This window comes from Ruditapes philippinarum, unplaced genomic scaffold (assembly GCF_026571515.1).
Source record: "Ruditapes philippinarum isolate M1 unplaced genomic scaffold, ASM2657151v2 ctg268_1_1_1_1, whole genome shotgun sequence".
Lineage (NCBI taxonomy): Eukaryota > Metazoa > Mollusca > Bivalvia > Venerida > Veneridae > Ruditapes > Ruditapes philippinarum.
The window spans coordinates 100,196-244,374 of NW_026859070.1; the positions used below are offsets into that span (position 1 = coordinate 100,196).

Here is a 144,179-nt window from a genome sequence, read left to right on the forward strand (position 1 = left end):
AAGAGACATAAATTATTAGAGTAAATAAATATACTTGCCAGGTCAAAAGGCACAAAATCAAAAGAAAATTATATTCAAATCTGTAAATTAAAAATTCTTCCAGAACAAACTTAAACTGAAACACAGATCAAATTTTGCATATTGAATGCTGGAAATTATTCTCTCATGATTTAAACCCATGAACCAACCAAACAAAGTGTATTTTAGTGTGACAAGAGCAGTGCATGCACTGTTAACACTTGCCTGTTAAAATAACCACTTCTGACAAAAATTCTAAGCTAAAAAGGGGCATAAGTCCAGATTTCAGAATTATCCCCCCTGTCTTAAAACAGCCACTTTGTCAAGATAAGCAAGTATTCAAAGTTTCATGTTAATTCCTTCAAAAATATTTTGAAAATGAAGCTACATGATTTTTGCATGATGACAATGAAACACAATAAATATGGGCAACAACAACAACATGCGCCCAATCATTAAAAATCAATTTTAAAAATTTGAAAAGACAAGGTAAAAAATTAATATATGTTTTAAGTCTTTACCCCAGGAAGTTATTAAAATTTCGTCTTCTGAGTATTGTGTAGTTACACGCCCTGGGTGACGGGATCACATAACGGCAGCTTTCCTCCCAATGGTACCACTCCTTATTGCATTTATGCCATAAAATTCCAGCTTACCACCTAGGAACAAAAAAATAAGGACATAATAAAATTCATATTGCAACATAGCAAGCTTACAATAATAACCAAAAATATTAAAAAAAATTTCCATTGGAAAGCTTAAATCAAAGGGCCCCCTATAGTGGGGGGGCCAATAATTTACTGCATAAGGGAATAAAATGGCAGAGAAAAAAAATTCTAAAAATTAAATTGCATTAATTGTATATTAAATTATTCAAGTTAATAAAGTATTTCTCAACTTTAGTTTTCCCCTAATATCTGATAATATATTCTTGGGTTTTAAAAGATTTCTTACAGGCCCCAATGAAGGGGGTTGTTTGCATTGTATAACAAAAATTGCTTTACGATATTGACAGGATTGTTTCCCCGAAATTATTCCCGGTTCCACAAAACATTCACCAGTGATTTGAATCAACACGTTTTGAGTTATTTCCACTGAACTGCTGCTCCGTTGGTTTTAAACCCCATCTTTACACGAGGAGGAACAGTTTTTACCATGGTAACCAGGTAAACAAATACACCCAACTGCTTGAAATCATAAAAATCATAAAATATATTTCTTTATTTAGTCTTTTATAAACATCATCACTTTCATGAAAATAAATTTAAAAAAACCCCCAATATTTCTGTGTGAAAAAAAATCAGGAAAAAAATATGTAAAACATGTGCATCTCGGATAAATGCTCTCTCAACAGGTACCGAGTTAATTGGACAATATAATATTAAAGTATCAAAGCAGAAGGGGTGGCCTAGTGATTAGAGTTTTTAACCTCTTGACATGGCATCATGGCTTCATGTTGTACTGCGACCAGGAGCACCTTTCCTAACATGGCTCCAGTACTTGTTAAATTTAGAAACCTACATATTCAAATGGTTCCAAGATAAGTTTAGATAATGGTTAAGCCTTTATTTGCTGGAACCGGATATGATTATATGACATCACCAGTACAGAGGCCAGGGCCAGGCTACACCTCCATATAGTCTGACCAGGCTATATACTGTCTGTAACTCAACTTTTATATTTTGATATTTCAACTCCTAAATCTTCAAAATTTGAGCCGCGCCATGACAAAACCGACATAGTGCGTTTGCGACCAGCATGGATCCGGACCAGCCTGCGCATATGCGCAATCTGAACAGGATCCGTGCTGTTCGCTTACAAACCCTGGAAGAGATACTGATAGTGAACAGTATGGATCCTGATCAGACTGCACGGATGTTCAGGCTGGTCTGGATTCATGCTGGTCGCAAACGAACTATGATGGTTTTGTCCTGACGCAGCTCAAGTGGACTGTTCCAAATTAAAAAACTGGGCAAATCCATTACACAAATACAGCAGGTTTAAGGTTTGAACAAAAGCGGATGGTTTATACATGTTTACATACCCTCAGCACAAACACCATGATTGCTGCAGTCCCCTGGACATTCTAATTTATCACAGTTAATTCCTTTCCAATAACCATGGCAACGGCATTCTCCTAACTCACACACACCATGTCCACTGCAATCTTTGGATAAACAATGCGGCTCGTGCACACATAATATCGTAGACACTTTTCTGGCACAATTGTATTTCCCACTATAAAGTACAAAATTCAAATCCTTATTATATGCACATGTATTTTTGTGCCAGAAATTTGAAGTTTATATCTAAAGAATATTTAAAGGCTTAAAGAACTCTACTGAGGTGTTTTGACATGACTAGTATTTAACCTACCCTCATGTAATATTCTCTATTTATTGTTAAAAATGACATAAAATGGAAAGTATTAAAATACTCAAATCACTCTTTACAAAAAAATTGCATTAAAGATCGATTTTGAACTTAGTTCCAAGTATACATGTATTTCTTTATTATGATTGATGTAAGATTTTCAAGTTTAATAACAGTAGCTAAATATAAACAAAGTGGTATTTTGACTTTCAAAAAAAAGAAAAAAAAACTAGGTCACTATAACTGTCCTTACTTTATGTCAATCTTTACGAGACTAACTTACCATTTATCAGAGGGATGGTTGACTAGAGTATTGTTCATGACGAGGGTTGATGATCCACCACCGTCCAGATTTATGGCGTTAACAGCACCAAGATCCTTCATCAGACCTGCAGCATCATACAAACTTGCCCTAAAATAAAACGGAAAGGATAATTATGTAGTTAAGAACGAGTTCAATTGTTACTGCTGAGTGCGCTCCAACCTTAATAACTTAATTTAAACCTCTCACAATTGCATCAGGAATTGCATTCTTTGGCTCAGTGGTATAGAGCGTTATAACTTTCAATAGTAAGCAGGAAATTGTGAGTTTGAATCCCAGTCATGGCGTGAACTAGGTACTAGTAAGATACAAACTTCAGCGATTAATCTTAATTAAAGGCTTGAGGTGGCATTTTGATCGAGAAAAGCTAAATACTTACCCAGCGACTCCCGTCTTCCCTTCGACCTGCATTATCATCACTCGGCCCTGTTTGTCATGACCGACCAGAGTTCTCGCAGAAATAACGGAGGCAAATGTCTGCAATGTGCCAGTCTCTTCTGTATCCCTACACTCACTGTTTATACTTTCATCTACGTGATTGTGGCCGTCTTTAAGAACCCAGATAACACCACCAACTAGTTGTAAAAAATCATCTTTAACTAGGTCAATCTCAGACAGATATCTGTAAAATATTTAGATGATTTCTTGTCAAATCACACTTACATGAAAACAAAAACTATATTCAATTCAATAAAAATTCTCTGAAAGTTCTTAAGTACAAAAGTGAATGTATTCCTAATGACTTTTATGCTTATCCAATTACCATAATTATCCTTTACATTTAGGTTTCATTTCACTCAGCACCCCCAATCCCCCTCCCCACCTGCCATCTAAGAAAGGTCCAGAAAATGGACTCATTTAAAATAGCAAAATGGTGTCCAAAAATTTATAACTTGCCTGTTATTGTGACATTTTTTTCTTTACAGCTTACAATATTATTCATTTACTTTCAATATTCAAAAGGTTCCATAGACTCAGTTCCCAAAAGAATGACACACAGTAAATGGCTTATCTTAACAATTGTAGAAATTGTGGACCGACCCTCAAACCTTCATATCTGTGCATTTCTAAATTTAGAGTCTGAAAGCACTGTGATAGATCATTACTATACACCCCCTGTATGCTATAAAAGTAAATCCCATTCAAATATTCCTTGTCTAAGAACATACTAATAATATTACCTACAGCAATAATATTATCTACAGTAGGCCAGTACACCTTAAATCTTATCAAGGGTTTGGTGAAAAATGATCGTACCAGTGATATAAGAACCATAATATAATCATGCTAAAACTTACCCAGTGAAAATTTCTCCCAATTTTGTTATACCAAAATGAGCATTCTGTAACCCCTCAGTATCTTGTACCAATCTACCATCGCTTACTATATTACCTAGTAAAACAAATATACCATTTCATTATGAAATGTACATGTATAATATACATTACTACATAAGCTACCAAACAGTTAACTTTAATATACATTTAGTACATGTTTCCTGGAGTTCATTCCGTATCTAACAAACCTAACAAACAAATGTTTCATCACATTTTAAAGCGTTTTATAGCCATATAATAAGTAATGAAGTAATTTTTTTGAAATTATTAAGATTTGATTGATATTTTCGTTCATTAGAATTAACAATGTCACACAACTATACTATATCACAAAATACTATGAAAAGAGAAGAAAGGAAGTTTCCCATTAAGAAAATTTACATGCAAAATGACAACACTCTAAAATGTTGGCTGACCCAACTTTAAATTTCCATCTTAATATCCCTAAAAATTGATAATAGGATAGTCCAGAAAGGGGAGCTGGATGAGTCCATTTAAGAAATTCAGCAAGAAAAAGGTTAAGGGTATTTTGCAGATTTTATAATGGACAGTTAAAATATAACATAGTTTAAAGGTCCATTACTCCTCAGTAATACTATTATTTTTATTCTTAAAAAGATTTTTTTTTTTGGTGTTCTGATAGTTTCCAGAAAGTTACCCAATTACCTGAACCATCTTTTGCTTCTGTTGCCTTTTGGCAATTAATACATTTATAGTGATTTAGTATTTTGAATTTAAGTCAAAATACTACTTTTTTTTCCATTCTGCTACTTGTCTGACAAAAAAGAAATAAAACATGTATTTAATCCTACTTTCTTTCAGGTGTTGAGCATCCTGCAATCTAAATTATCATTTTTAGACAAAAAAATTATTAATCGTTTCTGTTATTTTTTATACAATATATATATGTGTATACAAAATGCAAAGTTAGGCAGGGATAGCAGTTACTTTTATCCTGACCTATATTCAAATGAGCGAAAGGTCATCCATCCATGTGCAGTCCCTTTGATTGACAATTTAACATTTCCCACATGCCTTGAGACATAGACCTTCTAATTTTGATAATTCACTCAAATTTTATGACAATTAATTAAATAAAAATATTAAACAGTGCAGTATCGCACCAAAGTTCATGACTTACATAGTTCATGTATTACCTTAGGGCAAAAAATGTATTAATATTAAAACTGGACATAAAACTGGACATAAACATAATTAAATTTCAAAACTAAAATTTCAAAATTATTAATATGTTAAATTGTATTTGGGTAAAATGAAAGTGCATGTAAACATTTTCAAGTCAAAATGTTGGCAAATTTAAAGTTTTCATTTCTCAGTCCTATTAAACAAATTCACACCAGCAAAAGCTCTTCTGTAATTAATTAAGAGAAAAAAAAATAAATACGACTTTTGATACTGAAAAAATATATGTGACCATAATTATTAAAATTTTAATGAATACCAATAAAACCATGATATAGTAATATTTGATTTTCATTTAAAAAAATTAAACTGCAGTTGAATACTTCATTTCTGTAAAATTATAAGAGTTGGGAGTTCCTGTCAAAACTTTAAGCTTTCTACTAAATTCTTCTAGATTAAATTTAAATTTTGTGTACCAAATTATGAGGTTTGTTATGAAATGTCCAAGATAATTTGTATTACATTGTAATGGTAATAAAAATAGTATCAATTCATGCACAGATTGACTATGATCAAAATTATGACAGGCAGGGCTATGTGTGGTGGGTCTGTCTAAGGATTGCTACATGTATGTCTTAGAATTGACTATGATCCGTGTGGCTTCCAAGTCATGACTAAAACAGGATTTAAAACCAAAGCAAAAATAAAACAACGAGCATGGCAACAGTACTGGTAAATAAATTCTAGAAAACTGACAAAGGAGTCATCAAATAAGCTTCAAGTTTTCATTATAACTGATGTAAAATAAAAATAAGGTTAAACTAACCATAGCAAGCTCCGTTATGTGTGTTAAACAATCCTGCATTTGTTGCTACAAGACATCGTTTGCTTTCTGCTGTTACTTGTACTTTAGCTAAATTTATTGTTTTATCTCTGAGTTTGCACGTGCCCTCGTGTAGCGGCTCGTACACCGAGAAAGTCTTCATGGGGTTATGTATGTATGCTATATGTACTTTCACATTTCTGCCAAAAACAGTAACAGTTAATTGCTGAGAATCAACAATTGGTAATGTCAGTTTATCCGAAACTCCTTTCCCATCTTTATCCTCAGTCCCATGTGCGGGATATGTTTGACTATCTAAGTGACCGTAGGCGACATGTGAGCAGTCCCTCTTTACACGTATGCCGCCGTCAACTTTATAGGGGTATTCTAACACGACGTCCGATGGATCAATCTGGTTTAAATCCTCCACCACTTCTGCCCTTAAATCACTTGCCAAACTAATCACGTTACTGGAACAAACACAAAGAATAAAGAATAAAATCATCATTAAACATCCCAAGTTATTTAAAATGTTAACGAGTTAAATACAAATCTCGACAGTCAACTCTCTATGGCTGTCACATGTTTTATGTCCAATATTCTCATACTCAAATGATCCAACTTGACATATGTATCCATGACCGGTTTACAGGTTAACAACATTGTAAGTTATAGTCAAATAAATATACAAATATACATAATTATGTATTTAGTTATTTTAAAATGAAGAAAATTTAAATTGCATGGAATAAAATCAATAAAAAGCTTAATAATAATTGTAATGAAATATATTCAATTAACAACAAGCAGAATGTATTTCATTGATATTGCCCCACCATATTAATTGAAGCTTCTATTTACATATGTGTATTTGACAGAATTTGTAATTGTATTGTATTTGTTGTCTGTTTCAAGCAGAATAACTGTTACATTATATTTTATTATTTTAATTTTTTTAAAATACATTATTCCGACACCCTTTAAATATCAGTCATTGATTCACATTAACCCTTGTAACCCTGCTGTAACAGAAAGTGTCAGCCTTTGTCACCAGTATAGAGCCAAGCCAGCCTGTGTGACCTGGCTCTATACTGATGACTGACAAACTGTCATCTTGAAATCCCCAAAATTGATAATGGACAGTTCCACAAATGACAGCTGGACAAGTCAATTTAAGAAAATCAGCAGTAAACGGTTAAGAATGACAATTATATGATTCAAGTGAAGGGAAAAAGATTTATACTTATATTTTATGCTCTGCTTAATCTTACAACTTTTATATTTAAAGGCCCATTAAGCCTTAAATATACTTAAACTTTCATTTTTCAAATGTTGTGTACCTGATATAACTTTTTGTGACTCTTCCATTCTGGGAATTAGTTCAGTTATAGTGATATAGCATGTTGTATGGAAGTCTAAACACTACTTTGTTTACATTTTGCTACTTTTATGACAAATTATTATCACAATCAGCATTATTTTTTGTTAAGGTAATTAGCTTCTAACGAGTTCTAAATCTATCATTACAACATTATAACAAGCAATTATCATAGTATTGCAAGCAATCCATAAGTCCCCTACCGGTAAGAGCCAAAGCAACATTCTGAAGGGCTATTCACTTATGTTTCTATTTTAAGTAAATTTGTTGAAAAAGTTCTTTAAAAGTGATCACAGTGAACAGTTTTTATGTACAGACAGACAGACGGACTGAAGGACACTCTAAAGTTATTTTTTAAACATCCCTGTTATCAAAATATAACATTTTTAAAAGCAAAATTTTAAAAAAAGGAGATAACAATGTCATACATGATGTGAGTGTAACAAAGAACAATTAGTAATGAAGGTATGAATATTGAATGTTTATTTTGAATTTGAAATAAATGAAAGTTAAAAGAACGAATAGGAAAAATTAAAAGTTTAAGGAGGAGATAATTCTGGAAATATGGATGCTAGATTTATAAACCTTGTTATATTATTATGATGTGGGAGTTTGAAGAAAATCCTATCATGATTGAAGAAGTTGGAATAAAAATTACCAATTTCTCAAAAAAATGTCTAAGTTCAAAAGGGGCATAATTCTGGAAATAGTCTTGCTAGAGTATTGAACACTCACAAATGTTGAGTGATAATAAGAAACATTTATATGAAGTAGATACGTTCAGAAGAAAAAGAAGTTATTAAAAAAAACAATGTTTTTTTCATGAAAATTTTAAGTTCAAGGGAGGTAATTCTGATAAATTTTGTGTTAGAGTTGTAAACTTTGTCACATATGATGTGGTTGATGACTAGCAACTTATATTTAAAGTTTGAAGACAATACCTTAAGAAATAAAGAACTTATAGTGAAAAAAACTTAAAAACTAGAATAAAAAATCTTGATATTCAGTCAATTTGTTGCCATAGCAACCAGAATTTTCAATACAGGAAGATAAGAAAAGAATATGCATAATTTCCATACAGCCATCTACCCATATGTCAAGTTTCATAAAAATATTTTCAGTACTTTTTGCGTTATCGCTGGATCCAGGTTATGTGTAAAATTTGCCATATTTTCAGTCTATTTGTTGCCATAGCAACCAGAATTTTCAGCATAGGAAAGAAAGAAAAAGACGTGCATAATCTCCATACTACCATCTATCCATGTATCAAGTTTCATAAAAATATTTTCAGTATTTTTTGCAGTATCGCGGGATCCAGGTTATGTGTAAAATTTGCCATATTTTCAGTCTATTTGTTGCCATAGCAACCAGAATTTTCAACATAGGAAGAAAAGAAAAAGACGTGCATAATCTCCATACTGCCATCTATCCATATATCAAGTTTCATTTAAATATTTTCAGTACTTTTTGCGTTATCGCGGGATCCAGTTTTGTGGACGGACTGACGGACGGACAGACGGACGGACTGACGGAAGTTCTCACAGGACAGTAATTATGTGGCTACTCTATTGTTCTCTCTATTGTTCTTTTTAGCCACGCAAAAGAAAATAGCCACATAAAAGCATTACGGAATGAATGACATCAAAGAGAACCTATTGTCCCTCTAGCCACATAATTACTCTCCTGTGAGTGCGGACGGACGGACAGACGGACGGACAGACGGACGGAGGGTAAACCTAAAGTCCTCTCCGGTAAACCGGTAGGGGACTAAAAAGACATGTTTGCCCTTACTACATGAAGAAAATTTATTCATTGCTTAGGCTTAATGTGACTTTAACTCCCTTAAACAAATAATGACCAATCATTTCATATTCAAGACAAGTCCATTATTTCAAAGCGGCATGGTCAGGGTTTATAAAATTGGCAGGTAGTACATGCTGAATTTCTTAATGGACCTGTCCTCCTTCCATTTTTTTTTTTGTATGTGTTCATCATCAACTTTGGGGAGTATTGAAATGAAAATATGAAGCTGATTCCAGCAGGGTAAGTGTTATTGATTCCAGCAGGGTAAGTTTTATAAACACTGTAGATTCATTAATATGATGAAAATATTTAATATTTTTTGTTCCTTGATAGACAACTACATGTACATTTTATTACTGTTTAAGAACTTATAATATTACAAAGTTTAGACCTAATCACAACATAAATGTATAGTACATTTGAACTTCATATTACACAAATCTGTACTTAAGACCACCTCCCAATAAAGACCAACCTGTAAATAAAGACCACTCTTTGATAACCTTCATTGATAAAAATACAGCCAAGTAAACTTTGAATAAAGACTACTTGTCTATAAAGGCCATGCATGGTCTCTCCTTTGGATGGCCTTTATTCACACGTTTGACAGTATAAAGTGTACATACAATGTATACTATATTGATTATCCACATATCCCATATTTGTTAGTTGATACATTAACATTTTCTCGGGTCCTGAATAGAAGTCTATATAATGTATGTGTTAATATTATGTTGTACAGCACGCTTGTTCGAATATTATAATGTGAATTTGTATCAAGTGAATAGAACAGCTGTTAACTGGTTGATTGTTAACGTTGAAAAGTAAATCATTTTTATTCTAATGTAACAGAAAAACTGGAAAAACTTATGTTGCTATTGTTAAAGCAAATGTTAAGTATTTGCTTGTCAGAAAGAATAGAGATTTGCATGGCTGGAAGTTTGCATTACAATGTATTAGGTGTGTAATAGGAATGGGGGCGTTATTTTTTTTTACAAGAGTACAAAAAAATATTGGCAATAACATTTATCTGTAAGCTAAAGCCTTTATACTTATAGAAAAACTTGCCATCAAGTAAAGGGCTTCATATTGAGAGAATGATTGAGAAAATGAAATATCACCTTGACCTCTAAATGAACTTGATCTTCAGGAAACGGTAGAAACTTTATACTTTAAACAAAACTATTGAATGAGCACTTCTACTTCACACAAATAAACAATAACCCATATGACGAAAGGGGATTCTTAGAATTTCTATGAATATCCTTCAGAATTTTTCAGTAATATTTAATTGCTAAAAAGAATTGGGCAGTCTCTTTGATATTTTATGCAGTTTTATATTTTATCCTTAACATTTGTTATTATTAGTAATTTGGTCAATCACCATTATAATATCCATTTCAAACATTTACCTAATTCAGTTCAAATTAACAGTTGGGCAACAGCGCAAAAAAAATTAGCATTATGTCAATAACATTTTTTTTACACCAAAAGCTAGAATATGATGTAATTGATTAAAACAACAACATCTGTTGTCAGTATCCAATGTAAAAACAGCCTTAAGAAATCTGTTGATGGTGTTTTAAACATGTATAAATAACACCAGGTCAATCTTAGTTAGAATCTAATCAAATGGACATAAAAGAAAATGAACAAAACAGTAAACATATGTGACATCTGTTTTAACAATAAGAGACCATTGAAGGAGACACTGAGGTCCTATCTAGAAATGAATGTCAAAAAAGTTGAATAATACTTCAGCCAATGTTTGAGGATGTGTGAGACACTATGTTTTTTATTAGTGGGTTATTATGCACCTTTCTTTCATGCCTCAACATCGAGATGCATTTAAAGCATGAGTTTGCAGGGAGCGGGATTTAATATATAGGTTTGCGGGCTTCAGCCAAATCAGGGTTGACGATAAAAGTGCAGTTACTTACATGTATATGATATAAAAAGGGCTTTCAGTATCAAGAAGATAATTCACGAATAAGTGCATTAGTGCTATTCTTGCATATTGTATATGCATAATTTGGTGTTTGTACTTTTTGTTATCAGACTCTGTTGTTGTTGTTGTTTTTTTCTAAATAAACAAACCACTTTGTTATGCTTTCCCCATACTAGTGCGAAATCAATCAATAATAAAACTATTGGGTTCGTTTTTGCAGTAAGCTAGTTTTATATGGTCACAAATACAATGTATTAAAAAACATGCAATATGAAAAAAGTGTGCTCATGTGATTCTATTTGTTAATGCATGTTTTATACTCCCTTAATGTAAACTTGCTTGTAAATTATAGCTTCTCATTAGTCAATAAGATGAACTATCTTTTCTTCTGTTGCTTTTTTGGTTTTAGTGATTTATTATTAAGTGTCAGTCATCAAATTTAGAACTGGCCTGGTGGCCCATGGCCAGTGTAAATTAGTTCGGACCAGCTAGTGTAATTTAGTTAAATATATATATATAGTAGAATAAATTCAAAACTGGAATTCAGGCCAGTAAATTCATTGACTAAAGTATGGAAGTCAAAATACTACTTTGTTTACATTTTGCTACTTTTATGACAGATAATTTCACATTCAGTTCTATTTTCTTCAGGCTAACAAGCATGCTCTGAACCTTTATATAATTGTTATAACATTCATGTTTGCCTATTCTAAAGAAGTATGGAAGAACTTGTTTCTGAGGCATATTGTGAGGGATAATGTGCCTTTAAATATCAATAAAGAGAACATTATATTTCACATATACATGTATACACAAACATACATTTAATCTTATCATTTTATAATTTAATGTATGTATTCAGTGATTATTTTGAACTGGGGTGAATCATCTTTTAAGTAAGGCAAATTGTTATGGGGTGAATTGCCAGTGGATCGAGCAAATAGTTATCATTTTGACTGTTACCAGTATATTTGACAGTTACATGTAAACAGCAAAACAGCTGATTTCTGGAGGTTTAAAACAATAATAATTTAAGAGTTATTAAAAGTTTTTATAAGTATAGGAGCGAATCATGATCCAGCGGTCTTAGGACTTTTTGATTGATGATAATTATATTTAATGAGGGTTAAGACATCCACCAGTTAAGGCACAAAAAGCAGCTTTTGCTGTCGAGTAAGGACTCCTAATATGTCTTCAGTCTGTCCAGTTGTGCCCTTAAAGGCTTAATTTTTAAAGCCTGGAGTGGTAATAATTTACCTCCAAGAAATTTCCATGGAGTATAAGCCAAAGATATGAATTTTGAGACAAAAGGTCACTGTATGGCGGTCAATGAGAACCTAAATGTACAGTAATCCAAGACAATATGAAAAGGAGGGCCTGTTATGCCAGCTAAGGGCCTGCTTTTCAAGCTGTTACTTTCTGTGCTAGGGGCTCACGCACCTTAGCACACTTTCTTTGTACTCCCTGCCTACTTTGTAGGGCCCTTGGCTTTAGTCAGGATATTGGCAGCCAAATTGTAGGAAGCTTAACTCCCCAAAGACAAAGGGGTTGTTTGGTCTCCAGGACCTACCCTATATGTACAACAGTGCTTGGATCTTAACCAGTCAGTCAAGTATCCTTAATGATAAATCAGCCCAGCTCCAAACCTTCTGCTGATGTCCTGTGCCTTCTCTTCAACAAGCAAGGGGAAGAGAGAAGCAGTCTTATGACTAACGAATACCCGATACATTTTGCATTATTTTATTGTCAAGGCAAATATCCAAGTAATCATTTCAGCTCAAACAAAACTGAAAATTTGTCTTCATTAAAAATATACTATGCTCAAATTCAATATTAGAAAATATTGATAATTGCTACACAGTCTCTTTGTAAACATAAAATAAACATGTTTTGACTTCACACAAAGTAGATATGTAATGTTTAAAATTCTATACACTATAGGTTGTCACATTATATAAATATATAGATCTTTATTAAAAAAAATCAAGCAACTTTACTTGACCTGTATGTAATAGGGAACGCAGCTTCCCATACATAGGTTATTCATTATTTTATTTCCAAATTAGACATATTCAGTAAGAATTTCATACATTTCAATAATTTTTTATGATTAAAATATTTTACTCAAGAATGAGCATAGTATATCTTTAATAGCGAGCTCGACGAGCTGGCCCGAAGGGCCTGCTCGCAAAGCGAGCTTTACGGTAACGCGAGTACCTGCTAAGTGATGGTTTTGAAAACTTTCGTCCAAAGTACCGAATTGGACACATCGCAACTTTTCGAATTACAAGATAACGATAAAAGCCGATGTACTCTGATTGAAAACGGAAGCGTAGACTGGTATCCTGCGCACTTATATAGGAACCATAATAGAAAGGAGGAACCAGAATAAACGGAAGCAGTATATAAAATACCGAATGACAATTTTAAAACGGAAAATGTAAAATAAAAATGAACGATTGTTTTAAACTATCTTACGGTAAAAGAAAATGGAACTCACTTTGAGGCTTTGCCTTTTTCATATTTGTTAAACTGTCCTCTAAGGACCACTTTAGCTTCTGTTTTGAGTGTATTCTACAATAACTAGCAGAGATCTGCCAAGAATTTGGGTCTGAAAATAATGGGCCATTTAATAAAAAAAACATGGGCCATAGGTAAATAAAAAAAACTTTGACCTAAATATTTGTATATTAGTATATTTACTAACTAATATAAACTTTGACCTAAATGTTTGTATATTAGTACAGTCGAACTTCGTTCGCTCGAACTCGGAGGGCCTGTGAAAATTTGTTCGAGAGATCGGTAGTTCGAGCCAACCGAGGTTGAACTATTATTACGTTGATCAAATGCCTAAAGGTTTTCCTAGCTTTCATCGGTCGAATGATAAATGCGTCACTATAATTGTTTGTTAGTACATCTGTTTGCCGAATATTCAACATGTTTCATATTCAGAATTATTATCCCAGTGTTTTATAGTATCAACGGTACGCTGTGTTAATCTATATTCATGCATATAGTAATTGGTTGAGTTCGATTGGGCAATCACACCAAACTTGTTGAACAATGTTCAAAATATATTTATATGTTTATAATGGGATGAATTCAATTAAAAAAAATAAATGAATGAAATATTTATTAAAAACATTTACAGCAGCATCTATTTATAGTCATTTACTGAAATAAACACACATACAAGTATCATTCTATAAATAGATAACACTGTTACGATTCACTTTACATGAACCACGGTTGTAATTAAAGCCGTCCGGGTAAACGTCATTCTTTATTTGCATGCATATTTCACTTATTTCACAAGCTGTTTTCTTTTATCGTTACCCATAAACGACAAATCAACATATTGTCATAACAAACAAATCGATTACAAACACCTCTTATTTGTTATAACCTTTTTCACGATCACGAGTGGTTAAAAACATGTGTCGCCGACTGTCATACCGACCTGTCTTTTTGTGTTCGAGCGAAAAGGTGTGATTTTCACTTTATTTCTGCCGAAGGGACCAGAGATCAGGTTCGAGAGTTCGAGCGATCGGTGTTCGAGCGATCCGAGGTAGAACAATATAAATTATATAGGAATTTTGCCGGGACTGGGCGATGAGTTCGAGCGAAGGGAGGTATTCGAGCGATCCGAGTTCGAGCGAACGAAGTTTAACTGTATATTTACTAACTATTAAAAGGAAATAGTGAGACCATTAATTAATATATAGAAATAGTGCTCATAAAAAAATTGTTTGTACTCAAGTACAGACTACAATAACAGAGACCAACTTGATTTTTTTTTTGTTTCAATTTCTGAATAGACAATACTCATGAAGAACATTTAAAAGATCATGAATGTTTAAAATTACAACTGCATTTTCTAATAAGAACATTTACTGCACATTTCATTTCATGACATTTGCAGAATTTATCGGCTTATTGATAATTGTGTAATAGATGACCAAATTTACTTTATATAAGTACTATATTTCTATTTAATTCTGATATCTTAATTTCCATTATGCTAGTACTGATACTTTACAATCACTTTTGAAACACTATACGATCACTTTTGAAACACTATACGATCACTTTTCTTGTTTAAAGTTAGGCAATATTATTACGCTGCTAAACAATAAGTATTTGGAATCATTTGGCACTTTTGCCAACTTAAATTTATCCCATTCTGTATGTTAATTGCTATTAACAAGTGTCCTGTTAATTAACATGTTTATGACGTCACTTTATGACGTCAAACTTGAACAAACACTTGGACGTGAAGGTTTGACGTCATAAAATACCAGAAGCGCTCTGACCACCATTGCGGTAAGCCGTCGTTTTCATTTCTCGGAAGTTTTCCGATTTTCTTTTATTTCCCCTACCTTATTTATTTTATATGCATGTTAATTATGAAATATAATGGCTTAAATATTTAATACAATTCATAAAACTTACATTTGCCTTTATTCTCATTTCTTTTGTTTAATTTACACAAACGGTCCTGTGATATCGAACCGAAAGACTGTTCCCCATTTACAATTGAATTGATTGCAAATTTATAGGGAGGTGTTGAAAAATTATTTTTGTCAATTAACAGATTAACAGCTCAAGTGCCTTTGATTGAAAATAATTTGTAACTGTTTTTCGGATTGATGATTCAACGTCATGTTATCGTAAAGAAGGATTTGCGGCAAGAAGAAGGATTTGCGACATCAATATAAAACCTGTCACTGTTTGTACCAGTTTTGACTGGATGACTAAATAACCTAACCAGTAACCGATGGACCTTTTCATTTTATAGTGCAAATGTCGCAAAATTGCGTCCTTGGCAAATTCTGACTAGATACATATACCTACATGTAACTTCCTATTATTTGAAGCTTGTGATTAGATCTCCACTTTTTGTTTCAGTCAAATCTTTAGGTAGATCTACAAAATTATGATAATGAATGAAATAAACAAAAATTTCTCACCTTAAACTTAACAAAAGAAAATGGAATAACACTATCATATGCACATTCATGGCAAATTTGACGTTTTTCTTTAAAACTTTGCCACATTATTTACAAGCAGAATGTCATTTCCTGTTGCTCTTCATTTTGGAGAATTTCAGGGATAAGTTCATAACATTGTTTATTTTGGGAACAATTTAAATCAGTTTCAAGATATTTACTTTAAAAAATTTAGAATTATTTATCGGGAAAATTATATGCTTTATAATTTTTTGGGGATATTACGCAAAAAATTTTGGGAGAAAAACGGACGCTTTATTATTTGTAATATATAAATAATAACTCGTCCATAACCGGAAGCAATATGGTTGACAATGTGGTGAAATTTTTGGGAAGTATTCAGAAATACAATATTTTTACCTTATTCTAGGGCATTGGGATGTTTGCTGTTTTGTCCGACGTGTGCCAATGTTTTGGTTGTTGAAGAAGGGAACACAGTGCTATAGATTTGCCTGCCAGACATGCCTTATGTTCAAAATGTTTTCAAGAAAAAATATCGAACAGAAATATACAAAACTGAAGAAGTTGACGACGTGCTTGGTGGAGCCGCTGCCTGGGTAAAAAATGTTGATTTCTACTGAAGAGACATGTCCAAAATGTTCACATAATAGAGCTTTTTCATGCAAATACAGACTAGATCGGCTGATGAGCTATGACAAATTTTTACCAAATGTTGTAAATATGCAGTGTTCACATTCAAATGGAGAGACTAAATCGTCTACCATGGAAACTGTTTTAATAAATACAGACATTCACTGGTTTATAATATTTTGTGTTTAAGAGAAGATAACAGGGAATCCAAGGAATTCAACAATACAATCTTATAATCCAGTTATATAAATCAAATGTAAAGAGGAGAAAACTTGTGCCACAAGTGTGACTTATATCAAATCTTTTTGCTTACATAGTTGCAATGTTTCATAGAAATTTGTCAGAGTACATTATTATTAATTATCCTGTTACTACCTCTGTTTCTTTGTTGAATTAATTACTGCATTTTCTTATTTTCTATAACACCACTCACTTGTGTGAATTGATAAGAATATTATTAAATATGAGTGAAATGATTATTGCATCTTTTTGTTGATTTGATTTTAACTAAATAATAACCTTCATTAACAACAGTACAGTAATTGCAGTAAAGGCATCATTATTAAGTTATTATGTTTTATTTCTAAGCGTCAGATTTTGCCAGTAAATTCATCTATTACATCACAATCCATGTTTTTCTCAGCAATGGTGTATTGCAAGATATTATCCATTATTGTTAAATTTCAAACAGTACAATTTATTATTATACAAAATGACGAAAATAATACTAGTAGCTCTTTTAAATGAGATACCATGCATGTTATAAGTTTAAAGAATCATTGATTGATTAACAATAAATGAAGTTTTGTAACATAAGTACATTTTGTAACTCTATATATTTAAATGCTGTAACAAGGCTTGAGGCTGGATTATACAATATGTTGTGCTGTTAGTGTATTGATTTATTCTTGCAATAAAGCTAATACATAGTTTTGCTGGTGTTTTATAACTCACTGTCATTGCAATACAGTATTTTTAATTGCATTTTTTTTTTTAATATCAATGTCAGTGTCAGTACAAATTGCAGAACATCCTTAGGGATTGAACTATTTTGATGCTGCGAGATGATGCTCTTGAGATGTTAATATTAATTAAGATGCTAATTTTGGAAAACTTGAAACTGTTGTTGTAAGCAGGTAATTGCTCTACAAAAAACCAAAGGTTGCAATGCAGTACCATTCAGGGCATTTTTAGCTTGACTATACGAAGTATATGTAGAGCTGTCCTACTGGTCCCGGCATCCACATCCAGATTTCAGATAAAAGTTTTGGTGTAGGTAAACTAAACTATTTTTCACTATAACTTTTTCATTTCTTAAGGTATCAACTTCAAACTTCAAATATATGTTCCTTATCATCAACCACATCTTATGTGACAAGGTTCATGACTCTAGCACCAATATTTTCAGATTTATCTCCCCTTGAACTTAGAATTTTCCTTAAAAAATATTAATTTTACTGTTACTTCTTTATTTCTTAAGCAATCAATCATACTTCAAATATATGTTCTTTATTATCAACCACATCTTATGTGACAAGGTTCATAACTCTAGCACCAATAATTTCAGATTTATCTCCCCTTGAACTTAGAATTTTCCTTATCTTGAAAAAAGTGACAGGTGACATGATTATACACATGTTAAAAAAGTTACAATTCATGTAATAATTATGTAGTTTTTCAAGTTTTTAAAAAAATTCCAAAATCTCAAAAACATTTCCCAATTTATGCAAGGGGTATTTTGCCATAATAGCTGGAAAGGCCATGCTATATAGAAACCTCTAATTGTATAAAAATATCTGGAAAAAGTGTGATCCCTCGGAAGCATTTATTGCAACAAAATTACATGGAAATTGCAGACTCAGTTTGATTGAGTCTGTATATGAGGGAAAATGAAAAAGTGCAAAATCCCTCACATCCCCTAGCACAGGCTTGAGCGGTGCTCAATTTTCAACACTTAAAAGTGTTGGAATCAATGATTCCAAAGGACCAGGAAAATATAACAATATTTCCTGACCATTTCAATTCATTGCCCCTTAGTAGAGAGGTGATTTGTTTTAAAATGTATTTAGTGCTTCCAATAGTTTCAAGCTTAACATACATGTACCAATCAAAGCAAGGTCTTTAACCTATCAATTTATAACTGTGACATCCAATAGCAACCATCTGTACACTCTTTTAACCAAATAAATTCCAGATGCTTACAGCACTTATCATAGATGATACAAATCGTTAGAAACTTATTTAAAATGGCAAATATGTTCAATGCCAAAAATATTAACTTGTGATTAATTACTACATAAAATGCAGCTACATGGACCCATTCAACTAATTTTGTATAGAATGGCTGATGAAAAAGAAAATATTTGGAGGAAGAAAAACTTTATTGTTTATTTACTTCATGATAATGTATCATTGTATCTTTTTTAGCTCGACTTTTTTTTTTTTTTTGAAAAAAAAAGTAGAGGTATTGTTATAGTCAGGTCGGCGTTGCCTTTGCCTTTGCCGTTGCCGTCCGAAAACTTGTACCTGGATCATAACTTTTTTATTTCTTGGTGTATTGTCTTCATACTTGGCCACAACAACCCTTGGGACAAGACCTTTCAGTAGACCACACTAACCTTGACCTTCATCCATAAATGACCTTGACCTTCAAGGTTAAAAGTCCAATTTTTTGCTTGTTCATGCTGTTATTGGCTGTTTACTTTGTTATTTTTGAATGGATTGTCTTCAAACTTGAACATAATAATCTTCAAGGATATCCCTTAAAAATAACCAGTCAGACCTTGACCTTCACTCATCAATGACCTTGACTTTGAAGGTCAAATTATTTGAAAATTTTTCATTTTTTTGGTTATTATATTGGCTGAAACTTTGTTATTTTTGAATGGATTGTCTTCAAACTTGAACATAATAATCTTCAAAGATAACTGTTAAAAATATACCGAAAGACCTTGACCTTCACTCATTAATGACATTGCCTTTGGAAGGTCAAAATTATTGAAAATTTTCATTGTTTGGCAGTAACTGACTGTAACTTTGCTATTTTTGAAGGGAATAAACTTCATATTATAACAGAACATTCTTAAGGACCAGACCTTGTTGTTTATCAAACCCAAATTTGCTTGGGCTCTTTAATGACCTTGACCTTGAAGGTTATATTACTGAATTTTCTCAGATTGTGCATTTATTGGTGTGTGTGTATGTATAGTATATGTATTAATAAATATATATATATATATATATAAATGTGTGTGTGTATATATATATATATATATATATATATATATATATATATATATATATATATATCAAATATATGTATATACATTTATATACATGTGTATATATATATATTTTTTTTTTTTTTTTTTTTTTTTTGAATATATATATGCATATATATATGTATATATATATATATATATATATATATATATATATATATATATATATAATATATGCATGTATATATATACACACACCACATATATATATATTTATATATATATATATATATATATATAATTGCGTTCATTTTTTTTCTATTTTTAGAAATTGCGTATTTTTTCTATTTTTAGAATTGCGTCATTGTTGCTATTTTTAGAAATTGTCATTTTTTTTCTATTTTTTAGAAATTGCGTCATTGTTGCTATTTTTAGAAATTGCGTCAATTTTTTCTATTTTTAGAAATTGCGTCATTTTTTTCTATTTTTAGAAATTGCGTCATTGTTGCTATTTTTAGAAATTGCGTCATTTTTTTTCTATTTTTAGAAATTGCGTCATTTTTTTCTATTTTTAGAAATTGCGTCATTTTTTTCTATTTTTAGAAATTGCGTCATGTTGCTATTTTAAGAAATTGCGTACTGTTGCTATTTTTAGAAATATGCTTAATGTTTCTATTCATATATATACAAAATATATAAACAAAACTAATGTGACAAGACGGACCAACTAAATTTATAAAAAGGAAACGTCAATATATGTTCAAACCTTTCTATGTTTGCGTTTAGAAAAAGTAAAAAGTCGAGCGTTGCCCCCGCCCGGCGGTGGCTCTTGTTATATATACATATAATATACATCAAAATAATAATACACACACAAAAAACAATATAAATATAAAGTTTTATTTATAAGTTACAACATTGAAATGGACTGTAATATATTTATTATTGCACATATTAATTGGTACATGAATGGTTTTAATTATTGAGTACATATTTAGCAAGTGCTATCAGTGCTTGTAATGTCTCTTTTCCACTTGGTATAATTTGATCATCTGGAAGTAAGAAGCCGTATTTCCCTGTATCTCTAAGCTCAACACCATACGCAAATTTTGCTCCTAGTTTCCCATATACCCAATCTGCACTGCTGCCACTTGCTACGTCTATGAGAAAAAGAGATTAAGCATTAACACTTAAAGGCACACTTATGCCTCAGGCACAAATAAATTTTTTAATCTTTAGAAGGGTCCAATATGAATTTTATTATATTTAAAATTTAAATATTAGATTCAGAGCATGTTAGATGCATTGAGTCATAATAATTAATGTTGTTATTTACTTCTTTTTTTGTAACGTAAAATATGCTAGTGGCATTGGTTCCCTTTAGCTTATCACCTGAAGAAAGTAGCACTGCATAAAAAATTATTTGTCATAAAAGTTGCGAAATGTAAACAAAGTAGTATTTTCACTTCCATACAAAAACAAGGTAGTATTTTCACTTCCATTTTCACTTCCATACAAACTAGTAAGTTACTATAACTGAATTAATTTCCCAAAAGGAATAAAAGTGAAACATGGTTCTAGTAATTGGCCAAAATATATCTTTTATGAAACTAAAACAGGACATCAAAAATGAAAACCTTTTCAGAAAGAAAAATAAAAGCATTTCTGGGGCATAATGGACCTTTAACTTGCTAATCTTGATACACAGAAACAGAAAAAAATATTGTGTCGTTTTTCAAGGTAGTGTTTTACAGTAAGTAAACTTTCACTATCATTAACATGTGCTTTAGGGTAAGTTTTCATGGTTTCTAAAAGTTCAGTTTCTGTGGTTCTAAAAGTACTTGCATAGTTTCTTGATATACATGTAATTCAGTGGTAGGATTTTCAAATAAAGTTCAGTTGCAGTATGCTGGGTTTATAAATACATGAATAGGCTTTATATAAACTTTATTAAGAGATAGTTTTTAAACACAGGTTTACCTGTCCATGTTTAATAACTTACATATAATATCAGAAATGGTACCATGTTCATATTTTGTACCATAAACCTTTTCTAGTGCATCAACAGCCATAGCAGACCCTTCATCCTGAAAATAAAGGGAGATAAAACTAGAATTCCTGAAATAAAGGGAGATAAATCTTGAATGAAATTGAAAGGAACATGAAGAACATCACTTCTAATAATTTATATTTTGATCTCTTCAATGCTTTAATATGCACAGATTCCTTCATGACCCTATTTTTGTATTCAAATAAGTGGATTACAATAAAATTTTAATCACAATGAATTTGTTAACAAAAGAGAACATGTCAATATTTGGTGGTTAAATATATTGTGATGAAATAAGATAAGATCTGTCAAACCCATGCCCCCTGCCTACTCTTTGCCCCCACACGGCCCCCCCCCCAGACAAACAATTTTATCCAATCAATTTTCCCACTAAAATACATGTATTTCAAAAAGTCATATTTTTATCCATTGTATTTTAAATCATACATGCAGATGTAGTTTTAAATTAAATGGTCACTGTTTCAGACTATAAAATCGTAATTTTAAATTAGATGTGTATTGTCAGAATATCAAATCATATTGAGAAACAAAACAAACAAAAAAATTGCAGTAGACTAGGATTCCATAACTTCTGACTTGTCTACTTAAAGATGCCGTTGTCATGGTCACATTACTTACTTGTAGTTTGAAGTCCTCTGGGCGCTTCTTGGTATAACCCCATGGCGACATCCATAGCTGGGAGTAACTATGGAAATCTATGAATCCTTTCAGATTTTCGATTTTACTGAGAAAGTCGGCAACCCCCTTTACTTCAACTTCAGAGAAAGCTTTTGGTCCACAGTATGTGTCTGAACACGGATCTTTACTTGCACCTTCCTCTGTAATAATACGTTCATAATATAGTACTCGAAGACGGGAAAGGCATGTTATTAAAATTGACTTTCAGTAACTCAAACTCGCTTATCTCGAAATTCCGCGTAAGTCGAAAAAATGTTAATGTCCCGTCAAAATTCTTTCTTTATCTATAAACATTGTACTTGTATATATGTAAAATCTTTCAAAGGAAGTACCACAAGTCACGTTTTCATTTCATTTTATCGCACTTTTAACCATGGTGTTACAGAAGCTGCGAAACGGTACTTTAAAGATTTTTGGTTCAATTAAAAGTCCCGTCAGGCTACACCATTTTTTTACCGTATGCAAACGATACATGTATCTTGAATGTACATTTGTATTTACATGTATATTGAATAACCAAAACTTAATTGTTTTTAGGAAACATTATCTAAAGTAAACTGCCCAGTAACAACGAAAAACAACTACTACTACAACAACAAAAACTGCAGAAGAGCCAATGGCTTGACAAGTTTCAAACATAATGTCATGACTTACTACACCACTCCAGATCCCAGTTCCTGTTTGGGTCAACACCACGACAGATACCTTGCTTTGATCTAGTCTTTCTCCACATGCGTGTCTGTTATTACAATGCAAAGAAAGAATTATTACCGCCTATTATTAAAAGAGTTTCACATTTTTAAAATAAAGTAAAATTAAGATCAACTATTCTGTAGTAAGCGTGATACAATGTTCGTGTTGTTTTTATACTAGTCTTTATATACTAACTAGTATTCACCCTATTTCCGAGTTTTAATATGTTGTTTACATAATTTTACATACATATATTCGAACCATACATTCGTAATTTGAGCTTTTTTTGGCTTTTATCGTCTTAGCTGTCACCATGTGACTTGAAAACTTTAAAGTTAACAATTTTAAGTTTTCGATGAAATATATAGAGATTTGGACCAGAATGTCAAGAAGCGAGCTTAGAACCATTTCCACATCTTAATTACTAGCTGGCACGTACCCATCGGAATTCGGTCATAGGACCGCAGACTGTGGCGCATCTTCCCGATCCTGTACATACTATACCTACATGTATAATTATAACATTCTTCTCAAAGGGGTACGGCTCATTGAATGTTCACAAAATATGTATTTGATGGTAGAAAACATTTATCCTAAGTCAGAAATGAATTCTAAGTCCATTCCCATTATACTATATACTAATATATAGACAAGGGTAACAACTCCCATAAGAAGGTGTCTATGCCCAATCAGGGTTTTTGCCTCGCAGTTTTTTACACGATACAGCATAAATAAAAAGGAATTATGCTATTTGTAGTCGAATGATTTATCTATCGAACCAATGTAAAACTTTTCTTATATCTCTTATATTTAACGAGTACTGGCCGTCAAAGTAACAAAAAACTGTTCATTTTCGCGAGGTCGACATCGATCGTGGCTACGCAGGAAACACAAAGTTACACGACTGTTGCAATCGTTGGAGATAATATCACAAGCATTTATCATGCTGGGCAATTAAAAATACATAAAAGTAATCAAAATATACCAATAACCTATAATGACAATATGATATAAACTCACCTGCGGCTTCAAAATATTTCCCCGTTGAAATTTCTATAAAACACCGCCATCTTGACGAATGTAAACAACCGTCATTTGATTGGTCGATTTATTTCCCGAAAATATACCCGTAAATTTCCGAAAAATACCGACCAATCAGATGACGGTTGTTTACATTCGTCAAGATGGCGGTGTTTTATAGAAATTTCAACGGGGAAATATTTTGAAGCCGCAGGTGAGTTTATATCACATTGTCATTATAGGTTATTGGTATATTTTGATTACTTTTATGTATTTTTAATTGCCCAGCATGATAAATGCTTGTGATATTATCTCCAACGATTGCAACAGTCGTGTAACTTTGTGTTTCCTGCGTAGCCACGATCGATGTCGACCTCGCGAAAATGAACAGTTTTTTGTTACTTTGACGGCCAGTACTCGTTAAATATAAGAGATATAAGAAAAGTTTTACATTGGTTCGATAGATAAATCATTCGACTACAAATAGCATAATTCCTTTTTATTTATGCTGTATCGTGTAAAAAACTGCGAGGCAAAAACCCTGATTGGGCATAGACACCTTCTTATGGGAGTTGTTACCCTTGTCTATATATTAGTATATAGTATAATGGGAATGGACTTAGAATTCTTTTCTGACTTAGGATAAATGTTTTCTACCATCAAATACATATTTTGTGAACATTCAATGAGCCGTACCCCTTTGATTCTTCTGGTCTTTGATAATCTTTTTAATACGCTTTTATCATTGACATGGTCTGCTTGTTTGACCTGGTAGATTTGGTATATTTTTTTAAATAGTATACCATTACGTGCCAAATTGAGATATAATTATGTAAAATGTTATCAAATACCGAAAAAAACATGATAAAATAACTTGTACAAAATCGTGAGATATTGTAATTTATTGCGGTCAAATGCTCTTACCCTATCATCAACAAACGTGTACTCGTACCCGTCTGGGTTGGTAACCGGAAGTATATACCAATCAAAACTGTCCACCATTTCCGTTACATCCGTATCAATCTTGTACCTATCAAGCATCTGAAAGATGAAGACAGTGCTAAAATGCACGGATACACTATGTCCTCGAAGACAGTGCTTAACTGACGGACAAACTTTGACCCGACATATATTTTACTTAAACAACATTGAAATTTCAAGAATTTTATGGGGAAGTTACGATTATAATTGCAACTAATTGACACTAAATATCTTAGTTAATAATCTTATTATCGTGCGAATATAAGAGTAGTTGATTTCCCTCTCAAAGTCTTATGGATACAAAAAAATGCCGAGCAACGGAGTCCGGAAGCCAGGAGCTATCTCTTTATGTTTTTTTTTAATCGAACTATGAACTAATTCAGAACTGGACAAGTTCATTTTACAAGTTTAGTCGTGTAAAGGTTCAACTTAAATTTTATGGTGGTTTATTTGTGTCATGTCGTATTTTTACTTCTCGGGTCACTTTGTCGTACTTTCGTCTGGCACCCCACAAAGCAAAAGGCGAAAATACGACAAAGTATTTTCACTTTGTGCCCCGCGGAGCGAAAGTATTAAAAATACGACAAATTGGTGACTGTCGTATTACCGTGTGTTCGCCTTGCACACCGCGGAGCGAAAGTGTATACGACAAAATGTTGATTTTGTCGAATTTTCGTGTTTTTGTTCGGCGCACCGCGAAGCGAAAATGCGACATGACAGAAATCAGACACCGTAAAATTCTGACTCATCACCTTTAAACATGCTGACTAAGGGTTGTTTAATAAAATCATGTAATATTTTACCTGTCCAGCCATGTAAATAACTGTAGCTGGGGAGATCCACTCACGTGCATGAATACCTCCTTCAATCCAGAACGCTGGTCTGTCCGCATTCTGTGGCTGTGTACTAATCTAAAATATGATTTGGATACATATTTTTCTGTATTTTTGTTCTGTTTTTCTTGCATATTTTTCGAAAACTACATTTAAAGACAAAATAATTTCTTTTATGCGCTTGTTTTTTAGGTATAAGAAACTGGATGTGCGACAACGTATATGTCAGTTTTGAAAGTTATGAGAGAAAGCTATTCAAAAACCTTTTGATGAATAACATCTTTGAATTAAAAGACAGTACAAAATGTACACATTAAACGGAAATCCTTTACCAGAGGTCAACAATTTTATTCAATAAAATGAGCGAATAAGTTAAAAAATTTACATATTTTGTGATAACATTCCACATAATGGACAAAACCATTTTCCTTTTACTTGTACTACAAACTGGCCTTTGTGTAGAGGTGGCCTTTTTGGAGAATTTTACTGTCTTATTTATAATAGATCATATACCTTTATTCCAACCATTTCTCTCCCCTCATAAGACTTTGTTACGTTAAACAAGGTGGCCCGGTCTTTGTACACATTTGTTATATTCTGCATCCAGTCATAAATCTAACGAAATAAACAAATGAAAACATAATATTGTTTCATTATTATTGTAATATATAAGAAAAGATTGTCCTTTACTAAGGGCGCTCACTGAACTATTCATATACAATGTAGATATCCAGGCAGAATGAAAACTTTTTAAAACTTTGCATGAATAGGTTAACAGAAATTATTAAAGCGCACTTCTTTTGATGTGTCAGTTCTTAAATTTGAATTTTCAGACCCAGTGAGATTCTATAATGTGATTTGACAGAAACCGTCTGATCGCCGACAAATTCTATGTCACAGACAATAAAAAACAAGAACGTTTTTCCTTTTCTTTTCATACACGAATGCACGTGCGATAACTGAAAAATTATGTATATTTATACTTACATCGTCTAACCTGTGGTATTTTGTGTAGTCAAATTCGTTGGCTTTGGACTCTCTAATATTTCTGTAGGCCTTTTGTTCATCAATTATTTGCTGAACATTCTCAATCATGATTTTAACGGACATGTCTTGTTCCAGCAGATAATTTGTGACGTCATCATATTCAAACGGTGACAGACGAATATCTACGGAATTGTTAACGCTTGATGGGGCACGCCATACGTCCAAGTGCTGCAAATAAAAGTCATATGAAAAAAGTTACTACCATAAACATGTGACTAAATATACTTAAGATATAATAGGTGACAGTACTCCGGAGGTGACAAGATTTTGTTAGTCCTTGTCTTTAAAAAGTGGAATGTTTGTCTTAAGCATGCGTAATGCATAATCTGATTCCCCAACCCCACCTCAAAGTATTTGAAAACAAGGAGATTACTTGACTTACCTGTTCTTCTGACAGGAGATTCTGTAAAAGTTTCACTTCCGGAACGCTATGCGGAATTACTCTTATCACTTTATGCCTGAAATAATGTAAATTTCTTAAAGAGAGGATGCGGCTTGTTTTTAACGTGAACGCAATCACTATTTTGATTTAGATTTGCCTGCTTTCGCTCCAGACAAAGATTCGTTTTTAAAAACGCTTTATATAGCCTGGTTACAACAGTAAGTAAATAACAAACCTGTGTTACCAATAATATTACAGTCAAGCAAGCCTGTTTATCCGTAAACGCCAATTTTATTTAATCGTACAGGTGATCAAAGACGATTATAAGATTTTCACACTAATTAGAATGATCAAATGCTTTACAGGATGAAAAAAAGAATAATATTAGATTTAAAAATTATTTTTGTCTCAACGAAAATAATATTATATCTAAAATTGAGGAGATTCAAACTTACCCAGCAAACGGCCCGTGCCCCAGCGTTCCATGAAGCCCAAGCAATGGTAACACGAAAACGGCTAACACTTTCAACGTTTCCATTTTTAAATAAGTGAATTAAGTGATCTTATTTTTTAAATTCAGATATTTATACTCGTGTTTGAACTATAAAATCATGCGATAAACCGTGGTGCATGTACCAGTTTTTGGTATGGTCTAGATTTAAACGTAATAATTATATCTGATAATAGGGACATACGATATGTTTAATTTTGTTCTGTATTGACTTACTTCAAGTGGAATAAGATTAAATGATAGCAAATCTCAACGATTACCCATTATCCAAAGTTTGAATGAAAGGGGCGGAAAATCACGATTGAATAGGGTATATTATAGCTATGGTGTCAGTTTTCAGTCGGGCATACTTCCTGATCGGGAAACAAGGGGATTCCCCTTCAAGGCTTCCCGATCAGGCCGCAAACGTCAAAATCCTTCCCGATCGGGAAGTTTATTGGCCTTTTTACGTAGTTCAGGAAAAATGGCCGGTGCATAATAGTTTTCAACCCACTACAATATATGAATATCACATTTAAGTGCAGAAAAGATATATCTAAAATCCTACCGAGTCATTTTCTTTTAAAATGTCTAAAATTAAAATAATCTGAAAGTGAATTTGAGTGAAGTTTTACGATTTTACTAAGAAGTAGCTGCTTCCCGTTTTGGAAACACTGTTTCCTGATCAGGCATCTAGCATAATATTCACCATTAAATGTTTCCTGTTTGGAAAGTTTTATTCTTTAAGTTAGCGCGTTCTATTCTGGAATTATTTCGTGTTGATTGAGATTGCTTGGGACAACACCAACAAATAAAGTTATCTGTGCAACAAATCAACATGTGAGTCATGGTTTGAATGTTTTGAAGTCTGGTGTGCCTAGCAGTTCAGATACAAATGATAGCATCATAGGTGGTGTCTTCTCAAATTTTGTAAAAACGAATATTCAAATATATTCGAATATGTAAAAACGAATATTCTAACATCAATTTTATTATTCGTTCCCGGCCCTAGTTATTTTTATTATGCCCCACTTCGAAGAAGAGCGGGTATATTGATTTGCTTATGTCCACACAATATATGTATGACTATAAATTGTATGTATATAGAGGATATTGAATGAGTGTAGTTTAATACTAAATTTATTGAACGAGTTGAATAAAATCATATTATTCGAGCCTCTGGCGAGCATAATATTGTTTTATTCAACGAGTTCAATAAATTTAGTATTGAATCTACACGAATATAATATTCTATTTACAAGAACGGTAAACTGTTAAAATGAGTAATTTTTCAATGACGCGTTTATAGAGTAACGCTAACATTAGCGCGCTTTAACGCTATGTTTCTATATAGCGCAAATGACGTCACGTCAAAGTGTTATTACACTAGTGTAATAGCGTTTTTATTAAATAGAGGATATTGAATGAGTGTAAGTTCAATACTGAATTTATTTCACGAGTTGAATAAAATTATATTATGCGAGCCTCTGGCGAGCATAATATTATTTTATTCAACGAGTGCAATAAATTCAGTATGGAACTTACATGAATTTAATATTCTATTTATCACATACCCAAAATAAAGACTAAGAGTCATATTTCATTGACGCGCCTATATTATAGCGCTAACATTTAGCACTCTTTACACTATGTTTGTATAACGCTAATGACGTCACGTCAAAATATATGCACGGCCGTGCAATACCATATTTACGGAGTCGCAAAATCGGCACGGGTGTGTGATAAATGGCTTTATTACATTCCTGCGCCGCGATTTATGTGATAAACAATTTTATGTTGAATAAAATATATGTTATGTTATGTTAATGTTGGTCCGTCAGTACATCGGTAGACCTCAGTTATTATCTTAAAAACTATTTATCACATAGTCTTCATATTTTACATACTAATTGGTCATAACTATAGTAGGTGAAACATATTGATTTCAAAGCTTTGTCAAAGGTCAAGGTCACAGGGACCCTAAATGTCAGAATGGTTTCCGCTCATTATCTTGAAAAAAAAAACTATTTCTCACAAAGTCTTTATATTCCCAAATTAATTAGTCATATGCTGTAGATGACTCCTATGATTTTGTGGTCACTAGTTCAAAGGTCAAGGTCACAGGGGCCTTAAATGTGGGAATGGTTTAAGCTCATTATCTTGAAAACTATCTATCACTAAGTCATTATATTTCACATATTGATTGGTCGTAAGTATAGATTACCCTATCAATTTTGGGGTCTTTAGGTCAATGGTCAAGGTCACAGGGACCTTAAGTATGTTTGTTTATCCGTCGTTAGACCACATTGTTTCTGCTGATTATCTTAAAAACTATTTATCAAATAGTCTTCATATTTCATATATTGATTGGTCAAAACTATTAAATAACCTATATTGATTTTGGTGTTAACTAGCGTAAAGGTCAAAGTTACAGGTGTTTTAAATTTCGGAATGGTTTCCGCTCATTATCTTGAAAACTATTTATCAGAAAGTCTTCATATTTCACACATTGATTGGTCATAACTAGAAAATGACCCTTTTTGATTTTGGATTCACTAGGTCAAAGGTCAAGGTCACAGTGACTTGAATGTCAAAATGGTTTCCGCACAATATTTCGAAAAGTATTTATGACAAAGTTTTCCTATTTCATGTGTTGATTAGTCATATGTGGTAAATGACCCTTATTGATTTTGGGGTCACCAGTTTAAAGGTAACAGGGTCCTTAAATGTCAGGATGGTTTCCGTTCACTATTTTGAAAACTATTTATCACTAAATCTTTTATATTTCACTTATTGATTGGTTATAATTAGAAGATGACCCCTGTCGATTTTGAGGTCTTTAGGTCAAAGGTCACAAGGACGTTAAATGTCAGAATGGTTTCTACTCATTATATTCAAAACTACCCGTTATCAAGTTTTTGTGTTTCACATTTTAATTGCTCATAACTTGTAGATGGCCCCTATTGATTTTGAGATCACTAGGTCAGAGGACAAGGTCACAATAACCTTGAATGTTCAAAGTAGATGCCCATAGTTACATTTATATGATAAAATATATATTATTCCAGCTACTCTCCATTTTGTTTAACTTACTTATGATAGATTTCATTCAATTTCAGCTAGAAAGGGGGGGGGGGCATATATGTCATTATGATATTTCTTGTTTTATTTTTTTATTTTGTCTTATATTTTATTCATTTTTTAAAATTAAAGTGCCTTAAAGGGTATGTTCTATATCTTATTACCATATAAATTACCATATTTATTTCATACAATCATTTTGGAAGTATACTTTTTTAAAATTTAAACAATAATTTTGCATCTGATATATACACTTAAGTTTCAGAAAACAGAAATATGACACAGTCACTACAAACACATGAAGTATGCAAACACGTCTTAAGCTATAGCCAAAAAAAAATATTTATGTGAGCTCTAGTCAACATTTAACTTAATTATTTGAGCTGCATGTTAATTGTTTTGAGAAATTACACTCTATGCAATGTTGTAATGATGATTTTTGTACTGTCCGTCAAGTATAGCTAATGTTTTGATAGGTATTATTACGCCTAACAAGAACATAAGTTTCGCCAGATATATTCCACTCGTCGTTGAATTATGTGCCACATGTCTTTAAAAACTGACCAGGCTTGGCAATTTCTAATCAGCAAGGCCAGGTACTACTACATGTTAAGAGAGAATTGTAATGATTGTAAGCTTGAGACCAAATCTACACTTGATATATTTTTTGCTTCCAATCGCCGACCAATCATTGCCTGGTGATAAAAACATTATTTTCTTTTCGCAGCCGTCTGTTGGCATATGAAAGGTTTCATTATCAAGAAAATTCTAGAAAACATTAAACAAACTTTACGGCAATCCTCGATGCATTTATCGATATATATATATGTCAGAAGCAAATTCGAAATGTATGATTGCAGACTTCTAAAGAGATCCACAATTCCTAGACAAATTGGTTGTGTATGAATGACTAGAGCGCCAGATTGTCATATAAAACGTAATTTGAATTTTAAAACCCAATCTGAATCGCCTACAATACAGTAAATATGTTTTTGAAGTTATCTTTGGGGTTTTTAGAGAATCAAAAAGTGTTCTTGTGAATGCCCATGTGGTGGCTGCTATGGAGAATTTCTTAGCAAGTTCTTATGAAGACAAACAATCTCAAATGTTAAGACTGAAACGGAATCTATCGTACCAAACAATATCAAAGCAAAACCTAGGACTTTTGTAGCTGGGTTTGAAGAATGTATTTATGTTAATAAAAATACGTTAACAATTGATTGCAAAGGCAGTATCGACAGCTTTGTACAATGAAAAACCATTTGAACAAGGCAAACTTGGTAAGAAAAATTATACAAAGGTAAGACTGCAAATGTTGTATTTCATTATGTGGATATATTGTACATCCAGTAACGCAGGAATGTGCAAATAACGTAAAAGTAACATCGAATATGTGCAATACTATGGCCAAAACGAGTAACAAGGTAGGTAAACGAACCAAATATTTTATTGTAAACCAAATCAAAATGTATGGCTGCTATGGCATAACATTTTAACCAAACATTTCGAGAAATAATGTTTACTTTTTAAGCGTAAGATGACCCAAGAAGTTTGGCAAATGTCTCGGATACACTGAATATATAAAGCCACAATGCAATATATATTGTATAATACAAAGCTATCGATGAAGCACATTAAGTCGCACCCCATACGCTAGCCAGGTTGTCATTACCAGGAATGATCATGAAAAATAATCACTTCTATGGAGCGATTTTTGATGAGATTTAAAATATAAATTCTCAGCAACCGTATGCTTTAATTCATTTCAATCAATTAGATTACAATAAAAATGTTGGTTCATTTTCTTTGCTTGGTGCTCGTATCCACCATATAATTGTACACTTCTGCGAAATTCCTATCTACAACGTGTATTTGATAACAGCCAAAAATGGAACAGAGAAAATAGCAATGCTGGTGGGGAGTGTCTGGGCTTTGGTCATTTTTAGAAGTCTGTGGAAAGTATTTAAACGACGTATATAGAAGAGTTGCTGCTCATTTGTACGTTTTATAGCTATGGGATAAGATTTATTTTGACGAAACGTATTACTTTGTTATAACTGCATTGTTTTGGTAAACACAAAGAAGGGACACAGGAGTCAAAGACATCAAGATATGAATTGCAGACACGACGGACCTTTACAACTTTGGATTGTTGAAACTATTAATCCATTAAGATGTTAACATATTCGTGTTTCGCACTAATGACCGTCTCGTATCAAGGTAATAATTATACGCAGTACAACTTTTGAGCAGTTTATTTACTTTATGCATCTCACTCTTGTACACATTCAATTTCACTAGTTTTTTTTAAAACAAACAAGTCGACCATAAGAGATTTTAGAATACGAAATCACACCGTGCTTTACACATTGTTAGTCGATGTTTTGATCAATTAAACAGAGATTGTATATACACTTAAGTGGAGCAAATAAAATGACGAAACAACAAAGCCAGGATATGTTTTGCAATTTATTCCTCAAAATTACAATATCAATATTATGCATCAGAACATTTAGATCACATACACAATTATTATGAAATATTAAAATAAATTGTCATGGAAAAAATCTTAAAATGTTTTTGTGCGTTATATTGAGTTAAATATACCAATAATTTTGCATAATATTATCATTTGCTTTCAAATATATTATTTATTTAGCAAATAGAATGTATTTGAACACATCATTTACAATCTGCTTAAATTTTCTTATTTCTCCGTATTCTGCACATACTTTTATATACATGTATAATATATAAAAATTGGTCCGCACGCATGATAATAATTCTGCAAATAATTATCGTTTGAATATACAATATATCACTTTACCCGCACGTATTTTCTACTACAATATCCTAATTATTTCGAACATATTTTGCAAGCGCTTTAAGAGCCTCCAGCGTTTCTTTCCCGCTCGGTATAATTTGGTCGTCTGGTAGCAAGAAGCCGTACTTTCCGTCATCTCTCAGCTGTACGTCATAGGCAAATTTCGCCCCCAGTTTTCCGTAAACCCAGTCAACACCAAGGCCACTAGCAACAGCTGATTACAGAATAGAAAATGAATAATGTCACGACAAAACCAACATAATGGGTTTGCGACCAGCATGGATCCAGACCAGCCTGCGCATCTGCGCAGTCTGATCAGGATCCATGCTGTTCGCTTACAAACCCTATAGCAAGTAGGGAGTCTGATAGCGAACAGCATGGATCCTGATCAGACTGCGCGTAAGCGCAGGCTGGTCTGGATCCATGCTGGTCACAAACCCATTATGTTGGTTTTGTCATGGCACGGCTCAAATAAATAATGTCAAATGTTGGTTTATAACATTCCGTAAACAAGCGGTGGTACATATTTTTTAGTTTATACAAATTTATTTTAGTTCGATTGAGTTAGAAGCTATCAGCTTATTGAAAAAAACACTCGAATCCGTTCCTAGAACCAACCAGTACTAAGCAATGAATATAAAGTTTTTTTTGCTCAAGGAACAACGGCTCTTGTCTCTGACAGGGTTTGAACCCACGCGCTGAACTTATTCCAATAGGTATATATGCTTGCGTTTTTTTAACTTTTATTTTCATTTATATTACCACTTTTCTCGGCGATAAATCATCACAATCGCAGTTGTATAGCTTTAGTGATACAATTTATGCAAATGTTGTCGCTCATATTTATTAGCCGTCTTGCCACTACATCATATGGTAGTGTAATAATTAACAATGTGCAGCCTGACCGAGACTCGACCCGGTACCCTCGGAAGTAGTGAACAGTTCAATACTGTGACATATTGTATTTCAATTTTGTTTTAGATAATGAAATCAGCAGTCTTAAAAAATAAATAGATAAATAAAAATTGTATTAGAAATGTATTATAACTCACAGGCTCGGTTAGCGATTTCTCCATGTGCAAATTTGGTACCATAAACTTGTTCCAATGCTTTGACGGCCACTGTTGACCCTTCATCCTGAAATAAAGGGAGATAAATCTTGAAAAGAATATTTAAATCTTAAAAGGAATATTTAAAATAAATGCATGTACTTAAAAAACTGAAATATTCTTGATAACGGACGTACAGGGTGATCCAAAATATCTGTAATTATTGGGTAGGGCAGTATTGAATTTCGTGCATTTATTTCAATACGCATGCAAATCTTTGTTCCGTCCATGTACCGTTGATTCTGAGTAGTAAACTAAACCGGATAGTTTCATTGCTTGAAATAAATAAATAAATAAATAATAATAATTATTATAATTATAATAATAAAATCAGTAAAAGTGGCAATATGACTATTGTCTGTGTCTAACTCGCATCGAATCCTTGCCGTTTCTCTTCAGATTTTGCGGTAGGGTTTATATCCGTCCAGTTACGCAAAAGGTTACTCTAGTTGTTTATTCACACACCCATCAGCGATTTATAGTAACAACTAGCTTTTGATTCCAATAAAACGAAAATTCAATATAAAAGTAAAGGTTGCTATTATATCAGTTATGTATACAATCATAATTTTATAAGATAGAAACACTGTGATAAGTATCCTTTTTTAGATCAACACCATGCACATTACAGCGGGTTGTCAGAGAAGACAACTCAAACTATGGAAGAAGTCATGATTAGATCAAGGGAGTTATAAAAAAATTAAATTGGCAGCCATTTTGAGGACAGCTCGTATTACGTATCAGACGAGGAAATTTTAGCCACATTCAAATGTTACCTGGATTTTGAAATCGACCGGAAGTGTGTTGGTCGATGCCCAGGGTGACAACCATTGTTGTGTGTAGCTGTGAAAATTTATGAACCCTTTAAGGTTTTCAATTTTGCTCATATAATCAGCAACTCCTTTGATTTCAACTTCGGAGAAAGCGTTAGGCCCGCAGTAAATGTTTGAACATGGGTCTTTGCTCGCTCCTGACTCTGTAATAGATAATTGGGTCAAAAAGTGTTTATATGAAACATTGTTAAAGGAATTTACATAGGACACACTTGACTTGTTTTTCAATCCGAGAAATTTTCACTGCGTATGCTTTTATACTTCATATTCATGTTGTTACAATTTGAAAATATAATATTTTTTAAAAATAAACAGCTTTCCAGTATCATATACCGTTGATCTTAATTAAATGCAAATAGGTTAACGATTTTATTGTGCAGAGCGCAAGAACCGCCTTCTACAACATTTATTAGATCTATAACATTAGATTATTTCACTTGATTCATTTCCCTTAGTTTAACCCTTTTTTGTCACATTACAAGATATTTCATATCATTTCACAAAGCATTTTTTTATTATATCAGATCAACGTAAAGGTTTTGCAAAAAATATCTCAAGCTCCATATTTTCGTGACTTACTACACCAGTCCCAGTCCCAGTTCCTATTGGCGTCAACACCACGACAGGCACCATGCTTTGATCGGGTCTTTCTCCACAAACGTGTCTAGAAAAAAATGTAATATACTTTTTAGTAAATCTCTGTAAGTGGAAGTTGCAAAATATTCCGAAAACGACCGGAAGAGACTTTTCTTCTAATATGACATTATGGCACCATATCATAGAGTATTTTTACACCATGTATACACGACAGTAAAGCAAAACAGTTGCCAATAGTTAAAACAGATTGTAATGCAGCGCGTACACTCAATATAGTACGCAAATAATGGTAAGTATGACAAAAGCAAATTGGCTGGGCAAAGAAACAACATTAAACAACAATATCGTACAGCAATAGCATAGGCCCTTCCCAAAAATGAATATAAGGCTATAGAAAATATTCTTTTAGGGAGATAATAATTACTTTTTACAGCAATAAAATTGGATTGCGTAATTAAATATCAAGCATTTGCAAAAATTTAATAGTTTACTTAATTAAAAATACATGTATATTATAAGCTCACTATGACTTTCTTTAACCATGCAGGAGCTCGAGTGAAATATGTCATCATTGTACTTTTGGACCGTGGCAGTACATGTATATGTCTTTAAACATATACGAAATAGCAAATACCTCATTTTAAGTGAAGTCAGTATTAAATCATTCGTCTTACCGAATCATCAACAAATGTGTACGCGTACCCGTCTGGGTTGGTAACCGGAAGTATATACCAATCAAAGCTGTCAACCATTTCCGTCAATTCCATGTCCAGTTTATACAAGTCCAGCATCTAAAATAACACAAAATTGTAGAATCTTTTAAAAATTTCACTTTATAGATTAAATAATGTTTAAATTCGTTAGATTTAAAATTATAACATACTTTTCATAAAGATATTTTCAATTCACTTTATAGTTCAGTATATGTAATAATTTACACATCTTTAAGCTCAGAAACGCGAAGTTAAGAATCCGGTTTCCTGAATGAAACAAGTTTTGCCGTTGGAACTATCTAAAGGTATCATTTTATTTTAGATATTTTTAAAAGGTCTTTATTGGAAAGGTTTTCATCGCAATATTTAGAATGATATTTCTGTATTTTCTAAAAATAAAAATGAAGAGCCTTCGAAATAGACATGTTTTGTCTTATGAATGCTCCGTTCAGGGCAAACAGGAAACCAGAAATATTCTACGAATAAATTCGATTTTTTTGGACATTGGTTACGGAAGAACACGGAAAATGACGTTTTGCACGATTTTACACAAAGTGTGTTATGCGGATCAGACCTTAATTAAAATGCAAGGAAGGACAACATTACCTGGCCAGCCATAAAAACAACTGTGGCTGGGGAAATCCATTCTTCCGGGTGAATACCTCCTTCAATCCAGAACGCTGGTCTGTCCGCATTTTGTGGCTGTGTGCTAATCTAATTACATTAAAAGATAATTTCATATAAAAAATAAATATATAATTTAGTTCCTTGTTAACTGAATAATATATAACATATGATTATATGTAACATTGGTAAATATGGTTGTAATTGTATAATGGTCATAACGCCTGCAATACATTATATGTTTGTTACTGTATATTATTTCATATGTTTTTATATACATAAATATAATGTACGGTATAGAGTAGGATATCCTCGACCTGCATATACCTATTGACGAGGAAAATAAATTAACATGAAAAAAAAAAAAAAAAAAAAAAAAAAAACATTAAAAGATTGGTTTTACTCCTAAATTCTTAGACTAAATAATGAACTATACCGAGTTTCATGATAAGAATTTGCGAATTAATAGTGGCAGTTTAAAGTATAAACTTAAATGATATATTGCATGTTGACTGTATTTGTTCTCTTTAAAAATGTAATATAATAGAGATTTAAGTCAAGAATAATTTTCTTTTATTCATATGCATTTATCCAATTAGTATTAACTATTAATTAATATGGTTAATACAGGGAGATAAATACCTTAATTCCAACAAGTTCTCTCCCCTCGTAAGACTTTGTTATATTAAACATAGAGGCCTTGTCTTTGTAAACGTTTGTTATATTTTGCATCCAGTCATATATCTGAAAATAAGAGTAACTGTTAAGTTGGATAATTGACCATTATCAATTTGATTCATCGTCGTCATCACCAATTATCATCATTATTATCATCATAATCATCATCATAATCATCATCACCATCACAACAATCATCATCATCAACAACAACATCATCATTATCATCATCACAACAGTCATCATTATTCATCATCATCATCATCATTATCATCGCAACCATCATCATCACCGAGCGAAAATTTCGTGTACATCAACTTTAAATAAATTTGAAATAAATGCGATATGATACATAAAGCATCCACTTCTCCCTAGCCCAAGATGAATGTTGTATTAAAATCGGGCAACCATTATAAAAATGTACATGATGTGTCATTGTGTACATGAATAAATAAGCATGTAATCAGTGCATTACATGAAGCGGAAAAAGGAAGAATAGCGCCATCTGGCGTCAAATATGGTTATGGATATAGATATACTTACGTCATCAAGTTGGTGATATTTTGAGTATTCAAACTGGTTTGCTTTGGGCACTTTGATATTTCTGTAGGCCTTTTGTTCATCAATTATTTGCTGCACATCCTCTATCATGATTTTAACGAACATGTCTTTTTCCAGCAGATAATTTGTGACGTCATCATATTCAAATGGTGACAGACGAATATCCACGGAATTGTTAACGCTTGATGGTGCACGCCATACATCCAAGTGCTGCAAATAGTGTTTTAAGTTAGAAACTTAAAAGGAATATTTGACAAAAACATGCATCAGAGTTAAGGGTATTGCTAAATAAACTCTGCAAATCATGCAAACTGCACGAGAAATTTCGAGTATTTCGAACTCTACCGAGCTTTATAACATTTATTTTATTATAAGTTTAGAAAAAAAGAAGAAAAAAAGTGAAAAGATTGCAGTATATCAAATAAATTGTATAAGTTAAATTAACGTTTACAATGGTTACTCGGAATGAAGTCTCTTACAGTCTTTATTATCAGCCTGTGCCGCTCTTGACCAATTTAATTTCGTTTATAATTTCTAGTGAACACTAACAGGCATGCAAAACAATAGTTACTAAATTGTCAAATATTCTGGTTTACTTTTGGGAAAAACACTTAAAAATTTACCCGCTCTTCAAATAGGAGATTCTGCAGATGTTTCACTTCCTGTTCGGTATTTGGGGTTACTTTTATCACTTTATGTCTGAAATTAAAACATATTCAATTAACTGTTATTTTCATTTAAAGTTTTATTAAACAGTTTACAGAAAATATCACCGACTATTCAAAACGTTTGTGTCGCTTCAAATACTTAGTAACTCGTGTTCATGATTTATGATGTTGTTCAACGAAAAAATAATCATATTCATGTCGACTCTGTGCCACCGCAGTTTAATGCAAACTTTAATGATTATAAAGAAAACAATTAGAAGAAAATTAAGTGAGAATTTAATATTACGCAATTTAGGAGTATAAGCAGCAAAAACAGGAATGAAATTAAAATCCAAAGGTAGGTAACTGTACGTTGCAAAAACGCATTATCTGCCCTTTTAAACCGAGCGCCATGCAATGAAAGCAAATGGAACCGATTTCAAATGAGGTTAAACGCAAGCATATTATTTATTTATTTATTAAATAACTTTTGCTCATTTAAGACTTAAAACGATAATATAGTTTTAAAATTCAACCTTACCCCGTCCATGGTCCATGACCCAACGTTCCAAGAGGCACAAATATCGCTAGTGTAACTAGAAGTAACATTGTTGTTGATTTCAGTACAGAATAAAACAAACTTATTCAAATTTTGTTTATTTATACTAGTTTATATATCACATGATCTCACACAGTTGATGTACCAGTTTTTGTTATTGTCAAGTGCTGTGTTACTTACTGTACTGTAAGGCAGCTGATTAAAATACGGGGAGATAAACTTCAAAAAGATTTCAAAATCTTTATTTTAGTATTTCATTGAACATATGATTTAAATACTTAAGGTTAACCTGATAACCGGTTTAATCACAAGCGTAAAGTTGTCGTGGCCTATATTTTTCCCCCTCAACTTTTTGTAGAATTTCTACAACACTTGCAAAAAGGCCGCTGATATTTTTTCTGTTCCTCGATTTTTTTGTAAATAGAAAAACGCTCCTTGCTAATTCCAACAACTGTTATAAAATATGGAGTTTTATACTTTCCCCACGATAATTTGTACGATTTCAGCAGAAAATATAAGTTGGCCGCGACATTTTGTGATAAAACGATAAAATTTCTCGTCGTTTTGAAATGGCCGCAACCGGCCACCATAAGTAACCATTCTTCTGTGTTCTTTATGTTTTTTGACATGACGGCATGGCGGGACTGAATATATTTTTTGAGCAATATATACTATTAAGGTTTAAGTATGGACGAGTAACTTGTGCACAATATCAGATCATTCGCTTGGTCCATTTTTTAAAAAATATTCATTTTCATTATAAAAAATGACCTAAAACTGAAAATCATTCAAATGTTTTTAATTCAAATTAGGCAAAAATAAATAAATAAACAAACAAACAAACAAACAAATAAATAAATAAATTTTAAATAAATAAATAAATAGATAGATAAATAAATACACATGCACAATTCTTCCGTTGATAGAGAATTAACTCGACACACGGTCAAACATTCGTAAGCTTCAGTTTCCTATTAAAGAAGTAAGACAATGTTTACTTTACGTCCACTATGATTGAAAATGCATCTTCAGAATAATGCCTTTATCTAAACTTAAACTAACGTACCGATTTAATGAAAGCGCGCCAAAAATTATCAACAACGTTACCGCGAATAACGTCACCGCGTAAGGTGACACTTCCTGGAGACTGAGGAAACAACATGGCGCCGTTCTCGAAGCATTATGACAACTTTGAAGCATACATGATCAACTTCAATGAAGGTTAGTGTTTTATTCGAAAAAAAGTAGTTTATAGTAACAAACGTACGGTTTATTGAGTCATAACTTAGTATGACCAATTGTTTTACTTTATTAAATCGGTAAGTTTGTTTAGATCTATTAGAAAAATTAAGAAAGTCTGCGAGCAAATAGATCTAGGCCTGCAAAATCACAAAGTCCACAAGTTTCGGTTACTAGGTGCTATTCCTATTTTATAATGTAGTTTTTATTAAAATATGTAAACAACTGGGGATGTTGGGGTTGTAACCCTCAATAAGCAGTGTATTTACAGGATTCCCGGGTCCGATAAACTATATATTCCTTAAATATAGGTTGTTAAAGAATCCATTTTTATAACACTTTATGATGCTTACTTTTATGATATTTCATTGTACGTACTCAAGAATATTAAATACATGCAGAGACATAGTTATAGACAAATATGAAGTCATTGATTGAAACAGATCTAGATTACTTAAAATATCAAATCATAAATTTCGACATAGAAGATTTAGTCAAATATTAAGTCATAGATTTCGACATAGAACATTTAGTCAAATATTAAGTTTAGATTTTAGTTTAGTTTAATAATATTTTATTGCAACTATCATCGTTATCATTTACAATACATGTAAGGTTACATGAATCATACAAAAAACAAATATTCACAGATATATAATGCAAATAGGTTGAGCTACAAGTTATAACAACATTAGCAACATGCAGCCCTCCCCACAACGTCATTTTTCAAGAGATCATATTTATTCCGGTACTTGACATGTAGATATTCTTAACTAGCCTTTAAAAATATCTACATGAAATATTTAGTCATATTTAGACATATATTTAGTCAAATATGGAGTCATAGATTTAAGACATAGATTAAGTAAAATTTCAAGTCATAGATTAAAGCATAATTCTATAGTCGAATATCAAGACCTCATTTAGACATTTTTTTCAGATATAGAGTCGTAGACAAATATACATACAGATATGTATAGATTGAATGAAATATCAGAAAAAAGATGTAGACAACAATTTAGTCAAATTGCTAATAGATCATCAATTTAGACAAAAATTTTGTCAAATATTAAGTCCTAGATTGAAACAAATTTGTAAATAAATTAAGACATAAATTTAAAAAGATATTGCGAGATAAATTAAGCTATACAATGTAGACTTTAAACAAACTTTCAATCAGAAATTTAAAAACAGATTTAATCATATTTTAAAACAGTGATTTAGTCAAATCTTGAATCAAAGAATTAGTCATATATCTAGATACATGTATATAACTTACATGTATATATTACCCCTTCAGGTTAAGAAGAAACAATCCGAAATCTAAAATGTGGGGGACATCTCACAACAGAAGCAATCCATGGCGGCTCTTCCGTCCATCGACTGCTACCGAAAATCACGAACCATCACGAGATCGAAATAACAAGACGATTGAGTATTCACGTGCACGCAGTTCAGCAGACACAGTTTTGTCAAAGAGACAGGAAACAAACCATGTCTTTTACGAGCAATATGACGACAATGCAAATGCAAACATTATAGATAAATTTAACGTTTATGGCTGGAAAAAGAAATTTACATGTGACAAACAAACCCAGACTGATCCTGCAACTGAAACGACAACGAACCAGAAAATTGCTGCTCGAAAGTCGTTTGCGAATAAAGTCATATATTCTAAATCGTGCGACAGTTTGCTGAAAAAAACTCCGACACGGCTTTATTTTAGTAGAAGCTTTGATAATTCAAAGAAAATTAGAAGATGTGAAATTGATGAGCAGCAGACGACAAAGTTTTGTGACAATCGTGAAAGGGTTCTTGAAAAACTGAAAAAGCCACACGATGATTTATCATCAAATACGGCTGTTTTTCCAGAAGGTCTTAGCATGACCGATGGTTTTTATGGCGGCAATTGTTACAAAAACACCCAACACGAAGACGAATTCATGTCGCCAAAAGAAAAATGCGAGAAAAAACCAAGCGAAGTCCCGAATCGCATCGAACAAAGAAAAAGTAAGCAATATCTAGGCGACGATATCTGTTCTGACTTAGAATCAAATCTTAGAAATATGTCATGTCAGGATAAAACAGAAGACACTTTTATAAACGAATGGAGTCCATTTCATCAGAACCGTGAAAGAGACAACGAGTTTAATGATTATCGTCAATCTGATGATGTCAGTCTGGCTTCAGAGCGAAGCTGCTATTCAATATCTTCCGAGGAACAAGAAAACGAGATTGAGTATGAGATTGTCGACTGGTGTGAATATAATGAGGGTTACAAAGAAACAGAAGATTGTTCCAAAAAGAGGTCTGGCGGAATCAGTTCCCAATTAAACACACCCGTACTGGACCTGAGTGCCCTAGACGGCTATCATACGGCCCCAAACTCGCCGCATGCTCCCATTGAATCCGAAGAATATCCTCCGCTATATCAAGAGAAAGAGATTATCTTGGATTTCACAGAAAATAATGGTGCATCAAATAATAAGTGTGTAAAAGAAATCAAAGATTTTGGGAATCGCTGTGAATCTGACGGTGCATCATCCCATTACAAAAAGGAAGATAATGCTTTCCAAAAACAGACTTTGTGTTGTAAATGCGGAAAAACTATGGCATCCAATGAGGAGCAGTTTCAGAGTGGTACGGTTGAAAATAGAAATAAGACAAATAATCGTAACAATCAATATGAGCTGGTTGGACAATACCAAAGGTCAACTGAGGTTGACTTTAGAAATCTTACGTTAGAGACGCCTCCATTTATAGCAGTGAACAGTCTACATTACGAAGCTGACCCAGAGACCGGGAAAGCAAAAGTCGTTGGCCGAGGAAGTTTTGGACAGGTGTATAAGGCAAGATTTTCAGATCCTAGGTTTAACCATCTTCCAATAGTTATTAAAGAATTTGATGAAGAGTTCACGAATTCTAAAGAAATCATCGAGGAAGCAAAACGTTTGAATTACCTACAAGATACGAGATATGTTCCTATTTGCTACGGCCTTCTATGCTTCGGCTCCCCAGTCCAGCCGAAATATGGGATTGTCCAGGAATACGTAGGCACCGGTTTGACCTTGGAACAAATGCTTTGGGATCAGTATGAACTCCCGTTAGAATACTGGTTCCGGATTGCAATACAGTGTTGTGAAGGGCTTGCTAGATTCCACGATAAAGGCATTCTTTTGAATGATATTAAAACCAATAACATTTTACTGGAGTTTGAAGATCATTCTGTTCGAATACGATATATCGATTTTGGACTGGCTACAGACATGCGCGGGAAACGGTATAAGAACAGTCGCTCATTGGAGGATTTTGTTTACCTTGCACCGGAAGTGAGAAAATACGGAAAAATCACTACCGTGGCGTCTGATATCTATTCACTAGGTTTTATTTTGGAACAGATAAAGAAATATACGGGTGTGAACGAGTTAGTGGTGATAGCCCGTCTATGTATGGAAAGGGATCCAGAAAAGCGACTTCCGCCATGGAAAGCAGCAAAACTGTTGAAAGATCACATGATCAAGCTTGGATTTGACGTCATGTTTTCATGGGACGTTTAAGAGTATGTGTAACGACAAACGTATATCAGGCATGGCCGAAAGTTGAATAAGACGACAGTTATGATGGCAGCAGACAGCGTTATTATATTAATTTACATGTATATATATTTATATTCAAAACGAAAAATCGAATAGAACATTAACTGACTGCACCAACAGTTAAATTTAACTCATGGAATTATTATTATTCATTATGAAAAAGTGATCTTTAAAACTGTATGAGTAATCTGAAAAACAAAACAACCTTTGCTATCAACAGGAAGTGAATGAAATAGTATGTAGTTTAATACACGAGTAGAATATTGTTTTAATATTTGGTCACAAGACCATTGAACTATTTCAATATCTTCTTCATCCATCACTGAATCATGTTTTACAGAGCTGACGCATTTGTTATAAAGTACATGTACATTGTTTTAAAGCATCTGCGCGTTACAAAAGTAGCTAGAAGCGAAAGTAAAAAAAAAGGTTTAGGATTTCAAAAAATTTAAACAGAAAATCTAAAAATTCGGTATTTGGAATTGCCGTTTTTTTCTTCAAAAATGAAAGAATGTACATAAATTCGCTAAATTTTGTAATAAAGAACAAATTTGGGTTATATTTCAAAATATTTGTTTTCATATATTGTATGTTATAGTAGCAATAATAAATACTTGATTATAAAATACCGTTTTAATTGTATACATTTTAAAAACATACTTAAATCTATCTTACGTCGTTCGATGAGATATTGAAAAATATCAGTAAGATATAATGTATGTGATATCACACTTATAGAGAGTAAGTGATATATATAGAAGGTGTTTAAGATTTTTTTCTTTAGATACATGATTTATTTTCATCTAGTGGTATGAAAATAAATAGTTCACGAGTGACGATAGCCACGAGTGAAATATGATAATTTTCATATCAGAATATGATATCACAAAATAAATCCGGGTTTTTATAGAAATAAAAAAAACTTTAATTTTTTGTTCATTGAATGCTTTTTCTCTTTTTTTTTAAAAACAATTCTTAAGACTTCTTTAATTTTGTGTATTGACTTAATTAAGAAAAAAGTCGTCCGGCAAGGCACACCAGTGAAAATACAGAAAATATATTTCACTGCAATGCAAACCAATATTTCATTTATAAGTACATTGTATATAATAATCAATTATACAGGTACATTGAAAGATATTCGGAACAATTTTTCCTGCACTATATTCGAAGTTTCAAAACTTCCATAAAACAAGATTCTACACAATAATTTATCATACACCCGTGCCGATTTTGCGACTCCGTAAATATGGTATTGCACGGCCGTGCATATATTTTGATGTTACGTCATTAGCGTTATACAAACATAGCGTAAAGACGCGCTAAATGTTAGCGTTATACTATAGGCGCGTCGATGAAAAATGACTTATTTCACTTTAATTTGGGTCTTTATTTTTAGTATGTGATAAATAGAATATTAAATTCGTGTAAGTTCACATAATCTCGCATAATATAATTTTATTCAACTCGTGCAATAAATTCAGTATTGAACTTACACTCATTCAATATCCTCTATATATGATTCGTATATGTGGTAAACATTTACAAATCAAAGTTGATTAATAAATAAATATGACAATGCGCTCAGAGTATATAAACAAGCTTTCGTGATATCAGTATCAAATAAAGTAGGAATGAGTAAATCGGCTTGAACCTTGGACCGGACACTTAAATCTTTTATCTCGTATTGTAACATCAAGCTTACTGTCAAGTGCTCGCATATAAATATGTACAAGCAAAGTTTACTTATACATATGTGAATTATTTGTAATAAATATAATTTTACAGATATTTTTGAACAGATCTTGGCTTGCACAAAAACATGGTAAGTATGGTTTTCTTAGTTTTTAGTTAGGTCTTGTTTGGCAACATAATAAGGCACGAAGTAAGTGTAAGCACATGGTCTGGCGTTATAGAAAAATAACAACATCAACAACAACAACTAACTAAAGTTAAAAACAACAACGTATAGATATTGTTTCAGATAAATTTTTTGAAATATCGTTTTCATATTGAAAATACAACATGCGATAACCAGTCTACATGCTTTCAGGTTTATAATAAGCTTTTCGTATATATAAAACGCGAAACTATGTTTATTCTCATTTTTTATTTACATTGCATTTCTTTTTTTTAACTTCTATGTAATATCTCTGAGTTGGATCCACCAAACTTTCCTGGATAACTTACCAGTATTTCCTGCCGCAAGTCCAACATTATTTGAGCCGTGTCATGACAAAACCAACATAGTCGGTTTGCGACCAGCATGGATCCAAACCAGCCTGCGCATCCGCGCAGTCTGATCAGGATCCATGCTGTTCGCTATCAGTTTCTCTACTTGTAATAGGGTTTGTAAGCGAACAGCATGGATCCTGATCAGACTGCGCGGATGCGCAGGCTGGTCTGGATCCATGCTGGTCGCAAACGCATTACGTTGGTTTTGTCATGACGCGGCTCATTTCTAAATTAACCGTAAGTGACTATAAGGATGCTACACCGGCGCTGCCGGTACAAACCGGAATATCTAGCTCGAGGGTAACTGTTAACGGCGGTAACGAGGCTCTGCCGGCCATTTAATTAAGTCAATGTACGCGATCAATTGAACGGAACAATTACGTCTTACCAGAGGATCGGACCAGCGACCCTTGTGTTTCAAATCCGATGATCTACCTATTGAGCTAAGTGGGCGGAGTCAAACTGTATGTAACTGGTCACTAGCATTATCTAGAACCTCAATGACCTCGTCTTTTCACTATGTTTTATTTTTCACTTTTTTTTCAAAGTTGTGGAGAAGTTGGTTCCTTATTTCCGGTATATGCGCAGTGCTACTTTCGTACCGGATGTATGTTGTCCTTCATCGTGAAATTCCATCGGAAATTGAAAATCCCCACATTGTGCGATGGCTTGATGAAGCTGGTAGAGTAGGAAACACTCTGGTTTGTAAACTAGATACTTCTTTTTATTAACGGGTGACATATTTTTTACACTGACCTTCATCCATATTCAACCAATAAAATGACATTTAATGAAAAAGGGTGCATATTGGCATAAATAAATGACAACACACCACGAATGAAATATATATGAATGATGTTAGTGATTGTGATATACATAATTCGATATAGCATACCTACATATCGTTCTGGAAAAAAAATATTATTATTCATCATTTAAATGCCCATACTAAATCACTTAGAACTCTTATCATCTTTATTTTAATTGTTCAAGAAATATTCTGTATGAATAACAAAATGATACATTTCTGCCGATTTAAGCATTTTTTAGATACGGCGCCGATTGTAGACCAATTCCATTTAAGATACGTAACTCTATATCAAAATACAACTTTTTAATTTGACAAGTGTATAAAACAGGAAACCTTTAAAAGGAAAATGTTTTAATATTAAATGATGATCAGGTTATTTTGATTTTCTAGACTTGGATATGTCACCAACTTGGTGTTGAACACGCTACATGGCCAGCAAAGATGGTTGTGAATTTTGGGGCACGCCTGCTTTTTAATGGTTTTGGTAAACCGGTTACAAATATAACGGTAATGTATAATGATTAAAGTGTACTATTTTCTTGGGTAGTTTATGGCCATAACTTCGGATCACAAGCCTTCCGTATTTTTGCTTCGAATATCAATGTGAAAGTTGAGTATTATTGTTCAGAAGTAATACAGAACCTTGGGTGGTCTACGCAGAATCAATCTTGAAACAATATAGGACAGCTCGGATTATCCTTCAACGATTCATATGACTAAAACAGTGTCTTCAAAACGAGTTTAAACTAAATCACTAGATATACTAAAATGTAATTTGATTCGAAAGAAATCCTTTACCTTAATTTTGTAAGTGATTAAAACAATGGCTTGTTGTTCGGTTGAGAAAATTTATTATTATGCAAATTTCGTAAATGTAGCACCACTTCTATTATTAAAAAGTTCTTTTTTTAAGTTTTTCATTAAAGCTATTTTGTGCTACAGTTCGAGACTAAATATATTTATTTGTTTGTTTGCAGGTTCGTTACACAAGCATTGACTCAGTGCCGGTAACAATATTTTTACCCGATACACTAACGACTAAAACCAAATATCCGACCATGGTCTACTTCCATGGCGGGGGATGGACCTGGTTCTCTGTAGGTAGGTGTAGGATTCATTTCTGTTTCCGGTGTATAAATATACATTTTTTCTCTACAGTGTAATGACCAAGTGAATTAAAACCAACCATTGTTATATTAAGCCTATATCACGCTAAATACAATGTATCTTAAATGAACTTGTTCATCTTTAACATGGAAAAATCCATTCATCATTTTAGAGTAAATGCAAAAAAGTACTTTACTGACTGAATAGTAAACATTCTTTAATTGATTTGTCCATCCATGGCCAAAACCATTCATCATTAAAGGCAAAAATAAGTATGTATTGACAATGCAGACAACGATCAGACGGTAGCGATCTTGGACTACACTGGTCCTGTCGCCGACAGCAGAAAAATGGCTAGCAATAGACAGAAAATGAAATTGCAGAAATGTTCGTCGATGTATTTCTTGTCGCTATGGTATATTGACAAAACAAATAAATCACTGATCACTAATTAGTGTTCTTTTCTGTTTTATTATCATTTTAATTATTTTACAGATGTTTATGCGGGTTACCTTGCACATCTCGCCAAGAAAACCAACGTCCAAATAGTAGCTGTCGAGTATGTTTTTGTTACATTTATTTTTGTGAATTTCATGCAATATTGACTATGTTCAAGCTCTTAAATATTTGTTCAATCTTGGCCTGCACAAAGCACTTTGTTATTTGTCAAATAAGCAAGATTTCATTTCATCACTGTTCATAGTAAAAATGAACTAAAATTCGCTGTTTACATATATGCAAGACATAAGACAATAACTCTTATTAATACACTTGTTACTATATATATAGTAACAAAATTGCCTATGATTTCAACTGATTATGAGTGTCACGTGACCTATTATGAGTTTGCGGCCCGGGGCTGAGAACTAGTTATCAGCCCGCAGAAAATGTGAACGTGCACAAACTGAAACAATGACGTCATATTTTACGTCATCAAACAGTTAACTGTAAAAGTGAAAGAAGATTGTCAGCACGAATCGCTTTATTTCTATTATGAGAGCTTAAGCGTCATTAGTACAAACAGATTTTTGTTACTATTGAAATTTGAAGAAATAATACGACAAATTCATTCCGAAAAAAAAATGAAAATAAAACTTGCTTCTAGATTCTACTGCTTTGAACACACAAACAGTAAACGTCTCTGTACAGTACAGAACAGTAGAAGGGTAGACAAGAATTTCAACGAAAGAACTTCAAAGTATTTGTTGGTGTTTTTTTTTGGTTTTTTAAAAAAAATGCTACTATTAGATCTACCAAGTGTATTAAAGACATTAATACACGTCAGAGTAGGGCCGGAAGGTGATAATCGGCCCTGAATGAATAATGGCCCTCGGGCTAAAGCCCTCGGTCCATTATTCATTTTGCGGGCCGATTATCACCTTCCGGCCCTCTCCTGCCGTGTATTAACCTCTTAATGTTCCACGATGCGATGTTTATGAATATACAAACAGTTTTTGTTCAAATACATGCCTTTGACTACATGTCATTAACTTTGTAAATTGTATATTGTATCAACTTCCTTCAGTGAGTAAGCCTTTCCTTTTTGTTGGCAAATGAATAGATGTACATATAATTTGTTTTCAAACTAGATTTGATCTAGCGTTTTCATGATATTTTAAATGATATATATATATACACACAATAAAATCATTTTGTTCAACTTTAAACGTCATTTATAGTTACAGAAAAGCTCCTCAGTTTCCATTTCCGGCCGCCTACGATGACTGCCTAACTGTAACCAATGGTCTTCTGAAACGTACAGCCGATTTCAAAATAAAGGCGGGAAAACTTGTCGTCGCGGGAGATGGTTCCGGCGGAAATTTGGCAGCCGCCGTGGCTCATGCTACTAAAGGGAAAATACTCATGCAAATTCTTATCAACCCGGCCTTGCAAATCTTTGACTTCGAGACGCCGTCTTATCAAGACAACGTGAACACACTTCCGGGGTTGTCGTCTGCTTTTAGGAATTCCTATCACTGGTTGTCTTATGCTGGAATTTCCAAAGATTTTTTACAAATGGCGGTTCAGAATAACCATATTTCACAAAACAATTTGAATTCTGCCTTTAGTTCTTATCTTGATAGCAAAAAATACTTGCCTAGCTACCATGGTGTAACAAAAAGACAAACCAAACGAAATAGAAAATCTGCTAATATAATAGTAACGTCTGCTTTTAACGGTATAATTGCTGATCCTCGGATAGCACCAATGATGGCCGTTCATATCAAAGATGTTCCGAATGTGTATATGATTACGTCACAATATGACGTATATAGGGACGAGGCCATCATGTATACACACAGGCTGTTTGACGCCGGTGTGAAGGTTAAACTTGAACACTACCATGAGGCTTTTCACGGATTTTTCATGTTTTGTGGATATGGGCCAATCGAATTTGAAGTGAGCAAACAGGCGTTAAATACACTTGCTGATTTCTTGAACAATATGGCACAGTAAATAGTAACGTAATTAATTACATCACGAAATATGACGTCAATGACCATACAAGACGAAATTCATTTTTAACAAAAATAATTTAGACTATAAAGGTCCAAGAATCAAATAATAACATTAAAACTTGTTTGTTTTTCCTTCTTTGTCTGTTTAGAAAGGTAGTTGGTAATTTGAGCCACTCGAATCTTCTTACTGGAACTGAGCATTAATAGTGCTATATAAAGATACGTGGTCGTGGCACCAGTGGGGCTCGAACCAACAATCCTGGGTTGTGAGGAAGGCACTTACTTACAAAACTGCCGACCCATCTGTTCTAGAATCTCACCATTTTGAACATAAACTTCTTAATTTCTAAGAGCATGAATAGTGATTTAGGCCTGCTCGGGTTCCGTACTCATTGTGTGTTAACGGAACATTAGGTTTTTAACACTTAACCTTCTTTGTTCAGAATGTAAAATGGATAAAAATCGTTTAAGATAATGAGTGTAAGTAGGGTTAAAAGTAATGAACACGATATAAACGGATAAAGTTCATTAAAAAAATCTATTACATGTACATACGTTTTAAAAACTATTCATAACTATCAATTTTTAAATCATAAAGTATCTAATGAGATGAAAATTCGTTTTTCTGAGCTAATCTTGCCGTGACCAGTATTTGGTCTCCATCTAAAAACGCGTGATTCAAGAGATCACGTGCCGTTCCTCTGTTGCGTGCATCAACTACGAGACACGTGTCTATAAAAGATTTCAGTCCATCTGATAGTTTGTTATATTTCTTTATAGTTGGTCTACCATTTCTTTTTATAAGTTTCATAGCACGTGTTCCTTCCTCATGTATATATGGTGGTTCTCCGTCAATCATTTCTATAAGTGTTATACCATAGCTCCATATATCTATTTTATAATCATACGGTCTCCTGAAAAAAAAGAATGGTTACAGTGTTAGCAATATGGCAAATGTTTGAAAATTCTATAACAAAAATAAATGCTTAGATTTACACAGAATTTTATTTAACAATACTTATACATTAGACATATATTTAACCTGTCGCATAAACACGTAGTTTTGGCTTGCCAAACGATGAATTAGATTCTAAAAATATCTTTTTATTACTTTTCTGATACTGTTATACTTATATAGTTCATACATTAGCATAAACTTAAAAGAATTTAAAGGAAAATGTTTGAAAAGTTTGCCCAAAAGTATTTTAAAAATATTTTATCAATGTCATGTAGTTACATGCCAAGTGAATTTATTTAAGTGTAAGAAAGAAATGGAAGACTGTATATAAAATGTATTTCATACATACCTTGCCACCACTTCCGGTGCCATAAAGCACGGTGAGCCAACCAGTTCGTTCTTCTTGGCATTTTTATCATGAATGTAGCTGGTACCAAAATCCGTTATCTTTACTCTCCCATATATATCAACTAACACATTGCTGCTTTTGATATCTCTATGAACTATGTTCTCTTTATGGAGATAGTCCAAACCTTTCACACATTGACTAGATATGAAACAAATATGTCCTTCTTCTAACGCTACATTTCTTATAATCTTCTTTAGCGAACTACCATTCACGTATTCCATGACAAGCCAGAATTTCTTTACAGCTTCAACATAAATCGCATCTAGAGCGGTGACAACATTATCATGGTAGATCTTCTTCATTATGGTCACCTCGTTTGCCAACACATTAAATGGCTGTTTTTTAACCTCTAATATCTTGATGGCAACCATACAACCGTTCTGTTTCGTTTTGGCTAGAATCACGTGACCAAAAGTTCTGCAAATATAGTATAATGTGAAAAGCTGAATACATTGCGAATTAAGAAGATTTGTTTTAAAGATTTTTGGACACGGGTATCAAATATGAATGTACAATTGTCGTGGTAGCTATAACTCAGACTTTAGATATGCGCGTTAAACCATGACACCCATTGATGTTGATACATTATAAAGTTTTGACATTGATACATTGGTTTATAACAACAGTAGGATTTTGATAGTAATATACTGTATGATAACAACAGATAAATATATGACCTCGACATTGATGTCACACCAATAGACAAATAATAAGTTTATAATATTGATACATCACAACATCAGTAAAGTGTACATGTATGTCCTTGACATTGATCCGTCCAACTAACAAACTATTTGTCCTTCACATTGAAGCATCACATTAACAGACAAACTACATACTGATAGATCAAGCAAACGTCCTTGACATTGGTACGTCTCCCCAACATACAAAAAATAGTTAAAAACAAACATACTTACACTCATAGATAAATTGTGAACATACATGTAGATATAAAGGTGATACTTACCCTGAGTCTATTAACTTTATTGGAGAATATTTTCTTTTGGGATCATCGCCACTTGACAGATTTCCTAACAAAGTTTAACAAATAATGCAACATTACAGACGAGAAAAATAATGTGACATAGAGAACGAGGAAACATATTCACTAACGAACAACATGGTATAAAGTCATAATGTTTGGGAATATTTGATTGATCATTTAGAGCTTTAATGTAAAATGTTTAGCTTATATTGATCACAATAATTACGAGCATTGTGTTCGTTTATCAAGCCTTGTATTTTATATGCACCAAAATGATTAAAATGTATTTTTAACCCATGAACCAATAAACTTGTCCATTATTTAGGACAAAAGCATTTACTTGTACACGGTGCCTATACCAATACCAAAAAACTAAAAGTACTAAAACCAATACAAAAGACGGTCCAGGTTTTATATTTTTTCATAACTTTTTAAATATATTATTATTATATACTTATGAATGAACTATTGATGAAATATAATGCGTATTTTCATTTTTCGTATTTTCACAGTGAAATTTTTTTTTCACTGCTGTTAAACATATTTTCCGTATTTTCACTGGTGTCTTGCTGGACTACTTTCTTCTAATTTCTGCCAGTACACAATGTTTAAGGGAAGGTTTTTTCTATTAATACAGGATTTATTTTCATCGAGTGGTATGAAAATAAATATTTCGTGAGTGGCGGTAGCCCCTGAAATATGATAATTTTCATACCACAAGAATATCCTCTTTTTATCTTGTATGGAATAAAATGTAGAGCCTGCTCATTCTAGTGTGGAACCATGAAAAGAATGATTCTTGATCTTCTGATTGTTTGAGCACTCGCGGTTTTACTTTATGTAAAATACTGTTTTTTTTTACCCTTAAACTTTCTATGAATGTTTTATTTACTAGAAAGGGTGGGTTCAACACTTTACCCGATTCTATTAAAACAATGGAAGAAAATAAAATTTGAAGCGTCTATTGTACACCATGCATATCATAAAATGTTATGTGGTGTAGGCACAGTGATTCATTATTTTTACGGCAAATTTCAAATATGTGCTGACTGGATAGCCAAATTTGCTTAGGAAAATTTACATTCTGAGAAAATGTTTCGTTTACTTACTTAACATTTTGTGATACAACATGTCGACAGCTCTCGGCTGAACACGTGACTTTGTCTTCGACACATCCTGCAACAAAAAGATAATGTTCAATTAAATGTTTTGAAATCGTTTGTGAAAGAGATATTTAGAAATTACTTACACAAGAAAATACATGTATAAAGATTAATAACTTCTTTCAGTAAAGGTTATTTTAATGGCCTATATAAACTGTTATATGCAATATAACCCTCATTTTGCAGCTTGGGTTATATATACAAGCAGCCGTTTATATTTGGCCATATAACCTGTCAACAATTTTAATAAATAGTAAAATAGTTAATGGTTTTAACAACGAAAGTTTCAATTCAGAACAAAATGATATTATCTGAGATATATCACATGCAGCCGTTTATATTGGGCCATATAACCTGTCAACAATTTTAATAAATAGTAAAATAATTAATGGTTTTAACAACGAAAGTTTCAGTTCAGAACAAATTGATATTATCTGAGATATATCACATGCAGCCGTTTATATTGGGCCATATAACCTGTCAACAATTTTAATTAATAGTAAAATAGTTAATGGTTTTTACAACGAAAGTTTCAATTCATAACATAACATAACATAACATAACATACATGTATAGTTTATTAGCATAATATGTGTTTACATACATACATAGCCATTTACAATGCAAGAAGTACAGACATGAAATTTTTAACAGAAGAACATGATCAAACAATTCAAAAAGGATAAGTATATTGATAACATGTACATTCAGTCAATTTTCAAAAAACAATACAAATTTTCAACTGTGACTAGATCAGTAAATAAAAAATAACTATAAAAATTGCGTTTCTTTGATCATTATATAGTATGATAGTATAAAATACTAAAGAAATCGCCAGTGTATTTAAACATTGTTATTGGTATTTCGTAGTTGAAAGGCAGAATATATGAATTTAGCAACATTGATAATACATTTTGAGGATTCGCATGATAGAAGGGTTATGAACTTTTGGATTGATGGCCATCTACAATAATATTGTTTAAAGTATTTGGTTCTTAGTTCACTATATTTCGGGCATACTAATAAAAAATGATACTCATTTTCAATCATGCGCATATTACATTCTTGGCAAATTCGAAGGCGTCGATCGACATTTGTGTATCTTCCAGTTTCGATAGCTAGTTGATGAGAAGACAATCTAAATTTAGATAATGCTATTTGATATTTTCTTTCATTTATACATTCTAGATATTTTTCAAAATTAAAAGTATGTTTAAATAGACAGTATGAAGATAATCTGTTAGAGTTGTTGATATTAGTGTACCAAGATTGTTTATAAATATCAAGGATTCTCTGTTTGATAAAATAATAAGGGATGACTATATTAGTTTGATTAATCCATATATCAGCCAATCCTACTTCCTCTAGAATATGTTTTATCTGATAAGCCCAATTCATGTTGTTATATGTAATATTTTGATTTGCATCATTTGACAACATAAAATAAACCTTTCTTATTAATACATTGGTAGATGTCAATATTTTAATCCAGTATTTAATCATCAATAGTTTTCTATATATTTTCATAGGTACTCTTCCAACCTCACCATATAGCCCTTCTAGATTTGTAGATTTTTTTACACCAAGCACCTTACGTAAAAATTTACAATGTATCAACTCAATAGCTTTTGATTCGTGATTTCCCCATATTGGTGCATTATAATTTAGGACTGATCCAACTAGGCTATCGAACAGATTACATTTATCTTTATTGGTTAATTCTATTTGGTTGAAAATAATGAACAAGTTGTGTAAAGCATATGATGCGTTGTAGCAACGCTATATGTCGCAACGCCGCTATATGTCGCAACTAACGCTAAATGTCGCAACGCTGACGCTATATGTCGCAATCAACGCTATATGTCGCAATCGCCTACCGCTAAATGTCGCAACGTTGCCGCTATATGTCGCACAAAAATCGATTGCCGCTAAATGTCGCAACCCCTTGACGCTAAATGTCGCACTTGGTGGAAAAGTCAAATCAGATCAGGCACATTGACCGATTGGTTTCCATTTATATTTGTAACAAAACTACCTTTCACAAATACATATATCGCATTAACAGAGGTTATATCGGTAACAAAATGAAATTAAATATAAGCCGCGTGAATTCATATCGTTACTGCGTGATGTGTCTTATTACTATTTAATACAGTGGAACGGACAACAAACATCAAAATAGTTGGTAGCGGGACACTTGAAGGTCAAAGGTTAAATTCGTGTCCGCTCCATAACTTTTTCATTTATTATGCTAATTTGATCAAACTTCACACAAATGTTCACCGGCATTAGATATTGTGTCCCATGCAGCATCAAGGTCACACTTGAAGGTCAAATTCTTGTCCGCTCCATAACTTTATCATTTATTATGCGAATTTGAACAAATTTCAAACAACTTGTATATAACCCAGGCATTCCGCACCGTCGGTCTATTTGAAGCATTGTCCTTAGCACCACAACAGTTTTCTGACCAATGAAAAGCACACACGTCACAATAACATCAACTAGGTATAACAGAAACGTGATACTTTAATATAATATATATAATTATACAAGCGTAAATGGCTGCGAAACAATTGTTTGATGGAAAGGCATGAAAAACTGTTATTAAAAAGGCAGCTGTTGAGTTTTACCAAATTGCTTAACAGCATGTTAAAAGCAAAAAAATGTATTACTATGTTACACCACGAAGTTATAAATTACAATCTGATCTTAACATTTTACTGGGTTAAAGAGGAATCGTTACTATAGTATAATTTTAATAGTAAAATATTCCTTATCACACGGTTTATTTGATTGTAACGGGTCTGGTCAAAAACTTTAATGCGTTAAATATAAAAAAATATACATTTCTTCATAACGAACTTGTTTTCTTGTTTTAAGGCAAAAAAATTAGATGGATAGTTTCAGATATACAATTTTGTATTATGAGAATGTAACACATTTTGCGTGTTTGTCCAATACAAAACAGTGCCCCTTTAGATACAGACAGGTCAGGTAACAAGATTCTATGCGTCATCATTTCCTGAGCTTTATTGTCTAGTTCCATGATATTTAGTCTCGATTACCTACCCCCTACACAAGAAAATCTGAAATCGTCCAGTCCATTGGATGTTTACGGACATGAGAAAATACTTTCTTTTCATTTGACAAAAATGAAAAATAAAAATGTTTTGCAACAATGCGAGAAATTTAAAATGTGCCCCAAAGTGTTAAAATTATGTACGAGACATTTTTTATTTACTTGTGTTTTTATTGGGAACACGCAAAATAAATCGTGTAGTGCCGCAGTAAATCATGTGTGTTATATAAAATCATATAAGACTTGGATGCTTCGCAGCCGAATAAAGGCACTGTGACGCCGCATAAAAGTCCTGTCGCATAAACGGGTTCAAAGTCATTGATGCGGTGATTTTCCTCGCATAATAGTAGTGAACACGTTTATGCGGCTAGGCGCAATGCATAAAGCGAAAATTGCTTTTATGCGGCGCAGCAGTGCCTTTTTGCCACATAAAGAGGTTACACCTGAGTTTATATATTTTCAAGCCAAACAAAGTAAAGTATTAATATTTCAACAACTTTCGATAATAATTTATCCCTTAAACAGGGATTCCATTGTAAACTACTGTAGAACGGTTCTAACACATTAAAGTAAATGAATCTTATTTTATAATTTTCTTTCATATACAAAATCGAGTTACTGGTATGCCTAGATGCCTCTAAAACCTGCGCGCCTGTTCCGACAAATGCGGCGGCAAATTTTCACGATTTAGCGAAATCAATTTCACGACATAATAAAAATTTAGTACACAACCGAGCAAACTTGCGTGGCCTGTCATTAACAATTATCTCTTAAAAATGTTTAAAATGACGTTACGAATGATCATAAATGTCCGTCAGTCCAATAAATGGTAAAAAAATATGTCATACGCCGATTCAATTTTGATTGACACGTTGCACATTTACATAACCTTGGCAGGAGATAAATGTTTTTTTTTATATTTATATTATTTTTTAACGTCAAAAAACACCCCGTCACTAAAACAAAAAAGTCTTAAACATTTTAATTGTTTTTATGCGGTGACAGGGTACCTTTGTGCCGCATAAAAAGTATTTCTTTAATGCGGAGAAAATCACCGCATAAACGACTTTGAACCAGTTTATGCGGCAAGGCCGCAATGCGGCGGCACAAGGCACCGCAAGAAATAAAATACACGTTACTGTTATACAGTTAATAATGTGGTAAGATACCATGATTACAAAGTCAAATCAAAAAAATAAACTCAAGTTTGTGCAAATCATTTTAATCCATATTTTCCAACAAGAACAAGTATATTGAAATAATTGATACTGTAATGATTAAGTGAACAATAATATTCATAAACGACTAGTGTAACCGTAAAACTACATAAAACATTATATGGCACTAGAGTTTTAGTGCAGTTTGTGTGTTATCATTTTAAGAATAGTAAATTATAAACTTCATAAAAATTATGTACAAATCTCTCATTTGTAATCAAAGAAATAAAACAAAACTTTTGGAAATCAAACTTTCAAATATAAACGAAGTACAATGACGAAAACAAATTCTTAGTACTAATTGTGATATTTAAAAAAAAAATGAAATCCAATGTTATATCAGTTTCAGCTTTCACCTATCTCATGTATTTTAAAACATTATTATATGACCTACAAACGTTCATTGCCTTCTATACCATATATCTTCAATTTCAAACCAACATATGGCATCAACGCAAAGACGAAGGTGTAACCAGGCATTTGCCCAACGAGATTCTCTAATTATACGTCTTATTTCGAGAATTAGGCCAGTAAATCTTCCAAAATTCATAAGCAGTCTCCTTACACTAACAATATTCGGTGCATCACTCATAATATCCGGAGAAATGTAAATGCGCGGCATTTGTGCATCACACAGACTAACAACATTGCTTAGATGGCACCGATTAAGGACGTATCTTGGTGCAGGGTTGCCATTTAAACAGTATCGTATAATTTTAACCTGAACAAGAAGTGGTAAATCATTAAAAATAAATGAATTCCGAAGGTTTCTATGCCCTCGACGTCGAATATTTTCCACAAGGGAACGTAAAGTAAGCAAATCATTATTTACAGGCAGTTTACTATTATCAGTGTAATTTAGTCCATTATCTTTGTGTATATTTCCTAAGTTCAGCATTATCATCGTGATGTTGGAAATGTTTGATTATAATACAGTATATTATGGAACTCCATAAACGACAGCCAACTGTTGACTGCTTACTGCGCGCTGCTTACACTATTGCTTACTGCCTACCGTGCGTTGCGCGTATTTATTTGCAATGTATCAGCCAAAGGATTCCGACCGAGTTATCAACGATTTATTGCACAGACACGCATAATTATTTAGGTTTTGGTAAATTTAATGCTATAAGCAGTGAACAATAAGCAGTAAGCCGTCAGCAGTTGACAGTAGGCAATTGACAGTAAGCAGTTGACAGTAAGCAGTAGGCAGTTAACAGTAGGCAGTAGTTACTGTATGTGTATTTAAATTCGCGGAAGCAAATTTTCGCGGAAAGGTCCACTTTGGGGGTCTATACAAATATTCGCGCTAAATTGAATTCGCGGAGGTGACTGCCAAAAATCATAAATTCGCGTAGACCACTCAGGTTAAAAAAAGAAAAATTACTGTAATCATCGTGGGAGTTCACAGTTATTTTTAATACCAGGTGTCAAACAATACTCTTTTGAACAGAAAAAAGACGTTGTCTAGCGGACAGATTATAGAAAACAAAAGAATGCCCGTTAACGTGCATAATTTTTCACAGTTTGCGTCATAAACGTCTTAACATCTGATCAGAGCATGTTTTGGTTTTTCTGAACAAACAATTAAAAAAACATAAACATAAACGATTTTAAATGATCAATAACTTGGAAAACAAAACACAATTACACAGTAAAGATTTAAATAAAAAGTGTGAAAGCATATCACATACTGATATACATTGAAGTAGACAGTAAGCAGTCAACAGTTGGCTGTCGTTTATGGAATTCCATGTTTTAGTCCATGCATTTATTAATTTATCAGTGAATTCCTTTAAATGTTGTTCTAAGAATATATATGTACCTGTAAACTATTAAAGTAAATTAGGAAAAATACCAAGGGTCCAACCGGGTTTCGAACCACAGACCTCTTGGTCCGTAGACGGACACCTCAACCACGTCGTTAAAGGGTTAATCTAACAGCAAGGCTGATGGAAGTGGCCTATATACCTACAACCACTACACTCCTCCCCTCTTTACTTTTCAGAGCTAGCCAGCTCTCCTGAATGACACTCCCTGCTTACCGCATGAGTCTGTCAAACACTTCTGACACTATTAAAGTAAATTAGGAGGCCGAAAAATACCAAGGGTCCAACCGGGTTTTGAACAACAGACCTCTTGGTCCGTAGGCGGACACCTCAACCACATCGCTAAAGGGTTTACCCAACAACAAGGCTGTTGAAAGTGGCCTATATACCACTGCACTATATTGTGTTTGACCTTCAGAACGGCAACTATTTCGGTAACTGAATAATTTTATGACCATTATAGTTGTAATAGGTCGTCCATTTTTATTTTAATGCTATTAGCAGTGAATGATAAGTAGTAAGCCGTAAGCAGTTGACAGTAAGCAGTTGACAGTAAGCAGTAGGCAGTCAACATTTGGCAATTCCATAGTATATTGATTCATTAATGTTCCCAAAGAAATATTGAGATAAATATAAAAAGTTATGAAAGTATAACAATTCTGTCATAAACCTAAATCAATACACCGCATAGTTACGAATATCGATCAACAGATCAATTGGGTATTATTTAATACTTACATGTAGTAAAGCCTATCTAGTCAGATTATGAACAGGTAAAATTAAGATATAGTTCCCCCTTAGCATTAACAAGCGGTTTGCTCAGTTATGTCAAATAATAAAACAAATATACATGTATATCCAAATGTTTTTGTTGATGCATTTTGTGAGAAAGACATCCTCAAAGAGAAAGTTTGATCTCACACCTGGTCCGTGGTTGAGAACCAAATCCATCCCTTTTATCAAAAACCGTTTCTATGGCCAAACAAGGTTTTTGCCATAGACCGCGAAATACAACTTTTGTTTGCTTACTAGGATATGTTTTCATGTGTAAATGGTATAAACTTTAAATGTTTTAACATTGAGTTCCATCTGTTACTTTCCTACCAAGTGCGACATTTAGCGTCAAGGGGTTGCGACATTTAGCGGCAATCGATTTTTGTGCGACATATAGCGGCAACGTTGCGACATTTAGCGGTAGGCGATTGCGACATATAGCGTTGATTACGACATATAGCGTCAGCGTTGCGACATTTAGCGTTAGTTGCGACATATAGCGGCGTTGCGACATATAGCGTTGCTACATGCGTACTGTGCTATCCTGCTTTGCGTTCTGTACCAAGAGCCATTTTTAAATAGGTGTGTTCCTAAGTATTTGAAGGATTTAACAACCTCTAATTGCTGTTCACATAAAATAAAATTATGTTGTGTATGACGGCCCCTTTCGAAAATCATTACTTTTGTTTTGTCGGTGTTTATTTTTAGGCCCCAAGTATCACAATAAGCTTCTAGTTTGCTTAGTAAATCTTGAAGTGCATTTTGAGTGTTTGCAAAAAGTACCGAATCATCGGCAAAATTCAGAACAAAATGATATTATCTGAGATATATCACAAGCAGCCGTTTATATTGGGCCATTTAACCTGTCAACAATTTTAATTAATAGTAAAATAGTTAATGGTTTTAACAACGAAAGTTTCAATTCAGAACAAAATGATATTATCTGAGATATATCACATGCAGCCGTTTATATTGGGCCATATAACCTGTCAACAATTTTAATTAATAGTAAAATAGTTAATGGTTTTAACAACGAAAGTTTCAATTCAGAACAAAATGATATTATCTGAGATATATCACAAGCAGCCGTTTATATTGGGCCATATAACCTGTCAACAATTTTAATTAATAGTAAATTAATTAATGGTTTTAACAACGAAAGTTTCAATTCAGAACAAAATGATATTATCTGAGATATATCACAAGCAGCCGTTTATATTGGGCCATATAACCTGTCAAAAATTTTAATTAATAGTAAAATAATTAATGGTTTTTACAACGAAAGTTTCAATTCAGAACAAAATGATATTATCTGAGATATATCACAGAATTATTATTCTATTAGAAATTATCATGAAAGTAAGGATCATACCTTGTCTTGTATTTGAGAAGTTTTCGTCTTCGTCTCGTTATCCAACTCCACTGAATGACTAAAATTAAGAAAATCATATTTTATCACTTTGTATTAAAAAAAATCATGTTTATTTCTTCATAACATATGTTCGTATAACCCCACCCCCCTAAAAAAATAACGAAATAAAAAATCAGTTTTTAACATGCATTCTACATATAGTTCTAAACAAGTCGAAAAGTTTTCACATAGCAACACCTTTTTTGTGTAAACGCTACATACATGTACATGTTATTACTGTTATCTTTTAATATATTTTCATCAAAATTTTGATCATATTAAAGGATAATGCTGAAAGTGTTTTGGCATCTCTTTGGCAATTTAAAACGCGACTATCTAAACAGCTGTGCATTAAATACATGTATATATTTGTTTTATTTATTGAAATCTGGAATTTTATTTTTTCTGCACTTTACCTGGTATGTAAAGTTGATCGACGGTAAACACTGAGAATTCCGAACATCGAATCATCTTCATCATTGAAGTATAAGGCAGGACATTCTGAAAGTAAGATTTTCAATTTAACTTTTAAAGCTATAACATACAATTTTAGATAGGTATCCATCTCATTTGTGTTGTAATATCACGCGTGAAAATTCCAAAATGTTATTACAATTATATAAACATGCATGTTAACATACTATGACTAATATATATACATGTATAATAAGTAAATGGTGCGAGTTAACATTATGATGTCTTCCATCCACCCGAAAACTACCTATTACATTCTTATCCTTAATAATAATAAGAAAAAATTATTTACCTATTTTACCGCCTCTGTCCATATTCCTAGATTACAAGAATACCACTCTAAACATTTCTGATTTTAGTTGTTCGTCCATTAAACGTATTAATGTGTGCGGTTTAAAATCGGCTGATGCCTATCGCCTTGACGGTGTTTCTAACGAATGACGCTAACGTGACATCATAAACGCCAGACGTCATAAACGCTTAATGGTTTCGTACTCAAACTAATTCGTTATTACATCTCATTTTGGGTTTAACAAAACAAACCTTAAACCAGGGACACATTACTTTAACAATTGTCACAAAATAATAATATTTAAAAGCCTATTTTTGGTGAACTTTTATAGTTATAAAAAAGTCGCTCATTGCATGGCCAATTACTTGAACAATCTTTTTCACTTCTGTTTATTTATTTTTTTAATTTTTTTTTTTTTGCAATTAGTACAGTTTTAGTGATTAAGTATTAAATTTAGCCAAAATACTATTTGTTTACATTTTCCTACCTCTATGACAGATAATTTCATTATAAGAACTACTTTCCATTATTCCAACGTTATAACACCAATGTTTGCTCTTTCTAAAGTAGTAAAAACTTAGTTTCTGAGACATAATATGCCTTTAAACCATTCTTTGGTTTATCTATTATTATTTTTTTAGCTGTAAAATACGACTCAGTTATAAAAATTGAACTTGTCTGACCATTATATAATTGGTTGCGATTACAGCTCAAGAAATTCCACGTGACTTAAAAGAGGAATTCTCGAATCAGATAAAATTTAATGACTGTTTATTATTATAAACTATTAGAATTTAGGACTCCTACTCGATCAGTTGTAGTAAGTATAATATATCATTGACGATTCTACTAGTATAGGAAGATATAAAAGCATTGTCCTATACACCAAGTATGATTTAATTCATATTGTCACCATAATAATTTAATAAGATTAAAAATTACTTGCTGGAAATCGAAATCTTAAACCACCTTATTGTATTGCTTCATGTATATACTACTATTAAATTGTCTACTACAAAAGATATCAATATATAATGCATATTTTATTCTTTTTGAAAGACCCTGCTGGTCTATCATCGGTTTGGAAGGAAAAACAAAGTTGAAACATAAGTATGCTAAGTGGTATTTTTGGTAAATATTGCATTTTTTTACGACCTTTGCCGATATACAGGTTTGTAACAATACAAAACTGTACTATCTTCATATCTAAATTGGACCTGAAATAGCTGATTTTATAATCAAATAACCTATATCAATATGTAGACGGCAAATAAATGCCTTTACTGCTTCCGATCAATGCATTATTACGATTTTGTCCACCGAGAAAGAGCGATCGACATTTATAGTTCATTTATGGATTTTTTTAAAACTATATATCAAATGTCCAATGAAAGAAAGAAAACGAACTACTCTATAAATATTTTTTTACATATTTGATAAACGAAAATATGTTTCATGTCTTGCGATTTAATCCCCCGCTACTTCCGGTCACTGTACAAATTTTGAGCCTACATGTATATACAAACATATATAATTATATTTTAACTTTAACCTTTCTTGCGAAAACAGGAAGTAGAGACGTGTATACACTGTTTTTGATATATACATGTTAACTATATACAAATATTTAAATACTTCATCAATACCGAGAAAAACTCGTTTAGTCTTCTTCAATTACCGCTTAAGTTTAAATAGGGGTGCTCATTATTTCTACCCCATTTTACTTTGCATCGACCTTGTACTGGCAAACGCACAAAAATAAATAGACTGAAATAATTATAAAGTAAATTATAATGTAGAGCCATGCATTCATAATGAATGCGATTTTGAAGTTAGCTTTCAGTGCATTGTACCTTAATATAGAATTAGTAAGTATTTTTCAGTAACGACGCAGATTGTGTATATGAAATTACCAGCTCGTTATAATCAGTGAAAATTGAATACACTGTACACGTTTTTTTTTCTGTAGGCGTCCTGTTTTATAAAAAATAATCGCTCGCAGTTTGGAATATGTTCTGTTTATATCAAATATGTGATATTTTAGAAATACTTTAAAATGTGTGTATTAACATTAATATATGAGCCGCGTCATGACAAAACTAACATAGTGCGTTTGCGACCGGCATGGATCCAGACCAGCCTGCGTATCCGCGCAGTCTGATCAGGATCCATGCTGTTCGCTTACAAACTCTATAACAAGTAGAATAACTGATAGCGAACAGCATGGATTCTGATCAGACTGCGCGGATGCGCAGGCTGGTCTGGATCCGTGCTGGTCGAAAACCCATTATGTTGGTTTTGTCGTGACGCGGCTCATATATTTAATCAGGCGATTTGAGTAGATAAATTTACCTCAAATGTGCGATAGCACATGGAATATATGTCTTAAAAGTGTAACAATCTGCATTCGTAAGTATGTATTATTATTATTAACCATAATCAATTTGTATACTATGTATTATCGCTATTTTACCCATCGATGATTTTTTTTGAAAAGAATCGTTTTCTATTTCATAGAATAGGATTTGACCCCCACCTCCGTCGGTCCCGATTAACCGGCATTACGGAAAAAACAGACAATAACTTTATCGTCTGGCCGGACTTGATTTAAATCTACTGCTATCAAAATTGAACTATTAATCATGCCAAATTATTCAATGTGACGTATCTGCTAATATAATAGTAACGTCTGCTTTTAACGGTATAGTTGCTGATCCTCGGATAGCACCAATGATGGCCGTTCATATCAAAGATGTTCCAACAGGCGTTAAATACACTTGTTGATTTCATGAACAATATGGCACAGTTAATAGTAACGTATTTAATTACATCACTAAATATGACGTCAACGACCATACAAAAGACGAAATTCATTTTTAACAAAAATAATTTAGACTGTAGAGATCTAAGAACCAAACAATAACATTAAAACTTGTTTGTTTTTCCTTCTTTGTCTGTTTAGAAAGGTAGTTGGTAATTTGAGCCACTCGAATCTTCTTACTGGAACTGAGCATTAATAGTGCTATATGAAGATGCGTGGTCGTGGCACCATTGGGGCTCGAACCAACAATCCTGGGTTGTGAGGAAGGCACTTACTTACAAAACTGCCTACCCATCTGTTCTAGATTCTCACCATTTTGAACATAAACTTCTTAATTTCTAAGAGCATGAATAGTGATTTAGGCCTGCTCGGAGTCCGTACTCAATGTGTGTTAACCTAACATTAGGTTTCTAACACTTAACCTACTTTGTTCAGAATGTAAAATGGATAAAAATCATTTCAGATAATGAGTGTTGGTAGGGTTAAAAGTCATAAACACAATAACGAATAAAGTACACTAAATTTTTTTCTATTACATGTACATACGTTTTAAAAAATATTCATAACTATCAATTTTTAAATCATAAAGTATCTAATGAGATGACAATTCACTTTTCTGAGATAATCTTGCCGTGACCAGTATTTGGTCACCATTTAAAAACGCGTGATTCAGAAGATCACTCGCCGTACCTCTGTAGCGTGCATCAACTACGAGACACGTGTCTATAAAAGATTTTAGTTCATTTGATAATTTGTTGTATTTCTTTATAGTTGGTCTACCATTTGTTTTTACAAGTTTTATAGCACGTGTTGCTTCCTCGTGTATATATGGTGGATCTCCGTCAATCATTTCTATTAGGGTTATACCATAACTCCATATATCTATCTTATAATCATACGGTTTCCTGAAATAACGAGAACGGTAACAGTGTTAGAAATATGGCAAATGTTTGAAAATTCTGTAACAGAACTAAATGCTTATGTTTTAACAAAGTTTTATTTATAATACTTATACATTGTACAAGATTTACCTTTAGCAAAGACGTTTTCATTGGATAATCGTGACGTTTATGTATATACACTAATGCTGTTAGTTTTTTTTAAATAATTTTCTTTTCTTTTTTTCAAGTATAGTATTTGTGCTTTATCATATTTTTTTTAACTTATGAAGACTTTCGACAGGTTATATGACCGTGTGTATACTCGGGTTATATAAATTTACAGCCGTTAATATATATAAACCGTCTAAAATCTTTATACACGGAGTTTTGACTTGCTAAACGGTGAATGAGATTCTAAAAATATCTTTTAATTTCTTTTCTAATACTGTTTTCCTTTAATAGTATATAAAGAATCATAAAATAAAAAGTATATAAAGAAAAAGTTTTAAAAGTTTGCCTGAAAGTGTTTTAAAATATTTTATCAATGTCATGTAGTTACTTGTCAAGTGAATTAATTTAAGCATTATAAATGAAAACGGAATACTTTATAAAGATATGTTTTATATATACCTAGCCACCACTTCCGGTGCCATATAGCACGGTGAGCCAACAATTTCGTTCTTCTTGGCATTTTTATCATATATGTAGCTGGTACCAAAATCCGTTATCTTTACTCTCCCATATATATCCACCAACACATTGCTGCTTTTTATATCTCTATGAACTATGCTTTCTTTATGAAGATAGTCCAAACCTTTCACACATTGACTAGATATGAAACATATATGTCCTTCTTCTAACGCTACATTTCTTACAATCTTCTTTAGCGAACACCCATTCACGTATTCCATGACAAGCCAGAATTTCTTTACAGCTTCCACATAAATCGCATCTAAAGCGGTGACAACATTATCATGGTAGATCTTCTTCATTATGGTCACCTCGTTAGCCAACACAGTAAATGGTTGTTTTTTAACCTCTAATATCTTGATGGCAACCATACAACCGTTCTGCTTCGTTTTGGCTAGAATCACGTGACCGAAAGTTCTGCAAAATAGAGTATAATGTGAAACGTTGAATACATTGCAAAGAAAAGAATATTCATTTTTAAGATTTATATTCTTTATTTGAATACTGATATCAAATATGAATGCACATTTGTCACTAAGAAATGTGCGCAAAACCTTTTTGAACTACACTTGACGGCGAACCATGACACCAACCGCACTTACAGACAAATGTTTAAGTTTTTGTCATTGAAACATTAATGCATCCCAACACCTCTTGACATTGATACATGATAACAACAGAAGAATATATGGCCTTGACATTGATATGTCACAAAAATGGCAAAATAATAAGTTTATGATATAAATACATTATAACATCAGGAAAATGTACATGTACATATGTATGTCCTTGACATTGATCCGTCCAACTCACAAACTATATCCTTGACATTGAAACATCACACCTATAGACATATTATACATCCTAAAAGCTGATGATCAAACAACGTCCTTGACAATAGTAAGGCCACCCAATTGACAAAAAGATTTAAAAACAAGCATACGCTCATAAATAAAATGTGAACATAGAAATATGGTGAGACTTACCCCGAGTCTATAAGCTTTATTGGAGAATATTTTCTTTTGGGATCATCGCCGCTTGACAGATTTCCTAAAATAGTATAACAAATAATGCAACATTATAGAACAAGAAAAATAAAACGTGACTTAGAGACCGAGAAAATTTTAAAATAACGAACAAGATAGTATAACCTATCAAAGTTTTGAAAAATTTGAGTTTTAAGGCAAAATATCTAGTTTATTATGATCACAATAATAACGAGCATAATAATTATCGCCCAAAAAGCTAAGTTTTTAATATGCACCAAATTGTTTTAATTTTATTTCTAACCCTTAACCCGCTAAATATCCTAAATGGAAGGACAAGACCATTAATTTACACGGTACCTGTACCGCGTGACTTTTTGTGATCTGCGTGGGGCAAAAAAAACCAATACGAGAGACGGTTCAGGTTTTATTTTCTGTTATAACTTTTTTAATATGTCATTATTTTATATTGAATAAAATGCATAGCTTAAAAAGTTTCCTGGAAAAAAATTGTAAAGTGAAACCGCGTGAATATCTGCATGATTGTTCAAATACGCGGCAAAAACATCCTATGTATGTATGTTACCCACTAGACTGATAGGGCTCAACACTTTATCCGATTAAAATAACCAAATATAAAAAAATGGAAGAAATTAAAATCTTGAGCGTCTGTTATTACGAAAATCATAAATGCCACGTGATGTAGGCATCGTAATTCATTATTTTACGGCAAATTTAAAACATGACCAAATTTACTAAGGAAAATTTACATATCATTTACTTACTTAACATTTTGTGATATAACATGTCGATAGCTCTTGGCTGATCACGTGACTTTGACTTCCTTTGAGTAGGTGTAGATATATCCTGAAACATAAAAGATAACGTTAAAATAACATTTTAAAATCACTTGTGTAGAAGATATTTATAAATTTCATGTTTAACAAAAGAAAAGATAAATACATTTATATATATTATCAAACATTGAATAAGATAAAGTAGTTTCAATTCAGAACAAAATGGTACTTTTAATTATTTATCTATTAGAAACTGATCATGAAAATAAAGGATCATACCTTGTCTTGTATTTGAGAAGTTGTCGTCTTCGTCTCGTTATCCAACTCTGCTGAATGACTAAAATTAAGAAAATCATATTTTATCATTTTGAATTAAACAAAATCATGTTTAAATTTCTTCACAACATGTTTTCGTTTAAAACAAAACCCGACCATAACATTCATTCTACATAATTATTATAATTCTTAACAAGTCGGAAGGTTTTCACATCGCCACATATTTATTATGTACACGCTATCTTGGTATACATTTTCATCAAAATTTTGATCATATTAAAGGATAAAAAGCTGAAAAGGTTTTGGCATGTCTTTGGCAATTTAAAAGCAGCTGTGCGTAAAATATATATTTGTTTTATTTGTTGAAATCTGGAATTATATTTTTTTCTGCACTTTACCTGGTATGTAAAGTTGATCGACGGTAAACACTGAGAATTCCGAACATCGAATCATCTTCATCATTGTCGTATAAGGCCGGTAATTCTGAAAATAGATTTTCAGTTTTACTTTTTAAGCTATATCATACAATATTAGTTAGGTAGTCATTTCATTTGTGTTTGAATATCACACTTGAAAAATCAAAAAGATCATTATAATTTTATATACATGAATGTTAACTTACAATGAATAATATATACATGTATAATAAGTAAATGCTGCGAGTTAACATTATGTTGTCTTCCATCCACCCGAAATCTACCTATATCATTATTTTCCTTATTAATAAAAACAATATTTCATTTACCGCCTCTGTCCATATTCCTAGATTACAAGAATATCAACATAAACATTTCTGATTCTAGTTCTTCGTCCATTAAACGTATTATTTTAGTTGTTTAAATGTATGCGGTTTAATATCGGCTGATGCCTACCGCGTTGACGCTGTTTCTAACGAATGACGCTACGGTTAGTGACATCATAAACGCCCTGCGTCATATACGTCTTATTGGTTTCGTACTCAAACTACAATGTAATTCGTTATTACATCCCATCGGGTTTTAACAAAACAAACCTTAGAACACAGACACATTACCTTAACATGTGACACAAAATTAATTTAACTTTAAAAATCATTATGCCTAGAAAATGTTGTTTTTTTTTAATTTCACAAAAGCTTTATCATTTTTGGTGTATTTTAATAGTTTTAAAACAATTTGTTCATTGGCCAATTACTTGAACAATCTAACAATCTTTTTCACTTCTGTTTTTTTTTTGGCAATTAGTACAATTATAGTGAATTTAGTTTTAATTTAGTCAAAATTCTTTTTGTTTACATTTTCCTACCTCTATGACAGATAATTTTATTGTTAGATCTTCTTAACCCAGACATGAAGCATCTAAAATGCTCTTCAACCATTATTCCAACGTTATAACACCAATTTTTGCTCTTTCTAATGTAGAATTTTTTTTAAAGTTTCTGAGGCCGAATGTGCCTTTAACCATCCTTTCATAATTAATTATTATGCTGTGAAAACCTTGAACTTTTCTGATCACCATGAAATTGTAGTCGTTCCACGTTAACAGAGGAATTCTTAAATCAGACGAAAGAAGTAGTATAAAACAAATTGATGTTTATTATTATAAAGTATTTGAATATTGTGAGTAATATAAGACTCTTACTCGATCAGTGGTATTAAGTATAATATATAATTGACGATTCTACTAGTACAGGAAGAAATAAAAGCATTGTCCTGTATACCAAGTATGATTTAATTCATATTGTCACCTAATTTGCCGTCTATATATATTGATATAGGTTATTTGATTATAAAAACAGCTATTTAAGGTCCAATTTAGATATAAAGATAGCACAGTAATGTATTGTTACAAACCTGTTTATCGGCCAAGGTCGTCAAAAAAAATGCAATATTTACCAAAATACCACTTAGCATACTTATGTTTCAACTTGTCTTTCTTTCTATTTGATTTTAAGAACACGATGATAGACCAGGGTCTTTCAAATAGAATAAAAATATGCATTTGATGTTGATATCTTTAGTATTAGACAGTTTAATCGTAGTATATACATTAAGCAATTAAATAAATGGTTTAAGATTTCGATTACCAGCAAGTAATTTTTAATCTTATTAAATTATTATATGCCTTTACTGCTTCCGATCAATGCATTATTACGATTTTGTCCACCGAGAAAGAGCGATCGACATTTAAAGTTCATATGTGGAACTTTTTAAAACTATATATCAAATATCCAATGAAAGAAAGAAAACGAACTTCTCTATAAATAACATTACACATTCGATAAACGAAAATACGTTTCATGTCACTGTACTTTTTTTTAGCCTACATGAATATACAAACATGTATAATTATATAATTTAACTTTAACCTTTCTTGCGAAAACAGGAAGTAGAGACGTGTATACACTGTTTTTGATGTATACATGTTAACTATATACAAATATTTAAATACTTCATCACTAACGAGAAAAACTTAGTCTTCTCCAATTACCACTTAAGTTTAAATAGGTTTGCCAATTATTTCTACCCCATTTTACTTTGCATCGACCTTGTACTGGCAAACGCACAAAAATAAATAGGCTGAAATAATTATAAAGTAAACTATAATGTAGAGCCATGCATTCATAATGAATGTAATTTTGAATTTAACCTTCGGTGCATTGTACCTTGATTTAGAATTGGTAAGTGTTTTTCATTAACGACGCAGATGGGGTGTATGAAATTACCCGCTTGTTAATCAGTGAAAATTGAATACATTGTACACGTTTTTTTTCTATGGGCGTCTTGTTAAAAAAAAAAAATAATCCTCGTAGTTTGGAATATGTTCCGTTTATATCAAATATGTAATATTTTAAAAGATACTTTAACATGTGTGTGTTGAACAGTGAAAGAAGTACAAAAAAAATGCAGATTTATTGCATTTAAGACGGTGATAAATGTTGTGGAAAGTAAAATAAAGTCACTTCTTTTCTATTCTATTCAGTTTTGTCGAAAGTTTTAAGGGTATTTATTAAAAAAAAACCGATTTATAAATAGATTAGACTGTGTTACTGATCAATTACTGATACATTATTATATATATAATCAGGCGGAGTAGATAAAATCACCTCGAATATGCGATAGCTAGCACATGGAATATATGTTTTATTAATTAAAAGTGTAACGCTCGCATTCGTAAGTATGTATTATTATAATTAACCGTAATAAATTTTTATACTATATATTATCGTCATTTTACCCATCGCTGATTTTTTAAAAGAATCGTTTTCTATTTCATAGATTTGACCCTCACCTCGCATTACGGATAAAAACGGACAATAACCCTATCGGACTGGCTTTAAATCTACTGGCATCAAAATTAAACTATTTATCATGCCAAATTATCCAATGTGACGTATCAAAGATTTAACGCTCAAAATGACTTTACTTCAATAAAATTTACTTCAATACTTTTTTTCAACGACGATGGCGACGACGACGACAACAACAACTATGAAAACAGCAACAATAACAACAACAACAACAACAACAATTACAACAACATGTGTTAAGCATAACAATGTTTTCAACCACAATATACATTACGTGAAATATTCAAAGTGCGCTTTCTTTAAACTAAATCTTTATATTGATTTTTTATACAATATCACCTTCAATAAATAAGGATTAATTAATCAATTATTCGATATTTTCACTGTCATTCCAGTTATATAACTGTTTAGATACGTACTATTAAGGATTAATTCAAAGCACCACACTGTCATTTAATCTTAAATTTATGTATATTTTGTAAATTACCTTGTACAACGGACGGATCGCGTTTATGCACGCAGGGCCAAATCCGTGATCGTATTAAACTTGGGGTAATATAAGTGTCAACCGAATTAAATTAGATTTATGTTTAATAGATCAAGAAATCTTAAATACAATGCCCGTTCTTAATTGAGGGCAATTGTATATTCTCTATCAATGGCATTTTGTTTGATAAACAACGATATATAAGCTAGGTTAACCAAACGAATATTTTAGGATATTTACATTCTGCTGTTTAGTGTGGAGAAACGATAAACAAAAAATTAAATTGTATTTAAAAAAAGTTTGGTTAAAATGGTTCAAACTTTGGACATGTTAAAACTTTAAATAAATAAAGACCTTATTGTACACTTTTATGCGGAATAACCTTATAAGGTAAACTTTCAACACAGGTATGTAAAATCTTATTTTAAACATAACGTTTTTATATTTGTCTTTATACCAAGTAAGAGAGGCAAATAATTAGTATTTTAAACACAGTTGACGTTCTTTTCCTTAATAAACTGAAAGAAAGATATATTGAATATTTTCCCGATGCCATCATCTATAATCTTCAATCCCTCAAAGATTCCGTTAAGCCCGTCCTTTCGCGTATTTTTAAAATAGATTTACTTTATCATTTTGTCATTTATTAATGTAAGTGACTAATAAACAAGAACGGCAACTCTATATTTTCATATTCAAATGCAAATCAATGTATCAGATTTTTCAACTATTACCTTAAGACTTATAATATACAAGGTAATGTATTTTCACATTGATGTTGGCAAAACTTGTGGCCCAACCAATATTTCAACATTTCCTCCAAACTGTTAACATACATGCTTCATCTTCTTTATTTTCTCCATCATTTTGTCCGAAAATAAATTATTCTTTTCCTTTACAATTACATTAATATTTCAAACCAAGGAATAAGGAACTCATATAATGTTCTATAGATTTATTGAAGTTAACTATTTCTAATGATGATTTCATGATTATATTACAATAATACATCACACAATATAATATCGTACACGTATTCAAGGGTTAATGAGGGTCCATCCGACCTATCATATCTAAGGAACGCCTTAAATAGTACATAACATTCCTATATATAGATTCTATAATTACAGTAAGTCCATTATAAGCATACGACACGTGTGATCAATTATAAATCAATCAATCAATACTTTGCAATTGGCGCAATTCTTGTGAATATAGCCCTCCAAAAAAATTAAAATGTAGACGGAAAACAGCCATTTTAGAATAGTTATTCGGGAATACAGGTTAATCCGACTGCCACAACCCTACCCATTATTTATTGTTTATAACAATGATAAAGACTAAAAAATCCGACAGTTACAGCGGCAGTGCATTCTATACATGCACAAAATTGTCATATAATTTTCGAAAGTTATGAAAATATATCAAAAATTTGCACGAGAATATGTATTTCGCTTCAAATAACCTTGTAATTCGACCTATATATAAAACCATAGGAACTCTGGAACAGGACCGCATATTGCGGCGCATAAATCCGAATCCGTACCGGCTTGACATTTAGTTTGTCCGACCTTTGAATATCTTTTCATATTATGCGAGCGGGTGGTCTTTAATTATCTAATCTCAATTTAATATAATCTGCTAATTTAAAAATCAGTCAAATTTACGGTATATTGAAATAATACCGTAAAATTTGACCAGTTTTAAAAGAGACAGATTGGGTTAAATTCATAATATATTTTTTGAGTCCATACACTCGGATAATACTAAAAGATATTTAGATGTAGCAGAAACGTTTTTAAAAACCGTTACACGATCGAAAATATACGCCGCAATCTGCGGTCCCGTCCTCGAGTTCCTATGTATAAAACGACTATTTAATATCTTCTGCTGACCACAATGGCAAAGATATGTGCATTATGAACCCAAGGGGCCAGTTACACAGATGGTCGGTCCCAAATCGGTCATTTAATATTAAATTATTCGCTGATATGATCGGTTGTCATGCGTGATTTTATTTCTGGTTTTCTGTGTAAACGGCCATCGGTGACAGAAAGCAAACTCAAACGGGGTTTGGTCGGTGATAAAAATTCTGAAATACTATCGGTTTTTATCGTTTGTAAATTGGAGCTAAATCGGGCGTAACGCTGATTAATCGGTGTTTGATAGCTAGTCATTAGTGGTTAAACACTTTCCGTCAGATATGGCAGGTGATTTCATATTTGGTTATCTTTGTCCGATCGGCGATTTCGGCGATTAAGAGCTTGCATATCTCGTGATATAGGTTGCTTTCTGTTATTTGTAAAATATTTTCAAAGATCGAGAATTTTAAACATGTTTAAAATCCCAAATCGTTAATTTTTCACCGAAGAAACTTATCTTTCCCCAATAGCAGTACATAGTCGGAAAACAGGTGACCAATAGGTGATATCGGTGTTAAATACGTTGTCATCGGTTCAGTTCATAATTTGGCTAGAAAAACTACCGATTAATCACTGATGGCTCTGTGTAACTTGGGTGTTACAGGAAACAATAAAAATATACATGTATAACGCTAGAACTTTCATCTACAATTCAATATATCATTGATAGATATATCATATTTAAACCAATCGAACCGTGCGTTCTGTATGTCACGTAGTAAACCTCGGCTGATTTAAAACCCCTTTGTTAACCCATGAACGCCTCGTGCCTCGTGCATTTTTTCTAACCAAGTGTAAACCATACTACCAAAAGGGATACAAGTAAATGGTTTCCTGCGGTGAACATTTTTATGATATAAAGATATTTCATTTAACTATTTTCAACATTATTTGGGGGGTTGGGGGGGGGGTAAATAAACGTTTGTATCAGCAATATAGTTGACAATTGAATTAACGATCAATATAGAAGACGGTCTTTGGTAACTGGTGACCGTTGAAGACCGGAGAAGGTCGAACATAAAACAATTATTTCTTTAAAAGAAAATGATTAAATAGGCCTAACATATTATGAATAATTCCGAGCAAAAAATAAATAAAGTAAACACACAAGATTACGCAGAAAATATCTTTATTTATTATGGCAGATGCCACTACGAATATTTTAATTTGTAGATTTTCAGTATAGACAATTTATTTAAAATTTGAGATAGATATTTAAGATAGATATTAAAGAAAAATTGATAATTTTCAAACACACCATTCAAGTTTTTTCCACCTTAAACGGTAAAATAATTATAGAAAATGAGAAATATCACGCAATAGTTTTTTGTTCTTACTTAGGTGTACTTCGGACTAATTCCCTACAGGTAAATCTGTAACGTACCGGCAAACGTTATTTAGCTAGATTACCAAGTACCAAAAAGAAAAATTAGAATTATAAATTATTTGGATATAACGTAACAGCGCGGGTGACACTGTTGTACCAACGGTTTATTGATATTATTTTTCATTTATCTTTCCTCCGAACAAAGAGAGAAAATTGCCTATAAGATTGATCTGGATTTTTTTCCATAACAATAAAAAGAGTGAGATAATTTTCACTATATATATATTTTTCAATCAAGGCAAAGGTATGGAAGCCTTGGAGGGTCACTTTTGAGTTTCGACTTACGGATGTTTTACTTTTGACTTTCGACTTTTGACTTTTGATTTGTGACTTACGTCTTATGACTTTTGGCTAACTCATTTTACACGTGCTTTTGAAAGCAGCAACTTTGGTTTCAGGTATGTTTTTAAACGTTTTAAATAATTTCATTGCGATTTGTCATGGTTAAGGAGGGAATTTAATGTTATTTGGTATACTCCCATAGTGGTAATATATCACAGACTTTAATTCCACAAGTGTAACTGTTTGTTTTGTGCAATCTGCTGTGTTCTAAATATATTCATTATAATAGTGCTTATACATTGTTGTCCTCATCACAAAATCTGTCCATAAGTAACAAACAGAGTTTTACAAGTAGACAGGGTCTAAAAATGGCATGGTGCACAGTATTAAACATGTATCGCAATTCAGCATTTTATTGAGCTAACACAGACTCAGTGTTTCTCTAAAGTACTTAGATAGTGTTGACCAATTTCATAAAGAACGGCAAGTGCTATGTTCATACACACAAGTACAAAGTTAACTTATAATTGTGCTCGAGCACCATATGCATTTAGCATCAATGTCTAATTTTGTTGTATATTTTAACAAATGAGAAAAGAACACTTAAGAGTAAACATAGATATAGGACCAGTTAGAACAAAATATCCTACTAGCATTTTAAATGCTATATTTTTTCGCACCTATCAATCTTTAAAAGACGGAGCTAAGAGATTTACCCATTTTATATACTATGAATGTATAAAGATTTAGATAAAAGATAAACTCTTATTTCAGACACAACTACTGGATTCTACAGATCCGATTGCTGGTACTCGAAGCATTGTAGCTGGAAAAAGCACATCTAACCAACGCATTGAGAAGTGGTGGTGTACATTACGACAAAATGGATCCAATGGTGGATTAATTTTTTTCCAAGACTTACGCGATACATGTGTATTTAATGATTTGGACCCGATACAATGTGAGAACTAAAAATTGTGCTTCATGGACCTCATACAAACCGAGTTAGACCTGATTGCACATGAAATAAGGCAGCAAACCAGTTCTTCTGCTATTTGTGGTAAACCTGACACAATGTTTTTTACCAGGTCTGTATGAAACTCACGACTTCGGCAATGCAGTTAACTTGAGAGACGTATATATTTGCAAAGAACATATGTGTTCACACCCAAAAAGACAATGTGAGAAATTCGTAGAATTAGCACCCCTTCTGAAGCCAAATCTATTGATGCCATTGGACCCTGATTTAGCACTACAACTGTGTACCGAGTTGAACGATTTAATTTTGAGAATATATTTAATATAAATACGCTTTGAAACGACTAATACTGATTTTGTTTCGTGTTATTGATATATACTAGGTTACAATAGGTTAAGTTTCAAAAATGATGTTATAAAATCATAAAGACGATAGTCTACCATTTCACTTCATTATATGGTTGTTTTAAGATATTGGTTTGTAAATATTTAGCAAATTACAATATATTTGTAAATTATCATTTAACTTATAAGCACTCTAATTTGCATTATAAAGCATTGTAAAATTGACAACATTGTTGAGTGGTATACCTAAAGGACACTTGTATGCAAAATTTAAGCAAAATTTATCGTACGGATTTGGAGTTGTAGGCATTATTATGAGTCAGATCATATACATTAATAAGGCTTTTTAAAAGAAATACATGTATTGAAAGTCTAAAAAAAATATCCGTTTACATCTAATCATTATCATGTTTTGATAATATATCTATATTATATATTATATCTATATATCTAATATATAATCACGTTTTGCAAGTGTTGTTTGTTTAGATGAAAATAATAACATTCTAGTAATGAACTATGCATGTTAAATGCATGACTATTCTCGACACTATAGAAATATGCATGTAAATGTTTCTTTACCCCACCCATTTGAACATTTTCTATCATATCACTCTAAATTTAAAAAATCACTGAAATTACATTAAGCCAAAGGGCTTGTATCAAAGTTTGCTAAAATCTTTCTAGAAGTGTTCTGATTTATTCTGTGAAATATGGAAAGCTTTTACCGGCTAGTTTGTAATATAAAAGCATTGAAAATATTTTATGTCGTATTTGCTCTTAGATTGAGCATTTATTAGGCAATGAATATCTGTAAAAATGATAATAAAAGAAAACGAGCATATTTTTCCATCTAAATATAGCTAGAAATATACAAAAATACTGAAGAAAAAAATGAAGAAAAAAAAAAAGTTGGCTCCTATGGGATTCGAACCCACAACCATCTGATTTCAAGAAACTATTGTAAATACTCTTGAAATGGAGGTAGTGCATTAAAATGGTCATACCTTAATGGGTCATTTCTTAAACAGTCTTTGCATGTACTTTTTCACGAAAAGCATACGTGTAGTGGGAATCTTCCTAAAGTTATTTAAAAAATCAAATCTATTCAAATTTATTGTACAAGTCAATGGTCATTTTAAAGATTTCCAACTCAGCAGCCTGTAAATATTAATTTTTAAAGATTTTACATCACAATATATGTATGTGCAATTTTGTGAATTTTTTACGTAAAATGCATGCAGTATTTCTTTTTGTTTTTGGCATACGTATTACGAGATTAATTGCACTATATGAATCGACTTCTGGTTGTATCTCTTCTATCAAGCCCTGGTTACAAAAAGGCTGTCCGACTAGGAATAGAACCTCGGTTTCCCGCGTGACTGGCAGGACACTTTCTACTATGCCAAATGTCACAGGGGGGAAAAGATATGCAGCCATACCGGGATTCGAACCCGGACCCCCTTACAGGGCTAGTTCTGTCCCGACCGAGATTGCACATCATCTACTGAATAGATTCGTACCGTGACATAAGTTATACGTGTAATTTCAAGTATGTGTAATTAGATTCAAACGTCTTATTCATTCGCAACAAATAGCAGCCATACTTTATAGGATGTATTATGGTATTTAAAAGGAATATATATGATTGTTATTTCAAAAATGATAATTGATCTTTGTTATAAATGCTGACTTATTTTCTCGTTTTTTAGGTTTTGCCTTGTGACTTTTCACTTATAATTTATTACTTTTTACTTATGACTTTAATCTTTTGACTTTTGACTTATAACTTTTGCCATTTGCTGTTACTCTTTGCCTTAATTGGTATAAACATTAGTTTTACTTGAATTTAGATTAATGCAAAATAAGCAAATTTTAGATACAATTACCAAACGCAAGGGAGCACATTGGCCGAGAGTGGTGTTGAAATCATATAATGTTTACAAGTACATTTAGCCACCAGCCTCATTTTTGCATTAGAATCCTCATTTGTTGACTATTTATTATTTTGTTATTGTAACTTTGTTATAATCAAAATAAACTTGTAATTTACCACCGGAATAAACAGTATATAAATGTTACAGAGATTTTTTAATCTATGTAGAGATAGTGTTCCATTTAAATTATAAGTAAGAGGTTGAGATGAGCAAAGTAGAAATAGAATACCAATCACTATAGACGTAAACTGTGTGGAACCAGCCAACTCCCTCAACAGACTACCTACATATACCTCTACCGAGAGACCACACTACCAAAGGTTTTTGTCTCACGGTCTAGACCGTGACAGGTTGGCAGAGCTATCAATAATTTTTTGGAATAAATGCGTTTAAACATATAGCAACAAACATTGTTTATTCTACAAACGTGCTTTATTTTGTTTAACAAAATTGTTGTTTTAAAAGAAAACAAATGTATTAGATATGCAAAAACAAACTGCATTTGAGCTTCATTATATTTAATTTTAAAAAAAGAGATAAGAAATACAGAGGTTAGCATTTTGTTTCTAAAATAGCACATACATGTATGCCTTACTTAAAAGGAACAGCTAAAAATAAACACTGCCATCAACAAAAACTTCAAGTATTTACGTCACAGAAGACATATATACATGCAATATTTCTACAAAACAACACATTGTTGATACGTTACTGATGAAAAACTAAGAAATCATGAGTGTTCTAACGAAGCTTTTGAAATCATAAGATAAATTAGGTAAACTAGCAACGCTAGAGTGTCTGTATTATTATTTAAGTCAGGATTTTTAAAATAATTGTCAGAGCGTTATTTCTTCATTTCTAAATGTTCAAAAGAGAGAAAAAGAAAAACAAACATAGTCTCTAGCTAAAAATGTCCTAGTTAACTTTAAGAAACTGTATACATTGTATAATGTATATATTAAATAACGTCCACAAGTTTTTTTTCGAAGATGGCCGACTTTAAATGTGATAGAAATCTCATAGTATTTCGTAATGAGCATACCCTCAACCCACAGCATGTCGAAAAAGGGAATGTTTAACTTAGGAGAACGATTAAATGTTATAATCAAAAGTTTTGTTAACAACACAATACACTCTGTCTCGCCGAGACATATCTGCCAGTAAATATAAGTTGATGCCTTCAACAGTTTTTGTGATAATTATGAGTTTAACAAAATTTAAGTATGAAAAAAAAAAAAAAAAAAAAAACAACAAGAAAGGGGAGTTTCTAAACTGTATGATAGCTATGATAGCAAGAAGTATGTTTCTTTCTGCCTCGCCAAGCTATATGAACATACAAAGTTTTGATTTCGGTACCTTTCAATCATATAAGTTTTAAAATTCACAATGGCGAAATACTGAAAATTATGAAAGCCAGAATTATGAAATCATGATTTTTCACACTTTTCTCTGTCTTACCATGACCTGTCTATCGATACAAGTCTTATACCATATTGGAGATATGGACAGAATAAAATAAACGTGGCGGGACGTGACATTGCGTGTTTCCAATAAAGCGTCCACAATAAGTGGTGGGGTTGAAACTTGAAAATTATCGAGCGTCTGAAACAAGTGTGAAAAAGTAACACTCGTATTCCGACAATGTCTGAATATTTCCATAGACAATAACGCATAAAACCAAATCACCAGTGTTTGAACATTTTGCATTTGCTAAACTGTACTACTTTCCACTCGGAACGAACGCTCTTTTGCAATGAAACCTCTTAGTCTTCTAAACTGGCTCCTAAAACTTGACAAATATGTATTGCTGATGCTCTTGCAACTGCTTTGTAGATGAAACCATTCGACAGGACGTCCATAATTCCTACAGGTAGCTTTACTAGAATTATAATTGAAAACATTAAAAGTATGTGTTATCTCAATTGAAATGAAATACGTATATATACACAATGAAATACAAAAAATCCCTTAATACATAACTGTATACAAAAGTTTTAATACAAATAACATGTACTTTGTACTTGGTAGGTGTCCTAAGTTATTGAAACTGAACTAGTGTATGAAGTTTCAATATTATATCATAACTGGTTTATGGGACCATATTTCATAAACCTTCTGACAAAACATTTTAGCTTTAAAAATGGACATAAGTATGTCAAATTGTGAGCCACTCATACGAAACTTGGTCATTGACCTTAGATGTCAGCACTTAATATGTGTTTTTAGTTTCAAAGGAATCGCTAAAATAGTTTTTGAGAAACTATTTTTTCATGAAAATTCTAAACCATAAATTCAAAGTCGAAAACGAGGCATAATTTGATAACAATGAAATTCAGAGATTTCTAACTGAGAGCGTGTTCTAAACAAGTGTGTGAAGTTACAAAGCTGTATGATTTATTGATTTTGAAATACCATTTTTCATGAAACTTCTTAACTGTAAATTTCTTTGTCAAAATAAGTCCTATAATTTGGTCTATATTCAATATAAAATGGACGAAGAATGAACTACGGGTGAAAATCGATTGAAACTGCAGCAAACAACAATGCAAGACTTTTTTGGATTTGGAACCCATATAAAAAAATAAAGCGTTTGATTCATACGCTGTATGTCAATTTGAGATTATATATGCCTGTTACGGAAATCAAAATAAAAAATGGATACCCAATGCAATGCAATGCAAGCAAAGTATTTTCTTTTCCTAATCAATTAAAAAGGCTTATATAAGAATAACATTCTGTTCTTGCATATGAGCCCACATATTTTGTTTTTTAAATAAGTCTCCAGGAAATTTAGGTAAATGAACTTACCTCGTCTGAATCGTTGGCATATTCTGCCATATTTTCCTTGGAAATTATGAGGGAAGCACGTGGGACAATAACAAAATCCATAAGTCAAAAATCAAAAGTCACAAATCAAAAGTCACAAATCAAAAGTCATAAGAAAATAGTAAAATAAATCTATAAGTCGAAACTCAAAAGTGACCCTCAAAGGCTTCCATACAAAGGCGCTCCTTTTTTGGCTGTTTGAAACTTAAAATAGATTCTTAAAGCTTGAATAAACGTGTAAAAAAGCTGTTCTTGAGCGGCTTTAATATTTTAAGTAGTTATGTACTTAAAATAGGTTAGCTCTACAAATTGGATATAATAACTGACTTTCTCTACCCTATTGTTACATTGTTACAAAACTATGTTAAATACTAACAATCCTGTACAAACGGTAGCGGTGTCCATACTATTTTGGCTGTTTGTTGTACAAATATTTCTATATCTGATTATTTACCCTAGACACTTGATATAAATATTAAACATTGTCAATGAAAATATCATATTTGTATTTTATAAACGGTGTTAACGTAAGAATGTGTGTACTTTAAATCAAAATGACACGTGGACTATCATAAAGGTATAATTTTCATTTTCTTTAAACTTAATATAAATTTCAAAAAATATATAATATCTTACATCAACCCCGGTTACATTTTCTATCTCTCTTCGCTACCCCTCTTTCCATCGATCCCTTTTCCCTTTCTAATTCCCTTGCTCTATCCTTCCTTCCAACCTCGCTTCCTCAGTCCTTCCCGCGCTATCTCCCTCGCTTTCGCCCTCCAACCTAATAAAGGTATATTTTTCAGTTCTATTCAGTTGAAGATATATGACATCTCACTCAGTCACTCACTCAGTCACTCACTCAGTCACTCACTCACTCACTCACTCACTCACTCACTCACTCACTCACTCACTCACTCACTCACTCACTCACTCACTCACTCACTCACTCACTCACTCACTCACTCACTCACTCACTCACTCACTCACTCACTCACTCACTCACTCACTCACTCACTCACTCACTCACTCACTCACTCACTCACTCACTCACTCACTCACTCACTCACTCACTCACTCACTCACTCACTCACTCACTCACTCATCTCACTCACTCACTCACTCAATCACTCACTCAATCAATCAATCACTCACTCACTCACGCAATCACGCACTCACTCACTCACTCACTCACTCACTCACTCACTCACTCACTCACTCACTCACTCACTCACTCACTCACTCACTCACTCACTCATTTTTAAAGGAAGTTGACCGACATTCACAAACTGCGAAATTTTATTGAAAAGTCTGGCATTAGTCCTAACTTTTCATACATAAATTAAAAAAAAATAATATATTGGCACGTTAGTTTGTCTTTTTATAAACTTTATAACTAGCTTTACTTTTGAATACTTATACCAATTATATGTTTGTATGGAAGGTAATTTTTTTCCCCTTTGTTAAAGCTACAAATTTAGATATTTTGAATGAAATAGCAAATTATTATTAAAAATTGCATACGATTGTCGAAAAAAATCTTTTATATCATTCATAAAAAGACCGCGTGTAGATTTTTTGTTCTATTATGTACTATATGGTATTAATGGAAACACATCGACAATAATTCGCAACCCGAAGATGGACGGAAAAAGCCGAATAGTTAAAAACGGATATGGTACAATATATTATCAAAATGCATTTCTAGAAATGATGTAAAATGGGAAAATACAATAATAACAAGCAAATATGTTGAATTTATATCCCCCGCCGAGTACTGTTTATTATTAACACAACAACCGAAAACATAAGGCTTTATTTATATATTAATCATGACATAAACAGAAATATTCTTTGAACTTGATAAATATTCAGGACAATAACAGAGCCATAACTTTGTGTTAAATAGTAAAATCTGGAAATGCCCATGAGTTGTATGCATACTACATAACTAATCAAGAGCCATAAATCTGAGTTATAAGTATCTGACTGGAACAAGGCGACTATATGCATATCTCCTCTTAGTATCCCATAAAGTTTCATTGAATTCCAGCCAGTAGTTGCAGAGAAGTAGCGAGGAAACAAATATTTTTCTATATGGATACTGCATAACTAAGCAATGGCCATAACTCTGAGCGGAACAAGCCGACGATATGCGCATCTCCTCTTGGTATTGAAGGTTCCCATAAAGTTTCGTTGAATTCCAGCCAGTAGTTGCAGAGGACTACACCGGAAACGATTTTTACTCCATATGCATATTCCATAACTAATCAAGGGCCATTACTCTGTGTTAAAGTGTCTGACCGGAACAAGCCGACGATATGCGTATCTCATCTTGGTATTGATGATTCCCATAAAGTTTCGTTGAATTCAAGCCAGTAGTTGCAGAGAAGTAGTGCGGAAACGATTTTTTACTCAATATGCATACTACATAACTAATCAAGGGCTATAACTCTGAGTTAAAGTGTCTGACCGGAACAAGCCGACGATATGCGCATCTCCTCTTGATATTGATGATTCCCATAAAGTTTCGTTGAATTCCAGCCATAACTCTGAGTTAAAGGGTCGGACCGGATCAAGCCGACGATATGCGCATCTCCTCTTGATATTGACGATTCCCATAAAGTTTCGTTGAATTCCAGCCAGTAGTTGCAGAGAACTACTCCGGAAACGAAATTCGGTTGGACGGATGGACGGATGGACGGACGGACGGACAACGCCAAAACTATACCCCCCTCCCGATTCCATCGGCGGGGGGAAATAAAAAGTGCACATTTGTTTTTTTGTTTATTTTTTTTTTTTGCATTGAAATAAATGTATTTCATTAAACATATTTACATTATCAAAATACATTTCTAGAAATGTGGTAAAAAGAGAAAAATACAATAATAATAAAAAAGTGCAACACGGGCACATTTGTTTTTTTGTTGATTTTTTTGCATTGAAATGAATTTATTTCATTAAACATATTTACATAAAATTTATCACTCATAATTCTGAAATATTTATTATTATTTCAGAATACTTAACAAATTATCATTTAGAAAACTATATATTTTGTCCAGACACCTATTGCTCCAAAAAGTAAGGAAAAAGCAACAACATTTAATATTCACAACAATTTCATAAATACAACAAGAAAACATTATTTATATACAGAGAGGTGTACAAAATAAATTGAAAATAGCGACTTGAAAATCTTGATAATAAAAGAAGGAAGAAAAATAAGCACAAGAAAATGCCCTATTTAGACCCAAAAACAATGTTTTTCATTTGAGAAATGTTGTTAAAAAAGTGACCAATTTTTCGGCGCCGCCCCCATCAAAATGTTCCATCAGGGGGTTGCCCGAGGGGGTTGAGCCCATTCTGTTTTGGGGGTGAAAGGGGGCGCGACACGTGCACATTTGACCTATATTTACAATAAAAATAAAACTTTGTTGGGTTAATAGAGTTTTATTATTGATGTGGGGGTACATTTTGTGACAATAAATCTTTCTTTTTTCTTCCCTTTTTAATGTTTTATGTCTCCAACAGTGCAACGAAAGAACCTTCTTTTAAGCTGGTGTAAATTGATTTTCCAATACATAAACAAAATTAATTTATTTTGGCTTTGTGCGCGTTTCAATATAGAGAGGTTAAAATAAACCTTACATTTCAAACTTTTAAGACTTTTTAATTACAGGATGCATTGATCTTTGTGACTTGGTAATAAATAAGTGGTTAGCAACACGCACAACTTTAACTGTTTCGTTAATCCACTTTTAAATTAAAGAAAATATCACAAATTTGAAATATTTTTCTTTTATTTCAGCCTTCAAAGGATTAACAAACGTACAGGTTTAAAGGGACAGTTTTATTTCAAGCGGAAACTTGAAACCATTTTTTTTTCCTTTGAAGGGAGATTAGTTTAACTTATGTCAAAAGGGTGCGAAAAATACTTAAAAAAGGCATAAGTAATATTTACTTTGACACCGGAGAGGTGCTAAAAACAAACATAAATTATGTCAGAGGAGGAAGGCATTGAAAGCGAGGCGAAATATCATGGAAAGTTTCGCCGTCATTCGACGGCAGTGTTTTCCGGGAAGATGAACGGGTTAAACGGAGTTCACCGGCGACCTGTGGAACTGTACCTTATTCGGATAAACCCAGCTTGTCGGATAATTTGGTTTTACGCATTACAGGTATTACTAAACATTTTATTAAATATTGTTCTTTTTTCCTTATAAGTTAAGGAATATTATTATATTTCTGGTATGTAAATATGTAGAAAAAATAAATCTATTTTTTGTTCGATATATTTTTTGCTCAATTATGAAACAAATGTTAAAGTTTACTTAAAAATAAACCGTACTTGAAAACTAATTGGAATGATTAGTACCAGTGTCATATAAGTAAACATGGTCTTATCCATGAAGCCGAGAACTGTTGACAGTATATTAAAATAAACGATTAAAACTTGGAAAAATCCATTTCCGAATTCTTACGAGCATGTCCACGGAAGGGACTCGAACCTACGAAACCTGTATTGAAATCATATGTCGCCACCTTAATGCCACAAAGGCTTTGTGCAGTAACAGATGAACTCGTACTTAAACTTAAAGGGAGTTAATCCGTCACTGCTCTAAGGTGACAACATGTCAACCATCATGCTATAGCTCGTCCAACCATTTTAGACTACCATTCTATTTTGCATATTTCACATTAACTAATACAATCTCATGGTTATTTAATGAGATCTACGTACGTGCCTCTCGTGCGTTTTACTAATATACTTTTTATTATAATAAGAAAAAAATAATGAAAGTGCGATTGAGGTTATCGATCAGATCTGGCTTTATTCATGACAACCATTTTTTTAAAAAAGAGCAAGCAAAAGTAAACCAGATATTTGTTTTCAATGAGACACTTTTATTTAAGTATATTTCATGATAAAATTGAGTTACTTCTTTGTTGCTTCTTTTTTCTTTTTATACATTTTCTTTTCTCTTTTGCACGAGTCTTTCCTTGTTTTTTCCTCTATTTATAGACTACCAGAGTTTACTTTTAGATTATTCTTGTCTATTTATAGAATATATATTTTCAGAATACTTTTGTCATAAGAAGCAATTCTTTTTATTTCTAGCATAACATCCCACATATATTAATAGACGTGGATTTCTCGAAAGGAGAAGCTAACCTGCCTGAGTCTATACGCAAACACCCACACAGAGAAGTGCCTATTCTAATAGACGGCGACTTTCTTATTTTTGAAGCGTAAGTTATCTGTTTTCTATTTTCATTTTTATGTAAGTATACCTTTAAGTTTATATCCAGTAATTTTCTACTCGTATCTTGTGTTCTGTTCGTTTACCTTCAAGATGGAGAAAAATTGTTATTTTCATCACTATCGTCATCATCCTGGATATCATCACCATGTTCGCTTACATCACCATCAACATCATCGCCGTCTTTATTCATCATGTCACCGTCATTTTATATCGTTTGGGTCATTTTCTGAATTGTTTCTGTCGTCAAATTTATCATGTTTGTTCCTTTCATCACGTCTGTTGCTTACCATTTTCTAACCTTCTTTGTTGTCTCCGTCACAATATGTTTGCTTATGTCAGTATGTCAGTGTCGTCCTCTATGTCTTCAAAGTCACCTTCCCTGTCACTTCACATGTTTTCATCGTTACCTCTTGTTTTATGGGTCTTACCTTCTATGACATCATCGTCACCTCTTGTCATCATCCTGACCCCGTATGTTATATTCGTCACATCCAGTGTCATCATCGCGTCACCTCTAATTTATAATGGTCACCTCTAATATCATTGATCATCGTCACCCTTTGTGCAATCGGCATCATTTCTCAAGTCCTTATCATCACTCCAATGTACCATCGCCATCTTCTGTGTCTATAGCCTGATCTCCTATGTCTTCTTTGTCACTTACTTTGTCTTCATCGTAATCTTCAATGTTATAATTGTCATTAAGATTGCTGTCAGCTACATTCATGGTGACTATACTATAAACTCATTACCAAAAACAATAATTCTCATTTAACAATAAAGGCTTATCACGGAGAAATTTCCTCTCACATATTTCAGTTTCATGACTGTGTTTCGTCTTTTTCAGACCCGCCATTCTAACATACCTTGCAACAAATTACACAGACTTTGCTGGCTATGGAATAACGTTACAAAACAGGCTTCTTACCGAGTCTCTCATTAGCTGGGCAAACTCAGAACTTCACAGGTTAGTATTAAACGACACCACATTAACAACTGTGTTCAAATACTCTGATATAAGAAAAACGCGGGCAAATGTCGCTGATAATTAAACACAAACGCAGTCATCTATATAAAGATATGTCACGCGAATTCTGCTTTATTCAATAATCAGACAAGCCACACAAACACGAACATTTAGTAATTAAATTTAACGTTTCGGCTATATGCCTTCATCAGTGCAAAACATAATAAAATTACCGGAAGCGACGTCATAACGGAACACGCGTTAAACGCGCGAAAAAACGTTATGGCGTTTAGCGGCAAAACTATGATAACATGTAGAAACAAATATTTATGCTATAAATAAAGCTGGTACATGAATTAAAATGGATCAACAGTGATACAGATGTCTATTAGACAGTGTTAATAAAAATAAGATAAAAGCGAGCTCGACGAGCTGGCCCGAAGGGCCTGCTCGCAAAGCGAGCTTTACGGAAACGCGAGTACCTGCTAAGTGATGGTTTTGAAAACTTTCGTCCGAAGTACCGAATTGGACACATCGCAACTTTTCGAATTTAAAGATAACGATAAAAACTGAGGAATTCTGACTGAAAACGGATGTGTAGACTGGTCACCCGCGCACGTCTATGGGAACCATAATTGGACAGGGAACCAGAATAACGGAAGCTGTGTATAAAATATCGAATGACAGTTTTAAAACGGAAAATGTAAAATGAAAATTGAAAGCGCCATTTTGTTTGAAAAATCTGATAAATAAAAACATTTTTTTGTCGAAATTTGTTGTGAAAACTATCTAGAATGAAAGAAAATGGTCTAACTAAGAAAATGAATCCGAACACCAATATCTTTTATTCAGTCGTTAACGCTGTACAGACGTTTAAAGTATTGTTTACGTGACGTCACAATGTAGCGCCAAACAGCACGTGCAAAACAATCAAATCAAGTACGCTATTTTAATGTCGCAAACGTTTTAAGTTTTACATTTATTTAAGAAATAATATATCCCAAACAGTGATTTTATCGCTCAATAACATCACTGTTTGGAGTTCGGATGCGAGGAATTATATCACGAGGGCGTAGCCCGAGTGATATAATGATGCGCATCCGAACGACAAACAGTGATGTTATCAAGCGATAAAATCACTGATTTGGATATATTATTTCGATTCTAACACGACATCAACAAATAAATGTTGCCGTACTTGATAGTTAAGCAAAATTGCGCCTGATTTGTTTCCGTACTTATTTTCAGCGCGTCGGATTTTTAGTGGTTACGTCACGTGTATAATGATTACGTCACATATCTAAATATAGAACGTCAAACTGTGCATCTGTTGCATAATAACACACACTTTCTGTTCCTCTATGTTCAATAGGGAAAAATGCTGGTCGTGTTAGAATTTACATTTATTTCACTTTTAATAATCTTTATTTCGATTGAAAAATTATAGAGTACATCGAGCTCGCTTTCAGGCTTTGCCTTTTTCATATTAATCTTTATTTCGCTTGAAAAATTATAGAGTGAAATAAAATTAAACAAAGTTTTATCAACGTTTTCAAAACTCGTTATTCATTTAACGACAGGGGCGGAGCAATATTTAACACAGTACGTGTGACGTCACACGCACTCGTCACTTCATTTGAAATAAAAATGAGCGATTATTTCATACTATTTAACGTTAAAAGTACATCGAGCTCGCTTTGAGGCTTTGCCTTTTTCATATTAGACAAACACAGTAATATTCATGTAACGCATTATAAATCAAACAATACTTTATTATTTAGTCCATTTGGAATCATGGTATTTAATTTATGTATCCAAAAAGATTCTTTACATAACCGGTCCATGTTGTTTTCTATAATTTCTATAGGTAAAAATGAAAAATCTGACAATGAACATTTATTATCATTTGATCCGAAATGGATCGCAACATGTGAAACTGGATTAGCGTCACAATTTTTTTTTCTTTATTCAATAGGTATATCCCGTGATTCAGCTTTTATGGTTTCCTGCTTCTTACGTATATGGAGAGGAAGAAATTAATTGTGAATGATTAAATAAAATAACATGTAACTTTACATGTTTATGTATTATATTTTAAAGTCAAGCTGTTCTTTATTATTGATATTACATGATTCAACGCATATTTTAACACTTAACAAATTGAAGATGAATTGTACTGATATATTTTTTTTCCATTTATTTTCAGAGCTGTTGGCCACACCTATATTTACCCACAATTCCTTGAGCAATACGCACTTCCGTCGGAATCGGCCAATGAAGTACTAGTGGAATTCGGACTAAAATTACTCAGTCGTCAACTTGAAATACTTGAGAAAAAATATCTTGAAAAATCACAATTTTTAACAGGCAACAGAATTACTGTTGCAGACTCTTTTGTTGCAACGATTTTATTACAAGCCGAATGGTCAGGCACGAAATTCAAGATGTGGCCGCACGTGGAAAAATGGTTGTCACGTGTTAAGAACCAAGTGCATTGGGACACAGTTCATATGTCACATTCGATGTATTTGAGAGAACTAGAAAGATGTGCACTCTTTGAATGAAGCGAAAAGGAACAAACTTCCCGTCCTTTGTGGATTTTATGTGAAAAAACCAGGAGCACCGTATTATACATTTTAACTAGGAAGAACGGTTACCGTTACAATCATACAAACCAAATGTTTTAAATACTCCCTTAAAAACTAAAAAGGGAACTAAAAATTACTAAGAGGTCTATATCCCAATTATTTTTTTGAAAAAAATGGAACGTTTTATAAAAAAAAATACGACAAATTTTTCATTATTAAAATGTGTTTATTTAACCTTTCACTGTTCTGTGTTGAAAAAAATATGAATTTTATTGGATTAAGATTAAAAGTTCAAAACATATGAATACTATCGGGGTTAAAACCCTGAGTTTTTTTTTCCCTTATCACATTATCACACATAGGCTAATAATCATTATCAAATTATGAATTTTAACCGACAGTAGAAATTAAAGTGAAACAAAATTAATGACCATTAATGAAATGAAATAGACAATTGGAAAAGAAAAAAAATCTTAAATAAATTTTCGAGTTTGAAATAATATGCATTAATAATTAGATTGTTTTATAATGTTTAAATAATGTATCTAGAAAACTTAAACTTGACTATAATTTATTTTTTGCTGTATAGTAGTTTTTATGTTTACATTTTTTTTCGATACAATTTTACTTTATTTTGTTTTTGTAATTTCTTTAATAGTTTAACTTAATTGAATTCCTTACCATGGAAATGGGTGTGTATGTACCGATTAATTTGATGTCGCCAATGGTAGGCCATACTTGTCAAAGGAGTGATAAATAAATGTTTTATGAGGAATACATAGTGCTCAAATATGTACATCGATTCGAATACAAGATGTATCAGTGGTTTTATAACATGCAGTCATGAAGCAGAGGAAACGTGACCTCCATAATATAAAGTTTATTAAAATGTTATGAATTCATCTTTGTCGTAGCAGTGAATTTGTGTTATGATGATAGGAAGTGTTTCAAGCGGGTCGCACATCTGCTGTGTTTCGGAATGAATGGCACACGGAGTGTACACTGTAGCAGCAGAAACTGAAGTACCCACTGAATGTCACGGTTTTTTAAGAATTTATCACGTGTTTGAAAACAAACCCAAAATAACTGACACATTTATTTTCTCTTTTGTAGATTTTAAGAATTTTTTTTATTCCATAGTTTGTCACTTTTATCATTCTCATTACAGGTGTGTTTAGCATCATGATTATTTATTTATTAATTTATTCATAAGTAAACATACTTGAATCGTTTATTTCTATAAACGACGGAACTGTCTTCTTTAGTCATGATTATTTCTTGATTTGTTTTGCATTTTTATATATGTACTAGCCTATCTATTATTAAGGTTACTGAACTAAATCAATAAAGATATACTATGCTCAAATTTATGTCAGAAAATTTTGATAATTACTACATAATCTCATTGTAAATATAAAATAAACATGTTTTGATTTCCCCAAAAGTGATTATGTTGTTTTAAAAAATTATCCCCTAGGGGGTGGGGCAAATGTGAATATAGGGGTCTTTAAAAAAAATTGGCATTTTTTTAAGAAAAAAAAATCAACTTTACTTTACCTGTAATAGGTAACGCAGATTCCTATACATAGTTTTTTATTATTTTTATTCAAATTAGACATATCCAGTTATAATTTCATTAATTTCAACAAATTTCCGTGATTAAATATTTTACTCAAGAATGAGCATAGTATATCTTTAGTGACATGATCCGTTATGTTATGCTCACATCATAACGATGAGCAGGCGGAACTTGCTTCACAAATGGTCCAAAAAAAGATGCATTAACATCTTATCATCAATAACGACATATAATGTGCTATTTTGCATTATAAATGTGTTTTGCGATAAATTGGAACAGTATTTGGTACATACTTAGTATTATCATTAATCAGAAAGCCTGCGCTGGAGTTCCATACTTTTCTTGATTTTTTTTCTTTAATTCAAATTATTGTGATATTTTGCATTTTGATCGATTTGCAATAAAAATTATAGAATAATAATAAAGCGTAAGCTTATTTTTTAATACAACAGGCATGTATTCATAAGACATCAATGGAAAAGAAAGTCCAGCAACTTGATAGAATAAGTCTGTGACATGCATAATCCGTCAACAAAGAGACCAATACGAAAACAACGGCAACGCCGACGATGAGAACGTCAGCAACAACAAAAACAACAACACCAACAACAAGCAACGCTTCTTTGAATTGTTATTATAAGATTTCAATTTATGAACAATACAAAAATTAGCATTTCCAAAAATAATATAAACTATTTTTTCCGTAAAAATAGACCCCTTCCTGAACAATGCAGCTATTGTTTCTTCTTTTAAGACAAAGTTTCGAATATCATTTACATGAGTAAGGTTTCGGAGATAATACATAAAGATAGTATTTACATTGTATATCGTTTACACGACAAAACATGGCGGATGTCGTGTCCCGTATTTTTGTTTCTTGTTTATCATGTTTCAAACTCCTACGCAGTTGTCCCCCTTTACTTCACGCAAGTTGTATTTAATTCGACATCCTGATTGGCTTATGGAAACAGATGGTCAAATCTAGTTAATAGGGTAAATGACTAGATATGAAAAGAATTTGATACAAAACTGTTTGATATGAAAAAGGCAAAGCCTTAAGGCGAGCTCGATTTATTTTACCGTGAAATAGTATAAAATAATCGTTCATTTTTAGTTTTAAAACTGTCATTCGGTATTTCATACACTGCTTCTATTCATTCTGGTTCTCTGTCCTATAATGGTTCCCATAAAAGTGCGCAGGAGATCGGCATACGCATCCGTTTTCAATCAGAAAACCTCGGCTTTTATCGTTATCTTGTACTTCGAAAAGTTGCGATGTGTCAATTTCCCACTTCCGACGAAACATTATCTATCAGGTACTCGCGTTACCGTAAAGCTCGCTTTGCGAGTAGGCCCTTCGGGCCAGCTCTTCGAGCATGCTATTACTAATTATATTAACCTGATAAGTAAGAGGATTTATAGATTTTGTGTTACAGAGGTGCCTGGTTGGTGTTTTCAATTTATCATAAACCTGGATTGAAGTTTACTTGGAAAACTTATTCACTGCTAATGACCTTGCTATTACATATATGCACCAATGACTGTCAGGTTGGAAGTGACCGTGTGACCACATACATGCATCAACACGGGGTGGAACCCCATATAGATCTCAAAAATGAGAGTCGGTTAAAAGTAAAAGCATAACACCAGATGTGACAGTAAAATAAGGTCAATCGCAAGGTACGTTTTTAACAGTTATATAGAATTTTAAACCTTTTTTTAAGAAAATCGAAACATGATTCTACCCTCCTTGGCTCTCCTCTATATTACCCTTTTTCGTTTTGGATTTCTATGCAGTCTTCATCGAGATTATCTTGCTGTCATAGAAAAGCAACATTTACTTATCATTCTAGACAGTTTAAATTAAAAAAATAAAATACAGATCAGCCGTTTAATACGGTGTCCCGTTAGAGCCAGCGCGACACACTCCCCAACGAAAATACGTTGTTGAATAGCTAAAATAACTGAACCGGGATATGATGAAAAGTCGAAGGTACTATGACGTAAAGGTGATAAGTTGAAATAAAGAAACCACGATTGCGAAAACGTGATATTATTTCGACTTTTCATCATTGTATCTTCAAATTTTCACCATCGTGGTTTCATTATTTCGACTTTTCACCATCATATTTGCGTTTTTTTACGTGGTCTCGAGTTACGTATGTGTCGCGATGGCCCTGACGAGACACCGTAGTTTGATTATGTGAATAAATGAAGTACAATATTCATCAAGTTGTCTCGTCAATTAAATGGTATCAAAATGTTTTGTCTTTGTTATATTTTTTATAATATTAGTGCAAATGAGTAATGCACTCGTTACAAAGGTGTTGTTTGTTTCAGTATATTACGTAAATTACGTCACTGTGATGTAACGTCTCCCTGATCGTTACGCGCTGTTTCACCGCACTCTGTTGGTAAACATTATGTCTTTATAACAAGCTCTGGTAGCAATGTGAAAGGGTTAAACAAAAACATTTGGATAAAACGAAAAGGTATCCGTTTTTTTCTTTATTCTAGTACATGTATTAGTAAAGAATATCAACAGATTTATTTTCCACAAATACTTTTGTTAGTCATGAAGCGTATTCATTTATAAGAAATGTCTGTTTTGATTTGATAAAATTATTTTTTCGATGTTTTATTTATAGTAAACAATTATAAAGATGTAAACATATTACGTTTAGCTTAAAATACATAGTTTTTTTGTAATAAATTAAGAGCAGTCTTCAAAGTTTATGAAATTTCAATATTAGATAATATAGAATTTATCAACAAAACTCAGTGTGCCTTAGCAGACTTCCCGGATGTGCAGACTGGACTGACTTTATCATGGTCAGGGCTAATAACTTTCAGTTACAGCAGGATTAAAGTTATCCATATCGTTGCTATCTTTGCGAACTTTACTAAAATGATACCCTCTTTGTTCGTAATATGTATTGTGTGAACATTTCAAACCATTATAATGGTAATGGTAAAATAAAATATTGAAGAAAATATCTCAAGTCCTGTAATGTTAGTAAAAAATCATCCGTGGAGTCACAAAGAACATGCCCGGGCGTTAGGTTTGTCGAAACATCGCGGTTTTGTGAAACTTACTATGGAGCTGCAATAATTGGAAAAGGGACAATATAACAAAAAAATCATCGCTAAAATATTCTTGTATTCTAGAATATATTTTTTCTCGACATTCCTCCAGTTTTATCTGTAGAATGAATATTTACTGGATTTTGTAGTCCGTCGCCGATTTGCATATCATACATGTATTAATTTGTAGATGATCTTCCAACAAATGGCAATTAAAAGTCAAAATGCATTTAAAATTCATATAAACTGTCAGGAGAAAGCAAATTAATTATGTTGTTATCTGTCCCGATTTGTTTTTGTCAACCGAGAATGAAATGGTTTTTTTAGGGTACCGTTCAGTAGATTTCGCGGAGGGGGTATCGATATGGATAAACTTCATGCTTTATAAGCACTTATTTCATTGTTTAGAGAAAATGGACCAGAAAGAATTCAGAGAAAGGATGGGGACCAACCATCACTTTCACCCGGAATTGAATCCACAAGTTCCCAAAACACACTGGTGGAACAAGCAGAAACCTGGGCAGCCACTTCAGGTAGCTTAAATTTGGCTCAGTGTTCACAAAGTATGGGAATCAGGATCAAAACCAGGATCAAATTCAGGATATAAAGCTTAAAGGCACATTACGTCTCAGAAACAACTGAATTTTTACTTCTTTTGATAGGGCAAACATGAATTGTATAATGTTTAAATAATAGTTTTAGAGAATGTTAGATGATGAGTGTGAAATAATTTGTCATAAGAATAGCAAAATGTAAACAAAGTAGTATTTTGACTTCCATACAAAATACTAAAACTTATTAGAAGAAAAAGATGGTTCAGGTTATTGGCCAATGAGTAATTTTTGGATACTATGAATTTTTAAAAAAAAAACTTTAGAAATATGAAAATAAAAGCATAATGGGCCTTTGAAAGTACATGTCGTAATGATGTAAGGACACTTGATAAAATCTTTAAAAGTTTCTCACTCCCTTTTGAATAAATATGCTTTTAAATGTTGATCTAACTATCAATCAGATTCTAATTTATTATTCTGATTTCTTTTTTTCTAACATTTTATATAATATATATCTAATAAGCCACTTAAAGCGCCAATTATGTCTCAAATCGCTTTAATACTTTATTTTATCTTTGGTGTCGTTTCAAAGTTTACAAAAAATTACTTGTATGCCGTTTTTTACCGTTAATATAGTTAAAGTGATTAAGTATTTGTTATGGCAGTCAGAACATTTCTTTATTTACATTTTGCTTCATTTATGACAAATTATTTCATATTCATAACTTCTTTCTTCAGATGATATACATCTCGCTTGCTCTACAACTAGTATTTAAACATTATAAAAGTCACTGTTTGCCTTTTTCGAAGAAGAAAAAAATAGTTTCTGAGGCATCATGTGCTTTTTAAGACTAGTCTAGTATGACCAATGTAAGTTTCAGACACAATGTGCCTTTTTAGATTAGCCTAGTACGATCATTGTAATTTTCAGGCATAATGTCTTTTTTTAGACTAGCCTAGTACGATCAGTGCAAGTTTCAGGCATAGTGTGCCTTTTTAGACTAGCCTAGTACGATCAATGCAAGTTTCAGGCATAATGTCCCTTTTTAAGCTACCCTAGTACGATCAATGCAAGTTTAAGGCATAATGTCCTTTTTGTAGACAACCCTAGTACGATCAATGCAAGTTTCAGGCATAATGTCCCTTTTTAGACTAGCCTAGTACGATCAATGCAAGTTTCAGGCATAATGTCCCTTTTTAAGCTACCCTAGTACGATCAATGCAAGTTTAAGGTATAATGTCCTTTTTGTAGACAACCCTAGTACGATCAATGCAAGTTTCAGGCATAATGTGCCTTTTTAGATTAGCCTAGTACGATAAATGCAAGTTTCAGGCATAATGCGCCTTTTCAGACTATGCATGTACGATAAATGAAAGTTTCAGGCATAAGGTGCCTTTTTAGACTAGCCATGTACGATCAATGCAAGTTTCAGGTATAATGTGCCTTTTTTAGACTATCCAAGTACGAAAATGTAAGTTTCAGGCATAATGTGCCTTTTTAGACTATCCTAGTACGAAAATGTAAGTTTCAGGCATAATGTGCCTTTAAAGACTAGCCTAGTACGAAAATGTAAGTTGCATACATAACGTCCCTTTTTAGACTATACTAGTACGATAAATGTAAGTTTCAGACATATTGTGCCTTAAAAGACTACCCTAGTAGTGTACGATAAATGTAAGTTTCAGGCATCATGTCCCTTCAAGACTACCCTAGTATGATTAATGTAAGTTTCAGGCATAATGTGCCTTTTAAGGCTAGCCTAGTACGATCAATTTAAGTTCCTAGCATAATGTGCAATGGAAATAAAACCAGAATCACTTGATCCTGATTTGTATGTTAACACTTGAACTGACTTTTTTAGATGTAAATTAATGTACTTACACATTTGTATTTATATTATTAAACGAAACACAATGACTGGTGATTAAAAAGTCAGCACACACACAATGCTGTCTTTATTTCCGCAAAGGAAAGTAGTGCATTGTGACCTCAATTTTCAAGTTATTTATTAAGAGTGAAAAAAGAAGATCGTGCAGTTTTTATGAACGGATGGATATTGTCAAATAAGTCGTAGTTTATCACGTCAATTGTCACATTATAATAAATAAATAATTTACTGCTTCAAGAAATGACAAATTAAAATAGTCCGGCAGAGTGACATGAATAATCAGCGCGTATTGTTCGTGTCATAAAAATGTGAACCAGTTTAATATTTTCAACAACAATTTAATCGTGTTATTCAACTAATGTGGAACGTTTAATATTATAGTTTGATAATATTAGTTAAGATTTTTAATAGTATACCCTTTGAATTCCGTCCGTCCGTCTGTGTGTCCGATGTTGCTTAGCATTTTTTTAAAGGGAGCACACATTGTTTTCAAAAGTCAAATTCAAGGGCAGATAATTTAAATAGATTGACGTGCAAAATATTTGCTGCTAATTTGGTAAATTTTGCAACGTTTCTTTAATTATTTTCAAAGATAATAAATTTTATGTAATAGTTTAAATTCTGCCTATGTCTTTATTCCAATTTAAGTAAAGATAAAAAATGTGGAAAATAAATATAACAACATGCATTTACAATGTACCATTACCATGAGTTCAATGCCTTGTTGTTGAATAAACTTGTTTTGTTTTGTTCTGTTCTGTTCTGTTAAAAAGCTAATGCCAAGGTCTGATTTATGGTTGTCAGTTTTTTACAGTGACAAAACATAAAAGGTGACAAAACATTGTTTTATTCATTTACCTCCGGAGAAGTTTTTGTTACAGTTATAAATCATTAAAAATGCAAGATTTGACATAAAGTTGATGTCTGTGAAAATCACAGGTGACATTAGTTTGTATAACTTTTTTGAACTTGTAATTTGGCTCGTATAGTAATATATGATGATAGATATGTTGTTCATCTTCAGTCATTTAAATAGATAAATACAGACCATTTCCTAATGGCCTACAGTTAACATATGTGGTGTAGAAAGAATGTATTCTTTTTTACAATGACATTATGCTCATTTTTTTCGTTATCAAGTTAAACTTAAAGGGACTCCACTAAGTTCTTTTTGACATGACGTGAGTGGAAATATATTTCCGAGAAAAATGTTCCGTTTGATATAGGTCTAGACAAAAAAACTTGTGTGCAAAATTTCAGATCATTCGCTTACGTCTTTTTATAGAATAATTATGTAGAATAATTATTTTAAAATTTTGTGAAAAAAGAGACCAAAAATTGAACAATTTCACTCAAATCAAGCTTACAATTCCACATAAAACGATTTTTAATAATTCCGAGTAAGAGAATATTTATATTTATAAATCTTTTACATATCTTTCTATTTTTAAGTGCCCCAAGATGATTTATTAACGAAATTATATTTTGTTTATATGTTTTAGACATTTGAACCTCAAAATGTTAAAATTTTCAAAAGGTCGATTATTGTTATAGTCATTGACCAAAAATCATTAGGATGAAATATCAGAATCGCCTAAAAATATAAAAGAACTGCCCACCCTTGTTATCAATTTAATGTAACAGGTTAATGGTGAAGGATATTTATAGAATTTTTATGAGACACCTTGGTTATTGATTATTTGATTTTGCGACGTATAATGCAAAAATTATGAACAATCATGGCAAAATGTAAAATTTTTTAATTACTTTCATCTGTGCACTAAGATGGGTAAAATGTCGCTTTAAACACACAAAGTTTTATACATACAATCAGTACATAGATAGAGAAAGTAATTGAGTGAAAGTTTAATACTGAATTAGATGTAATTGAACGAGTTGAATAAAACAATATAATGCGATCATCTGGCCAGCATAATATTATCTTATTAAATGAGATCAATAAATTAAGCAATGAACTAACACGAATTTGATATGGAAATAGAGACCGTTTTAAGTGAAAAATAATCATTCACGCGTCTATAGTACAACGCTAAAATTTAACGCGTTTTACTGTACGCTGTTTGTGTAACGAAATATATATGCACAGCCATGCAATACCAATTTTTTATGGAGGGAATATGATAAAGTAGCAAAGTACTCAATCAGTAAATACAAAAACATACAATGTATTACTCAATTATAAAACTGACATTTAGAGGGTGGGTGTGATTTAAAATGTTAACATCATATAGGTTGTTTGTTTTCAGATTAATCGTCCAAGATCGTCAACACTTGAGGATACAACATCGTCACCCGTCGGGTCGCCCGTTTCAAACTCACCACACATGCCGGCGTCGCCCGTCGGATCGCCAGCAACAGTAGCAAAAGGTGCACATGTTCCGCATATCAATTTTGACTTCAACAAGCAGAGAACGAGATCGTTCAAAGCAGACGACCATAAAGACAGTATTCTGACGTAATAATTGACGTCATAAATGATTTTAAAGTGTTAAAGATAATAATGAAAAATGTAATAATAAAACAAACATTTGTAGTAAATGTCCGGACTAGGGAATATATTTGGTTGTAGGTGACAATACATAGTAACAGTGTATCGTCATAAATAACTACAAAAACATAAATAAATAAAAATAAAATAAAATAAAAATGACATTAACAAAAATGTAAGTGTTTTCTTAGCTCTCTTTCAAAGCCAATGGAGCACATCCATTGGGAAGTCGAACCTGCAGTATTAGTGCTTTTGATATACAGTGGTGTATTCTAAGCAACCACAAAAGGACCAATCTAAGACAATAGCTTGCAACTAGGTGTTCTGGAGTATGTAAGAACATGAAAAAATATGTTTTTTTTAAAACTTTACCAGAATCTCTTTTAAGACAACTCAGCACAACACCACGAAGCGGGAAATCTAGGCGGTAAACTGGAAATGGAATAACAGGTACCAGTATAGGGACTAGAGAAATCCCTAACACCAATATTGCTTTGTAATGAATTTGAAGTAAAAATGACATCGATTCTTTTGTTTAATGTTAGAATTATCGCATCTCAATCTATATTTCCTTGCAAACCATAATGCTTGTATAAAACATAAATATGAATAAACCTTCAACCCCCCCCCCCCCAAAAAAAAAAAAAAACAAACAAAAAACAAAAAACATACACAAACAAACCCACATACAAAAAAACACAAAAAAACACAACAACAACAACACCCCCCCCCCCCCCCAAAAAAAAAACAAACAAAAAAAACCCAGGTTAGTTGTATAGTTATCTAATTCTTAAATGATGATCTCTTACCCAAGCTATCCAACAATTCTCGCAGTGAAAGGCAAAATTACTTTTACAGTCATATCTAAACACACAAACCGCTACAATCTACACCACAATAAGTTTGAATTCATCTGCCAGTTCTAGCCTTATACATCTTTTTTCACTCTTAATGAAGGAAAATGACCGACCGACCTGTCACCAACCGACGCATTCATTCACCAACCCACCGTTCGTTCACAGGGTGCTAGGATAGGCAAGGTGTATGATTACAGCTTATGAAGAAAAGATGAAGGTTTATCTCTCGTTGATTGTTCTCAATATCACATACACATATCTCGATATCAATTGTAACAGTTATTACATCCCTCCTACAAGACTGCTAGTCACAGCTTGCTGAAAATACTTACATCGAAATCATACAAATATCAATATGTCAATACTGTGACTTAAGATATAGTTCAAAAGTTAATTGACAATGACTGATTAATTTAAAGGATGTAAATGCAACTTCAAGCTGTTTTGTAAATGGCGAGAGTCAATCATAGGTCTTGAGTATGTATCGAACAAGAATGAAGTATTCCCCAAAGTCTGACTATCTACCAGGAATAATCTATTACAGGATGAAAATGCTCTTTCAACTTCAAGATGAATTGTAAATAGCGATTATCAACAATAGATAAACCTTTTATTGAGCCCTCAATTCTATGAATACACGTACTCGTAAATCGAACAAGAATGAAGTATTCACCAAAGTTTTAAATATATCTTGGCTTGGGTTTGTTCATTAAAATTGTATATTTAATACTAATTCGTGCTACGTGAAACAGAAAATGTATCGTGTTCCGTCAGAAAAAAATAATCATGCATAATGATTATGCATTTCTCTCCAAGATTGAATCACACAACATTGTTAATTTAACATTGTCTCGAATCACATACTAAAGTATATAACTTATTGCTTATATAATTTAATCAATTTTATTTTCAAAATATAACATATTAGTTCTTTTGAAGATTAATCATTATAAAACTGTTTATGCGGAAGTAACATTTTGTTTTCCTTTGATGAACCATGCAATAACTATTCGACTTTATTATTTTCAAACCATTTAAATATAGGTTAGTGTTCATTTGTAAGAATTACAAGATTAAATTGGTAAAGAGCGACACACTGATAATTTATTGTTTGTAGTTATCTTTATTAACTAGACTAATTTATTAAGGTCAATTTACAAAAGAAACGATTTTTATAAAAAAAAATGCTCCCATTTGACAAAAAAAAAATGAAAAAAGATATTAAAAATATACATTTTTTTTTCATATATTTATAATTGTAAACATTTGTACTCAATAGTATATGTTCTTGTTATTTCAATTTTCAAATCATTTTTTGTGCGTCATTACAAAAATGATAATAATTTGCTCAAGTTTGTTTTCATACATTAATATGCAAGCTATTGAACATTGACAATGCCATTTATCTGCTCAGGTTTTCCCGTACATGCACATTAATAAATGCATGAAATGATGAGTCTTCTATTGAATAAATATTTACCTTTGCCTTGAGAATAATTTGCAATACATCACACAAATTGTTGGTTGTTAATTGAATATCTGTCGAGAAACAGAATTAATAATAAAAAAATATTCAATTTATTCACAGAAATGTTTAGAAAAAATATATTTATCTGAATAACACAAAAAAAAATATACATGCATACATGGATATCAAAAACTACGTTTTGGTGTATTAATACATTGATAAAATTCTAACAATTTTTGTTTTGGATTTAAAAATATCTAATAAACAAAAGTGATACAGATTTAGTTTACACTATACTTCAAAGGTCTTTCATACACATGAGTCTTCGATAACCGCCATATGAACACATCTGCAGATGTTTCTAAATTCAAAATTTTACCATTTCATGTTTAAATGTTGAATTTTGCTTAAGCCTGTGCTAGGGGGCGTGGACGGTAGTTTGCACTTTACAGTACCGTCCATGACCAGGCTCAATCAAACCGAGCCTGCAACATTTTCAATTTTGCCGTTTTGGGCTTTCTTTAGGGATTCTTATTTATTATCTATTTTAAGAAATATTGAAAGCATTTGATAGCCATGGATCGTTTAACATACAATTAATAAAAGAGTTTGTTCCCTCACTATGTCCGTCTGTCTGTTCTTCCTGACTATGACATATAAGTTACAAAACATACATTTTGTACTTCTGTACATTGTGTAGTTAATTCATGATTATAAATTTTGACCCATTTTTGCTTTGCTATTCTCAGCGTTTGTTATATTTGTATTTGTGTCAGATCTGTAACGTATTATGTCGCATATCCTGTATATTACATCCATCTTAAAGTTTACATCTACATTTCGCATTTGGTCCTTATAACTAATATTTAGTCTAATGATATCTTATTTTGTCATAGTATTTGGTTGAATATTTACCGATCATCCACAACTGATTTATCAAGGGATTTCAGTGACTTTTTACCATTAAATAACGAATGATCTGTCAAATGATTGTTTCAATTAAGATCTGCGTAATTTGTAATATAAAAATCAAATTTTCCGCGTGCATGATTAAGTATTGACAATATAATTAATTTATTTTTCCCATTAACAAGAAGTATTTTCACAGAATATCTTCTCATTTAAAGAGACACTTGTTTAAGTTTTTTTTATCATATATGAGACAGGTCATCAAAAACGGTGAAAATAATTGATCGTATAATATGATGACTAAATTGCTAAAATACTTGTGAAAGATTCCCATTATTAACATCTTAAAGGGCATCTCAATATCATTATGAAGAAGGATTAAACTTTAAATAAGATAATAAATTCTTGGTTTCTATCATGAAATTGCTCAATAGATAGAGCGTTTGACTGTGAATCTGGTGATCTGGGTTCGATTTCCGGACGTTGCAGGTCACTTTCGTTGTGGTTGATCATGAAATCCTTTCTACGGTACCTCTGCTCTAACATGTACAGAAATTAAGAGTTCCTTGCGAAAGTGAAGGCTACTTGTACTGGTAAACTGCTTGACACAATACTTAGAAAGATGCGGTGGCTGAAATGTGCTCTGGTAAAGTCAATGTGGCTAACTGCCGTGATCCGGAGTGAAAACCACCAAAATATTTATTGTACAACATTGCAAAAGTCGACACCACCCTTACCTGGTTCTACATACTATCCTCTAAGTATTCAGATTGGTAGATCAATGTATACTTAAATTTAGTCTCACGAAAGATTAACACATTTTACTTAAAACCCCATCAATATCATACTTGGAGGCATGGTTAGTGTTTGTAAAAGAAACCCGGAAAAAGTGCGATTCCTCGGAAGCATAATCACAACAAAATAACGACTCAGATTGATTGAGTCTGTTTATGGAGGAAAATGAAAAAGTGCAACATCACTGAGGCTCCTAAGAACCGACTTGAGCGGTACTCAATCAATGTAAAAGTCCGGTAAGATTTAGGCTATTTCGAGACGACCAAAAACAAACTCATTAATGCGAAAATTTTATACTTGGCATTATCGATTTTGTTCATGAGAGAAACTCATCGGTAGGACATCTCTCATGCACCCTAGCACCGGTTTAAGCATTAAGCAGTATTTGACTTTAAAATCAGTGTATTGAAACTACCTGATTATCCCAAAGGACCAGCAAAAAATAAACCATTCAATTAAGCGGCGAAAATGACAGATCAGTGCTCTCATCAGATAACATACCTTGTATTATGATTTCTTTTGTTTGCAGATTTATTTAAGTTTTTTTCCTTATAAATAAAAATCAAATAAATTAATTTAAATTTAAATTAATTTTCAAAATATGTTCTGTTCTGACGGAAGAGCGAGCATTGCGAGACTATTTTGCACTGTTCGCTATTGAGTTAATAATTTTATTTTTGAAAATTTCCCTAAAATGATAAATAATTTTGTAAAATAAAAGATATTTAACTATGTAAGGGTTAAAGCAATATTTATGTAACTGTCTTGTTGATACGATATGTTCTTTGAAGCGTCCTTTGATTAAAGGAAATCTGAAATGCATTAAGATCTGCTTGCTGCTGATGTCAAGTCACTGATCTTTTGAAAACTGTCTGTGATGCCTGTTTCTAATGTATAGCTGGTAATCTGTAGAAGATAAGAAATGTTTACGTTTCCTTAAACAGGTTTATTACAAACAAATATGAGTGTGAGGATTCCTAATACAAAGTCATCAAAAAGGGTTTTCTACAAAAGTATAAAAATACGCAGCTTATTTTCGTTCTTTCGTTGACAAAACACAAGAGTCGTGGCCGAGTCGGGCAAGTCATATAAGGATTGCTGACCGCGTGGAATAACATCCAGTCAAGCTGTTGTTTCCGTGTTCAAGAAACCTTACATTCATTGTTTAGTTTTGGTTGGTTCCTGGATTAGAGAGTGTTTCAATAATCTTATAGTTTCCAACATATCCGAACTAAAGTTTATTAGTATAACCTAAAACAAGAGTCGCGGAGTTACCGTGTGTATAGTGCAACAAAACAACTACACAGACAACGTTTAACTTGTACTGAATCGACCTTCATTGTCGGTCTAATGAGAAAGGAAAACATGGAAAGTGCAAAAAAGGTAATTGTGAATGCGGCTTCCGTGGCGTTACAATTCAACACTTTTGCTGACATTTGAACAATCAAAGGCTTCTGTATTAATTTCAATTTCAGTCTGTTTATTGTATATCATTATGGAAATAACAGTGTTACTAATTTGTTAAATGTAATGTAAATGTTTAATCATTAGGGAAAATTTGTTGTCCTTTTGAAGATTAATCATTATAAATCTTTTTATGTGGAAGTAACATTTTGTTTTCCTTTGATGAACCATGCAATAACTATTCGACTTTATTATTTTCAAACCATTTAAATATAGGTTAGTGTTCATTTGTAAGAATTACAAGATTAAATTGGTAAAGAGCGACACACTGATAATTTATTGTTTGTAGTTATCTTTATTATCTAGACTAATTTATTAAGGTCGATTTACCAAAGTTAACTTGTAACGATTTTTATGAAAAACTGCTCCTATTTGATAAAAAAGGATATTAAAAATATAAACAAAATTGTTTCAAACATTTATAATTGTAAGCATTTGTACTCAATAATATATGTTCTTGTTATTTCAATTTTCAAATCATTTTTTTGCGTCATTACAAAAATGATAATTTGCTCAAGTTTGTTTTCCTATATTAATATGCAAGCTATTGAACATTGACAATGCCATTTATATGCTCAGGGTTTCCCGTACATGCATATTGATAAATGCATGCAATGATGAGTCTTCTATTGAATAAATATTTACCTTTGCCTTGAGAATAATTTGCAATACAACACGCAAATTGTTGGTTGTTAATTGAATATCTGTCGAGAAACAGAATTAATAATAAAAAATGTTTCAATTTATTCACAGAAATGTTTATAAAAATTATATTTATCTGAATAACACAAAAAGAATTTATGCATGCATACATGGATATCAAAAACTACGTTTTGGTGTATTAATACATAAATATAATTCCAACAATTTTCGTTTTGGATTTAAAAATATCTAATAAACAAAAGTGATACAAATTTAGTTTACATTATACTTCAAAGGTCTTTCATACACATGGGTCTCCGATAACCGCCATATGAACACATCTGCGGATGTTTCTAAATTCAAAATTTTACCATTTCATGTTTAAATGTTGAATTTTGCTTAAGCGTTTGCTAGGGGGCGTGGACGGTAGTTTGCACTTTACAGTGCCGTCCAAGAACAGACTCAATCAAACCGAGCCTGCAACATTTTCAATTTTGCCGTTTTGGGCTTTCTTTAGGGATTCTTATTTATTCTCTATTTTAAGAAATATTGAAAGCATTTGATAGCCATGGATCGTTTAACATACAATTAATAAAAGAGTTTGTTCCCTCACTATGTCCGCCTGTCTGTTCTTCCTGACTATGGCATATAAGTTACAAAACATATATTTTGTACTTCTGTAAATTGTGTAGTTAACTCATGATTATAAATTATGACCCATTTTTGCTTTGCTATTCTCAGCGTTTAATTGTGGAATTAGCGTTTTTATGAACACGCTTTGTTATATTTGTATTTGTGTCAGATTTGTAACGTATTATGTCGAATATCCTGTATTTTACATCAACCTTTACATCTACATTTCGCATTTGGTCCTTATAACTATAATTTAGTCCATTGATATCTTATTTTGTCATAGTATTTGGTTGAATATTTACCGATCATCCACAACTGATTTATCAAGGGATTTCAGTGACTTTTACCATTAAATAACGAATGATCAGTCGAATGATTGTTTCAATCAAGATCTGCGTAATTTCTAATATAAAAATCAAATTTTCCGCGTGCTTGATTAAGTATGGACAATATTATTAATTTATTTTTCCCATTAACAAGAAGTATTTTCACAGAACATCTTCTCATTTTAAGAGACATTTGTTTCAGTTTTTTTACTATGATATATGAGACAGGTCATCAAAAACGGTGAAAATAATTGATCGTATAATATGATGACTAAATTGCTTAAATACTTGTGAAAGATTCCCATAATTAACATCTTAAAGGGCATCTCAAGGTCATTATGAAGAAGGATTAAACTATGAATAAGATAACAAATTCTTGGTTTCTATTACGATAGAGCTAAATAGATAGAGCGTTTGACTGTGAATCTGGTGATCTGGGTTCGATTTCCGGACGTTCAGTTCACTTTCGTTGCGGTTGTCTTTGCAAAAGTGAAGGCTACTTGTACTGGTAAACTACTTGACAGCCTGCCTAGTAAGATGCGGTGGCTTAAATGTGCTCTGGTAAATTCAATGTGGCTAACTGTCGTGATCCGGAGTGAAAACCACCAACAAATTTATTGTACAACATTGCAAAAGTCGACATCACCCTTACCTGGCTGTACATACTATCCTCTAAGTATTCAGCTTGGTAGATCAGTGTATACTAAACTTTTGTCTCATGAAAGATTAACACATTTAACTTAGAGCCCCATTAATATCAAACTTGGAGGAATGGTTTGTGTTTGTAAAAAAAATCCGGAAAAATATCGATTCCTCGGAAGCATAATCACAACAAAATAACGACTCAGTTTGATTGAGTCTGTATATGAAGGATAATGAAAAAGTGCAACATCCCTGAGGCCCCTTAGAACCGGCTTGACATGCTTGAGCGGTACTCAATATAAAAAAGTCCAGAAAGATTGAGGCTCCTTCGAGACAACCAAAAACAAACTCATTAATACGAAAATTTTATACTTGGTATAATCGATTTTGTTCAAAAGAGAAACTCATCGGTAAGACATCTCTCATGCACCCTAGCACCGGTTTAAGCATTAAGCAGTATTTGACTTTAAAATCAGTGTATTGAAACTACCTGATTATCCCAAAGGACCAGCAAAAATAAACCATTCAATTCAGCGGCGAAAATGACAGATCAGTGCCACGAGTATTGTGTCTCATCGGATAACATACCTTGTTTTATGTTTTTTCTTTTGATTGCAGATTTATTAAGTTGTTTTCATCATAAATAAAAAACAAAACACAAATTAATTAATTTAAATTTAAATTTAAACTATTCTGCACTGTTCGCTATTGAGTTAATAAGTTTTTTGACAATTTCCCTAAAATGATAAATATTTTTGTAAAAAAAGAAGATATTTAACGTTGTAAGAGTTAAAGTTATATTAACTGTCTTGTTGATATGATATGTTCTTTGAAGTGTCCTTGGATTAAATGAAATCTGAAATGCATTAATATCTGCTAGCTGCTGATGTCAAGTCACTTATCCTTTGAAAACTGTCTGTGATTCAAGTTTCTAATGTATAGCTGGTAATCTGTAGAAGATAAGAAATGTTTACGTTTCATTAAACAAGTTTTATAACAAAGAAATATAAGTGTAAGAATTCCTAATACAAAGTCATCAAAAAGGGGTTTTCTACAAAAGTGTTAAATAAGCAGCTTATTTTCGTTCTTTCGTTGACAAAACACAAGAGTCGTGGCCGAGTCGGGCAAGTCATATAAGGATTGCTGACCGCGTGGATTTACATCATGTCAAGCTGTTGATTCCGTGTTCAAGAAACCTTACACTCATTGTTAAGTTTTGGTTGGTTCCAGGATTAGAGAGGGGTTCAATAATCTTATAGCTTCCAACATAATCAAACTAAAGTTAATTAGTATAAACTAAAACCAGACGAACGAGAGTTACCGTGTGTCTAGTTATTGACTGTAGTGCAACAAAACAAGTACACAGACAACGTTTAACTTGCTTTAAATAAGAAAATATCATTTGGAGAAAGAAAGTATCAAATAGGGCTTCCGTTGCCGTGTTATTGTCTCCGAACCACTTGTCCCTCTTCATTGTTGGTTCAAATTCCGCAAAAGACTTCGGATTCTTGTATGTGAGGAATCTAAACATACAAAATGTAGCTTACTAAAGTATTTGGTTCTACTTTCGAGATCGATAGTGTTTACAATAATGCAAGGATGGGGCACCTGAGGTCTTCATCTATCAGTTAAGTTGGAAAGTGGTCTTTATTTACATAGTGTTGGTCTGACTAAACCTCAAACGCCCACAAAAAAGTGTTAAAATGTTTACAATATCCTGATGAAGATATATTATGAAATTTCCTAGAAAAGTTATTGATTCATTAAAATAGCTTTCTTAGATGTGATCGCTAAGATAAATGGGAAGGAATAAAAACCATAACTTACTTCTTTCCGTATGCACACTTTTGTTTTTATTGACTCTATATCCTTTAAACAGGAATGAACATGCCCGGATATTGCTATTTCACCCGGATGTGCATTCCTTGCTAGTTCTAATGACTCTTCTATGACACCTCCAAATGCCACATACTGTGGAAATACATTTCCAATAAATCCGACAATCACTGAACCTCCCGCTAACCCAGTTTGTAATTTTAAATCCAAGTTTGTATAAGTATTATTTTCTTTATTGATTTTGTCAGCAAATGTGTTTAATTGTAACGCCACGGAAGCCGCATTCACAATTACCTTCTTTGCACTTTCCATGTTTTCCTTTCTCGTTAGACCGACAATGAAGGTCGATTCAGTACAGCATCTATTCAACCTGTATATGTCTTTCCCCAGTAATAACTGATCTGTACCGGTGTAGAACGTGTTGAGAACATTCACAAGTCCATAAGCAGTTATGTTATTTATTTCTGTTGATATGTTTGCAAGCCGGCATACTAAAACACAGACACCGTCTTTGACTTCCGGGCCTACTTTGGTTTTTGTTATTATCTTATTTACAACAGATAATGGCATATTTTGGGTCATTTGAAGTCGAACCTTTTCGCGCAGCTCATTCAATTCAAATTCTTGATCTGAAAAAGTAAAGCGAACACAACTAAATTATTTAAAATAAATTTTGGTTTCTATTTGAATTATCTTTTGGATGCTGTTACTCAAATCTTTAGTTAACTGTTAGCATTATTTGACAAAATACCTATCATGTTTTTGCCTTACATGACTGTGTTATTTTAACATGCATTCTGTAATTTGTGTAAAGGTTAGTGGCCTAACTGTACAATAATTGTATTTAGTGAATCAGTCGAAAAGACTGTAATGATAATACAATGTGCAACAACGGATAATAAAAGAAGATTAAAATAGATAAATACAGAATCCCTAAAGAAAGCCCAACACGACAAAATTGAAAATGTTGCAGGCTCGGTTTGATTGAGCCTGTTCATGGACGGTACTGGAAAGTGCAAGTTACCGTCCACGCCCCCTAGCACCGGCTTAAGCAGAATTCAACATTTAAACGTGAAATAGTAAAATTTTGAATTTAGAAACATCCGCAGATGTGTTCATACGGCGGTTATCATGGAACCTTCAATGTGACACTTCCGTGCCATTCCATGAAAAGCGGCGTATGGTCCCCAAGTAATAAAAAGCTTGTGCCCTAAACGAGAAAACAATGGGCGGAACTAAATAAAATGGAATTTTGAAAGGGGATCATAGGTTATGAAGCCTGCGTATCACAGATAAGACATCAAAAGACAAATTTAAAAAGCAGGCAACATATCCTAAGGGTGATTCAACATTATTCAAGTAGGAATATTGGAACCACCCAACTAGAAAATGCCGAAAAGTTGAAACTTAAAATACCACAAGCACAACAATAAAACTCATTCTTGCAGAGCATGAATATGGAGCCCAAGCCCGAAGGACGAGGAATTTAATTAGTCAGAGGGCTTATGCAGATATTAAAAAATCAATAAGCAAACAAAGATTGATTTAAATCGATTCCGCGCCTCATTATTTATTTTCGTAAAGAAACCAGTTTTGTTGTCGTTTCACATGCAAGTCCAATGTTTTGACAGTTAATTAGCTATTTATCAAGGCGCCCTAGTCTCGCATATTAAAACAACACATGAACGGATTATTATCCGTTCATATGCTCCGTATTTGTACACATGAGTAAGAATCACCATTATTTCTAAAGAAACGGCTTAGAGGCCATAGAATTGCAATAAAATATGTAATGAATCACCTTTATTTTTTTCCTCAAGTTTTCGTGCATAGGACTGAACAGAACGAATCACGCAATCCAAAAATGAATATTTCGATGGGAAAGCTGCTTTTATTGAGTTGTAAATTGTCTCTAACTTTGGTCGTGCGGCTTGGTCCATTTCCCAGGATTGCTCCATAATTGATTGAAAAATCAATGGAGTTTCAGTCGAAAAATGTGGACGTATACCGCATGTCAAAACAGCATTAATAATTTCTTCCGTAGTCATTGACAATTCATAGTAAGGCTGTTTTCTTGTAAACATTTCCTGAAATACCATACTTAAACTGTAAATATCTGATGTTTGTGTAGGTGCCCGCCTGAATTTTACAATTTCCGGTGCAACCCACAGAAGTGATATTTTGTCCTCCTCGATTACAGATTCTGCTGATGAAATTTTGTTGTGGAAAGGTTTAGTGGAATTTTCAATATTCGATTCTATCCACCCTGCTATCCGAAGTTCCCATGAAGTATCGATCAAGCAATTCATTCCTGTAAGATGACCATGCACTATTCCTTTCCGATGTAGGTACAACAAACCATTTACAAGCGATTTAGATAATGCAATCAGCCCTTCCGTGTGAATTTCTATTTTCTCACTTTTAAGAATATGACTCAAGGAACCTAGGAAGATTTCATGGTGTACCATATTCCACCTTCCATCAAGCTTTGTTACACCAAAAAACGGCAGAACGTTTGCATGTTTGATACCATCTCGCATCCAAATCAATTTCTTTTTCACTGCAAGTGTGAAGTCAATGTTATGTTTTCTCATCTTTATCACTGTTATCGGTTGATCCCTAAATGCGCCCACACAGGCTTGATATATTGTGGGGCAGTTCTGAGTGAAGACAATATCTTCATGAATCAGTAGATCATCCTTCATGGAAGAGCTACGTGATTCGCTGCCGTTCATTTTGCCATCAATCAGTGTGTCCCTATCTAGAGATATCATTCGTTCATCAATTCTCCACGAATCTTTAAGTAGTTCTCTATGAATGAAAATTTGCTGTCGACCAAAATGTACACCAAGGCCAGTTACAACTGCAAGAACAATGCAAAAAGTCAGTAGAACAGGGAGCTGCCACGATTTGGTCTCCATGATTTTGTTCTCCTCTTCAATCTGCTGCAGCATGAGTGTCCATACGTTATTACCTCTACATGTTATACCTTTAATTACTTTATTCACGACTTCCGTTGCGGAATAATTATCCATCGGTACCATATTGTGGCTTATCAATATATTCTTAGCCGAGTCCGTAAAATAAAACCAGTTGATGTAACGAATCAATTCAGTTGCTGCATCGCAGTCTGTCAGTCCAGTTCTTTGTACAATGAAGTATGTAAATGATGCGAGTGGATATGCAAATTCCCCTGGTGTGTTTGTTATGTCGTAAGATCCATTTGCTGATACAATAGAGTTTTGGACAGTGTCATCAGTTGCATTTATTAAATTGCCAGCACTATTTACGAGTCTCGCATATTGTAGTCCTGATGAAATGGCGTCCGCGATGGCAATATAACCAATTGTATAATCGATGGAAAGTATTAGCCCGGACATTCCACGGTTTCCTTGCCCAAAGAATTTGACAACATCGTTTTTCCACTTGGTAAAATGCATGGTGTTTCTATCACGACCCTCTGAGAATGTTCCATACGTAGTTTTCCAGTCAGGACTAAACGACGACAAACCGGAAGTGAAAGCTCTTGTCGTTCCCGACTTGTCCGCTCTGGCAATGACGATTATTTCTACATCTGGTAGTAGTGTTCCCGCATTCAATTTTGCTATCATAGGATCGTTCCATTTTGTAAGAGTTCCGTTATATATCGCTGTAACAGATTCCATATCTAAGTTTAGACGATTGAGGCCGGGAATGTTGTATGTTATTACGATTGCCCTAATGAAAAAAATGGAATGTTTTATAAAGATAATAACAAACATGTTGGTCATCAAATAAAATGAACGACTTTTAGATCAGATGATACTAGTACATGGAAACTGATAAAAGTTTTTTGCTAAGATCAAACATTCTCCTGAAAATTTAATGTTTATTATATATCGGAAAGAGGTTGTTTGAAAAAAGTAAGTGTAGTAAAAATCAAAACTTGTTTTAAACGACACAATTTTTGCTGTTTGGGGCGTTTATAATTATGTATCTTTATTAATTCCCTTCCGCGTGGCGGAAAGGGGATTATAGGAATGGCCTCCGTCTGTCAGTCCGTCCGTCTGTCCGTAACATTTTAGTGACTGCTCCATAACTTTTAAACCGATGAATTTTTTTTCAAATAACTTGGCACAGGTGATCACTATGATGAGACGATGTGCAAAGCGCAAAAATTTGGTGGCTACCCTCAAGGTCAAGGTCACACTTAAAGGTCAAATGTTAAAAAGTCTTCATTTCATAATAAAAAGTCTACATTTCGTGTCTGCTCCATAACTTTTGAACCGATGAAAAAAAATTCAAATAACATGACACAAGTGATCACCATAATAAGCCGATGTGCAGAGCGAAAAAAAAATGATTTGCTACCCCCCAAGGTCAAGGTCACAATTAAATGTCAAATGTTAAAAAGTCTTTATTTCATAATAAAAGTTTACATTTCGTGTCTGCTCCATAAGTTTTAAACCAATGAAAAATCTTTCAAATTACTTTGCACAAGTGATCACCATAATAAGACGATTCTCAGAGCGCAAAAATTGGGTTGCTAACCCAAGGTCAAGGTTACACTTAAAGGTCAAATGTTAAAAAGTCTTCATTTGTTAATAAAAAGTCTTCACTTCGTGTCCGCTCCATAACTTTTAAACCAATGAAAAAAAACCAAATAACTTGGCACAAGTGATCACCATAATCAGACGATGTGCATTGCGCAACTGGGTTGCTACCCCAAATGGCAAGGCCACACTTAATGGTCAAGTGTTAAAAAGTCTACATTTCGTGTCCGCTCCATAACTTTTAAACCGATGATTTTTTTTAAAAATCAACTTGGCGCAAGCGATCACCATAATGAGACAATGTGCAGAGCGTAAAAATTGGGTTGCTACCCCCAAGTTCAAGGTCACACTTAAAGGTAAAATGTTAAAAAGTCTTAATTTCGTAATAAAAAGTTTACATTTAGTGTCCACTCCATAACTTTTTAACCGCTGAATTTTTATTTGAAATAACTTGGCACAACTGGTCACCATTATGAGACGACGTGCAGAGTGCAATTATTGGGTTGCCACCCAAAGGTTACACTTGAAGGTCAAATGTTAAAAAGTCTACATTTTGTGGCCACTCCATAACTTTTTAATAGCTGATTTTTTAAAAAAATAACTTGGCACAATTGATTACCGTTATAAGAACAATTGCCAGGCGCAATAATTGGGTTGCTAACCCCAAGGTCAAGGTCACACTTAAAGGTCAAATGTATACAAAAAGTTTACATTTCCTGCCCCTCCATAACTCTGATTTTTTTAAATAGCTTGGCACAAGTGATCACCATTGTGAGTGCAATTGAATTGCTACATCTAAGGTCAAGTTGGCATATACAGGGCAAATGTATGGTCAAATGTTAGAAAGTCTACATTTGGTGTCTTTCCAGAACATTTAAACCACTGCAACACTGTTTTTGATACAACATGATCACCATTATGACACCATTGGCAGAGCACAATAATCAAGTAACAACCCTTAAGGTCAGAGTCACACCCAAAGGTCCAATGTAAAAACATCTAACTTATTGACAATACATAAGTTTTAAAATCACTTGACACAAATGATCCCTACCATGCCACAATCTGCAGAGCTCAACATCCAGGTTGCTTCCCCCAAGGTCAAGGTGATATGTTATCCATAACATTTTGACTTTATGGAAGATTTTAAATGATTTAAACTATGTGCTTATGATATGTATGGCACACGTCAAGGTCATGGTTGGTAAAAGGTCAAGAAGTACACATTCTTGTTCACTGCGGAAGGGGATTTAGCTGTCCATTAGACTGCCCTGTTCTATTTTGTTTCAAAGGTAAACATAATGTGTACATTAATATATAAACAAAATTATTAGCTCAGATTTGTAATCATAAATATCTTTCAAATAATGCCTGAAGTCCGTTCCTTTGGTATTTGTCAAAGTTTATGTATAAAATAAGTTTGAATTGATATTTAAATATGTGGAATATATACCCTGCCATTGTTGGAAACGTTATAAGATCAGGGTTTGCTCTTTGCTCTTCATCTGTGAGTAAAATGTCGGACCCTGCGTAATGCACCTTTGGGAGTTGCTCCCCTTTGATTCGGGCTTTTCCGCCACCACTTCCGATACTGTCGTATCTCATATAAAGATCAACATGGCGGACACGGTGTCGTCTGCAAATAGACATTATTAAAAATTTCACATTGTGCATTTGTAGTTTTATCGGCTTTTTTGCATATAACATTTAACCAACAGGAAAGCATGTACATGTAGAACAATTATTTCAGGTTTTGCAAAGAAACAACTTAAAATTAGATTTCCATTTTGGCTTTAAAACTGTGCCAGCAAGTGAAATAATCAGCATAACTATGACTTAGGAAAAATACAATACATGTATACAAATGTATATTAATTTTGGACCTCATTTGTCTAGATGAAACTAATTTGTTAAGTAATATTTCGTACAGTACATAACAAACATTAAAGAGTACCTGAATGTAAAGATGAAGTATTGTAAATCTTCTCTTTCTGTTAATGTGTGTTGATGGAAAGAATAATGTTGTAATATTATATTTCAGTATTTGACGCCTCGTATTACACAGTTAAAGGATTTAAAGGGACATTATGCTTCAGAATATAATAAGTATTTAAATATTTGCTTGTTAAGAAAGGTCAAACATGAGTTTTAACGTTAAATGATGGTTTAAGGACATGTTAGATGATTGTTACCAGAAGGAAAAAGCGCTTAATGGAAAATAATATGTCATAAAACTAGCAAATTGTAAACAAAATAGTATTTGACTTCCATACACCCCCCCAACCCGAAAAAAAACAACAACAAAAACAACAGAAGGGCTATTTTATTGTTAGTTTCATATCCGAATATACGTTTTTGTATTAAGTGTATTGTTCAAGGCAACATCGGCATTCCTTGTATGGGTATGCACGTGGCCAACAATCTTTAAATAACTTGTCCGAAGCGTTTGAAAAAAAAAAAAAAAAAACATCGCGTGCCCGAGTAATTGGTTACACTCGGGCACGCGATGTTCTATTTTTATAAGATATACATTACAGAAAATAGACAGGTCGGTCATATTCATACATTCATATCCTACCGACACGAAAATAGCACGGTATTTATTTTTTGAGCAATCCCATTTGTTTTTATAGATTTCTTGATTAGAATAATAAATATGAACAATAGTTGCTTTATTTTTTACTCTTTTTTTCCCCTTTTTACTGTTTGCTTTTACACATGTTTCATTGTAAAATATTTGACTTTTATGTGAATGCCTTTAAATACTTCAATTAATTTCAACCATGAATTGTGCTAATGTAAATTGTTGTAACTGGGAAAGGACACTCATAAGCTTTTAGCCATAATTTTGTGACAAATGCCAAATTGAACAGATCAGTTTTATAAATTGTAACTTCCCCTGCTTTGCATATCATTTTAATCAGTTTTTATTTCTAACATATCATTATAAGAGTACATTAATTCATTGTGCAGACGACACTACCGGTGTTAGATTGATCGTGCTAAGTCATGAAAGTATTATCAGAATACACGCGATAACATCAGGATCGCATTTCGCATTTCATTCTGATATTGTAGCCGGGATGTTAATACCCTTCCGCTTCTCTTGTTAACCATTAGGGACTTGTATAGAATTATAGCTAACGAAGCGAACCGATTTAGTAGCGATGTTGTTTTCGAGATCAAGAACATAACATGGTTCCGTTTATAATAAGTGCGTCTAATTTTTTGTCTTTATCCGTCGTACTTGAAACTACAATATTTCTGTTTTATTTTGTTTTAATTATTTAAATGTCAGATGACTTTCTTACTGCTGTATTTGGTCCTGATGAAGTCATTAAACGATAACAATTTCTAAAGTACATCATTCAAATGAAATTCAAACGCTGATTGCCTCATTTTCTAGAAAAATGTATCATTAGTAATTGTTTAGGGGTTGAAATTCTTGTCTTGAAAGATTTAACACAAACTGATCCTTACCTTTTCTTAATTCATGTTTTACTGTTTTGTTTCTGAAATGATTACAGCTATAAGTACATAGTTAAATATTAAACCTTTATACCATGATATGTGTGTGAAGCTGGCATACCAAAAGCTAAAACAAGCATGGTATTGATGTTTAAAAATATTATCAATTTTTAAAACTTGTAACAAGCGCAATTGTAATCAATAATAAACTATTTTAAAGCAGCACGCCTCAAAATTCATGCTAATTTTCATGAAAAAATTTGAAAATGTATCAACATGCAAAATATTTTCAAGTGAACGAAGAAAGTAATTGACAATATTTTCAATTCAAGTAAATTGCCAAATTGATGTTTGAAAACATATACATAAAAGGCCTTTACTGCGTTAGTCACGCAGTAGAAATATGGTGATAAATACTAAAAAATCAGTCTGTCATTACAGGTAACATGTAAATCATTACTTGAATCGTAAATATTTTTATTTGTCATAAAATCTTACTGCATATTTCTTAAGTCTGATTTTCTTGATTTTTTGCTTATCTGGTGGCGTGTAACTTTAAGGGCCATTAATGGACGCGTATTGTTAATTCCTGGAACTTGTCTTATGCGTCATAAGTTATTACAAAGTCTATTTGAAGAATTGAAGAATGATTGTAAGTCAAGATTAAACAATCTCTAATTCTTTCTCTATTAATCACACAGACTTTTCAGGGAAAGATAAATGTATTGTTCGGAACATTTCGTGCAAGAGCTTTATGTGATGCAAATAAAAGAATAATCAGATACAAGCCGATATTGTAAGCAAATGAGGAAAACATATTTTTGTATTTCTTATCTAAAATCTTGGAAATTCGATTTTAGTATTTATGATAAAACATTCTCCATTAGACGAGAGGCGAGATTTTGTGTAATTACATTTATTTACCCTTTTCATTTGAGATTACATTAATAATGCTCTTACGTATGTATAACAAACGTTGTTGTTGTTGTCGTCGTTATACTTGGGGTATGTACGAATGAAAGTGCGTTTACATATCGACGGATGCAATTTAAACAAAAACCAACGCCGGGCGGGGACAACGCTCGACTTTTTTTACTTTTAATAAAAGCAAAAAAAAAAAAAAAAAAAAAATGAAATGTTTAAACTAATCTTGAAAAAAAGAAAATTAAAGAAAATAAGTTTTCCTTTATTTTTAAATTTCAATATTTTTGCATAACCATAATGTTCAATGATCGATTTTACATCTGAAACTGTGCACATGCTCCAAATCACATAGCTGTACATCATATTATCTAGGTCAGCTGATATAAAAGTTCAATTTTACATCTGAAACTGTGCACATGGTCCAAACTACATAGCTGTACATCATATTATCTAGGTCAGCTGATATCAAAGTTCAAAATAAGGTTCATTTCATCAAAATCTAAATCAGCTGATATCAAAGTTTAATTTCACATCTAAAAATGTATAAATAGTCAAAAGCTCATTGCTATAAGATTAAACAAGTGAATTTCCTCATTAAGCCTAGAATACATGCATACAACATTAATTTGATCTTGACGGTCAAGGTTAATTAAAGGTCAATGTCACATTTGAATTATTCAATGTGTTTGTTTGATAGAAAGTCTTGTATTGTCGAAGTATTATTCAAATGTGTACATAAATAACAAAATTAAGACAACTTAACCAAAATTGAATAATTATACATTGACCGTCAATGTCAATTAAAGCTCTATTTCAAGGTCAGTTCATTTTTTAAAAGGTTTTGTCCAGAAGGTTGTTTTGTCCAAATATGAAGACAATTCATTTATTAATTACCAAGTAACAGTCAATTAAAGCAAACATCAGTGAAAATTCAATCATTAAACCTTAAAGGTCAAAGTCATAAATGAGCCAATATCAATTTGAGTTTAATATACATGAAGGTCTTATCCTGAAGGATTTTCGGCCTCAGTGTATCTCCTTTTAATATCCCTTTATCCTTGCAATTTACCTGTAGGAATGTATCCACTGTGTATAGACTGCACTCGGAAAAGAAGCTCCCGCACCAAGAACTTCAACAGTTTTACTCTCCGCGTACATAATACAGCACAGTGGAAACGCAAATTTGATTATCGTGTTTACGATCATTCTTGTAACCTGAAATTAAATGTAAGGCATATAGATTTGGCAGTAATAAAAATAGTACTTAATCAAAAATTATTTAAGTCTGTTGTGAATCATATCGCATCAACACAGATGATCATGTAACAATAATTTGGAAGGAAATGCAAGTTATCTTCAATTTGTTATTCTGGTACAGGGGTAGAATCATTGCAGTTCAAAAAGCTACAAAATAAAGTAAAGAAACTGGAAACTATGGTGTACAGTTACGGTCATCGCAACTCACAACGAAAACACAAAATTACAATGGTGAAAAGTCTAAATAACAAAATTACAATGAAGGAAAGTCGAAGGTCTTGTCATGGTCTGCACTGTTTGCTATTTTTTGAAATTTTCTTTAAAATAAAGAAATCGTTTTATCCAGATTGAAAAATAGAAACATCCATTAAAAGTATTTAGTGTGATACATAAGCTTCCTATTTAATCCGTAAAAATTATTTTTTATTGTAATTTATCATGTAAATGAAAAGATTACAAATAAAACATAAACAGTGTTCAAACTCACATACATTTATTGTATTTTATCTTCTCTTTTAAAAAAATTTTAATACACATTATCAAAATAACATTGTAACACGACAAACTTTACAGAAATGAACTTCCTTTTAATATGGTACAAAATTATTATATCGATATCTGATTAAAATATGAAAAATCCAAAAAGAAAAAGAAAAATAACTTAAAAATTCAACATTTCATTTTCAGGTATAATTTTGTCAAAACAAATATTATGAACTACGTTGTCTATTTGCCAAGTAAATGAATTTATAGATAGAAAGGTTTATTTCGGCAAAGGAAGCATATACATAGTTGACAATATAACATAGGATAAAATAATTAGGATTTTTAAATACTATATCACATACGAGAAAACTATGACATGCTCACCAAAATCAAGGATAACACAAAAAAGGGCAAAACACTTATTTCCATTGTGGTCCTTTTGCATTGGCGGCATGACATAGAGAGGCAAACCTAAATATAATCATGTTTAAAAATACTAATAAATCATAAAAATGTATATTTTGATAGAGGACATATAAAATTTCTTTGAATTAGATGGTATTCGACTTTCAGATTTGATAACAGACGACCGAAGACAATAATAGGGTCTAAAAACACATTTTTCTCAAGTTTCAATAACGTGAACAGACTAAAAAAAAAATGATACTCTGTTTCAGTTTGTCTCATCAAACAAGATTTACATATTCTTTCTGATCTTGGTATGTTTTCATTTCGACCAGATTTTATACATAAGCTATGTGATGACGTTCATAAATTTAGTCAGAGCAAATCTATGATTTTTGTCTGTGATTAATCAAAATACTTTTCACATTTAAAATTATGTTTAAAATTGCTATACGTTTTTAGACGACGACGTGTAATTTATATCAGTATACCATTTCCGTAAAACTGTAAAAGAAAGGTGTCTATAAATCAAACTGGTTGATCCATACATGCGCTTAACCATAGCTTGTTAAAATGTCTTTTTATGCAAAAAGCCAAATTTTTCAAGTTATTTGCATTCTCAGAATCAACATCTTGCTCAAGCATTAAATAAACGTTTTTATGGTTTGCTTCGAAGACGAAAATAACGACGATTCAAATTATAACCAGAACAACAACAAAAAAAACAAAAACAAAAAAACAAAAAACGAACAAACAAAACGACCGCCGACGACATCGCTTATTTTGACTGTTGTCTGATTTTGTAGTCTTAGAGATACGAAGTCAAAGTCAAACTTTTATTTGCAATTCGGCAGATATCTGTCTTTGGCAATACAAACATAAATATACATATGACAAAAACACAATAATAAATATAACAAAATCAAACATACATTGAATGAATATTATACATTTGTTTTTGGATTATTTTAGGTATATCGACAATAATTTTATTTAATACCAATCAAGGCAAATATCTTAGATTTTTTAAATTTTTATAATAATTGTTTCTTTCTTCTATCAAATGCATCTCTTAAGAATTTGCTTAAATGATAAGTTTTTTTCCTTTTCATATTTGTCATTACTCTAGAAAATTTATTTAGATTGGCGACTTGTATTTGATTCTTAAATCTCTATATAATTGACAGCATAAAAGAAAATGATACTCCGATTCAACAGCTTGTTAGAACAAAATTTACATAATGCTGCATTTCTTTCAACCCCAATATATCTTCAAGTTTCAATTTCTAATCTATGAGAACGTAGCCTAAAAGTTGAAAGTTGTCTCCTTAATTTACTATTATCTACAATATTAAGATACTCTTCAAAACAAAAATCATTTTTATACATTCTAGAGTAATCGAGTTTTGGTATAAATTCAATCGATTCAATACGGTATTTTTCTAACAAAGAAGCTAAAGTTAGTATAATTAAACTAATTTCTTAACATCGCCTGTTTCTTTGTCGTCTGCTCAAATAGGGTGCGAAATAGTATAAATTGCAGTTCTAGTAAGTAAACCTTCCGACCCAAAATTATCGTCAATAAATAAAACAACAATATTACAAGATTGAAAAATACTTACTGCTTTGTCAAATTATCCTTGACTTCGTCTTTTATATTTTTTCATCTATGTGCGTTAAAAACAAATTTTGTCGAAGCTTAAATTCTCTAAAGGAAGTCAAACACTTTGTATAATTTCAACTTATTCCATTGCCAATTTCACCTCACACTGTCGTCTGCGCAATAAATGCGCGGGAAAAAAGTTCCAGTACGTTTTTATCAGCTCGAGAATTCGATAACAGCAATCCTTGATTTCCCAATGCGATTCCGAAACTTGAGAGATATAACAGAAATTGACAAACCCGCAATTAGAATGTGTCGTGATGACAATGAAATAGAATTAATTGCTATTTTATGATTTATAATGATGATGTGCTACAACTTGTTAACTAATATACAATAAACATCTCTTGTTACAAACACTATTGTACCGAAACAAAACTTACATAGACAGACACTTTAAAACATGTTATTGACAAAAAGTGACAGAACCTATATATATAATTGTAATATATATTATTTTCATAGTCTGTGGTGGCTGATTTCTGCAATGTCGTATTTCCGCTCCGCGGGGCACCAGAAGAAAACACGAATATACGAAAAGGTGGTTGGCGGCAGTCAAATATACGATAAAGTGGTTATACCGTCGTATTTTCGCCTGGCGCGCCACGCAGCGAGAGTACGACAAAATGGTGACTTTGTTGCATTTTCGTGTTTTCGTCTGGCACTCCGCAGTATGTTATGCTATTTTTATGGCGGTGGATTACACTATATAAAAAATCTTCAATAATCTGAGTAAAAAAATGAATCATATTTTTTAAATGTTTAAATCGAATTTTTATTCATAAACATCTTAAGTCTGATAATATAGAGGATAATTGTTTGTTTGTATGTAAGATGAAATTTTATTTCATAGAATGCGCTTTAAAACAGTATTCTTACGAATGGCGTAGCCACGACTGAGAATACTGTTTTTAAAGTTCACGAGATGAAATAAAAGTACATCTTACACAACAAAAAAAAAACATTTTTTTTATTTTATGCTTAAAAAACAAGTTTAAATGAAATTTCCTCAACATTAACTTTAATATTAAAATCTGTTTCCCTCACTGGTAGTCTTAATTTTAGTCGAATTTCTCAAACAAGAAGTCTTGAGTTGAAAAATAAGTTCGACAATCAGCGTTAAATGGCGATGATATTATTTATTTTATACAAAAAATTTGAATGATCGCTTGTTAGCTAATTTATATTTGATCAGGCTTTGTGTAATATAAGCGGTCGCCATTTTTAAAAGTTGTGTATTTCACGGGACGAAAATAATCGGTTTGATTCAGAGGTATATAATTTGGATTTGTTAGTCATACTTCTTTTTATATAAGAAATTAAACTTATTTTAGGATTGTAACAGACAATAAATAATTGTTGACAAATTGTTAACATTCAAAAAGCGGCTAGGAATAATTTGGAAAACATGGAATTGTTGAAAGGCTGTTACGAACGCTTGGTTGTTTACTTATTCTTCAGGCGGATGACTGTCATTGCTTTTCAAGTTTTCATATTGCATTAGGCAGTTATTGCTAGTAGGATACTTAAATATGCCCAAATGTCACCAAGAACAGTTTTGCATGTGGAATGAAGTGTACTTTTCAGACAAAAATGAAACAAAAAAATAGAGATTGGTAATTTGAATGAAATGAAGAAAGATTTTTCTTTTTATTACTTTTGAAATTTAAGTTCTTTATCAATTTCAGCTTTTTTCCGCTAATAAAAACAGAAAACAATAAAACTGAGGTACCACACTGGGAAAATCTTTAAAAAGTAGTCTCGACATTGAAATGTGTGAAATTGTATATTTATAATTTCACTGTGAAATTATCAAATAAATTTTCACGGATAAATTAGTAATCCACTCAAAAGCATAAAATTAAAAGGAATTATACATTTGATCATTTTTTGATACAGATAACTTGATCTTGTGATGTAAGTATCCTTGTTAATGATAATATTTTAATGACATAGTTGAGCATTTTTTTTATTTAACGAAGCTTGAAAAAGTCAATATATATCAAGTCATAACATATATTTTATGTTTAGTAAGGTCATTCAGGTTAGTGCGTGAATAGTGTACTTACTAAACCACATTGATTTATTACTGTTATAAGCAACTAAAATAGTCTACAAGCTGAAGAAATAAGTACCTTTATGAATTTTGATTGGAGATTTGTCATTGGTATACAAACTGAATGCGTATTTGATCGTTTGTAAAAAAAAACTATCTATCTAAAACAGCGGTGTTGTATATTAATATATTTTATGCCTTGTCACTATATAGAACATTTTTCTTCTTCGACAAGAATTACAACTTGGTATAATTGCACAATTACTGCATAAAAAAAAGAAACAACAACAACAATAAAAGAATTAATTTTATCTAGACATATAATTTTGTTCAGATGTAGAAAGAGAGTAAAAAAGCAAAAATACAAAAAAGGAGACCTTTTGCATTGAAACTGAAACTGAAACTGGTTTATTTGGTTAAACGCCTATTATTTACAATTAAACATGTATTCAATGTCGTTTTACAATAAAATACAATTTAAACTAAAATCCCATAATGATACTGTTTTAACATGAAAGCAGCGTCAAAAAATGCTAAAATACAAATAATAAAAGTGATACAGACAATTTAAACAAAAAAAGAAATATTGCCTAAAATATACCGTAGAATATCAGAGACCCAGCACATAATACAAAGAGCATAAAAACGAATAAAAATAACTAAAACATATAACAATATAGTTGGTTCTTACACAGTCATTAAAAAATTAAATACATGTATTTCTGGTAAAACACATAGGTTATGTAAAAATATCAGACTAAAACGCAGAAGTTACTTGAATTTTACAACAGCAATTGTGCTAGATTATTGCTTAGCAAATTGTTCTGAATCACCGTAGTTGTTAAAGCCAAAAATTAAATTAAAACAATGAGTAGAAGTTATTGAAAAAGTGGGTGTTTTTAGTTTATGTTTAAACACATCTAGAGACTGAGACTGTCTAATATCTATTGGTAATTGGTTCCATAATTTCGGTCCCGCCGTACTTAAACTTCTGTCACTGAATGTTTTTCTTTTATTAAAAGGCACTTCGTAAACACTGTCTACTAAATCAGCTGATCTGAGCCCTTGTCGCTTTGGAACCTGCCGGCTTAAAAGTTCAGCCAGGTAAAGCGGTGCGCTGCCTACAGAACATTGGTACATGAATGTTAGAATTTTCTGATTTATTCTTGCTTTAATAGGTAACCAATGCAAATCGTACAATGCCTGTTTAGAACTATCAAATTTCCGACGTTTTAAAACCAACTTTGCACACATGATTTGTATCCTTTGGAGTTTGTAAATGTCTTTATCGGGAATACCATACAAAATCACATTGCAGTAATCAAGATGTGAGATCACTAGACTTAAGATAAGAGTTTCTGTTGCTTCTTTGGTAAGATGGTTGCGTATATTCTTAATTCTATAAAAGTTGAGCATGGCTGTTCTACATTTATTTTTTACATGTTCTTTAAGGTTTAATGTTTCATCTAGATAGGCTCCTAAGTAACGAATACATTTTACGCGAACTGACTTTGTCACCGGCGATGTCAATTTCAGTTGTCTGGCATTTGGTGAAGTTGATGGCGTTTTTGCTCCAAAAATGATAAACTCGGTTTTCGAAGTGTTCATTTTCAGCTTAATTCTGGTTCAGGCCAGTCTTTTATGGTGATTGCACAATTCTCTCGATGTCTTTGAATTGCTTTAGTTTTCACTGGGTTTTTGAGTGAAAGCCTGAACGTTTTTTGAGCAAATGTGTCATTCCTGCGAACCCACAGACAGCAAATTGAAAGGGGCGGTATTGGGGTCAAAAATGTGTTCCTGCATATGCAAGATATAGCCATGGTCCTAGGCACTTCCCCGTGTCACACTGCCCATTCCAAACGATTGAATTTTTAAAAAAAATGAATTGAACGCTAACCCTACACAAAATACGGGGTTTAAAATTTTAAGTAAGAAACCAAACCCAAAAGAGGCGGTTGTCACTAACACCATATTGCTGCTTGACCCACAAACCCAGTTTGATTTTCATGATCAAACATTCAAAAGGGGGGAAATTAATGGTCGAGGGGCAATAAAAGTTTCTGTAAAACCTCTTGGGTGTTCCATAAACCCCAAAAGGGAGGGGGCAAATTTACCAAAACCCAAGTAAAACCGGGTTCAATGATGATTTTGTCTTTTATGGGATTTTAAATTTTTTTGGGGGAAAAAAATTGTGCTGGGGTGGCATTTATGAAGTCTTAAAAAATACTGCTTTTTTTTTTTTTAGCTTTTGAAAGAAAAATCAAATTAAATCCATAGGCCTATAATTGCTTTTTATGTAATTCCCAAACCCACATTTTTTTCAAAAGAGGGGTTTAACCCCATAGCCTGTTTCCAAACTTGGGTGGGAACCCGCCTTGTTTTTAAAGGGTAGATTTTACCAGTTTAGTGATAATTGGAAGTAAATGTGTAATATATTGTTTGAGAACATGTGTAGGTAATATGTCTAACTCACAAGATTTAGTGTTTAATTCACCTATCAGTAGTTTGACTTCGTCTTGTGAAAGCTCCTTAAATTCATCAAGGACTGGGACGCTTTTATTAATTGGCTTGTATTTTGTTAAACTCATGAAGGGAGTCTCTGATTTTAGAGATTTTGTTCATAAAGTAATCAGCAAAATTGTCCGAAAGAGTGCTGTCACTTATTCCACTTGGCATAGGATTTTCAGATTTTGTTCCTGTCAGTTCAGAAACCAGAGCGTAGAGCTTTTTTGAATCACCTTTAGAGTTGGACACTTTTTCACTGAGCGTTAATGTTTTTTCTCGTTCGATGGCATGGCAGTACTTGTTACGTAAATTCTTATAGGTTTGTAACTGTTCAGGTTCTTTGTATTTCGTCCATAAACGCTCCGCTTTTCGAAGTTCACGTTTCAGGACAACAATGTTTTCGTTAAACCAAGGTTTAGGTGCTCGACATATTTTTGTCTTTTCAGTTAAGGGTACATGTTCATTAAGAATATTGAAACGTACCCGGGGTCTGCTAGCCCGGACACACTTCAATATCGACACGTGGGTTCTTCTCAAACACACGTAAATGGATAAGGGAAAATAGGGACACAAGGACTAAAAATACGGACACCTGAAATAAGATTAACTCAACAATTTATTAAATTTACATTTCACAAACAATAAAATTGGTATATAGTATCTTCTGTGGATGGCTCTGGCTTGGGCTCCTCGTCTTATGTCAGGAATAATTTTCTGTTACGTCTAGAATAATGTATAATATAAGATGTAATGAAAGGCTTGACAAATACGGTGTCACGTCTTGCCTGTGGTCTGGTACAAATTCTATGGTAGGAATTACCATGAAATGCTATAAGGTTGCTGGGGTATCTAAAATGGTAACTACAAAATACAGTGGTGTTCTACCCTGGTATATGGGTATCACTATAAAATATGGGATTATGGCTAAGGAAACTTGGTCTTCAGTCAGGATCTATCATAAATGGTAAATAATGCCAAACTGCCAAACTAGATGATTAAATATAAAGCTTCTATATAAACTATTACTGGCATAAAGTATTATATACTGTATGTGTATTTAAATTCGCGGAAGCAAATTTTCGCGGAAAGGTCCAATTTGGGGGTCTATACAAATATTCGCGCTATTTTGAATTCGCGGAGGTGACTGCCAAAAATCATAAATTCGCGTAGACCACTCTGGTTAAAAAAGGAAAATTACTGCAATCATCGTGGGAGTTCACAGCTTTTTTCAATACCAAGTGTCAAACAATACTCTATTGTACAGACAAAAAAGACATTGTCTAGCGGACATATTATAGAAAACAAAAGAATGCCCGTTAACGTGCATAATTTTTCACAGTTTGCGTCATTAACGTCTTGACATCTGATCAGAGCATGTTTTGGTTTTTCTGAACAAACAATTAAAAAAACACAAACATAAACGATTTTAAATGATCAATTACTTGGAAAACAAAACACAATTACACAGTAAAGATTTAAATAAAAAGTGTGAAAGCATATCACATACTGATATACATTGTTCTATAGAAGCGCGAAATTATGACTATTAGGAAATTATTGGTGTAGAAATGTTCGCGCTAACATCTTTCTTTCTGGTGGCTGGAGATACATCCATATTCAATATAGTATAGATGTGGTCTGGTGGCTTTCTACCAAGGTACTGACAATTTTGGCAGATTCGGGCTGCTATTTATAGTCTGGGACGCTGGGTGGCTAGCTTGGCTAGGGTGCCTAGCTTGGCAGTATCGTCATCGTCTCCGATGACGTCACTGCCTAGCTCGCGCAGGCAGAAATTTAGCCAGTGCCAGCTGCCATGTTTAAATTGGCAGCGTGTGGCTATTTGATCATAAAAACGGCTACAACGTAGAAAATAAGTTATTTTAAGTAATATAACCATCGTAAATATTAAAAGGATGAAGTTATCTGTACATGCAGTGTATGTTTTGATGATTAAAAGTTGATGTCAATGAAGTAGAGTTAATTACTTCAGTACTTAAGTAGTTTCCGGATACGGGTTTATTTTCGGACGTAAAATGATGGGCCTGATCGTTACAATATGTTCAAGTTTGTCTCAAATCGGTTTACGTAAGTGTCGACATCATCTGTGTCAATATCGATGTTTTCGAATTCTTGTATGAGAGCAGGTTCATTAACATCTCTCCAAGATCGGGTTTTGAAAGTTTTACTGAGGATATTTTCCTTCTTTACATTCAATGTAACTTTAACAACATAATGGTCTGAAACTAACGTTCCTGGTTCACATAACAGTACTTCCACGCCGTTAGTTGCCTCTGTTATAACCAAATCTAGGATATTGCCACCTATATGCGTACTGAAGTCTACATGTTGTGTCAATCCCATTGCGAAAAGTGAATCTTTAAAATCCGCCGTCACACTGCTACTGTCATCGATGTGCAGGTTAAAATCACCCATTATCATCAGATTAGAGTATTGCGGTACTATATTCTCAATAAACTCTGAGAAGTCTGATACGAATTGAGAGTTTGTTGCTAATGATGGTGGTCTATAAACACCCATGATATGCAGAGTAATGTTCTTTAGAATAAGTTGCCAAATCCCAAACTCAAAACTTCGTGTGACACCGTTTGATATTCTACGACTGTTACTAGTAGTTCTGTGTGTTAATGCTATTCCACCTCCTATTCTATTTGGCCGATTAGTTACACTAAGTTTATAACCATACTGGTTTAGGTCACTGGTTTCAAACTGATGCTGTTTATGATCGGAGAACCAAGTTTCCGTAAGAATTGCAAAGTCTATTTTCTCTTCCCGTAAGATTTGGCCAATAAAAGAATCTTTCCTAATTGCAGACCTACAGTTTAATGTTGCACACGTAACCTTCTCGTTTTTACAACTCACTGTATTTGTTCGTTTTGGATATATAAGGTTGTTTAGATTTGGTCCCTGTGGTTTATTCAATGATTTCAATTTTCCACCCCTTTTCCCCCTTTGTCGATGTACCCTACAGCAAATGTTTAGCTTATTTATTGTGCAGTATACACTCTGATCAAGCCTAAATAGTGCGCTATTGTTTGATACCGTTAATCCGATGTCCAACAACTGGTCACGGCTATAGGTACGTTTTACAGCTGACTGATTTCCGATATTCAATATGTCACTTTGTTGAAAAAAATGAAAATTTTGTAAAATTTCTTGGTTTGTAATCCATTTTAACACTGATAAAGCACAAATGTAAAAACACATATAAATGCACAGATAGTTCATTGTCAGCATGCTGTAAATAATAATTCAACATAAAGCTACAATCCAAGGTAATGTGCAAATATTGTCAGAGCTCTATAAAAACACGTCTGCCTCATCGCAATTGCTACCCGCATTTGCGATAATGCGGGTAGCAACATTGAAGAAATACTCTGAAACGATTTTTGACTGTATGTCAATTATCACACTGTATTAACTACTAAAATATGGAAAACAAGATCGACAAGGAAGGGTAGCATACAATGAACGAATCTCCTAACATAGGACCACCGGCAAGGAGCCCAGCAGGATACCAAACAGGGTTGGGCACAAGGGCACACTAAGTCTTGTTTGTAGAAATAATATCTGAATATACGTCTATATAGGGGCCTACGTCTGAAAGAGCAATTGAAGCACCAATCAATTCAATACGATAATACAACCATCTGTTGGTTACCAACAGTCATTAAAGAGATACAGTAGCTCTATAAATTGCAAGATTATATAAAAATATCAACAGTATAAGAAACATAAACCTATATTTCATTTCTGAGTCTTTTTTGCATACATTTAGAAAAAATACATATCCCCAAAAGAACGCCGTTAAATCATTCAATAAGTTGTGGTCACTCTAACCTGACGTCAGACATGTCGGCGTCATGCGCTGTTAATATGCATAACCTATTATGTCAACATACGCATTAAAATTTATAACCAATTGAGTTGGGTAAATAATCTCTATATCAAAATACAGAAGGATTTCCACTGAGTTCTTCGTCACCAAGATTGGACCTTGGAGTAGAACTCAATTAGCTTCTAAATATGTAACAACATTCTGCAGAAATATTTGCAGTTTGCAAATATGTTCCAACCATTCGTCACTAAACTGCTTTAAATCTAGAGTTGGTTTTGATAAAGTAAAGAAGGTCCCTTTAGCAAAATGTAAGATTGTCACGTAACCATATGTGCCGATTTGACTTGATTCACATCAGACTTGAAACATTTTAAACAATTGAAATTATATCATCTTTTTTCCGATTGCTATTAAACAGTAGCTATCTATTATAATTTAAATCGACATGAACTATGCCTTTTATTAGATAGCAATAATTTTTTAAGAGTGTTAATTCATTTTGCTTAGCTGCTGGTGTACGCATCAAGTGAAAACCGTTGACGTCCTTGCGCCAGGGCTTTTTCGAGTGCATTATATACTCGTATATAGTAAACGATTTCTTACATGTTAAGGAAAAGATTAAAGATACATGCTAAGAATAATTTGTAGATTTCTCTCCAAAAGTAATTATATTTCTACTCTTTAAACGATAAGTGATACAAACCATTACACTCTAAGACTTCATAATCGAATGGAAAAAAGTAATAAATTGTGCGAAAAGATTATGCAGAATTAAAATGTTTGAAATATGTTCAACACTTCTCTAAACAACACAACAACAACAACAACAACAACAAAAGAAAGAAAGAAAGAAAGAAAGAAAGAAAGAAAAAGAAAGAAAGAAAGAAAGAAAGAAGGGAAGAAAAAAATATTTAAGAAAGAAAGAATGAAGAAATAAACAACTAAATAACCCAATTTAACGTTATATCAAAAATTCCTTTCCTTGAGTTCTATTGTTTGTTTTTTTAATTCATTTTCAATTCATCCTGCATACTGCAATTATAGGTGAGATTTAAACGATAACAAAAACACGTCTGTTTGCTATATATAGAAGCGCATTAATACTGTAGGGTTAAGATAAAACCAACCCAGACTAATGTAATTTCTTCAAATTTCGTGTAATGGAGAATTTTTCACAACAACAATTGATTTTCCAAGATATCAAATTCTAGAATATATGTTCAGGCTCGTTTGCTTGCGACATCAGTCTAGACGTGATAATTATATTAGTGATGTTAACTTAGTTCTCTTACGCGAGATTCCCGTGCAATATCCATTCTAATAAGTCCGATCGTTAAAATTATATTTCTCTTAAACTACAAGTTTCTCAATGCAAAGACCTAGAACTCGATTGATGTAGTCACGCAATTTTCAAATGTCTCAGTTTATACGACTTTTTAACGTTTTTGATTACAAATGACGCTTGGTTTCAATTCCAAAAATGAACACTTACTTAGAAAACAATTAAGGTCTTTCACGAAATAATGATCAAACTCTAAATAAAAATAGACGTATTATTACTTATAAAAAGTGTTTGAAACGATGGGATTAAAAGTTACAGAACTCAAAAACCATTCTTTTGCTTTCATAATTGAGCGCTTCTTATACAAGATACATCGTGATGATTGTATTATCCTCCGAAGAAGGACCATCTATATCCTGGACTTGCAGGTAGCAACACATTATTTTATTCCCAGGTGACCAGAGAAGACCAAGATTACAGTTTATATGGTTCGCTATTCAGTCAGTATTATTTTGAAATTTTCCAATGGTAATGTCTGGAATGGAAGAAAGATAAGACCATTTATTTTAGTTATCATGGTACGTGTCAATAATGATACCAATAATATCAATATCGACAATATCGATTTATATAAATCCGAGCCAAAAATTCAATTTGAATTATAATAAGTAAACCCTTACCCTTATGAATTTGTGTGATGGATACTAACAGCTTCATTCTATCAAAATGAAAACTTGCTTGTCAGCAAACATAAAAGTGCCTTTTCCGACTGCACAGACGTACAGGCTTGCCCAGGGCACTACATTGGAGATAAAGGCTACTTAATTTAGCTCAGCAGCATAAAGGCAAATGCACGAGGAACAGTGAATTCCACTTGCCATATTGTAATATATATCATTCCAAACAAAATATATGCCATATAGCTTCAACATCATTAACAAGTTTTGACATTCATTGCGTTCATAATAGTTTAAATGTTAAAAGTGGTCTAGCATTAAAAACAGACACTTTACTTTAAAGTACAAAAACCGGTTTATATGAGAGTTTAAATTGATGATTAATGTTGTATAATAACTTACACAAATATCGAATTTTACACGGGTTCATTTGAATAGCGTCATAACGTCACTTTATATTGTATACGTCATATTTTCACAAAATACGTATCAATGCAATATTCCAACATGTTACCGGTAATTTAAGATGCATATTTTGCACCTTGTCAGTTTTTATTTTGTCTTTGACATAATGGAATTTATGTTGAAATTAAATGTTGTCTCGAAGAACGTTCCCTTAAGGATCATAACTTAATTAATAACAATTGTAGCAACATTGCAAGAAAGTACCTTGTGACATGGACAGATCAAAACTAAATGAAGCATACAGTATAACATATAAAAGTAAGATATATTGACGCAAAATATAAGTTGTAATCAGGTAGTCAGTCGTTAGTTATGAATTTGTTTTGATCTTGGAAATGATATCTTCTAAATAAGATCGCTTAATAAGATTTAAATTTAAAGCATTTCTAATGATGTACTTGATAACAGAGGTGTACGTTAAAGTGTCATTATGCTCGAATTGTCGTTGTCAAGTTGAGCTGAATTAACTTTATATTTTGAAAGAAATGATTGACCAACAGTTGCTATTGAAAAATGTTAATAATACATTTAAATCCGCCTAGATATAAAAAAAATACCCCAAACTTTTTATAATTTGAACGTAACATGATTGGTAAATGTTGGCCAATGTGAATTACTTATCGTTCATGCGAAGTGAGTGGTCTAATCGAAAGGAATTACTTATTTTGACACTCACTATATTCCCCTGATGGGATATAATGTCACTTTTAAAGTAGACTATAATGTCAGGATTCAGATATAATATCACGTGTCTCCTGACAGAACAAAGTCAATATCAAATTCGTTAAGGTTAATATTATCTGTCATATTTTGCGGTTCGGATCGGAATATCCGCCCCGAGGTGACCCGCCCATGGGCGGGTGACCGAGGGACAATATTCCGATCCGAACCGCAAACATATGTCAGATATTTTTTCTTGCATATTCTTCCATAATCCATTATTTTTAAATTCTTTATCTTTATTTTCAATAAAAATTTATATCATTACAACCGTAACTACTTTCTCACAACAGCGTATGAATTACAACTTCATTTATAACGGTAAAATGACGTCATCCTAACCGTACCATTGTACAGCACGCGACTCATCTGGAGAAATTTCGGCATGGGTAAAACTCACGGAAACGCCAGTCTGATATGCAAGAAATTCTTTTCCGGCTGCACAATTATATCATTTCAGCTTGATTTCCTGGATATTAGTAATGAATCACATATCATAAGTAAAGCCGGCAATCAAAACAAAGGACACAATCAGCAATGATTATAACAATCATACTGATGTTCATTTGCGCCAATATTTCACAAATATTTCGAGTTTGATAAAAACACAACTTGCTGCCAACTATATTAACAAATATCGAGGAGCAATTATGTAAACATCTATTTACATAACTGTAAGATTACATTCACAAATATTTTCTATACAATGTTATCTGTTTCTTTAAAGTTACATTAAATAAATATGTAAAAATATTTTGCCGTCGGCCTAAAAATCAAACATTCTACAGTTTCATTAACCTGTTAAATAGTATTGTTGTAAATCTCATCAAATATTGTTCATAAATTAGGATTTTAAACGGGAAACCCCACGGTACCACTAAAGTTCGTATACGAATTTTAACATGCAAATGAAGACTATAATGAGCTCGTGTATGCGCTACGTCACAGTTTTATAGTTGCTATTCGGAACACAGCAAATGTGATATTTTCTTGTGCAAACACACTTTAACCGTTTAAGCTTCAAGGTGCACTAAACCTGGGGTTCAGTAAAAGTAATAATCTCGTAAAATGATTAAATTTGTATGAAAACATCCGTTACAATGCGGACATATACCGTTATATTAGGACTGCCACTTATAGTCATGTTTGTTGATTTAATATTGATGTACGGATGATCCGAAGGCGGAGTTTCTCATGCAAACAAAAATTGTATTTCCCATTTCGCCACAATGAGGTGACCTATTTTTATGCTAATAAAACTCATTTTGGTTGTTTGGACACCAAAATAAGACCTGGAGTCGATATAAAACCCAATTTATTAATGAAATGCCGCTATTTAGTTTTTTTATGAAATTTATTAAATGTAACTTTAACCATTTTCAATAACAAGTCTCCGTGTTAAAAGGAACGGACATTTGATAATATTTTTTCAATTATACATGATTAAGGCATCAAGTGTATATTTCAGAAGTGCCAATAAATACGTAACCCGCAACAAAACACCACTGTTCAGAAAAAAAATATGTACAGTGTGTTGATCCCTTAGCAGCACTAATCACAACAAAATAACATGAAAATTTCAGATTCGCTTTGATTGAGTATGTACATGAGGGATAATGGAAAAGTGCAACCCCAAGCCTCCCTAGCGCCAGCTTCAGAGGAACTCAATTTTCAAAACTTAAAAAATCTGGTAACAATGATCCCGAAGGACCAGAAAAAATATAACAACACTGAACAACATGATTGTTAACATTGTAAGCTGCACGCCTCCAGATGAGCAAAAATATTATGAGAAAAATGTACTAAGATTTTAGGAAAGTTATAAAGATTCAAAATTATAGTAAAAATTTACATGTTATGTGCGATTAATGGCCGAATTTTTCAGTATGTATAACTATATTTCTACTGCATTACTAACGCAGTTAGGGATATTTTTTCATATTTGACCTCTTTATAGTAATTTACATTGGTTGTTAGTGCCATTTATAATAGGTAAATTGCATTCTTTTGGTAACTTTACAATATTATACGGTTTAAAACATTTTCAAATTTTCATGATAATAAGTATAAATCTGGAGGTATGCTGCTTTAAGTTTGTCCGTTGGTCAGATTCCATTAAATCATTAAAAGTTTTGAGTCTTTAAAGGAACATGTAACATGTACAAAACATCGATCGATATCTTCTGAATCCGTGATTTCAAGAAGAAAGGGAAAACAAAGAAATTAAAAACACAGTTTTTCTCTAGCACCTAACATGATGGAATAGAAAAATCTTAATGGAGATAAAAACATTGCGATCTGTTTAAGGTTCAAATAAACGATTATGACTATGATATTATATCTTTTAACAATTTTGAGGAATAAAACGCATCTTTAGTTTATACAAATTTATTTTAGTTAGATTGTGTTGGAAGTTATAAGGTTATTGAAACACTCTCGAAAAGAAAGCATCTTTGATATTTACTAATCAAAAGGAGAATTTTAAGCTTCCTTTTCATGGCTCTCAAGAGATAACCGTTTTCACAGATATTTTACAAAAACAAAACATCACTTTATCTGCTTTTATCGGTAAGCTATTTTGAAGTTTTACTTAAAGCGATTTAAAGGACACGACTAAGAGTGTCGAGTCAATTTGAAATTAACTCAAATTAATAAGTACAAACTAATTAGAAATTATGAAACGACAAACATTTGCGAGGAAATAACCTTTTGCGAAAAAGATAGTGTGGATAGGAAGAACATATAAGTCGTTGTTGCAAAATTGGGGAGTTTTAAATAAAGAATTGTCTTAGACGTTTAAAATAAAACTCAGTTCACCTTTATTTGTGCATCACACTTTCATTTATTATTACTGATAAAAAATAAGTTCATAGTTATCCTGTGATGAATTTACTATTTCTTTGTAGTGTTAATATTAAGGCTGCTTTAGCTAAATATACAAAGTTTCTTAAAATTGTCCGAAAAGGACTATAGAAAGAGGATAAGAGAATTTAAAGGTTGCTTTATCAAAATCATTGAGAACCGTAAAAACATATTAAGTATGTTTGTGCGAGAGTTTGGATGAATGGAAGTTCAAAGTTAACGAAGATATAAGAAACTAGTACTACGACGGCAAAATGGAGTACATGAAAAATCACTTTCATCCAATGGCCGATATGAACTCCATGCTGGTCCGATATTAATATCTTAGTGACAAGAAATATGTTTTTTCTGAACAAGCGTAAAACGAGCCTGCAAAATTTTCCATTTTACCGTTTGAGTGACCTTTAATTCATCCAGTAGCCTCTAGCTTATGGGAAGAAGAGCTTATAGGACCTCCATTGAGGTGAAAAATCTTAAACATAAAATTTGGATTTTATACATGAAATGTACAAATCTGCAATGGATAATCATGACTTATACTTAGGATTAAATTGAAAATCGTTGGTAGTACCCATTTAAGTGAAAAGCGTTACAGCGCTTTTTTTAATCATTTTGCACAGGCAAAATGATTATTCTGCAAAAGAAAGGATTAAGCGAAAGATCGGAATATTTGCAAGTTTTGGTTCAGACCTACATTGAATGGTACACATATTTTGGAAAAAATATTCCAGTCCCGTAATGTCAAAAAAACAAAACAAACAAAAACCCTAGGTGGAGTCCCTTTAAGGTAAAGTTTGAAGATATAAAGACTTAAAACTGTTTGAATATTGCACAAAATTATCTGGAGAATATAACTATAAAAATAGAGACATTTATATGATTAATGTTCCATTATCTTATATTTCTTTCATGAATCGTTTAATAGATAAATGGAAATGGCTTTACCTTAATTCTATTTGATATTTTGCACTCATATTATGTGCATTATTATTATTATCATTATTATCATTATTGTTTACAAAACATGATCTTTTAATGTTGAAATGCAATTTGAAGCAATTTATCAAATTGCTATCTGGACATTTTTGCAGCCTTGCGCCCAATGTAAAAACAAAAAATATATTCATTAAGCAAAACATTTCAAATCGTCGGCAAAAGATATCGGAACATCTTTGATCATCATGGATCTAGTGACACGCGATGAACGTTCTAATGTTTAAATTGAAATTAGAATTATCTGAATGTTTTTACTCAAGTTAACAAATAACTAGTGTTATGGTTATATAGTAACTTATGGTTAAAAAGGAATTGAAATCTAATGTAAAATGACATGAAAGGTATTTTGCTCATCAAAATATTATTTTATTTATAAACGATGTATTGTACGATATTTAGACCAGCTTAATATCGTTAAAAATGCGGTGACTTTGCTCTAGATATGTTATATTAAATGATTTAAGCCAGATGAGAATTACGCATATGATAATTCATTGATGCCAAATGCACGACAACTCATTTTCTTTTCAAATATCTGGAAAAAAGTAGTCCCTTGGAAGCATTAAACAGCAAAATTTCATGGCAACGTTTCACGACAGCCACACAGCACTTGACGTCTGCTCTTGTGATGTATAAGTACACGTATCTGGAAAAACCTTTGTATGAATGTATTTCTAATGGAACAATGAACTACATACATGTATATTTTGATTGTTGCAACGCATGTTGTTATCATTTTGTTTTAAACTTTTTGGGTCTAAGTACAAATGTATCTTTATTGTTCTCAACAGCGTATAAAAAACTCATATTATTTCATCTTTTATACTACAGATAACTTGATCACGTGATTGAAGTTACCACGCTTTATCTAATATTTGAATGATATATTTAATCATGACTTGATTGACGAAGTCTGAGAAAGTTATTTCATATCACGACATATCTAGTCATAAAAGTTTGTTTATGTTTTGCAAGATTTAACATAATACAGGTTACTGCGTACATAATTTTCTTACTTAGCATATTGGTTTTTTAACATGTCTTTACGGTAAGTTCTGTTGATAAAGTGCATGTCTGAAAAATTTAGCTTTATCAGTCACCCTCACCTTCATCAGACACCTCATCAATGCATATTGAAATGAAGAGAATGGAGAATTTTTACCTCTTACTAGTTTGAAAATATTGAATGAACTTTGAATCGAATAGAATCTTTGAATATTAAAATTTGATGCTCTGTCCATATGTAGAATATATATTTCATTAAGAATTACATCTCAAACTGCACAATTATTGTTTACATCAGCAGCGAAACGGAAATTAAAATTTCTTAAGATATGTCATTCTGTCGATATATTGATAGAGGTAAAACAGCAAATATACAATATAAAATACACCTTTTCTTAAAAATGATACAAATACCAATATGCGCGTTATCTAAAAAGTGTTTGAAAACTCTGAGATTGAAAATTACAAAGCTCATAATCATTATTTGCTTTGACAGTTGAACGCTTCCTTAGCAAGATGCTATGATGTTTTATCCTCCACTAACAAAGGACCATATTCAACCATAGTCTGCTGGCGGGAACTGATTCTACCCATCCGACAAAGATCATAGTCTACACATGTCGCTATTCAGTCAATATTTCATTTTGAAATGTTCTCTACATCTGACGAATGGTTTTGTCTTGATTAGAAGATAGACAAGTCCATTTAAGATATTTAGCGTGGTTAGGTTCAATTATTGATTTGATGATGTCAATACTTATACAAATCTAAGATAAAACAAGGTAATATTAATTTTCAATAAGTTATTCCTTTACCTGCTGTATTTGAGTGATGAACTTGTCAAGGGGATTTCAAAAACAAATTGTGTTGCTCAGTCATCTGAATAGGGATTGGTTAGACTACAAGAATCAGGTTGAAGATTTGCGTGCAAGAAACGATGGATTCCAATTGGCACAGTATTTGATATACATGTATTTTGCCACAGAAAATGTAAGCTGTAAAGCTTTAACGGCGAGACGGATAATTTGAACCAAATGTACGTTATAGTGTAAATGTTTGATTGCGAGCAGATTAATGTTCATAATAGTTGATATGTTAAAAATTGTTACAGCATTTGGTAAAGAAAAGACATTATTTTACAAACAAAACTCCTTCTAATAAAAATTAGATCTTGAAGTTAGGATTTATGTTGAAAAATAACTTTCAATAAAAATCAAGGTTTTTACACTGTATAATTGGAATATTTGACGTCATTGTATTTATTGACGTTATTTTTCAAGAAAGACATTATCAAGTACACAATCCGACAAAGAAGCGGACATTTGACACCATTTTTTTCATCTTCATGGAAATGAAGAAATCAGTGTTGGAACATATGTGTTATATTGTATATTTTTTCTATCAATACCAAATGTTACAGTTTGGTAAAATTTGACGTGTGACCTCGAACGACTAATACAGTGATGATAAGACACCTTAATACAATATTAATGGTTAATAGACTAATTTTGAACAAAACCATGTATTATTTTTGCTCTAGATAAATTATCTTCTTAACAACACGCTTCATTAGCGGCATTTCTGAAAGATTTTTTATAGTGAACTTGACAATTGAGGTGTAAGTTAAAGTAGACTATAATTTCAGGATTCAAGGATAATATCACGTGTATTCTAATAGAAAACAAAGCCAATCTGACCATTCGTTAAACCTAATATCCTTGGAAATTAGAAATCAAACACATATCATATGAAAAGCTATTAATGTGACAGTAGTGACAATTAGAGATACTAATGCCATATTGGTGTTCTCTCGCGACATTTTTGATGAATTTTTGAGTCACTAAAACACAACAACTTGTTGGCTATAATAAACATATGTCAATCAAAATATTTAGACAAATCTATTGTGATAATTTGGGATCACAATACATGTATTTTTACATAGAGTTTAGATGTATGGTTAGTTCTTTTTGGTATTTTAGTATATCTTTTATGCCATCTTCGTTTTGTACCTCGCACAATCTGTAAATATATTAATTTCTGCTATATGACTAATATGTTTCAATTATAGAAATATTAAGCTAAATTTTCACTCAATGTTTTACATATCAGCCATAAAGAAAGATTCTTTAAATACCTATCCTTAAAGTAAATTACTCAATTTTGTTTTGTACTTTACGAAAGATTATGAAAGCAAATCTGTTTCAAAAGGCCAATCTTGCAAGACCGTGATAGGCATTCCTATTATTTCTTCTTCGAGGCTCAAGTGTCGTCCTACATTATCTTTAGAACCTTTAAAAAAAACTGTTGGTAGTTCGATTTAATTAATTAATCTAATTTAATTTAATAAGTACTGATTCATTTTAGAGACATAAAGTTCAACAAATTTGTCTAAGCTAGTTAATAAATCTGATTTTGAATGTTTGAAAAATCTTCCCTCGCAAGCATTAATCTCAACAAATTAACATGAAAATTGTAGACCCGGTTTGATTGAGTCTTTGCATGAGGGATAATGAATAAGTGCAACATACCTCACGCCCCTTTCACCAGCTTGAGCGCTAATCAATGCTCAACACTTAATAGTGCTGGCATCAATGATCCCGAACGTGGGGGCCTCCGTGGCCGAGTGGTTAAGGTCGCTGACTTGAGATCACAGGTCCCTCACCGCTGTAGGTTCGA

At 32.4% G+C, this 144,179-nt stretch overlaps 11 protein-coding genes across 12 annotated transcripts; 4 read left to right on the forward strand and 7 right to left on the reverse strand.

Moving 5' to 3' along the window:
* Window positions 1-1,134: 1,134 nt before the first annotated feature.
* Window positions 1,135-16,251, reverse strand: LOC132755081 (N-acetylglucosamine-1-phosphodiester alpha-N-acetylglucosaminidase-like). The gene is made up of 7 exons (XM_060745877.1): window positions 16,116-16,251; window positions 6,020-6,486; window positions 4,012-4,105; window positions 3,093-3,335; window positions 2,675-2,803; window positions 2,063-2,256; window positions 1,135-1,205 (listed from the first exon to the last, which is right to left on the reverse strand). Exons 1-7 carry the CDS (start codon window positions 16,163-16,165, stop codon window positions 1,135-1,137), a joined length of 1,248 nt encoding a protein of 415 aa, XP_060601860.1. The 5' UTR covers window positions 16,166-16,251.
* A 4,601-nt stretch (window positions 16,252-20,852) lies between these two features.
* On the reverse strand, window positions 20,853-28,320 carry LOC132755063 (carboxypeptidase B-like). Its single transcript, XM_060745851.1, has 10 exons — window positions 28,127-28,320; window positions 27,672-27,747; window positions 27,230-27,457; window positions 26,756-26,857; window positions 26,213-26,320; window positions 25,353-25,469; window positions 23,370-23,454; window positions 22,656-22,855; window positions 21,969-22,053; window positions 20,853-21,126 (listed from the first exon to the last, which is right to left on the reverse strand). Exons 1-10 carry the CDS (start codon window positions 28,207-28,209, stop codon window positions 20,942-20,944), a joined length of 1,269 nt encoding a protein of 422 aa, XP_060601834.1. The 5' UTR covers window positions 28,210-28,320; the 3' UTR covers window positions 20,853-20,941.
* A 5,613-nt stretch (window positions 28,321-33,933) lies between these two features.
* Window positions 33,934-40,526, reverse strand: LOC132755092 (carboxypeptidase B-like). The gene is made up of 10 exons (XM_060745888.1): window positions 40,370-40,526; window positions 39,805-39,880; window positions 39,164-39,391; window positions 38,585-38,686; window positions 37,925-38,032; window positions 37,280-37,396; window positions 36,588-36,672; window positions 35,952-36,151; window positions 35,119-35,203; window positions 33,934-34,280 (listed from the first exon to the last, which is right to left on the reverse strand). Exons 1-10 carry the CDS (start codon window positions 40,435-40,437, stop codon window positions 34,096-34,098), a joined length of 1,254 nt encoding a protein of 417 aa, XP_060601871.1. The 5' UTR covers window positions 40,438-40,526; the 3' UTR covers window positions 33,934-34,095.
* A 972-nt stretch (window positions 40,527-41,498) lies between these two features.
* Window positions 41,499-45,852, forward strand: LOC132755064 (uncharacterized). Its single transcript, XM_060745852.1, has 2 exons — window positions 41,499-41,608; window positions 42,927-45,852. The coding sequence occupies exon 2, from the start codon at window positions 42,955-42,957 to the stop codon at window positions 45,181-45,183; it is 2,229 nt and encodes a 742-aa protein (XP_060601835.1). The 5' UTR covers window positions 41,499-41,608; window positions 42,927-42,954; the 3' UTR covers window positions 45,184-45,852.
* Window positions 45,853-46,895: 1,043 nt separating this feature from the next.
* LOC132755065 (neutral cholesterol ester hydrolase 1-like) lies at window positions 46,896-52,472 on the forward strand. The gene is made up of 6 exons (XM_060745854.1): window positions 46,896-47,047; window positions 48,006-48,158; window positions 48,659-48,775; window positions 49,246-49,369; window positions 49,871-49,934; window positions 51,055-52,472. Exons 1-6 carry the CDS (start codon window positions 47,045-47,047, stop codon window positions 51,830-51,832), a joined length of 1,239 nt encoding a protein of 412 aa, XP_060601837.1. The 5' UTR covers window positions 46,896-47,044; the 3' UTR covers window positions 51,833-52,472.
* Window positions 52,473-53,004: 532 nt separating this feature from the next.
* On the reverse strand, window positions 53,005-64,550 carry LOC132755066 (serine/threonine-protein kinase PAK 1-like). The gene is made up of 6 exons (XM_060745855.1): window positions 64,429-64,550; window positions 64,079-64,163; window positions 63,624-63,681; window positions 55,296-55,362; window positions 54,169-54,232; window positions 53,005-53,618 (listed from the first exon to the last, which is right to left on the reverse strand). The coding sequence occupies exons 1-6, from the start codon at window positions 64,448-64,450 to the stop codon at window positions 53,132-53,134; spliced, it is 783 nt and encodes a 260-aa protein (XP_060601838.1). The 5' UTR covers window positions 64,451-64,550; the 3' UTR covers window positions 53,005-53,131.
* A 3,553-nt stretch (window positions 64,551-68,103) lies between these two features.
* LOC132755082 (serine/threonine-protein kinase PAK 3-like) lies at window positions 68,104-72,236 on the reverse strand. Its single transcript, XM_060745879.1, has 6 exons — window positions 72,154-72,236; window positions 71,278-71,394; window positions 70,883-70,940; window positions 70,592-70,673; window positions 69,807-69,870; window positions 68,104-69,237 (listed from the first exon to the last, which is right to left on the reverse strand). Exons 1-6 carry the CDS (start codon window positions 72,234-72,236, stop codon window positions 68,751-68,753), a joined length of 891 nt encoding a protein of 296 aa, XP_060601862.1. The 3' UTR covers window positions 68,104-68,750.
* A 2,693-nt stretch (window positions 72,237-74,929) lies between these two features.
* Window positions 74,930-93,237, forward strand: LOC132755093 (glutathione S-transferase theta-3-like). Its single transcript, XM_060745890.1, has 5 exons — window positions 74,930-75,062; window positions 88,144-88,513; window positions 89,455-89,585; window positions 90,447-90,566; window positions 92,773-93,237. The coding sequence occupies exons 2-5, from the start codon at window positions 88,334-88,336 to the stop codon at window positions 93,128-93,130; spliced, it is 789 nt and encodes a 262-aa protein (XP_060601873.1). The 5' UTR covers window positions 74,930-75,062; window positions 88,144-88,333; the 3' UTR covers window positions 93,131-93,237.
* Window positions 93,238-97,093: 3,856 nt separating this feature from the next.
* LOC132755094 (uncharacterized) lies at window positions 97,094-102,890 on the forward strand. Its single transcript, XM_060745891.1, has 3 exons — window positions 97,094-97,225; window positions 98,226-98,350; window positions 102,528-102,890. The coding sequence occupies exons 2-3, from the start codon at window positions 98,231-98,233 to the stop codon at window positions 102,738-102,740; spliced, it is 333 nt and encodes a 110-aa protein (XP_060601874.1). The 5' UTR covers window positions 97,094-97,225; window positions 98,226-98,230; the 3' UTR covers window positions 102,741-102,890.
* A 6,185-nt stretch (window positions 102,891-109,075) lies between these two features.
* On the reverse strand, window positions 109,076-125,202 carry LOC132755067 (speract receptor-like). Of its 2 annotated transcripts, none has more exons than XM_060745857.1 (6): window positions 125,036-125,202; window positions 122,335-122,480; window positions 118,327-118,509; window positions 114,143-116,058; window positions 112,333-112,970; window positions 109,076-111,455 (listed from the first exon to the last, which is right to left on the reverse strand). In XM_060745857.1, exons 2-6 carry the CDS (start codon window positions 122,469-122,471, stop codon window positions 111,429-111,431), a joined length of 2,901 nt encoding a protein of 966 aa, XP_060601840.1. In that variant the 5' UTR covers window positions 122,472-122,480; window positions 125,036-125,202; the 3' UTR covers window positions 109,076-111,428. The 2 variants fall into 2 exon arrangements, with proteins under 2 accessions (XP_060601840.1, XP_060601839.1); XM_060745856.1 differs by lacking the exon at window positions 109,076-111,455 and adding an exon at window positions 111,465-112,028.
* Window positions 125,203-129,691: 4,489 nt separating this feature from the next.
* Window positions 129,692-133,509, reverse strand: LOC132755083 (uncharacterized). The gene is made up of 3 exons (XM_060745880.1): window positions 133,496-133,509; window positions 131,723-132,620; window positions 129,692-130,075 (listed from the first exon to the last, which is right to left on the reverse strand). The coding sequence occupies exons 1-3, from the start codon at window positions 133,507-133,509 to the stop codon at window positions 129,692-129,694; spliced, it is 1,296 nt and encodes a 431-aa protein (XP_060601863.1).
* Window positions 133,510-144,179: the final 10,670 nt, after the last annotated feature.

Excerpts from the sequence above, each read along its gene's own strand:
- LOC132755081 (XM_060745877.1), bottom strand. The coding sequence starts at position 16,165 with ATGAATGTGCATATGATAGTGTTATTCCATTTTCTTTTGTTAAGTTTA. Across the intron at positions 3,336-4,011 it reads TTGGGAGAAATTTTCACTGG|ATATCTGTCTGAGATTGACC; the intron begins GTAAGTTTTAGC and ends AATATTTTACAG. Across the intron at positions 2,804-3,092 it reads GGGAAGACGGGAGTCGCTGG|GGCAAGTTTGTATGATGCTG; the intron begins GTAAGTATTTAG and ends GTTTTATTTTAG.
- LOC132755063 (XM_060745851.1), bottom strand. The coding sequence starts at position 28,209 with ATGGAAACGTTGAAAGTGTTAGCCGTTTTCGTGTTACCATTGCTTGGG. Across the intron at positions 27,458-27,671 it reads ATCTCCTGTCAGAAGAACAG|CACTTGGACGTATGGCGTGC; the intron begins GTAAGTCAAGTA and ends TTTTATTTGCAG. Across the intron at positions 22,054-22,655 it reads CAGAGGACTTCAAACTACAA|GATGAAGGGTCTGCTATGGC; the intron begins GTAAGTAATGTG and ends CTTTATTTTCAG.
- LOC132755092 (XM_060745888.1), bottom strand. The coding sequence starts at position 40,437 with ATGTTACTTCTAGTTACACTAGCGATATTTGTGCCTCTTGGAACGTTG. Across the intron at positions 37,397-37,924 it reads TTGTTTTTATGGCTGGCCAG|ATGCTGGACTTGTATAAACT; the intron begins GTAATGTTGTCC and ends GTGTTATTTTAG. Across the intron at positions 34,281-35,118 it reads AGAAATCGCTAACCGAGCCT|CTGTTGCTAGTGGCCTTGGT; the intron begins GTGAGTTATAAT and ends TTCTGTAATCAG.
- LOC132755064 (XM_060745852.1), top strand. The coding sequence starts at position 42,955 with ATGTGGGGGACATCTCACAACAGAAGCAATCCATGGCGGCTCTTCCGT.
- LOC132755065 (XM_060745854.1), top strand. Across the intron at positions 48,776-49,245 it reads AACCGGTTACAAATATAACG|GTTCGTTACACAAGCATTGA; the intron begins GTAATGTATAAT and ends GTTTGTTTGCAG. Across the intron at positions 49,370-49,870 it reads ATGGACCTGGTTCTCTGTAG|ATGTTTATGCGGGTTACCTT; the intron begins GTAGGTGTAGGA and ends ATTATTTTACAG.
- LOC132755066 (XM_060745855.1), bottom strand. The coding sequence starts at position 64,450 with ATGGACAGAGGCGGTAAAATAG. Across the intron at positions 63,682-64,078 it reads CGATCAACTTTACATACCAG|TCATTCAGTGGAGTTGGATA; the intron begins GTAAAGTGCAGA and ends TCTTAATTTTAG. Across the intron at positions 55,363-63,623 it reads CTTCTCAAATACAAGACAAG|GATGTGTCGAAGACAAAGTC; the intron begins GTATGATCCTTA and ends TTTTTGTTGCAG.
- LOC132755082 (XM_060745879.1), bottom strand. The coding sequence starts at position 72,236 with ATGGTTGAAGAGCATTTTAGATGCTTCATGTCTGGGTTAAGAAGATCT. Across the intron at positions 71,395-72,153 it reads TGTCATAGAGGTAGGAAAAT|CTTAAAAAGTAAAACTGAAA; the intron begins GTAAACAAAAAG and ends TGTATGATATAG. Across the intron at positions 69,238-69,806 it reads ATAAAGCTTATAGACTCGGG|AACTTTCGGTCACGTGATTC; the intron begins GTAAGTCTCACC and ends TCTATTTTGCAG.
- LOC132755093 (XM_060745890.1), top strand. The coding sequence starts at position 88,334 with ATGTCAGAGGAGGAAGGCATTGAAAGCGAGGCGAAATATCATGGAAAG. Across the intron at positions 89,586-90,446 it reads GACTTTCTTATTTTTGAAGC|ACCCGCCATTCTAACATACC; the intron begins GTAAGTTATCTG and ends CGTCTTTTTCAG. Across the intron at positions 90,567-92,772 it reads GCAAACTCAGAACTTCACAG|AGCTGTTGGCCACACCTATA; the intron begins GTTAGTATTAAA and ends ATTTATTTTCAG.
- LOC132755094 (XM_060745891.1), top strand. The coding sequence starts at position 98,231 with ATGGACCAGAAAGAATTCAGAGAAAGGATGGGGACCAACCATCACTTT. Across the intron at positions 98,351-102,527 it reads AACCTGGGCAGCCACTTCAG|ATTAATCGTCCAAGATCGTC; the intron begins GTAGCTTAAATT and ends GTTTGTTTTCAG.
- LOC132755067 (XM_060745856.1), bottom strand. The coding sequence starts at position 122,471 with ATGATCGTAAACACGATAATCAAATTTGCGTTTCCACTGTGCTGTATT. Across the intron at positions 118,510-122,334 it reads CAGTGGATACATTCCTACAG|ACGACACCGTGTCCGCCATG; the intron begins GTAAATTGCAAG and ends GTCTATTTGCAG. Across the intron at positions 112,029-112,332 it reads AAGTGTGCATACGGAAAGAA|ATTCCTCACATACAAGAATC; the intron begins GTAAGTTATGGT and ends TTGTATGTTTAG.
- LOC132755083 (XM_060745880.1), bottom strand. Across the intron at positions 130,076-131,722 it reads CAGATGATGTCGACACTTAC|ACAAAAATATGTCGAGCACC; the intron begins GTAAACCGATTT and ends TTAACTGAAAAG.